Source organism: Lepidochelys kempii, chromosome 5 (genome assembly GCF_965140285.1).
Source record: "Lepidochelys kempii isolate rLepKem1 chromosome 5, rLepKem1.hap1, whole genome shotgun sequence".
NCBI lineage: Eukaryota > Metazoa > Chordata > Testudines > Cheloniidae > Lepidochelys > Lepidochelys kempii.
The window spans coordinates 114,216,740-114,360,918 of record NC_136384.1 but is presented as its reverse complement, the minus strand read 5'-3'; the positions used below and the strand labels follow the sequence as shown (position 1 = coordinate 114,360,918).

The 144,179-nt window shown below is 41.3% G+C and overlaps 1 long non-coding RNA gene across 1 annotated transcript; it reads right to left on the bottom strand.

Annotated features, from left to right (window-relative positions):
* Positions 1-46,471: 46,471 nt before the first annotated feature.
* On the bottom strand, positions 46,472-110,413 carry LOC140912127 (uncharacterized). Its single transcript, XR_012159231.2, has 4 exons — positions 110,342-110,413; positions 107,617-107,692; positions 46,945-47,091; positions 46,472-46,777 (listed from the first exon to the last, which is right to left on the bottom strand). It is a non-coding gene; the product is annotated as an uncharacterized LOC140912127 (long non-coding RNA).
* Positions 110,414-144,179: the final 33,766 nt, after the last annotated feature.

The following is a 144,179-nucleotide window of genomic DNA, read 5'->3' as shown; positions in this document are numbered from 1 at the left end:
CGCATCACAGTGCCTATGTACGTTATGTGAATTAAGCTTCTAAACTGAATAGATGCTTTTGAAAATTCCACTAGGCACCTATCTGCATCTTTAGGAATGTAATTTCTTTTGAAAATCTAGCTCCTACTTTCTCCCAAGTTAGGTGCCTATATGTCTTTGGGGCTCTTGGCCTCTGTGCTTATGTTCCCCATCTGTAAAACTGGGACAATATCTCCGTACCACACGGGAGTGTTGTGAGGATTAAAGATTGTGATATGAGCCAGTACTACAATAATTGGAGCTGTATAAGTGCAGGGTAGAACTGGAAGTCAGGAGATCTGGGATCTGCTTCTGGCTCTGTCAATGCTTCACTGTGTGACCTTGGGCAAGTCATTTCACCACACTATGCCTCAGTTTCCCCATTTTAAAATCGGGAAAAATAGGCTCACCCACCTTCGTAAAGCACGTTGGAGTCTTGTGCTGCAAAAAATGATATATAAGTGCTTAAGTAGAGCTGGTGACAAACGGGTATGAAAGGAATCCTCTTCCCTCTCCCAACGATGTCAAAAGCATATTTTCCTGTGCAACTCAAAAAGGAAAAATTGGTTTACTCAAAACACTTTTACAAACAAAATTATTGATTTTTTTTGTTTTGATAAATTTTAAAAATGCCTCATTTTTCTCCTTTGACCCCATTTATTATTTTCATTTTGCCATGGAAAAAGGGGACGGAAAACAATGAAATTAATGGAAAATGAAAAGACTGACTACATTTTTCACTCACTAGTTTTGTTATGAAAGTGGATTTAAAAAACAATTTTTTTTGCAAATAATCCCATCTTGAAAAAGGCCATTTTTAATTAAAATTTTTATTAAAAAAAGTTAGAGCAGCTAGCGCAGTAACTGTTACTAGTATTTATTTTTAAATAGATGTACCTGACTTTTAGACTAATTAAATAAAATCAGAGATTTTACAACGCATTAATGGAGCAAAATGGGTCATCCAACCACAGATGGGGAAAGATATTTCCTTGAAACACAGGTTCTTTCTCCCTCCATGAACCACAGTAGCCAAAGTGAATAAAGCTTTATTGCTGTATAAACAATATGTGACCCATGTAACTCTTAAGAGAATGTTTGGCACAGAATTGCTATGGGTGAGAGTAGACTAAGATACGGTAGGTTTATCTTGGCACATGCCTTTTCAGTTATGGAGAAAAAGTGACAAGTCATGGCATATGACCAACACGATATATTTATAACTGGAATTCGATTACTCAACACATGGGACGCAATATGTGGAGCAAAGCACAGATCCCAGAATGTTTTCAAATTTATTTATATTTGCAAAATATGCGAGACAATCCAGTGAAAAACTTCAACAAGGGAGTTTTGGAATTCTTCTTACGTCTTTCAGAGTAACAGCCGTGTTAGTCTGTATTCGCAAAAAGAAAAGGAGTACTTGTGGCACCTTAGAGACTAACCAATTTATTAGAGCATAAGCTTTCGTGAGCTACAGCTCACTTCATCAGATGCATATCGTGGAAACTGCAGCAGACTTTATATATACACAGAGAATATGAAACAATACCTCCTCCCACCCCACTGTCCTGCTGGTAATAGCTTATCTAAAGTGATCATCAGATGGGCCATTTCCAGCACAAATCCAGGTTTTCTCACCCTCCACCCCCCCACACAAATTCACTCTCCTGCTGGTGATAGCCCATCCAAAGTGACAACTCTTTACACAATGTGCATGACAATCAAGTTGGGCTATTTCCTGCACAAATCCAGGTTTTCTCACATCCCCCCCACCCCCATACACACACAAACTCACTCTCCTGCTGGTAATAGCTCATCCAAACTGACCACTCTTCAAGTTTAAATCCAAGTTAAACCAGAACATCTGCGGGGGGGGGGGGGGGGGGGGGGTAGGAAAAAACAAGAGGAAACAGGCTACCTTGCATAATGACTTAGCCACTCCCAGTCTCTATTTAAGCCTAAATTAATAGTATCCAATTTGCAAATGAATTCCAATTCAGCAGTTTCTCGCTGGAGTCTGGATTTGAAGTTTTTTTGTTTTAAGATAGCGACCTTCATGTCTGTGATTGCATGACCAGAGAGATTGAAGTGTTCTCCGACTGGTTTATGAATGTTATAATTCTTGACATCTGATTTGTGTCCATTTATTCTTTTACGTAGAGACTGTCCAGTTTGACCAATGTACATGGCAGAGGGGCATTGCTGGCACATGATGGCATATATCACATTGGTGGATGTGCAGGTGAACGAGCCTCTGATAGTGTGGCTGATGTTATTAGGCCCTGTGATGGTGTCCCCTGAATAGATATGTGGGCACAATTGGCAACGGGTTTTGTTGCAAGGATAAGTTCCTGGGTTAGTGGTTCTGTTGTGTGGTATGTGATTGTTGGTGAGTATTTGCTTCAGGTTGCGGGGCTGTCTAGAACACTTCAATCTCTCTGGTCACGCAATCACAGACATGAAGGTCGCTATCTTAAAACAAAAAAACTTCAAATCCAGACTCCAGCGAGAAACTGCTGAATTGGAATTCATTTGCAAATTGGATACTATTAATTTAGGCTTAAATAGAGACTGGGAGTGGCTAAGTCATTATGCAAGGTAGCCTGTTTCCTCTTGTTTTTTCCTACCCCCCCCCCGCAGATGTTCTGGTTTAACTTGGATTTAAACTTGAAGAGTGGTCAGTTTGGATGAGCTATTACCAGCAGGAGAGTGAGTTTGTGTGTGTATGGGGGTGGGGGGGATGTGAGAAAACCTGGATTTGTGCAGGAAATAGCCCAACTTGATTGTCATGCACATTGTGTAAAGAGTTGTCACTTTGGATGGGCTATCACCAGCAGGAGAGTGAATTTGTGTGGGGGGTGGAGGGTGAGAAAACCTGGATTTGTGCTGGAAATGGCCCATCTGATGATCACTTTAGATAAGCTATTACCAGCAGGACAGTGGGGTGGGAGGAGGTATTGTTTCATATTCTCTGTGTATATATAAAGTCTGCTGCAGTTTCCACGATATGCATCTGATGAAGTGAGCTGTAGCTCACGAAAGCTTATGCTCTAATAAATTGGTTAGTCTCTAAGGTGCCACAAGTACTCCTTTTCTTCTTACGTCTTTGTTACTTTATTAACCCGATTTTCATCAAACCACTATGAGAAATTCAAATGACACTGGAGGATTACAATCATTGGAATAATTTTTGCTAGAGATTTTACAAAAATTAAAATTAAAAACTCTTATTAAACTGAAAACTCTGGCTTCCCTTTAACTATGCTGTCAGTGACCAGCTCCCACATAATAATTTTTTTATGATTAGTTGCTTTCTTTGTCAGAATCAATGCATCCATCTGGAAATGTGGTTAAATCTAATCATTTTTTGGTAAAGATTAGAGAGAAGGCTGTAGTGAGACAGTGTACCTAGATGTCTCGTATCTCCTTGACCCTTGTTTTTCTATTTACAGCACAGAAATGGCAATTCTGATTTGGTAGATGGTCTTCCTGGACATGGAAGAAAATTGGATGTCCATGCTGATATTGTTAGATCCACACACCAGCTGCCTTCATTGCTATTGAAGTGTTCCTGACCCGCCTGTGGAATTTACCAGGAGTGCATGGGGCTGTTGACCCAATTTTTTCTTGCTGAGCATTCCCAGGAAGTGGTGGGTAAGACAATTGTTTATCCCTAAGGGAGCTGTCATAGGGAGTTCCAAAGGATTCCAGACTATCTCCTATTCTATTCAACATGTATATGGGATCCCCGATGGCTAGTGAGGAGGTAAGGGCTGGAGTGCTTTCAGTATGCTGATGATACTCGTCTCCAAATTGATACCTTACCTGACCCGTTCACTGCTGTTCAAGTCTGGTCCAGTGTTCGGATGATATTGGGGCCTGGGGGAAAGTTAGTTGTGTGAAACTCAATCCAGATGTGAGTGAAGTGAAGTGGAGAATATGACCATGTGTTCTAACATGTCTCTAAAGTGAACATGTGCAAGTGCATATTTATATATACAAATAGGAATCTGTGTGTGCAAAATGGTAATGAGGTTACCTGCATGCTCAGACTATAGTGTTGAGCACCATGCAAATTGCTGGAGTTACATAACAGCTATGTCTTATATCTATACATAAACTGGTGCAGAGTAGGGTGATGAGATAGCAAGTGTGAAAAATCGGGACAGGGTGTGGGGGTGTAATAGGAGCCTTTATAAGACAAAGCCCCGAATATCGGGACTGTCTCTCTAAAATTGGGACATCTGGTCACCCTAGTGCAGAGTCACATTTTCTGAGAACTCTGAGGCCCATTTAAAAAGTTTTTTCATGGAGAGTAGACAGGACCTTGGCCTGGTTTAAAAGGCACATAAACTTGCAACATAAAGTGAATAGAACTCTAGATGCTCTGAGATACGGTGCTATGCACCTCTGTCCTTAGAGAAGGATCTGATACGTGAACTGGAAAAGAGTTGAATCTGGAGGTAATAAGGTGTATTTGGGAAGAAGGTGCTGACTTTTCAGAGACATTGTCTGAACACATGACTGGGAGACAGGATCATCCTCGGTTCTAACTCCCATTGCTGTCACACACTCACCCTCTTTTGCTTTTGTTAATCCCTTTCCCTCAGCTTTTCTTTTCTTTTCTTTTCTTTTCTTTTCTTTTCTTTTCTTTTCTTTTCTTTTCAAAGTTAGTAATGCTTATTCACCTGCCATACAGGAGTGCTGAGAGGGTTAATTAGTATTGGTAAAGCAACATGAAGATTACAATTACTAGGTAAATTCTAAGTATTATTATTATTTTAAATGATTTAACAAATGATAGCCTTCCTTTGCATTTAAATATGAAAGTTCTGTCAGTAAATAAGGAAAAGTTTGAGTGATAGTAAATGACTTCCTATACTTACAGAACTCTGGCACTTCATGAATATTGATTTGTATCCATTCTCATTAGTTTTCTGTCAGTAATTGTCACTAGACTAATCAATCATTCATTCACTTTCAAATGCCAATATTTGCTAACATTTGAAAAATAAACAGTATTGACTGACTGTTTTCCATAAAGGCAAATCAAGCCCAGTGTAGAAGAAAGTCTCAAATTGTTCTATATATTACTGGGATAAAAGCTTCATACTTTTCATAGCTCTTGACTTTCTTATACCTCCAGTTTTCATTTTCTTTCTCAGGTTTGACAGTGCTGGTGAGTGCCAGCAGTGGGTCAAGGCTGCCTCTTGACGAATAGACACATATCCTGTTCTGGAAAGGATATGTCACCACTTGTAAAGGTGAGAGGATAGTTCAGTCTCATTGTCCGCACAATCTTTGGCCTTTCTGCTGAAGTTGTTGACAAGGGGTAGGTTGTGGCTATGGTTTTGTAATACAGACAGGCAGGAAGGTTAAGCAGTTATGGCACTTGCCTATGGCTTGAGAGACATGGATTCAAATCTCTACTCTCCTGAAGGCTTCCTGTGAGACATTCGGCAAGCCACTTAGCCTCTCAATGCCTCCTTCTTTTATTTGTAAAGAGTGCATTACAGCACTTCCCTCCCTCACAGGGCTGTTGTGAGGACAAATACATTAAGAATTGAGAGGCTCTCACATATGATAGTAATGGGGGCCATTTAAGTACTTAAGGGAGACTGGAACCACCAAACTCATTACGTATAGACTAACTATGGCTAAAAAGATGGCAGTAACTGTGGTAAACAAACGCTTCAGCCAAATTCAAACCATGACTTAAAGGTGTAAAAGGCTTCATACATCATTCTACTTCCAATTCTCTGAACTATGCACTCTCCCTACATCCAAGTATTAACTTTCTTTCTGCTTAGTTTTTGTTTTTGCTTCATTCTGTAATGTAAAATCTTTACAGAGGCAAATAATATAATATCTTTACATCATTAATATTTAATTTTGCTTCTGTATTATAGGCAGAGCTGGTAGCCCGACATATAGTTAAGTTTACCTAACACTTTCCATTATATGAACCTGTTTTTCCCCTTAAACTGCTTGTATCTTTGTCAAACTTTAATTGTTCAGGTTGAGCTTCTGCATGCCAAGTGTCTGTTTAAGTCTGCTGCTGCTTCTTTTTTTTTAAAAGTTTCAGCTAAAGTGGTTTACAAGAACAAGGTACGGGGACAATGGTCATTTTGCCCATGTTAAAAACTTTTAACAATCATTTAGTTGAGCAGGATACACACCTCCTTTTGTGAGGGGAGGGGAGGAAGAGCTTGAAATTTGGCAGGGGGTGTTAGAGATATGCCTTTGAATGAAAATCTGCTAAAATGTGACAGCTATAAGCCTCTAAATAATTGCAGTTTGCACATGCTCAGGAGAGACTCAGAGATTTTAGCTGGCAAACTCTAAAGATTCTGTCCACACTGGGAATGCTCCATATCTCAGGACTGTGGGGACTTAGCAGAAATTTCCATGCCACTGCTGCCCCCACCCCAAGTGTGGAGATTAGAGACCCAGCACATCATGGTGGGGTTGAATGCAAGACTGACTTTATTTCCTGTTTTACCTCCTTGCTCTGTGACGCACCTCATGGCAGCAGTAAACATTCACAGCTAACAGCACACCAAGGACCCCTGAGGCAGAGGGCACAGGAACTGAAAGCAAAGAGACAGTCACTCCTGTGCTTGTAGTGCTCCCACTGCTGACACTGTCTCCAGACTGATGGAGAAGTAAGAACAGTTTGATTGAAAAGGAGGAGAGCAGCATATTGGATGAGTGGGTTGCAGAAACCACAGGGTAGGAAGAGGGAGCAGGAGATGGAGGGTGGGGGCAGCAGAGGAAGAGCAAGGTAGGAGCCATCGAACTGTGCAGTGGATTGGAGTGGAGAGGAGGTGATGGGAACAGGAGATGGGGGAGGTGACAAACTTGGATAAAAGCAGAGGGAGATGGGAATATGCTGGGCACATGAGGAAGAAGAGCCTATTCTCACTAGAATTGAACCCAAGAGTTCTGCGTCTCTACATTCCATATCTATCAGCAACGAGTTGTGAAACCCACTGGTTAAGTGTTGTCTTACCCCTCTTTGGCTAGTCCACATAGAGAACTACTTCATTAGGTCAAGTAATAGATATCCGTGCTGTGGATCTAAAGGTTCCGATTCTGCTGCTGACCCAAGCTGAATGTCAATATAGTTCCACTTGATGGAATTTCTGGGAGTTTTTTCATTATATTTTAATTAAGCAATTACAGAAAAAAATATGTCAAAAGAACATCAAGGTTGCAGAATTAAGCACTGAATAGTTAGGAAATGCTAGAATTAATTTGGTCCCGATGTGCATATGCATAAAGATACACATCTTTAATTATATGATTGCCTACTATGGTTTTCCGTAGGACTCCTGCCTCATTCAGTGCACAGGATGGAGCTGTTCTAGGGGTGGAGCAGAGTTGTACAGTGAAGGAGGTTGTTGTTTGTAGAGCCCCTGCCTCATTTGTTGCAGAATTTGAAAGGTGTGGAGTGAATGAGGCAGGGGATTGCAGGAAGAGAAAGGATGGCTTCATGATTAAGAAAATGGAATGCCACCCTGGATTCTATACCTGATTCTGCCGCAGAGTTCTTATGTGATGCTGGACAGGTCATTTAAACCAACCTTTTCACAAGTCGTTACTAATTCTGTGTTCCTCATTTTCTGAGTGCACCAGTTGAGTACTCTGAAGCTAGCTTTGCAGAAGGGCAGAGCACTCGTGACTATACCTGATGTCAATTAGAGCTGTGATTTGAACAAATAAAGTGTTATAAAAAGCTAAATTCTCTGAAAAATCAGTCCAGAGGTGTGTTAAGTTGGACATTTAAAATTAGTGGACGCTTTTGACAATTCTGGCCTTAATCCCTATGTGTCTGTTTCCCATTTGTAAAATGGAAATAATACTACTACCTACTCTTCCAGAGGTGCTGTGTAGATAAATTCATTAATGGTTGTGAAGATCTCAGATACTGTTGTGAAAGCACCATAGAAATCACCCGGAGGAAATGAATAATTTTGTGTTCAGTACAAGGTTTGGATGGCTTGCATTAAATAAGGCCTGGGGCCACACATTGGCTGGGGAGGATAAAGAAATATTGAATTATTACCCATTCACTGAATGAGGCAGGTCCTGTGGAAAAACTAGTATGTGATTATGTAATTAATGACTGTATCATAATGCATACACACGAAGGAGCCAGATCAGGTTTTGACAGGAAATCTTAATTCTGGCATTTCCTAACTTTTGAGTATTTTGCTTTGGAACCTTAGTATTCCTTTAGTGTAGTTTTGGCTATACTTCGGATGTCACCTATAAAGCTAGTATAACCTGAGGGGAAAGGTCTGATACACAGTCATAAATAAATACAGTACATCCAGAAAATTGGTACCTAGATACTTCATCAAAGTCCTGCTTGAGTCACCTTTTCAGGAAAAGAAAAGAAAGTTTTAGAAAAGTTTTCTTTCTCCACCTGGAAGGCAAATACTGACTAAGGCCTAGGAGACAGTGAACTGTAATATTTGATTAAATGAATTAACTTGGGTAGAACTTTACTCCAGCACTTGATCTCTGGATTTATCTGTGTGGCTGAAGGATAAGATGCAGAATTACTGTGCTTAGATTTCAGTTTTTGGTTTTTGTTAGTTAAAAACAAACAAGCTCCTTTTGAAGCAAATTACTGTTCCCACCAGATGAGAAAGCATCTTTGGATGCTGTACAAACAGTTGCCTAGGGCTGCAGAGCAGCCTTTAGCCTATGCTTGGATCATGGTGCACACCCCATCAGGCAGGATTCACTACCATGGTACAGCCAGAGCTGCGATACCAACAGAGCAAGGTCCCCTTCAATAGACCAATGACAGGTTCGTGGACACTCACTGAAGAGTGGCCATACCTCTTGCCTCTACCCCCCTCTCTCTCTGATTGGGACCAATAGCGCCTTTGCACATGGATGCTGCCCTTCAGCTAGTCAGTTCATTATTGGCTTCTTGGGAACCTCTCTTATGAGCACCAGGCCTTTGGTGACATTACCTTTGTTCTTTGGCAATGCCTACACTGTGAGCTAGGGGTGTGATTTCCCAGTGTATGTACATACACTCACACTAGCTCTCACTAAACTGGCATGACTATAAATAACAGTGTTGCGGTGGTAGCACTCCTCATGGCAGCGGAGGCCCGTTGAGGCATGCCGAGTACATACCCACTAGTTTCAGCAAGTTGGAGTGGGAGGTGGTCTCTGGTAAGCTTGTTAGCATGCTTGGAGGTTCTTCAATTGTTTTTAATATTTTTATGTGATGCTTTCACCTTAAGAATAAATGTGCTTGATTATAAAGAGCTGTGTGGTGACTTGTGATTATTGACAATTACAGCTGTTCATAGCCTTTGACGAGAAAGCAAAGTGAAGAGGTTGGCTTGTATAGGCAGTCTGGCTCACTGGGAATATCATAGTGTATGCAAGGAACTGTTCAGCCTCGAAAAACCCCAGTCAGGAGAGAGAGAGAGAGAGAGAGAGAGAGAGAGATGTAGGCCTCCACTCAAGAGACATAATGTCTGAGAAGTGTGGAGTCTAGAATGTGTGCCCTTGAGCCAGGCTTAAATTCAGCTGGAGCCATCCAGAGCAGAGCGCCAGTAAATAGTTTCAAACCCGCAGGAGCCCTGGTGCCTCCTCACAGAGAAGAAGCCCCAAGTCCCAGTGCCTCCCCACGGTGCTAAAGCCCCAAGACCCCGAGCCCCACAGCTAAAGCCCAGATCCCCGAATGGGGGTGTGTGTGTCATGGGGAGCTCCAGGAAATAACACTGGAATGGGTTACCTAGGGAGGTGGTGGAATCCCCATCCTCAGAGGTTTTTTAAGGCCCAACATGACAAAGCCCTGGCTGGGATGATTTAGTTGCGGTTGGTCCTGCTTTGAGCACGGGCTTGGACTAGATGACCTCCTGAGGTCTCTTCCAACCCTAATCTTCTATGATTCTATGAAATGGTTTCTGAAAATTTAAGCTCTTCCCTCAATGGACCAAGGAGGGGGAATACAGGTGCAGCTGCCCAGAACTGTGACACACAGTAGTGGTTTTTTTCAGAATAAATAATCAGGTATATTTCATCATGTATCCATCTCCCATAAAATTTCTAGCATGTCTTTGATGGTTAGAAGATGATTGATCAAAGAGATGTCTCTTTGTAAGGATCCAGTGACATTTCAGCAGGACACTAGAGCACAGCAAGAAAACAGTAGGAAGCACATAAGGTGAAAATATCTGTGACTCATATTGCATAAAGACTCCAATATTAATCAGGCATTTGGATCTTCCTGTTGATGGCGTTGCTGTCACTACATTAAAAAAATCACATTTAGACCATCTATTAATGAGTACTCCACAGTCTAATTTTGTTTTAACTTCGTTCCAGCAAAATTCAATGAAATTTTCTTTCGTGGAACCAGAGTTCACACGGTCTCATAGAGCAGCATCTGTGGCTTTCCTTTTCCCCCAGGAAATGCTAGGGACAGGTCAAACTACCGCAGAGCAGGAATGTTAATCCGACTCTGTTTCAGCTCTGCACCCGTCACCCCAAGAACTCACACAGAATGTTACACAATAGCTGGCAGAGATTCAATGTAGCAAAAGGTCATTGATTACTGAAGAAAAATTGCTGAGCAACAGTATCCTGCAGTCAACCCACCATGCCCTCCCCAAACCCCAACAACAACAACTAAACAACAACAAAAACTAACCTTATCTGGCCAAGAGAACAAAAGTGGTCAGGAACCTGTTGTAACAAAGATTAGCAAATACTGTAAATACAAACAAGTAAATCAGATTCTGCTTTTGTAGGCACAGACACTTACTGTGTTTTATTGCCGAAGGGTTATACTAAAGAAAACACATGTCTCATTGGTAATAAAACATCTGGGCACACACTATTTTGGGATTTCTTTGTTGTACAGCACTGAGCACTTTTTTGGCACTAAACAAATAATAAATCTCTGTCCACACTTCTAACGTGCCTATCATCATAATACCTAGGGGCTGCTTAAAGGCTATAAAAGCCAGTGATAACTGCCCAGGGGAAAATTAATTCCTTAATTAACTCCTAATATGAAGTATCCTATTGAAATCAATGGGAGGTGTTAGGATATAGATATTCAGGCCTGTCTGTAAAGGCCTATACTCTAAGAATTTAGGTGTATTCTTATCACTTGTCTAGTGATAGAGGTATAAAAGAAAGAATCAAAATCACTGTCTGCTGGTGTAAGGGCCTTCTCTTACTGTGACAGTCTGAGGCCCTGTTCTTTGGCTAAGCAGCAGAGGCAGCCATAAGCTGGGAAGCAAACAGTCACATCCTCACATTCCAAACTAGTCACACTGAAATAAGGTGCTATTCGGCTGTTAGGAATACAATCCTGTCCTGATAGTTCCTATCACCTCCAGAGAAAGGGAAGTGCCTAGAAAATGTAAAAGGAAACTTAGTTTGATAGCATCCTGTCTGGCAAGAACTCACTTATCAATAGCTGGGATGTGAAATCCTCACTTCTGTATTGTCTTGTCATTATAGTTCCCACTTTGCTGTTGTTTGTCTGTATAATCTCTGTCTGGTTCTGTGATTGTTCCTGTCTGCTGTATAATTAATTTTGCTGGGTGTAAACTAATTAAGATGGTGGGATATAATTGGTTACATAATCATGTTACAATATGTTAGGATTGGTTAGTTAAATTTCAGGAAAATGATTGGTTAAGGTATAGCTAAGCAGAACTCAAGTTTTACTATATAATCTGTAGTCAATGAGGAAGTGACTGGGTGTGGGTGGGGGTGGGCATGGGCATGTGGGTGTGTGAGATGGGAACAGGGAATGGGGGTAAGAAAATTGGAATCATGTTTTGCTAAAGGGGGAAATGAGAACAGGGAATGGGAGTAAGGAAATTGGAATCATGTTTTGCTAAGGGTAGGAATGGGAACAGGGACACAGGTGTAAGGCTCTGTGGTGTCAGAGCTGGGAAGGAGGATACTAAGGAAGGAAACTGGAATCGTGCTTGCTGGAAGTTCACCCCAATAAACATCGAATTGTTTGCACCTTTGGACTTCGGGTATTGTTGCTCTCTGTTCATGCGAGAAGGACCAGGGAAGTGAGTGGGTGAAGGAATAAGCCCCCTAACAGGAGGCTCTCTGCTGACTTCAATGATCTTTGGATCTGATCCATTAGGTATACGCTCCCCTCCCCCCTTTTTTAAATTTGTATTTATTCTCTTTGGGTACTTTGGGGAATGTTTTGTTATGCATCCGATGAAGTGAGCTGTAGCTCACGAAAGCTTATGCTCAAATAAATTGGTTAGTCTCTAAGGTGCCACAAGTCCTCCTTTTCTTTTTGCGAATACAGACTAACACGGCTGCTCCTCCGAAACTTGCTATAAAGATGTGACTCTCAGCAGGTTGTGAAGAAGGTAAGCATAGGAGTGTTTTTAACTTTCTTTTGGAGGTGTTCCAGCGCCTAGGGCTGTCTGTAGAGAAGTCTGCACAGATTTCCTGTCCTCCTCCATTGATATCTGTACACCCTCACTCTGACTGCTGTGGAATACTGAAGCTGCTTTGGTAGGTCTTTCAAAAGACATGTGGTACTTGAAGTAGCTTTGGACTAAACTCCCATTCTCTGCAGTAATAAACAAGGAAGTAATGATTTCCAACATTGGAAATCATCAAGTAGCCAGTCTTATGCTTTGGTATCCATCAAGGGTACGGAGTCTGAGATACGGATACAGGGAGGGAGAAATAAAAGGAGCTAGTGTGGAGAGTGGCGCTAGGTAATTGATGGCCACTGCAAGGGAGGAAGGAGGGCAAGGGGTGGGCAGTGGTGATGCTGACAGAGGTGCAGTGGCAGTGAGTGGTTGCTATACTGAAACTCTGGCCGGATTCGGGTGGTAGAGGGGTTATATGGATGAGCAGTGCTGGATGCAGAAGATAATGCAAGAGGCGACCACCATGAGGGGGAGTGTTTGTGGGCCATGGAGTTAACAAAATGGCTGGACCATAGTTTTAAAGGGTATTGCTATGTGGCAGGGGCCATTTCGAGTATTAAAAATCCCAGTCTTTTTCTCCAAATGTGCTTTTGTATGAAGACAAATTAGGTAAAACTGCTGGATTTCTGTATGTGGGAAACCCAGATTGGGCACCCATTACCTCACTAATCATACTTCATGGTAGTAGGGTATTGAGCCATTTTTCCTTTAAATGATCGTTCTAATCCAGTCCAGGTCAACTGTGATAGAAAGTTGGGATAAAAATGTATTGTGCTCCAATATACTGGCGAATATTCTATGTTTTTAAATAAAATTTATTGTTCATATGTGAGGCACTGTAGTTTGGTGGCTAGAGGAATAGAATGGACTCCAAGGTTCTATTCTCAGCTCTCATTAACTCAGACCAAGTCACAAATCTTGCTCTGACTCCGATTCCCCCTTTATAAAAGAGTGAAGACACTTCTCTAACTCACCAGGGTGTTATAGGGCTTAATGAAGTATTTGTTCTGTGTTTCTACAGCACTTAGCACAATGGGCTCCTCGTTCATGACTGGGGCTCCCAGGATACAAATAAAGAAAGAATAGTAGTAAATGAGCCAGAATTCACTGAATTTTGTATTCTGCAAATCCTGTTCAACCAACTCAGCTCCTCAGCACAAAAAAACTCAAAACAAACACATACACAAAAACACACCTGGGTTGGGGGCTGAATGAGGAGCCCATTGTGCTAAGTGCTGTAGAAACACAGAACACAAAGACAGTCTCTGCCCCAAAGAGCTTACTCTATTGTGAAGTTTTTGCAAACCATTAGATTCACAAATAGTGAAAAAGAGTGTTTGAGAATTTTTGACACAAATCACCAACGAAGAAATGGCAGATTATGGATTCTTTGTAAAGTGTCCGATATTGGTATCTGAGCTTCAGAAATTGCCAGCTGTGTCAGCAGTTACATTTAACAAGCTTTAATGTTAAATCCATGTATTCTCTATCAAACACATTTATTTAAAGCTGAATGTGTGTACTTGACTCGGTCCTGCAGACCAGTTTCAAAGCTTCATAAATTCTCAAATACTAAAGAGCTTAAATATGATGGTATAGAACCAAAACCCCCGTATTTGAGAAACATTTGCAAGCCCCCTCCTTTCCCTGCTGGTATTTGGTCAGATCTCCTGGAGTTTGATGTTGCATCATTCAAGTCAATGGGAGTTTTTACACTGAGTTGAATCGAGTCCTTGAAGAAGCCATATTTAAATCCAGATTAGTTTTAGGCTAGGTTTGGGTTTGTGACTTAATCAGAGCAAAATTTTGGGTTCATATTAGAAGGAGCTGAAATCTTGAGATTTTGATCAAGCACAGTAGAAATCTTATAAAGTAGAACCTTAGAGTCATGAACACCAGAGTTAAAACTGTCCAGTCAACCACACCCCTCATTTGGAACTGAAAGTACGCAATCAGGCAGCATTTTTCTTCTGCATAGTAAAGTTTCAAAGCTGTATTAAGTCAATGTTCAGTTGTAAACTTTTGAAAGAACAACCATAACGTTTTGTTCAGAGTTATGAACATTTCAGAGTTACAAATAGCCTCCATTCCCAATGTATTCATAACTCTGAGGTTCTACTGTAAAAACAATGGTTCTTGAAAGATTTTTACCACATCTGAAAAAGAACAAGAAAGTTGTCTCCTTCCTTCTGTGTTTAGATCCAGATTTAAATCACAGGGCTGGATCTGAGGATTCAAATCTAGCCTTTCTTCCTAAAATCTTCAAAGGTTAAGACCGAAGTTTCTGTATTTAGCCCATATTTAAACATTTAGGATTATTTTTCAGAAACAGTGAAATGAGGAAATGCTCTCAGTGGGTATTCTCACAGTCTGCATGAAAATTTTAATAGCATACTTATATTCATATTCTAACACTTGAGAATCTCATCTCTCTAAAATAATCACCAGGTGACTGATTATGATTAGAAAGATGCACGTCATGTCATTTTCTTAATAAATAAATATTTAAATAACAAAGCTTCTGAAAGTTCTAAGGCAGCACTGTAAAAATTTCACTTTGACTCTATTTGACCTCAGTCCTGTCAATAAAGAAACATCCCTGTGTGAAAGTTTCAGCATGGCATTCATGTTGTTGGAGAGCGGGGGAGGGGCGGGGGAGGAGGGATGGCATCATTTGTGACACCAATTGTACAGGAGCTCAATGTCAGATATTTGTAAACCAATTTAAACCCTGCCTTATAACTGGCTTAACCATGAAAAGAGGAACATTACTGTTTAATATTTAAACAAAATGTTTAATGTTAGAACAGTAACGTTCTTTTTCTGCATACTAAAATAGGAGGAAGAATTGTTTAGAGCAGTTTGGGGAGGAATAACTAGAAGTAATGGGATGAAAGTCAGGAAAAGTGAGTTTGGACACCAGGCAAAATGTCTCAACAACATGGTCAATTAGAATATGGAATAGTCTCTACCAGGGGTGGGCAGAAACTGCATCACTGGAGTTATTCATACTTAGTCCAGATGAAGCTGTTGAAATGTTCATATGGAACAATCTTCTGTGGGCAGAGGAATGGACTTAATGTTCTAAAATTCTATTTAAGCAAGATGGAAACTGGTTTGCATCTTTGATATTGGGTTTCAATTCCCCACCTCAAAGTCCAGTTTTTAGCAAGAATGATTAGCTGCCAGCAGAAGGCTCAGAAATGCTAATTTTAGTAAATGTTACTTTCTAAGCACAGTTGTCTGTCCATCCATCATCTTATGTTGAAGTCTGTCACTGAGGTATCTGAGCATTGCAGAGAAAAAGAGCTTTTCATCATTTAAATGTTGTTAGGCAGAATTAATAATGTTTTGTCTTCATTAACCTGTAAGACGGAAATTTTCAAAGCAATCTAGTGGGTTTGGACACATATCCTCCATTCATCTCAATAGAATGTGGGTGTGTACATTTTCAAGATTACTTTGAAAATCTCAGCCTAAATAAGTAGAATGGTTACAATGATCCCTGGGCTCTGCAGGGCAGAAAGCCAGGGCTCCGTTCCATTGTCCGTTATGCATTTGGATACCAAAACACACCCTTCTCAAATGAAGCCATGCACACCTGTGAGTCAGTGAAGTCTCTAAGATACATTCTAACACATAGGCCTATAAATCTGAGGGCAGTACTGATGAGTGCAAAGAGCATGCTTCTACGTATATCTAGACTTTTCTCCAAAGCCCATAAATATGATATCCTTACAAATTTAACTTGGCAGTTTCATTTTGCAGGAGTCCATACAAACACATTCTAAAGCCTCAACTCAGATCATTTTGCAACCTCTGAATTTAATTTTAATATGTTTGCTCAGCTGATTCTGACTTTCACCTGTTTTTCTGACAAATACATAATTGCCTCTGGTTTGCTCTTAAGTGGTCTGAGGTATATGAAAGTTTGACATCCCTTTTGACAAATCCAGCTAAGTTTCTCGGGTTTGTGCTAAGCCTCTAAATTTAGGAGATTTGTGCATGGTTTCAGGTTTTATTACAAAGATGCAGAACATTACCAGAAATGGATGTTGGCCTTAATAATTACCACTTCATATAATTTTCAAATGCATAGCCTTTCACACAGAGAATAAGTAAGGAAAATGGTACAAATAAATAGGTATTGTCATGGATCACAACAGGATCTCGCTCATTTAGTCTATATATTGTCAATTTAGATTGTCAGGTCTTTGGAGCAGAGACCTGTATTATTTTGTGTATGTTTAAGTGTCTAAAATACTTTAGGTTACTGTGGCTCCAATTCGTCAAAGCATTTAAGCATGTGCTTAAAGTTAAGCATGAGTAGTTCCTTATTGAATAGGATTTAAGTGCTCAATGTTAAGCATGTAAGTGCTTTGCTGAATCAGGGCCTACATAAACAATGTATAACAAATAATAAATACTACATTGTATTCTTCAGCCCTTGTAACCTCCTTTCTTATATGGCATGTTGTTTGTGCATAGCCTAAAATAGAGCTACTAAACTTTCCCATCTCCCAGGAGTGGAGAAAGCCTAACTTAATGACTAAAAATCACATAAAAAATCTCATGAGAGGTATCATTTGTTGAATGCTTTTAATCTATTCCAGAGTTTGATCCACGGGTTTGGCACTGATAAGCACCTAAACTGGAGGCTTATTACCTTGGTTTTGCCAGCTGGGAGAAGGAAAGAGTTCTGCAATCTTGTGAGAGTTCCAGTGGCTCTTGCAATGGTTGAGCTGGGAATACATAAGAGCAGCTTCTCTCCTGATCTTTTAACAATTCTGTGTCCATTCCCATCCAGAACAGAGGAATGAAAAATAATGAAGGGAAGTAGGTGGGAAAGTTATTAAATGAACTTTTTTGATCCTCAGAAATGGATCGATTTATGTTTTAGATGATGGTTCAGGAGGGATGGAAGGTTCTTATTCTATCCAAACCATGATTGCCCTTCCTTCCTATTAGCTACCTTGTGTTTTTACTGGGTTATTTGTTCTATTGAGGTTTACCCTTATTTGTATTTGACAAATGACTTTTCCTCAATTCCCCCTCTATATAATATTATTGTCTCTCTCACGTTGTTCTCCTTCTTAATGATATAATATTTAGAGAAAGACAAAACTACCTTGAGCTCTGGACATGAAGTTATACGCTGATTTATGGGTGAGTCAGGTATTTATTTAGGTGGAGATTTTCAAAAGCACAAATGGGAGTTAGACATAGGAAATCAGATATTGATGAGAGCTACGTTTGAATTGTTTTGCACCAGCTAAGCAAGGAAATGCTCTAAACTGGGATTTTAAAATCCTTTCCAGCTGCTGCTTAGTGAGCAGAAGGAAATTTGTCAATACAAATCCTGTTATGGGACAGTGAAGCTAGTAAAAGTGTGTAAGAGGGATTTTTTTTACCCTTTATGTATTTTTATATCGTTGCCCGTCTGCATTTCTAATGCACCATCACCATAGTAACGAGGTAGAAACACAGAGACTCATTCTTTTCTCAGTTGCAGTGGTGTAAATCGTTCGAGTTAAGAGTGTTACTTTGGTGTAAATAAAAGGAGAATGAAGCATGCACAATAGCAAATAATGAGAGTCCCAGATTATGCCAGCTTCTGTCAGTGTAACTCAGGGTGCAATGCCCAGCGCAGCAGAGTCCACCCAGGGAAAAGGTGCTGCTGTGTATAAACCCACAATCCCTGTTCTGTACAGGGTGGGCATGCAGCTGTCCAGCACATCCCCAAAACTGAGCTCTGCTGCGCCAGTGGGAAGCAAAGGGATATGACAATGTAATGCATTGCTCTGCTGGCTGGGCTTCTATAGAATTATATTATGTAAAGGGCAGCCCTGGTAGTGAGATGCCTGGTTGAGGAAGGTGGTTCAAACATTTTCTGACCACTCTTGATGAGGAATGAGCTGAAGTTGCTACAGAGACAGCGTGCAGAGGGAAGGTGGGGGCGTGGCAGTGTAAGTGTTTTCAGATTGTTCCCCCTCTTTGACAGTGGAGTAATCAGGCCCATTGTGTCATAACTTCTAAATCATATACAATAAAAGAGCATTGATTTTCCCTATATGGCAGCAGTGAGAAGTGAATGGGAAGAGAAGCAGAGAAGATATTTAATGTCATTGCAAACGTTCTTAATGCATACAGCAACCCATTCCTCTAGTTTTGCTCCTACAATTTAACTGTACATTACCTGAGTGCCTACCTGTGCCAAAAGCTTGCACAAATTCTTCTGCAAAAACTGTGAAGTACTAAATATAATCCACTGCCATGTCAAATATACAGTTCAACAAACCAAGATAAAAGAATGAACCATCTGTAGGGCTGAGTTTCCTGCCACTTTCCTCAGAATAATCAATTAAGCCCTTTTCCCATAGGTGAGATTACTCAAAATCATCATTTATAGGGCAGATAAGCACTGCTTTCTAACTGAACCTATCGGCAAGAGGAAAATGTATTTTCTTTAAGGGCCTTTTCCCTTTCTGGCATTCAGCTGGCTAATGTGGCCAGTTTCATTGCTTATGTAAAACAGGAGCTTCTTCAGAAAGAACTGATTTACTGGAATTTAAAAACTATAGTTAATATTATTTGCATGAAAACATTTTCAATTCAATAATATCTCAGCACTGCATATGGACTGCACGTAAAAGACTTGGAAAGAGAAAAGAGTAGCAATGAGGACCAGGTGATAAAAGGAAATAACTCAAAGGGTGAATTAGTCCAAGGAGGTGAAATGCCTATGCAGAAATTATTACTGTACATTTCCTACCACATAAATATTTTGTGTAGCTGGAACAGTATGTACCATGTGTGTACAACACCAGATATGCATTGTTATAGCTGCACATACTGTGTACATCAGCTTGTAGTTCAATGCACATCTGATTTGCGAAATTAGAGAATGGCCTTTTACTTTCAGAGAGTTCACAGCTCAGCATGTGATGAAGTAAGTGATGAAAATACATGTATATGCTATTGACTTGCATTAGTGATGGAGAAGGTGTTTGCCCCAGCTAGAGGAAAACTTGCATTCATCTTGTGATGTTTAACCATTGCACCCTGCTGTCTCTGGCAAGTTTGAGTACTGGGGAGCTTCTGGCTGTTTCAGTTTCAGACTCTCAGCAGGTTCTGTCACACTCCTTTAAGAAAATGGAGCCAAGGAGGTGAAAGCACAGCATAAACATATGACAATAATGAACAAAACAATGGAGAGAAAATTGGCTATGCAGCAATTACCAATAAAAAAAGTTTTAAAAAAAAGCAAAGCAAATTTTAAAACAAAAAAATAGGTCAGGCTTTATCTTTTAGGAGTCTGCAGCAATGTAAATGACATCTGAAGGAAGTTTTATTTGAATTTCTCCAGGCAGTGGATTATTTCTCCAGTCAGATTATTCATTCCATTCCAGTTTCCAAGATGTCCCTCCAGGAGCATTTGCTGAAATAGCAGTTGGGTTAAAGTTGCAAACAACCACAATGTGACTTGCCTCGGAACAGATGAGGGCTGCATGCATAACCCCTGTAATGCATGATGCTGATAAGAATGTACATTTGTTTCACAGTGCCAGTTTTTAAAGTCTGTGTGATAAAAAAAATCTTTGCAAAACTATGGTTTTCCTGGGTATTTATGGAGATCTCTGTTACCTTAAATGGTGATCTGTAGCCGTGTTTTATAAACTGTAATGCAATGGATATTTGTCGGGTTGTACGGATTTGCTTCCGAAGCCACTAGCTTTGTTAAAATCCCTTGTTTATTCAAAACAATAATTAAGGTTCTGACAATGTTTCCACTGTATTGTAAGCCCTTATTTTCATCTGCAAAATAAATCTGCTCTGAGGTGAAATGTGAAGCAAAAGCAAAAGCTGGTGGTGTTTTTATTTTACAGATCTATTTAGTTATTTTTTTAAAAGCAAATTTAATATTTTAAGTGAACTTGATGCCCCTGAAGAGAGCTAGGTTGACATCCCTGGAAAGTGAAAACCTATGTTCCATTGCACAATGGGTACAACAACAAATAGTGCCTACTCCCTCCACACTGTACCTCACTACTATGGCCATGCCCTATGCCTTTCAGTCCCTGGCCTTGCTATTTTTACCTCTACCATGCGTGCCAATAGAGGGCATGATTGCTTTGATGTGATCATTTAGTGAGTGGCAACTGGACCACCAAACTCATTTCATATAGCATAGCATCCAGCCATTGACCAGTGACAGCTTTTTGTCATTACCATCTCAGTTCAATTTGACTTATATTGGAAATGAAAGATTTTATATCCCATCAGCAAACCCAGTAAGTTTTCCAGCCATCTACTTGGTCACTTTATAGTTCTTTTGGTGAAAAATATGCCCAGAAATTGATTCTGTCAGTGGGCATGGATCATTTTAGCATCCTTAGACTCTTTGCACATCATAGCGTTTAGCAAAAAATGTGAGTGTGGACTCGCATCCAGGTGGGGGTTGGCTTTTTCTATTTTATCCTTATTGGAGGGCTTTCCCCTCCTTTTCCAACAGAGGACACATCAGAAGAATTTTGTTCAACCAAATGGTACACTGAAGAAAGAGTATCTGGAGGAGTCACCCTTGGGAAGGTGTGGGGGAGGGGGCGGAAAGGGGACGAGCCATTCTGTTAACTCAGCTTTAAAAGTGAACAAAGCTTACTTCAAAAAAATAAAATTCTTTCAGATCCTCTGTACTGAACACACTGGGTGAAATCCTGACCCCACAAAAGACAATGTCAAAATTCTCATTGATTTCAGCGGGGCCAGGATTTCACTTAATACATCTGCAATCTAAGGGCCCAGACCTGTTCCAGGATGTTCATGGTTATTCAGTGAATAAAATGGGGAAATGGTGGAGAAGTGATGCAACACTGCTTTTGCCTTTCTTCTAAATCTTCCCATCCTCCTCCATTTTTTTTTTAAACTGGGATTGCTGAGAAATGTGGGTAGGATCCATATCCCTCTGTACCCTTCCAAGTCAAATGCTGTAGCTGCTGCTACTCCTGCACCACCTCCTCCAGGAACACCCTCTGTAGCAATGTGCCTTCTTATCACTTGGTGTTCTTTTAATGGGAAAGTGTGAGGGGGTGGCTTACCATTTTGGTTGGCTGTTGTTAATTTTCTGTTAATGTACATAAGTCACTACCTTAAAAAAAACCCAACACCTTGTTTCTTTGTCTTCTGAACAACTGCAAGTAAACCATTCATTAACCCATAATAATAAGCCGATAACATGGTTTCCCAGCCCTCTAAAATGGATGCAACCTCTTTTCCCCTGAGGCATCAGGCTGCAGCAGAACAAGGCAATCAAAAGATTGGGTGGCATTGTCCAGAAAGGAAATGTAGGTGAGGAGTATATTGGTTGATTATCACTGTTTCTTTATGTTGGTGCCTAGTATGTGATAGATGCTTTCCAAGCACTTAAGGATTTTCCCTGATCTGAGGTGCACCACAACGGATGGTGTTTCAAATCTTATGGATCCCCCCATGGAGAGAGAAAGACCCTTCAACATAAAACCTATGGGAGGCTGTCACTGGCTACCTGCCCTTCTGGGGATGCAGGGGACCTTGCTGGTGCAAGGAGGAGCAATTCAGTGTAGATCTTTCTGTACCAGCTTTAGCGAATGAGGTCCCATGTGTAAAATGAGTACAGAGCACTGTATGGCCCTAAAGCAAATAGTGACACAATACTGTGTACTTGATTTGGAGGAGATACATGGGGATTCACAGGACAAAGTATAATGGTTCCTTTAGATTTATTCCATGTGACACACAATGCATGTTTAAAAATTATCTACATTCACAAATTCAACTACGACAGCATTAAAGATTTTGGTATGGTCTACTAGGTAAGTAGCAAGGCTTTTAAAATGTTATTACATATGTGTTGTTTTCATTTAGATTGTGACAAGTTCTTTAAAACCATTAAAGTCTGTCAGAGAAGTATTTAGACAAATTAAATATTTTATAAATAAAAATTAGAGGGACTGCTCTTTTTTTTTTGCTTTTACAGCTACTCTATTAAAAAAAACTGAAAATTTGCATCCAACCCCCCCACATGATCTCCAAGAGCCTTACTTCAATAGGAGCCTACTCATTAGAGAAGAGTGCTCTGAATGCCTAGTTCATTGGTACTCAATCTTTTTTCCATATGATGCCTCTTCCCGCCCCAACCCCCCCCCCCCCCCCGTATAGCCAGGGTTTAGACAGGAACCCATTCCTATTTAGCAGGATGGGGAAAGAACAATAATCATGATCCTCAGAGTGGGAACTTATGGTCTAGTTCAATCTCCTGAAAACGCCATGTTCTCTCTCACTTTATCTATGTCTATAGCTGTCATCATACATGTGATAGTGACATCCATGTGATATGTTGTAGAACCATGTGATGCATGCATTTAGCATGCATCTTTCACTGCTTTACCTGCACTCTACAATCCATCTGCTAACATTCCAAACCTCTGAACCACTGTCAAACAGTGATAATTAAAACAAAAATCCAACTACGATAATGTTCTTCTTTTTGTCCCCTAGAGTGGAATTTCCCTGCAAAAATTACACTGGTCTGAGGTACAGAATGGGCATTGTTCAATCTGGACCTGGGTCAGTAACAGTTCTAAGATTCAATATCTCCTAAACCATCAGGGCTAGAACCAGGTGCTTTATACCACTGGAAAAGAGCTGTGAAAACCTACCTCCTAGTCGTGTAAGTCTTTTGTTTCTATTTCTGGTAGACATGAAAAATAGTATCAGTACAGTGTTTTAAAAAGTCCCTGATATCCCATTCCTGCATCAGGGGTTCTACTAGCATGGACCCCCTCAGCTTATACAAAGTCTTGTTGATATCAGCAGGGTTACCTACAGCTGCAGGGCTCCATGCAAATGGAGCCTAGTGCAGGATCAGAGCCTCAACTAGTTTCTCTGTAAAATATACTAATTACAATTCATGATGATGTGATGTGACATGAAGGTGTATTGAAGTGTCCTGCACAGCTTAATCTTAATCTAGTGAGTCAGGTACACGCACACATACACATGAGTCCTCCACCTCATAAGCATTAGTTTAGCTGGAAGTATGAAGATTTTAAGGCGGAAGGCCAATCCTTAATTCCACACCAACATAAGTAGAATTTAACCAATTTATTTGAGCATAAGCTTTCGTGAGCTACAGCTCACTTCATCAGATGAAGTGAGCTGTAGCTCACGAAAGCTTATGCTCAGATAAATTGGTTAGTCTCTAAGGTGCCACAAGTACTCCTTTTCTTTTTGCAAATACAGACTAACACGGCTGTTACTCTGAAATAAGTAGAATTGTAGCACATGTAGCATGCAATTGCCCTGGTAAATGATTGAATTATCTCCAGATTTGGGCAAAAGAAGTGAATTAGGGGTGGGGTGGTTAGTTTACTGCCTACAAGTCTGGCACTTAATCTTTGCAAAACTTAATTGGTGGCAAGCAATAAAAATGTTTTGCATTCTTGTGCCCCTGAACAAACAGGATATTTTCACTCACAAATATGTTTTTCATATTGGTGTGTAAATCCCAGAAGATTTTCTCCTTCAATGTAACTTTAGTTTCCAGAACAGATCATCCGCCTGGAATGTTCCTCACACCAGGCAACGTGAGTATATGCTGTGTGCCCAGTCACTAGCGCCTCCAGAGTATCCACATGGTAACATTTTAAAGTGGTGCATGGGTGAGTTGTCAGAAGGCTTCAGTTTATGAATGTTCTATAGTTCCCAAACTGTCAAAAACTCCCACCGCGGGGGGATTTCTTGCCCAGTGGGACACTCCTTGCCCAGTGACCTGCACACCATCCCATCTATCAAGGTCAGGACTATGTCCTCCGATCCTCCCAACCTTACCTTTATTGTGTTGGTTGACAGGGGAACAATGATAGGAGCATCTGATCAGGCAGGACCTCTCCTAAGTGGCCACTATCCTATCTGTTAAATTTGGTGCAAGCACCAGGTAAGCACCACTGCCCCAAAGTCTAATAAATGTCTGTAAGGGGAGGGGCAGCTAATGCTTACTCTTTACTCACCCAAAAGCTAGTAGGTATCAAAAATGACTCCAGCCTTGACCCTGCACCCACTGAAGTCATTTGCCAAGCTCAGCTTTACCTCAATAGTGCAGGATTAGGGCCTCTCTCCATAACTCTTTTGCATTTTAGCTGGTGCAAAATGCGTAAGTCAAAGTCTAGTTATTCATGATCCTTAGCTGATTGTCCACAGGTTTTGCTAGAACCTTGATTTCAAGTGGGCTCAGGGTTCCAGCTGTAGATTTTGCACAGCCCTAGCTGTATGCCCCTAAATTTGCATTGCTGACAACATGCTTTGCATGCACACAGCCACTCATGATGCAGCCCTTGGTGGCAGGTTGGCAACATTCATTCAGGTGATTCATTGTAAAAGCCTCTTTTTGCTGTTTATTTTTCTAAACAATCCATTTTTATATTACCTCTTTCTAGACAATACAAGCCATTACTTTTTTCCCCCTCCAGAGGCAATTTTGCAGCAAAGTGTTCCTGCGAAGAAAGCAGACTCGGTATGAAACATTGCAGCTTGTTGTTGTGGCATGTTTATGTATGTGTATGACACACGTTTTCCCCTGATGACTGCTGTCATATCTGCTCAGTTTGATAGTCAAAATAATGTTTTTATTACTTTATGCACTACAGATTAATCTGAATTTAAGAGAATCAAGCTGACTTTGTTTGCCTCATTCAACATCAGCAATATCAAGATATCAGAAAACTCGTTCAGTTTCAGGAATGATTACTGTTCTTTAAGATGTAAGAGGCTGATAGAAGGCAGCTTGACTTTGACTAAGCTAAATTGTCCCTGTAGGGCTTATAGTGGCTCTGAAAAAACTTGAGAGGGAAGTCAGGAAAACTCAAAAGACAGTACATATGCACAACGTCAGTTCACTAACTTTTCTTTTCTTTTTTATACCAAATACCAAGTTACAAAAGGAAGGTGAACAGGACAAATGTAATAGATTCATCTGAGTCATGACTAGAAGTATGTGAAATATTTATAATAAAATGAAAAATGACTTGAAACTCGAGGTTCTTCATGTGCTACTAGGTATTGAAAACTTGGCCCATTTATGTGGGAAATGTCACTAAATCCCCATAAAAATGAGTTGGGTTGAAAACTGCCCCTTTTTCCAAGCAAAGGTGACTTTTACATTGTAAACATGCAAAAGTAAGCATTTTTGTGCAAAAATGGGTATTCCAACAAAATGTGGAGGTGGAGGGAAAGCAAACGGGGGGTTGGGGGGGGGAGGGAAGGATGCATGTGTGCAAGGTTATGTGAAATGAAATGGGGAAAGTGTGCATGCAGATTTCCCATGGTTTTTTTATCAATTTTTTTTGTTACAGCTGAAATCCTGACAGTTTTTTAACACAAGCCTCTCCCATGCTCAATTACACTCTGATTAATCACTGTGTCGACTTTCCTCTAAAATGGTACCTTATTGTCACTGATCAACCAGAAATGAGACAGAGAAACACAGATGGGTTTCTTGTTTCCACGGTCTTGAATGTAAGTCTCTTTCATCTCGTTATTGTAATATGTGATGCAGGGAGTGACCTTGCTATCTTCAAACCCCATTAACTAAACCAAGAGAGGGATGCTTTTCAGTGCCATTTTGGAAATCATATGAGGAAACTTTGACACTGAATTAGGGTAATACTAACTTCAGATTGCTTTAAAAAAATAGAGAAGCATCTTTGTAAGTGACCCTGGATATGAAATATCAAAGGGGTCTGATCCCAACCATTGGAGCATGAGAGGGAGCTTTTTACCTACAGTTTGAAAGACAGCTGTATTCAAACAGTACACAGGAACATTTGCTGCCTCCTGGTCTTTTATTGAAATATATCAGAGTGCAACGTACTGTAGTGTGCATTTTTTAACCTTCTAACTTGCATCATGATACCTTCAGGCATCCATTTTACCTGCTTGAAGGACTCAGGAGCTAGAATCAGTTTAGGAAAGTAGAAAGCTTGAAACATGGTTAAATCAGTAGGCTTATGAAAATGAGCTCAATATCCTAGTTTGCTGCTACTTGTCAATTAACAAAAATGTGGTCTTGGGATTGTGTTGGAGGGTTGTTTGTTATCCAATACCATTTTCCTATGGCTGCAGATTAGAGAAATGAATGCATTTGTTTCTTTTTTTGCATTATTTTCCAGCTGAAAAAAAACCTTTCTTGTTAGCTGTCGACAATGTCACTTCCCCTTTTTCCTGTGATGGGTTTCTACTGCTTCTTATTTTGAAACAGAGGTGATAATTAATCTTCCCACATTCAAGCATTGCAAACATATTTCAATTTCAAATGAGATAAGACCCATGCTTGAAACGCCCACACTTACAATTTTAGATAGCTTTGTACCACACATTGTAACCGGCCTGAATTTTCTTCGTGGCACTGACATTATCAACAATGAACTTGTAAAGCTTTATATCTAATTGGCAGCCTCTACACAATTGATCACAGACTCATATGGGATCTGGAGGGTTGGAAATGCACAATGCAGAAGAAATGAAGGGACTGGTTTAGTATTCACCTGCTTGTTGGACTCCCTCTTTCCTGTGTCCATACACTTTAGGCTGTTTATATTCATGCGGCTTACTTACGCCATTATTAATTCAATTACATTGACTGCCCGTTAAACTGAGAATTAACTTCAAGGTCATGTTACGGATTTTTAAGAGCCTTAAGACTGTGACGCTCTCCCACCTTCAAGAGAGAGTTACATTTGTTCTCCAGCATTCTTTATGCTCATGCCATGGTTTATTTGTTGCTAGTCATCAGCCTGATATGTACATTTGGATGATGCTAAGAATTCAATGAAAGGTTCTAAACAGGGCTGTTAGGCAATTTTAAAAAAAGAATCGTGATTAATTGTGATTAATTGCACTGTTAGACAATAATAGGATACCATTTAAATAGTTTTGAATGTTTTCTGCATTTTCAAATATATTGATTTCACTTACAATACAGAATGCAAAGTGTACAGTGCTCACTTTATATTTATTTTTATTATAATTATTTGCTTTGTAAAAAACAAAAGAAATAGTATGTTTCAATTCACCTAATACAAGTACAGTAGTGCAATCTCTTTATCATGAAAGTTGAGCTTACAAATGTATAATTATGTAAAAGAAAACTGCATTCAAAAATAAAACAATGTAAAACTTTAGAGCTTCAAGTCCTACTTCTTGTTCAGCCAATCACTGAGACAAACAAGTTTGTTCACATTTGCAGGAGATAATGCTGCCCGCTTCTTGTTTACAATATCACCTGAAAGTGAGAACAGGCGTTCACATGGTCCTGTTGTAGCCAGTGTCACAAAATATTTATGTGCCAGGTGCACTAAGGATTCATATATCCTTTCATGCTCCAACCAGCATTCCAGAGGACATGAGTCCATGCTGATTACGGGTTCTACTCGATAACCATCCAAAGCAGTGTGGACTGACGCATGTTCATTTTCATCATCTGAGTCAGTCAGATGCCACCAGCAGAAGGTTGATTATCTTTTTTGGTGGTTCAGATTTTGGAGTTTCCACATCACAGTGTTGCTCTTTTAAGATTTCTGAAAGCATGCTCTACACCTCATCCCTCTCAGACTTTGGAAGTCACTTCAGGTTCTTAAACCTTGGGTTGAGTGCTGTAGCTATCTTTAGAAATCTCACATTGGTACCTTCTTTGCATTTTCTCAAATCTGCAATGAAAATGTTCTTAAAATGAACAACATGTGCTGGGTCATCATCCAAGACTGCTATAACATGAAATATGTGGCAGAATGCGGGTAAAACAGTAGGAGACATACAATTCTCCCTAAAGGAGTTTAGTCACAAATAAAATGAGCATCATCAGCATGGAAGCATGTCCTCTGGAATGGTGGCCGAAGCATGAAGGGACATACGAATGTTTAGCATATCTGGCATGTAAATGCCTTGCAGTGCAGGCTACAAAAGTGCCACAAGAATGCCTGTTCTCCCTTTGTATTCTGTGTTGTTATTTAAATCAATATATTTGAAAATGTAGAAAAACATCCAAAAATAGTTAATAAATTTCAATTGTTATTCTATTGTTTAACAGTGCAATTAAAACTACAATTGTGATTAATTTTTCTAGTTTTAATCCTAGCATTCAGGTGTGCCAGTCCCTGATTTCTGTTTATTTACACATCTGCTCAGAACCTCTATTCGGTTTCTGACTTGTCTTTTTTTATTCTTCTTATTATAATTTATTATTTGTATTACTGTAGCACCTAGATGTCCCAGCTGAAATCATGGCCCCATGGTGCTAAGAACTGTAAAGTCACATGGTGAGACAGTCCCCACCCTGAAGAGTTTACCATCTAAGAGCCAGATTCTAATACACCTTGGGCTGGTCTACACTAAAGCTGTAATTTGACCTAAGTTACGCTACTTCAGTTACATAAATTACATAACTGAAGTCAACATAATTTAGGTAAACTTACAGCAGTGTCTACACCACGTTGTGTTGATGGGAGACGCTCTCCAGCCAACTTCCTTACTCTTCTCGGGGAGCTGGAGTACAGACGTTGACAGGAGAGCGCTCTCCCATCGACTTAGCAGGTCTTCACCAGACCTGCTAAATCAACACCTATTTAGCATTAATCACACAGTGCCGATTTAGCCGTAAGTATAAACAAGCCCTTACTCATGTTGGGTAGTATATTATACCACAATAAGTCTGTAAATCTCCCTTGTTGCAATTTCAGCCCATTACTACTACTACAGAAAAAAATTATATCACCCTCCTCTTTTTAGCAATCTTTTGTATACTTGAAGACAGTTATAATGATCCACCCCCTCTGTCTTCTCTTCTTCAGACTAAACAAACCCAGTTTTTCAATCTTTCCTCATCGGTCATGTTTTCTAGACCTTTAGTCATTTTTGTTGCTCTCCATGGGACTTTCTCCAGTTTGTCCATGTCTTTCCCAAAGAGTGGTGCCCAGAACTGGACACAATATTCCAGGTGAGGCCTTATCCAGTGCTGAGTAGAGTGGAAAAATTAATTCCCGTGTTTTGCTTACAATACTCCTGCTAATACAACCAAGAATAATGTAACTGAGAAAATATCTTCAATTTTAGAGTTGTTGTTAATTGTTTTATCAGACTTCTGTATACCAATTTGTTGATTTGCAAAAGCACTTTATTAAAGAAATAATAAAAATAATCAATATAAAGAGCTTTTGCAAGTCCAGCTTCCCTTCCTTTTCTCTTCTGCAAAGAGTTCTTTTCTTGTTCCTATTACTATTATTTTGCTGAATACCATAGGTTTGCCCAGGCACAAAAGGCAAGAGGGCTGGGATAAATAATAATGTTGACAATATTTTGCACTTATGAAGCACCTGATGCTGTCCACTGAAGACAATGGATGTTTAATATTACAAATATTATAGACTGTGATCCAAGTGCTTCTCAGAACCCTGGGAAGTAGGGAAGTAGTATTATACATCTTTTATGGACTGGTAAACCGAGGCACAGAGCTATTAGTAAATTGTCACGGCCACACAGAGCTGAGAATAGAACACAGGAGTCATGATTTACTAAAAAAAGGAAAAGGATGGGTATGATGGAATGACTAAAAGTGTGGCAGTCTTGGGAACAAGAGAGGCACTATTGCCTTCATCACAATGGGGCAGATCCTCACTGAGTGTCAATTGTCACATCAACTCAAATGGAGTTATGACAGTTTCCACCAGGTGACAATGCATCCCAAGAGTTTCACCCACAAACTTGAAGGATCCCCAAACAAGGTGCTCTGAGGAATGGGAGAAATAAAACACTGAGGAGCTAAAACTGCTGAGAGTTTAGAGTTTCTTTTCTTTGTTGGAAATAATTTTATGTATTTATTTGGGATTAGCTTTCCTAAAGATCAGTTGTGGTTTTTAATTTACAGTATTTGTTTACAGCTACATAAGAAAACAATGACTGCCTCAAACACCATCTGCTTGCATTTTCCCCCAAAGGATTTTGCATATTTTCAGCAAGAAATGAGTCTAAATATCCTGCAATTTTCTCCAAAATGCTTCATAATTTTACAGCATCCCTGATAATGAAGTACAGTATGTGCCCTTTTAATAAGCCAAAATGATTCTGAATTGCAGGCAGAGTCTTCCAAAATTGTGAATACATAACATGCTGCTGAAAAGAAGATGCATTTTCTGCCTGAGGATAGAAGAAAAAAGGCTGCAGAAGGAATTTCCTTTTTAGATTGGAATAGAGAGTCAGGGACTTTTGCATTGAAATAGGGAGTCAGAATCCACAAGAACAAAGAGGTTCAGATTCTAGTCAAAAGTGTCAGAAGTGAGCTGGTGAAGCCCAGGTTTTAATAGTGTACAGTATAGGAATGATTACCAACTGATATGCATCCCAGTACTGGTGCTTCCAGCCTTTGTGACTCACCAGTCCTTAGACAACCTTAAGATCCTCCTCCCAGTTTTCATGATGAGTCTTGATACTCTATGCTGGTACGCGACCACTATCCACCTCCCATTCACCTGTACATGCCCGAATATTCTATGGGTATCTCTATACTGCATTGTCAACCCAGATCTCTGAAACTTGGACTTGGAGTTTCTTCGCCTGCCCTGGAGCATCCACACTGCACTGTACATCTTGGTTCACAGTTGCTGGACTTGGGTCTTGGAGCTGTGCTAATGCATCCATACTGCATTACACAGACCTTCTGACATTAGTCTGAAGCTTGAGCTGCATCCACACTGAAAAATGACAGGGTTTGGACCTGAGTCTTAGTCTGACTTGGGTTCTGAACCCCTCCCCCACAAAGAGAGATCTAGGACCTGGGTCCTGAGTGCTTGCTGACCTGAGTCAGACTGGTCTGTGTGTGGACAGAAGTGGGGACTCGGGCTCAAACCTGAGTCAGAGCCCAGGCTTACTGCACAGTGTAGACTTGCCCAATGGGGCTGGGAACATTCAGACACCAGTCTTGTTGTTTTATCCCATGTTCCAATGAAAGTCAGGAGTTACAAGCAGTTGAATGAGAAATGGTGCCTGATCCAACAGAGGTCTTAGTTGGATAAATTTGTACAAATGCTCAAATATGCCCAGTTCAGAAAAGCACTTAAAAACATACTTAACTTTAAGCACATGAGTAGTTTGATCACAGTGGGACAACTCAAGTTCTTAAGTATTTAGTCAGGTCCAGGCCATTTGCTGGGAACTACTGATCTAGATCAAGTTGCCTTGCTGAGTCTTCTGCACACAATTAGCTGCAACCTGAGATTTCTCTCTTCAAGGGCCACATGTTCAGTAACTACATGAATGGAAGTCAACCATTACTTATTTATTATTTATAGAACCAAACCGAACAGGGCACCTATTTAATGCTCTAGGCACCCAGACAGTTAAAAGCACAATTACTTGCACACAAGAGAAAACCCGCAGCTAGCCCTTAATGTGGAACCAAACACCAGATAAAACATACTGCACAGATAAATTTCAGAGTAACAGCCGTGTTAGTTTGTATTCGCAAAAAGAAAAGGAGTACTTGTAGCACCTTAGAGACGAACCAATTTATTTGAGCATAAGCTTTCGTGAGCTACAGCTCACTTCATCGGAGCTGTAGCTCACGAAAGCTTATGCTCAAATAAATTGGTTAGTCTCTAAGGTGCCACAAGTACTCCTTTTCTTTTTGCACAGATAAAGTAATTGAATACCCATCCCACATTAAAGACCTCAGGCAGCATTCTTCCAATCCTCTAATGCCTCCCTTAAAATGATGAACCTTTCAGCGTAACCTTGAACTTCTACCGTTCTGGGCTATATTGGCCCCAAGGGAGGAAGAACTTTCCTAAAGAAAGGGGCCATCCTGGAGAACTCTTTGCCAGCAGTCCCCTCTAATTTATATCCTGAGCGGGTCATGCTTGAAAGCCTCTGCTGATCACAACTTTGTCATCTACACATTAAAAAAAGAGAATAAACCCTCTGGTTTCCAGGTAACAATTTATCATCATTTTGTATATTTCTGTGGAGGATTGGAAAGCAAACTTCTGAGTTTTTAGCAGGTTTATTCCTTCCAACAAAAAAGAGGAATTTGTTTGATTTGGATAAACCTATTTACAGAGCATGCACCAGATCTTCCCCATGGGCACAATGGGGCTGAAGTTTCTATTCACCACACGTGCACCAAATGGTGGATTTACCCCTTCGGGGAGGGGGGAGTGGCAGCCATTAGTATTGACTCTGGGAGTTCTGCCAGGAGACAGCAGATTTAAGTTCCAGCCAGGGATGTAGAGGAGCTTTGTCAGTGGAGGGTGTCCAAGAGAGGAGATGAACCAGCACAACGCGTGGCCTGCCTGGCCCTTCCCCCTCTGAGGTCTACCCCACCTGCATAGGTCTGTGTCATAAAACTAAAAGCCCCGTGACAGAATGAGAACAGAGGGTAAGGGATTGATGGACTTTCTGCTGCTGGTGCCCTGAAGCAAGGTTCTTCTATCTTGCACTGGCAAAACTCAAGGAGTGAACTGGGCCCCATATTTGCAGAATCTGCTATTTGAATGCTGAAGATGTCTATCAGGATTATGGAGTCAACTCTCTCCTTTGAACTGACCTAATTTCCCTGCTTGATGTTGCAATGCAATTTCTTGGGGGAGGACCTTTGCTCCACACCCCCAATGAGTTGTTACCCCAAGGTCGTTACTAGTTTTGTCATTTAAGAGCTCATCCTGGTCAAATTTCAAATTGGCTGATTACTTTCTGCCCCCCTAATTCTCCCCTGTGGCATTATTTGGAGTACAATTATTTGCTTCTCATTTTAAAAAAAAGCCCAGCTGGATATGGGCTGCTGGTACAGAATTTGCTGCTGTTTTCCCCAGAGTTGGCTACATTTCATTGTTTGGTGAGTGATCTCTCTTTATGGCATACAATCTGTAAAATGCTTTGGGTTTCTCCAGAGTGAAAAGTGCACATATAAGTGTGAAGTGATTACTATGATTTTACATATTACTAGTTTGTGGTTTGGGATCACTGTTTGACACATGGTTTCCTTTGGACTCCAGTTTTCAGGGTGTTGTGAATTTAGTTACTATTCAGACAGTGCCTGAAGTTATTGTAGTGGACATTTATTTTCAGGCTAGATAAACCTTTGTCTAAAAGAATTGCATTGCTTGCTGACTTTCCACAGGCAGCCATTTATTTTTCTGGTCTTTGGTTCAGAAGCAGGCTTCCCCCCAGAGATTTCAGACTTCTGAGGACCTTCCGAGCTCAGACACTCATCTCTCTCTCTCTCTCTCTCGAGATGTGTGTATTTTGGAAGCTAGGTCATGGTTCTGAAGCCAGAGCCCTGCATAAGGAATGCTGAGGAGCTGCACCACCCCAGGAAGGGCAATGAAAAGATGCACAATTGCCGACATGGCTGCTTCTTCCACGTGAAATTGGGCAATCTTTTCCCTCCATCACATTTCCACCCCGGCATGCTGGCCCTGTTCTGTGGGCTCGTAAACCCCTTCCAGCCCCCTTTTCAGAGCCTTGATTCCTGGGAACAGGAGCAAGCGCAACTAGCTTCTTTGTCCCTGAGGCTGAGCATCTCAAAAGGGGGGGGGGCATCTTTCTCACCTGTCCCCTCCCTTCACAAAGCTCATGATCCATCTTCTGACCTATAGAATCATCACCAGCAGGAGAGTGAATTTGTGTGGGGGGGTGGAGGGTGAGAAAACCTGGATTTGTGCTGGAAATGGCCCAACCTGATGATCACTTTAGATAAGCTATTACCAGCAGGACAGTGGGGTGGGAGGAGGTATTGTTTCATATTCTCTGTGTGTATATAAAGTCTGCTGCAGTTTCCACGGTATGCATCCGATGAAGTGAGCTGTAGCTCACGAAAGCTCATGCTCAAATAAATTGGCTAGTCTCTAAGGTGCCACAAGTACTCCTTTTCTTTTTGCGAATACAGACTAACACGGCTGTTACTCTGAAAATAGAATCATATGCATCATTTTAATCTCTAGGACACTTAATGGGACCACACTGCAGCCTTTTTTAGTTGCAAGACTGTAGTTAGAGAGCACGTAAAATAAATGTATTAGCCCTATGAAGTATTTCTAAAATCAGTAATGCCAAAGGTTTGCCATTGCTGCCATTCTCTGATAATGTCAAGGGAGAGGCTCGGCCTGCCTTTTTTTTTAACATATATGTTTATGGCTGTAATTCTGCAAGAGTTATGGAGGGGGGCAAGGAAGGTAAAATGGCTGAAAACTATGGTGCCAGCTCTAAGTTTTTGTAATCACAGTAAAGTGCAATGTGTTTAAGATCTCTGTAATGCTGATACGCGCCATGCAATATGTCTTCCATCAAGGTGCTAATTTCCTTGCCTCCAGTGACAAAAAATAAAAGCAACACTTCCTTAAACCCAGCTGTTAGGGTATCAAAGGAAGCAAAATGAAAGGAAGAAATGAAGTGAGTGCAGTATATAAAGAGAAAACACAGAGTGATAATGAAATGAAAAATTACACCAGAAAATGGAAATTAGTGAGGGAATGGAAATGGTGAGAATACTATTTTGAGTTACCAGCTAAAATGCCTACAAAATATGACTTTTTGTGTGCATGTCAATCAATGTCAATGCCCATGTTCCTCTCTAATGGAAGCAGAAAATGATGATACATAGCCACTGAAATCCACTGCACCAGGTATATGAGCTCTCATGGGGTATGATGTTTGCAGAAATCTTTCCTTTTCAGCCAGGTGCTTTACAAATGGTTGTTAGCAAGAAGTGACTGTTTTTCCAGCTAGCCTTGCCCAGGGTGTACTGTATTGTAAGCAACAACTCACTCCCACCTAAGGCCCCTGTTAACGTCAGGGTTTGTTTACCTGTTGTACAGCATATGTGGAAACATCTCCAGGTTGGTTCATTTGTGAGAGCTAAGAGAGGGCAGAAGCATTGTGGTATTTCTATCCAAAGGACAGCGCCTTTAATAAATAGCCTTCTGCTTATTTTCCTGAACTACTCAAACAAATCTGTGGCCTCATGAGGATCACCCCGTCTACAGGGACTGAGGTTCAGTGTGCAACCTCCTCCATCCCACACTCCTTAAGCAGAATGGTTTTGACCTACAGGAGAGATAACAGGGAATGTATCCAAAACTGCATGTGTTTATGGGAAGGACTTTGGGGAATGGAGGATTCCTGTTAAACAGGTGGAAGGGCAAACCTCCCATATATTCCAGCCAGGACCATGATAAAGGGGGAGACACTATACTCTCTTCAGTGCCTTGAGTTCTCAGTTGGCATGAATCAGCTTCTACTCTGTGCCCCATGGCACAAGAGCAGTAAACATCACACTAGCTTTTCAACCTGTCCTTTGTGGGATGGGGTCCCTATGATCCAGGGCAGAGCTGTTTTAACCAGCCCTGTGGTTCTCAAATGAATCAGAAGATACATTTAGTTCAATATCCGTTCCATCTCAAGGCTGAAGATCAACTTGGATGCTCTGGTTGCCAGTTCCCAGATTTAAATACTGTGGTCTGGGTGAATTCATGGGGTGGGTACTGTACTGCATAAAGGAATAGACAGTCCCTGCTGCAGATAGTATATCATCTAATTTGAAACAAGACACAACAAATGAGTGTGTCAGAGGCTGGCCAGAGGATGACAATTTTGTTTTGTGACAACTTTTGAGATCTCATTGTTTGTTTTCGTTCTAGTTTCCACAGTAAGCTTAGGACTCCTTCCTGGGAGAAAGGCTCTAAGCTGAAGTATCAGTGGATATGTGGCTCTGCTGCTTATCAAAGATCACTTTTTAATGAAAATATGTATATCTTAGCACCCATTCCTTGACCAGTATTATTTGATACAGTTGGTGGGATTCCAACTTTTCTACAGTATGGAATAGCCTGTCAATCTCTTACAGTGGCAAGCAATTACTTATGTGAGTAGTCTTACTGATGTCAGTGGGATTATTCCTATTGTGGGCAACTGTTAACTAATGAGGGTAAGGAGTTTACAGTCTAGCCCCTTTATTATTTATTGGGCAAAATCCTAAACTTCATAGTCAAAATCCCTTTGGACCCAATGGGAGTTTGTTCCCTTTGAGTAAGGACTAAGAAGGGCTTCACAATTTGGCCCATTATCATTAAGATATTTTATTATCATTAAATATTGGTGTCTCCACCCTCAAGAGCCTACAGTGTAAGACCCTGAAAAAACTTACCATATGCTTGATTTTAAGCACCTGAACAATCCCATAAATTTCAGTAGTAGTCCTGAGTTTAAAGTTTAGTAGTACATTTGTATGTCTTTGCAGGGTCAGTGCTTTAATCAAACGGAGGGAATGATGGCAATGGACAAAAGATGGGTGTGGAATAAGGAATGGAAGGACAAGGGTATAAATAAATGGATGATGTGAATCCCATTATGTTGTGTACAAAGCTTTTAAGTCCTTTTTAAAATTATTTTAAGTGAGTACGCAGCAGGAAGGGAGAGTAGAAGTAAAAATAGCACAAGAGTGGAAGTCCACAGTAGACAGCGATGTGAGGCAAGTGTGTTTAGAGGAGGAATTTGAGGGAGGAAGTGAAGATGTGACACAGTACTACATGACATTCTCATAAGCAAGCTAAGGAAATCGGTCTAGATCAAATTACTGTACGGTGGGTGCACAACTGGCTGAAAGACTACTCAAAGAGTAGTTACCAATGGTTCAGGGTCAAAATGTGGAGATGTATCTAGTGGAACCTCACAGGATTCTCTCAGGTCCAGTACTACTAAATATTTTCGTTGATGACTTGGATAATGAAGTGGAGAGATGACACCACGCTGGGAGGGATTGTAAGCACTTTGGAGGGGAGAGGATTAGAATTCAGAACAACACTGGCATTGGTCTGAAATCATCAAGATGAAATTCAATAAAGACAAGCACAAAGTTTTACACTTAAGAAGGAAAAATCAAACGCAGAATTACAAAATCAAAAATAACTGGCTAGGTGGTAGTACTGGTGAAAAGGATCTGGGGGTTATAGTGGACTACAAATTGAATGAGTTAATAATGTGATGCAGTTGTGAAAAAGGCTAATATCATTCTGGGATATATTAACAGCGGTGTTGTATGTAAAATGTGGGAGGCAATTGGTGAGGCCTCAGCTAGTGTAGTGGAGTCTCCAATTCTGGGTGCTGCCCTGTAGGAAAGATGTGGACAAATTAGAGAGTCCAGAAGAAAGCAACAAAAATGATAAATATATATCTATATTTATATATAGATATATATCTTCATATGTCAGGTTTTCAATACATATAAAGTTTTAAAAAAACTGGGCATGTTTGGTCTTCAGAAAAGGTGACTGAGGGGGCACCTGATAAGTCTTCAAATATGTGAGGGTGTTATCAAGAGGACGGTGATCAATTGTTCCCCACATCCACTGAAAGTAGGACAAGAAGTAATGGGCTTAATTTGCAACAAGAGAGATTTAGTTAGATATTAGGATAAAACTTTCTAACTACAACAGACAATGAAGCCCTGGAATAGGCTTCCAAGGGAGGTTGTGGAATCCCCATCACTGGAGATTTTAAGAACAGGTTAGACAAACACCTGTCAGGGTGGTCTTGGCATTTGGCCGTGCTTCAGCGCAGGAGGCTGGACTTGATGACTTCTCAAGGTCCCTTCTAGCCCTACTTTTTTATGATATACAGCAAGAAGGTCATTCCAACCATAGGTGGTAGTGAGTGGAAAAAACATGAAGAAGCAAATAAGGAGTAGGCAGAGAGCTACTCTCCTCAGGGTTGCAGCAATACACTGTACTCCCACTGGGAGTTTGAGTGCTCAGGGAGACATCGTGGATCTCTGAGTAACAATGCCTCCCAGAGATCCCCCTAAGGTGATGAAACTCTACACTTTCCCCACTGTGGGCCTGCCCCTAGTCACCACATCTGGTACAGAGTGAGAAACAAGATGAGAAGACTGGGCAGATCTTAGGTATGAAATGGGAGTATTGTAGAGAGAAACAAGGACCTGATCTCCACTGTTCTGCACCTTGTATGCCCCTGATGTACATATACAAAGAGTATATTAAATACAACCAAATCAGAATGGTGACATTTCACAACCATGTTACGGTCACTCTCAATCTTTAATTACTTCATTGGGAGTTGAGGGTGCTCAGCACGTCCTAGAAAGCTCTCAGAACTTTGCAAGTGGTGACCCTTAAAGAGGAAGGACCTGAATTATATCTGTATTACATAATGGTGGGGGTGGGGGTATTTGTAGGGCAGTAACTGAGTGCTACAAACAAGAAAGAGAGAGAGGCTTCCTGATTAAAGAGTCCTGGATCCTTAAAGCTCCATTACACACATTTAAAATAAATTATGCATCCACTTGGCATCTGTTTATTAAATAATTCAGTTAGTTTAAATTCTGTCTAAATATCCTTTTTTCTGTAATTTATAAAATCTCTTGACAGGCAATAGAAGGAAATAAACTGAATGCTCAAGCAAAGGGTTTTAAAGTTTATTTATTTATTTATTGAGGGGATGTGGTGGAAGGAAACTGTTACACATGCCAAATGCACTACTAATTTATTCAGTGTTACAGAACTGTGTCAGCATAGATTGAACATTTCTAGATGAATGAGGTACATGAATCATATATTTAATAGTTTGTTTACAAAGCCCTAGTCTAAAATATTGCATACATCTTTTTTTTTCCACGTGCTTAATTGCTTCCTCTTGACGTCGTTCCCGGAGCTGACAATGGAATATCCCTAGTTCTGAGCAAATAGGCACTATATTCTTCCTCCAACTTGTTATAAATTTAAGGCTCCAAAGACAGCAACTCAACAGGACTATGGGAAGTTGTACATTTGTTTCAAAGGGAGTAAAAATTGCAGTGGTGTTCCTGTAATCCTTTTCCTTGAGGAGAGATCCTGACACCACCAGGCATGAATGGTAAATATTTACCACGGAAAACTTCCCATCTTCTAACTTGCTCTCTCCACAGAATTATGAACCCACTTGCTTCAGAATTTCACCACAGCAGTTTTCAAGCACCATCCTTTTAAGTGCTACATTCTACTTCAAAAAGGACATGCCAAGTACATTGAGCAGCACTGCATGTGAGTTTTGCCTACCATACATGTTATAGGATTTGAACCTGTTTTCTATTCCCTTACTGGGTTGGACTGAATTACTCTGCAAGACATATGTTTGACCCACCCCAGTGGATTAGGATTTGTTCTCTAGCATTTAGGATGGAAGAATCCCGTGCACCGCTACAGACAGGGACCGAATGGCTAGGCAGCAGTTCTGCAGAAAAGGACTTAGGGGTTACAGTGGACGAGAAGCGGGATATGACTCAACAGCATGCCATTGTTGCCAAGAAGGCCAATGGTATTTTGGGATGTATAAGTAGGGGGCATTGCCAGCAGATCAAGGGACGTGATTGTCCCCCTCTATTCGACTTTGGTGAGGCCTCATCTGGAGTACTGTGTCCAGTTTTGGGCCCCACACTACAAGAAGGATGGGAAAAAATTGGAAAGCGTCCAGTCGAGGGCAACAAAAATGATTAGGGGTCTGGAACACATGACTTATGAGGAGAGGCTGAGGGAACTGGGATTGTTTAGTCTGCAGAAGAGAAGAATGAGGGGGGATTTGATAGCTGCTTTCAACTACCTGAAAGGGGGTTGCAAAGAGGATGGATCTAGACTGTTCTCAGTGGGAGAGGATGACAGAACGAGGAGTAATGGTCTCAAGTTGCAGTGGGGGAGGTTTAGGTTGGATATTGGGAAAAAAACTTTTTCACTAGGAGGGTGGTGAAGCACTGGAATGTGTTACCTAGGGAGGTGGGGGAATCTCCTTCCTTTGAGGTTTTTAACGTCAGGCTTGACAAAGCCCTGGCTGGGATGATTTAGTTGGGGATTGGTCCTGCTTTGAGCAGGGGTTGGACTAGATGACCTCCTGAGGTCCCTTCCAATCCTGATATTCTGTGATTCTATGATTCTCTTTATGATTGAATATTGTGCTGGAGAAATTAATGGTTTTAGTCCAGAAAAGATGAAAACTATTAATCAAGAAGCAGTAGAGTTGGGGCCGAAATAGATATCTTGGATCTCTATGCTTGGTTTCTATGTTCATAAAAATGTTGGTCAGACTTTTTATAATTGCTGGCACAGGACTTATCATTAAGACTGTTTATAAATAATTATAGCACTCATGTAGAAAACATTTTTGTGCTCTTGACTTTGCAATCTTAATTTGCCCTCCTTGTGCATATGAATTATGAAACAGTCTTTAATTACATGATTACATAAAAAAATTTCCACAGGCTTCATTCAGTGCACAGAATGGATAGTACTCTGTTAATACGCAACTATTCAATGTTTTGTTTTATTCTCTACGTTTGATGTTTAGCCCCGCGTCTTACTTGCTGCACACTATTCAAACTCTGTTCTGAAGACAGAACTATTAATTCCTTCATAGGGTTTTCTATGGTGCTCACCATTATAGTATCTGAGTGCTTCATAAACATTCATTAATTTATCTTCACAATTACTGTGTCCCCATTTTACAGACAGGGAGCTGAGGCACAGAGAGATTAAGGATAAAAAGCACCCACTAATTTTGGTTGCCCAATTTGAGACACTTCAGTTTTCAGAATGCTTAGCATTATATAGCGCTTCGTATGTTCAAAGCACAGCTCCCGTGTACTTCAACTGCAGTTTTGAGTGCTCAACACTTCTATAAAGCCCTAAGGTCTCAAGTTGGTCATCTAGGAAATGAGGAATGCACAATTTGTGACAGTCGGTGAAAAATTTGGTTTAAGTGACTTGCCTTGCATCACATGGGGAATATCTAAATGTGCAGTTGGTACACAGCAAGCTGGAATGTAAAACTACAGTGCTCAAGCATGCTGCACACTAAGTGCCCCTGGGGACCCTATTGCTGTGCACTAAAAGTTCCCCAGTGTGCATTGCCATATAGGAGGCACGCAGATGAGGATTCCATGTCATGAATGCAGTTAGGGCTAACAATTGGTCAAATGTCTGAAAACTAACAGTATGCAGTTCCCTCCGTTGACCAGGAACGCAACTGTATGTATCACAGCGTGCACCAAAACAGTCTGTGTTCCTCGTTCTTGGAGTCTGGGGAAGGTAAAAGAGAGTAGTACCTGTCATGGGATGTATAGACCTGATGATGCAACAGCCACCAAGGGGATAATGGACTGAGTGGCTACTTCTCCAGCTGCAGCTAATTATTTGACCAGCAACAAATGGGATAAAAAGTTGCAGCTCAGGCAGAGAGGGGCTGCTGTCAGGGTATCTGAGGAGGACTCTTCACCATCCACAGACTAGGGGAGGAAGCAGTGCAAAGAGCTGGAACCTCCCAGAACAAAACACTGGAATGAGCAGCTGCTGCTTGAGAGGACCCTGGTGGCAGATGAATGTAGCAAGTGACTGTAGGGTAGCGAGAGTGAGTCTGAGGGAGCAAACCTTAGCTGCTTAGTAGAGGGTCCTGGCCTGGAACCCAGAGAAGAGAGAGGGCCTGGGTTCTACCTGCCTCCAAGGAAGGGAGTGTAAAACCCTTTTGATGCAGGGGTGCGATGCAGGACTATTGAGCCCAGGTAAGGCTGAAGATCTGGCATAAAGTCACTGGACTATTCGTATGTTGGATTGTTTATTACTGTGGAAGGGGTCAGACCTGGTTGGATGGCTGAGTGACGAGAAGGGGCAGACTTGGAGTGGTTGTAGACAGGGGAGCTAGAGCTGAAGAGGTTGCTACACCATGCCTGGCCACAGGCATGCCTGGCTACACCATGCCTGGCCACAAGGCAGTGCTATGGGTAGTGAGTGACCCTTCCACAGTACCCTAGGGTGAAGTTACAATTTATGGCATCTTCCCACCTCAAACACAACTTCAAATCTGTAATTTAAATAGTAATTTCTCTTTCTGTAAAAGTGGGGAAAGAATCCAAATTACGTACATTCCCCACCTAAAAAAAATTGTGCTTCCTTTCAAATCAAAACCATATTCTACTGAGGTTCAGAGGTGAGCAATGGAGGAGCCACAGATGCTCTTTGAGACAAAGTATTACTTGTATTTATAATGCTAAACTTCTAATGAGCTGCATGTGTTTGTGAGTGAATTTTGTGTATTTCTCTCCCAGTGGCTCTCATTAAGAACATGACTTTTGTGCTAAAAAGTGGTGGCATGAAGATGTTGATAAGAGGACAACGCAGGTGGTGATAATCTGTGCTGTGTGTATGTGAGTTTGAATTTTTGCACATCTCCCTGCATATGATTTGGTTTTTTGTGTATATTATGTATGTATGCATGTGGTATGCATGTACGCACGTATGTATGCATGTGGGTTTAGAACACTGTTACCCTTTTTATGCCTGAGTACTTATCAAAAAATTAGGTCTAGCAGGTTGTTTCCATTTGGAAAAATTGATGGCAGAGTCAGGTTTCTTTAATGGCATCCTGTTTATTTACAAAGAATGTAAACAAAGCCCTGTTTCCCTGAATACAATAGGAATCTAGCAAGATTCTTTCTTTGCTCACAGTTCCAAGTCTCTCTTCAACCATCCTTGTACCCCCAAAGTCTTCTCACTAAGCTTTTTCTCAGGGCTGCCCCACCAATGCTTCTGTGTCCTTGGCTTTCTTCTCCTTCTCTGTTTCTCTGGCATTTCTTGCCGCTTCTCTTGCGCACACCTCCACTAATCAATACCTAGTCCCTGCACTTGCTATATCAGCCCCAAGAAAAACTCTGCAGTTCTATGATAGTTTCTATTGGAGTCTTGCAATATGCCCATGTTTTGGGTGGTGCTCCTATTGTTTTCTGCTATCTGGTTCCATAAAGGAGCTCAATTGCTTTTACACTTCTCCTGAATGAAAGATGACTGTTACACTCACCAGCTTAAGTGAGATTTAACTCAACCCATAACAATACACACTCACACACAGAAAAGCAGTCATATACAGAGTGATTTGGAAATATTTGAAACCCACATATATAATGTGTATGTATAAAACCAATGCAACAGGGTTAGTAAGATGCCCTCAGGGATGGGAAGGAAGTAGAGCACAGAGTGTAAGATGGAGCTACCAGTGTTGAAGTGGACAGCTATTGCCTGAATAAGAATATGTGCTCCAGGAGTTAAGCTCACTGAGTTTGGACTGCAAGAGAAAACTAACTATGGGAAGAGTTCCTCATTGTAATTATGTAGTAGGCAATATACCCGCATGGAAGCCCCATGTCATCTGGTGAGCAGCATTAGGGAGTAGGTGCTGCCTAAGGGTACATATACGCTGGAATAGACCCATGGCATGGGTCCCAGAGCTTGGGATCCAGCCTGAGCCTGAATGTCTACACAGCAGTTTTACAGCCTGGCAGCCCAAGCCTTGCGAGTCTGGGTCAGCTGACCCAGGGAAGCTGCATGTGTTTAATTGCTGTGTAGATGTTCTCTAACAGGCATAGGGCACCTCTGTAGGGTATGTGATAAAGAGACTAGACAGGAGGTGGTGATGGATGAAGAGGAGTACATCCTTAATATAGTCTCAGTATTCCACTTCTTCTGGAGCCATGAAATTGACAAGAAAGACAGGCTGTCACCCCTGTGCAGATGGGGGTGCCAGATAGAGCCCAGATGCCCCCTGGGTTCCCCGCTCCCGGCCAGGCTGTGCCCACCCTGCTCTCACTTGGAGCCAGGCTGTCCCTGGGTCCCAGCTCCCCAGAGCCTAGCTGCTGCCTGGACTTCCTGCTCCTAGCCGTGCTGTGACCTGGATTCCCCATTGGGTGCTGCCTTGGAGGCTCCTAGCTTCCCCTGGGGAGCCCAGTGACTCCACTCAGGCTCCCCATGGGAGCCACCTGGACTCCAGGTGCAGAGCTCCCTGCCAGGAGCTTGTGGGGGGGGTGGGATAGCCTGGCTCCTGGCAGTGCGGCACCGACAGCCTAGGGGGGAAGCCAGGCTCCTGGCAGGGAGCTGCGTGTGGAGCTGAGAGCTAGGGCTCTCAGACCCCTGCACTGCCCCTCTTAATTCAGTGGAAGCACTCCAGATGAGGAGGATAGTGTGGACACTAACAATGTTGTAAATTGACCTAACAACTTCATTTTATAGTGTAGAAATGAGTGTTTGCTTTAGGATGAAGGCTTGCCAATTAATAATAGTTGAGAACTACACATTAGGAACTGTTAGACTAGCTTTACACAGCAGCAAATTTCTGCTCATATCTCATACTCTGCTTGCAAAATAGCAGCACTGAAAATGAATTTGAAATAGATTATTAGTGACTGATATCTATTCCAGACCATGCAACAGTAAAGAAATTAAGTTCAAAGAAATGCTAATTAACTCAAAAGTGCACCGACTACCTGGAATGACATGAGTTCAAAGGCATTTGTACCAGGTTCTTTTCCTTGGCCAGAACTATAATCAGTTGATTTTAGCACAGATTTATAACCAAAACAGTGAATACTTTGATCCCACAATTTCTTGGAGATCAAAGATTCATATATACCACTGTACTTAAGTAGACCCCAGCACAAAGACCAGGCTGCAGTCTGTTCTAAAGACCTAATGCACATGTAAGTCTTGTCAGGTGTTAGCATACATAAAATGGAGACAGATTTCCCTTTACCCCTTTGACTATTGCAAGAAAAGAGCCAGCTTTTGGAAAAGAAGATGCTTTGAAGATTGAATCAACAAAAAAAATAACTCCTGATTGGTATTTTTCTCTTTGTTTTTACCCTAATTAAATTGTTTGGGAGGCTCACAATAAAGACTGCCTCCCTTGCATTGTATTTCTTCAGCTTTGACTTAAAAGGCAAGCTCTCTCGTGTAGCGTATCAACCCTTTGTCATTGTTCACTGTAACTTTATTTTGAACAACGGTGGTTAAATTGAGCAGAATGTACATTGTTGTTGTCTTTAATTGTAATGTAGGCTTGATCTAAGTGTAGGCTAGGGCTACAAACATCATGTCACTTCCAGTCTTGCAGCATAATTTTTATTACAGTAGAATTTTCAGCCATGCAAATGCCATAGAGAAGCTATTGGGATATTTTTCTCTTCTAAAATAATTGTACAGATGCTGCACTTGGTTAAGTTAAAAAAAATCTAACTTATTTTAGTTGATTTGCAGAGATTTCTGCCTATTCCGTGTGAGTGGATTTTTGTGTGTGTGAAGTCCACACACTTGCACAGTTAAGACTTGAACTGGAACTCTCATAGGCCCTAATTCTGCAGTTTGATCTATGTGCACAGACATCTGTAATCGGGCGGTACTCCTACTTGAAATCCCACGAAAGTCAAAGGTGTAAAGGTTCACCCACTTAGATCACATTGCAGGACTGAAGCCAGGGTTGTTTATACATGATGAGCTATAAGGAAACCTCTCTGTGGGTGAGCTTTTGGGATCTCTGCAAAGCATTTCTCAGCTGTAAATCCCTCTTACATACATAGCAGTCAGTTGATTAGTCCTTTCATAATAAACTCTCTTCTTAACAACATTAAGTCTCAGGTCTCCAGTATGCAATGTGAACTAAAATGAATGTGGAGAAAAATAAAAAAGAGGAAAAAACTTGCTCAGCAAGGTTCATTCAACAAATGCAGTCTGACTAATGTCCACAATACTGTCTGGTCACTATGGGCTCCATGCACTGCTTACTGGACTCCATAAACTGTCCTTAATCTGCAGGAGCAACTCTGTCATAGGGACTTGCACGCAATGTAAGTGGGACAATATGGCCAGGGGCCTGGAGCAAACTATGACGCAGAAGTGAACTCTGAAAATTGAGGACATTACCCAGCTCCCATTGTAGTCATTCTTTTCATTTATTTCAAAAGGAGGGGGATGAGGTCTTAAGCCCCTCCATGCCATGAGACCATCAGGCTTGTGTGTGTTCAGAGGTCAAACTATTTTTCCTCTTCAGGCTTATGGAAATCACTAAAATACCACCAGTGAATTTCATATAAACAGACATAATTCCTAGTATGAATCCAGTAGAGTTGTTGAAACTGACAGAAACAAGAAGATATGGGGGGGGGGGGGAAGAGAAGGGTAGATCCTAGGTTCATGTTGCCTGTATCATAGAGAGTACCTGATCTTGCAAGTTGCTTGATTTGAGCTTAACTCTCAGTAGCTGAAGGCACTCAGAACTCTCCAGACTGGGACCAGGATTGGCAACTCCTCTATTACTCCTAGCTCAGCAACACATTTAAGGTCAGCTTCAAAGTCTGTTGAAGGAAAGAGACAGTCTTCCATCGCCATCAGTGGGCTTTGTATCAGGTCTTTAGTCCTCTATAGAAAGATGCATGTTAATGTTAAAAAGAATTATTTTTAAATGGATCAAATAAGAAAGTTAAATTATTTCCAAAAGTATTGTATTGCCTATTGAAAATAATAGCAAATGGTCACATGAACATTGTTAATTAAAAACAAAATGTATAGGTAGGGATGGGACTGACCTGAGGAGTGAAATAACTGCTTGGGTACTGCATAGATTCATAGAGCTCAGACTGGCCTGGTATTCCTCTCTGGTAGCAGGACTGGATTTAAGGCATCTTAATGGGAAGGCATCTTATCTCAGTAGGTTGGTGCACCAAGCTGCTGACCTGGAGGAGGAGACAAAAGATATTTAGTGGAAAGGTTTGATTAAAACCAGCCAATTCCCTGGGGGAAGGAGATTCCTTTGTAGCCTCGGGCACGGGATACTTGCAGGTTTAAGCTAGTGTAAATGGTGGATTCTCTGTAACTTGAAGTCTGTAAATAATGATCTGAGGATTCCCCAGGAAAGCAGCATTGGAGCTAAGTCCTCCAAGCAGCCTAGAGAGACTGCGCAGGAAACAGCCAATCCGGGAGAGGCTGCAAGGGGCTAGCCAATCAGAGAGTTGCAGGATAGTTTAAAAGGAGTTGAAGTGCAGCCCATAGTCAGTTCTTTGTTGGAGTCAGAGGTGTGCAGATAGTGTTCCTGGCTGGCTAAAGGGAATTGCAGTACCATGGATAGCTCAATGCTGGCAGGGAGTTGGGGAGCAGGAAGAGCTCCTGGATGGCCAGCTGGCTGCTGGGCCTGAATATAAAGAGCCCTGAGGTAAGGGTGAAGCTCTGGTGAAGGCGGGGGCGGGGGGAGAGAAGTGGCCCGGGGAACTGAAAGCAGTTTTGTTGCAGGGACACTGCTATTCTTAGGGCCTCTGGGCTGGGACCTGGAGTAATGGGTGAGCCCAGGTACCCCAATACACTACTGGGGAAGTGGCCTATAACTGGACAATGATAAACCCCAAGAAGGGGATCTGAACTACTTGTTTTTGCATTCTCTGGGCCCTTCTGGCCTCAGATTGGGCCACTGTTGCCTCTGTGGATACAGAAGGAAGGAAGCTCTGTGGGTACAGCCCAATACCACTGCCAGGACTATTAAAGACTTGCAGACACACCAGACCAAATGGGGTGTTTGTGAGAGGTGGGTGCCGTGCCATTACAGAACTCCAAATGTTTTTCTTTGAAAAAAAAAAAGGTACATTTTGCTCATTCCTAATGCATAATTAGTTACTGTGCTGTTTTCAACAGCAATGGTATGGTGTGGCTCCTGTCACGTTATCAGCAATAGAACATGAGAGAGTGATGACTGTTAACTTAAAATTTACAAACAGGAGATCTTCTCAAACACAAATAGTTTGCAAAATGCTGGATGAAAATTATATAAAACCAGTTGGAGATTGTTTTGTCACTACTTTGCTTTTTCCTCACTTAATCTTCTTGCACTTCCCAAATGTATGTATCTCAATTCACTTCTCATATCACCCCAACACCATGGTGAGAGTTTTTCACATCTATTTGCAAACTGCAAGCCCATTCCTCTCAGCTAGTGTAACTGCCAGTACTCCCCTCAACCTGCCTGATATATGTAGCAAGGACACGGAGCCAAAGTCAACAGGAGGTACTTGTAAGTGAGAATTACTCATATCAGGTATTAGGTCCATTAAACCCCAGAAAACTAGTGATCCTCTTCAAAAGATGAGTAGACCTTTGAACCAGCCCAAGTAGAAACTGAGCCCATACTACCTGTCCCAATATGGGCTAGCTGAAAATTTTCCATTTAAACTTTTTTGACCAAAAATTGGTTTTTCACTTAAAAAATCACAAATTGTCTATTTCTCCCCCCTCCCAAAAAAATCAAATTTTCATCTGAAAACCAAGAGCTTCACTGAGGGCATTTTGGGTGAAAACCGTCAAACGGATAAATGTTGTTGTCTGAAAACATTTTGTTTTTTGGTGACAAGTTGGAATTTTCCATTGGGGGAGAAAACCTCATTTACCAAAACACTCTAGTCCCACCTTCTATGCAAGATTCAGTGCTTTGTGAGACAGGGTTTCCAATTAGTTCTGGCAAGATGCCCAGTCAGAGGGCTTGGGTCTTCTCCCATGCAGCCTTCTATTAGGACACTAACTCCCCAGGGCCTGAGTCTCATCCCATTTACACTAAGGCTGCTTTAAACTGGGAGTAAATTACAGTCACCTCTACTTTAAGATTCCTTTATGTTGTCAGTGATGTAAAGGTGCCTTGGTTTACATGGGAATCAAACCAGAGGGCTAAATAAAGCTGATAGCATTCATTGGGCTTAATTTATCACTGTGTTTGGATTAGCTTAAAACTGGATGGAAGTAGGGTAACCATATGTCATGATACTAGGGGTTTTGTCTTGTATATGCAAATACACCCCTTGCCCCCCCTCCCCCAAAAGGTGTCCTGATTTTTCTCACTTGCTACCTGGTTACCCTAGATGGAAGCCGTGTCCATTCCATAAGGTACACTGTCCTCTGCTGGTAGTGGCTAGGTCTCCTAGCGATGAATGACCCTGCTACAAATTCAGCTGTGAGTGGTAGGTCTTTTAGCTCAGGCAGTAAAGGCTCCCACATCAAGATTCAGAACTCCAAGGTTCAATCCCCACAATTGACAGCCCACCTGGGTTGTTGGCATTACATGGCATTCACAACACAGTGGTGAATCTGACCCAATGTATTCAGCACAGTTGATAGTTGGCTATATTAATGAAGAGTCTGTGTTAATTCCAGCTCCTTGTAAGAGGTGAGTCAACAGCTTCCACCTGGTCTCACTGCAGCATGCTGGTAGCTTTCCCTTTGACATACTGCATCCCTCTAATTTCCTTTTTTAAAAGCTAGCATCTCATAAAAGTAGGTTTCTGTGAAGCTTTCACAGCCCTGTGCAGAACCTTGGCTTCCACCTACACTCACTTACACAGTCTTCTTTCACACCTACTCTGCCTGCTGGATATAAAAAGATGAAAGTTTAGAGCAGGGAGTTGTCTGCTATACTTACTGCGGTTTATACTGTGCACATCTCTGTAAACTGTGGCACTGGCTACTCTGTCCTGTGTATCCAATTCAAATAAACCTTTAACTGTACTGTAGTGGGAACACTTTCAGCAGGAGACAGATATGTTTTAGTCTTACACCTGCTCAGCCAAAAACCCTCTGTTCAGCAAAGAGAGCCTGGTGTGTAAATCACCAAAAACACAGGCAGGTTGAGTTGATCTGAACCTGGTAACTATGGTTCACCTGTCGCTATCAGGCTTTTCTGCATTCACAGCCTGCAGCCAGAGGGGAAACTATTTGTTCTGTTCCTCTCACTAAAGCCCCCACCTCTGGGCTGTCAGTCAAAGTGCTGTCACTATCTGCATTAATATTGAAATAAGCATTAAGCATCACAAAACAATAAAGACTGGCTTGAGAGGTGCCAACAACTCACCAATTTAATCTGAATCAGATTAAATATTCATTTTGATAAGCTCTGAAAAAGTCTTTTTCTTCTTTAACACTCCTTTAACTTTCAGATCAATCCATGCAGGAAGGAGGAGAGAGAGGGCTGAGTCTGTACTTCTGAATCCATTCTAAAGGTGGCGTTTGGCAAATAAAAAAACATTGTTTGATTTCCCTCCACACATACCCCTTCCCCCTCTCCATTTCTTTGTAATCCCAAATTTGGCAAAAACCCTGAAGCAAATTATTGGGCGGTGGTGATGGGGAGGAAGTGAGACATTTAAAATGTCTGCCAGATATACCTATCAAATTATTAATTTCTCAAACTGCTTAAGGTTATTTAAATTCATAGCTTTTTCAAACCACTGACAAGGTTTGCACACTGTGAAGAAAATGAATATTGTTAAGGGTTAAATGGACAGCTTCACACTATAAATGCATTATAAATTCACCTGTCAGTCTCCTACTGACTTTACTCTTATTATTTTACAATCAGGGATTCTTCATAATTGTGGACCAGGCTGACAATTTGCATGACAAGAGGAGAATTCAAAGAAAAGTGACCTAGGTACATAACAACAACACTCTTACACAAAAGAATAACATTGACACTGACATGCATTGAATGGAGTATATAGGTAAACACAGAACTACATTACATATTTGTGTGTGATCACACACATGTATGTATTATATGTGGGCATCAAATGTCAGTGGATTTGGGTGTCTGGCTCCTTTGAAAATCCTACCACACATATACGTAGGCAACAGATGTAATAAAAGTATTAACAATGCCCCTTTATGTGCATCACCTGCATTCTGCCTGCTGAGCTGTCTCCACTGAAACTATAACATCCAAAACCTCTGTAAGCTGCTTCAATCAGCTGTTTATTTAAAAAAAAACCACAGCAATGTACCAGAGAAATGTCATCCTTTCCCTCAAATGTGGAATTTCTTTTCCCCCATCCCCCAAAAGTTACACTGGCTTGAGGCATAGGATGGGAATGTCCTGGACCAGTGACAGGTTTAAAGTCCAATATCTTATAACACCACAGATCTAGATAAGGGACTTCATACGTCTGGCAAGGAATGAATTAGATACAGTACTTGTTTCTAGCCAATACTGCACTTCTCTCCCTGAGTTGTCCAAATCGTCCTATTATAAATATGTCAGTGGTATGTATAGAAAAGCTATTTAGAATGCCTTAGTTTTAATCTTCCATCAACCCACCCGCACCCTCCTTCTAAGCACTGGACTCATGATTATTTAGTCACCAGGCTTTATTGGTGGAGGAAAACAAGTAGTGGTCTTAATTCAAAAACAAACAAAAAAGCCACTGAAAACCCTCTAAAACCTTACTAAATATCTTTTTGTAGATTGTGTGGTATACAGAAAATACCTGACTGTGGGGTTAGATTGAAAGGTTTTGGTTCTGATTTAGCAAAGCACTTCTGCACATCAGAGGCATTATTAGCTATGCTGGTTTTTTGGTCTTCATTACTGTAGTACCTGAATTCCTCATAATCTTTATATAGATATATCTCCTCATAATAAATCCTGTGAGGTAGGGAAGTGCTGCTATTCCCATTTTACAGATGCGAAACTGAGGCACGAAAAGGCTAAGTGACTTGCCCAGAGTCATGCAGGAAGAGTATGGAGGAGTAGGGTCTTGAACTAAAGGTGCCCAAATCACCTAGTGCCCTAACCACTGGACTGTCTTTCTTTGTCACCTACTTGGAATTACCATATAACTCACTTGTCACTTTGCTCCTTGTGAGTAATAAAGCCACCCCAAATTCATAACTTTATATCACGCTCTCCCACCCCTCAAAGTCCTAGAACCCAGGCTCCAGCGCAAGCCCATAGGTCTACACTGCAATGAAGCAGCCCAAGCCCCATGAGCATGAGGTGTTATGTAGCCACACCCTTAAGGGTTTGGGCTCCTAATGCCTATTTTGCTTTTGAAAATTAGACTCAGGAACGCAAGTCACTGAGGCCCTTCTGAAAATATTACCTTTATAAATTAGTTGAGATAGACAGGTCCACAGCAAGGATCTATCAAAACCAGTGTCCGCGGTATACTCGCTCCCCTCTTTCAATTTCTTTAGCTCAAATCTGATGGATCTTAATTTTTCCAGACTGGAACCATATACTCTTCATGACCAATTATTTGTTTTCTTTGATAAGGAGTCCAAGTGCAAAGTTCCTTGCAGGAAGTGTTAGTGAAGAGTCTGCTGGTGGAGAAACCTCCATGACATGTTGCCCCTGAGGGATCCCTAGTGAGAGAAGGCTACAGACAGAGATGGGAAAGATACGTGGTGTATTAGACCCAGGGACATGGAGGTAAAGGAGAGCTGTTTCACACACAAATACGAGAGGGGGATTCTGAACCCTTTTCACTGCCCCAAAATACCTCCAGGTGACAGCAGCAGAGGCATGACTTCATTTCGCAAGACAGCAGTAGGTGGAGTTGGCAAGAAGAGAGGTTTAACTGTTTCTCCCCGTGGCTCTGCTGCCATAGACACAGAAGCCATGAAGCTGAGGAAGGAGTGCAGAGGTGATGAAGATTCCATGGGTGCTTGAGAAGATGGCAGGAATGGGTTATTGTATTGGAATTACTTCCTCCCCTGCCCCACCCAGCATAAAACATATGGTGGGATGACCATGAGACGCTGGTGTAAGGACATCTATACTAGTTTTACCACATGGGGAAAGCCCTAAGCAAGGGGAATCCTCCTCTGCCTAGTTAAGACAGCTCCTTGTGCCCTGTGCTCCACCAAGGAAGCACAAACAGGATAGAAAAGGACCAAGAATGTGGCCCTAGATCTTATTAAGGTCTTACAAATAAGTTTCACCTTGTCCTTTTTTTTTAAATAAGACCTTTCAAAAATAGTTTTTGAATAATTTTCAATACATGAACATTCTCTCCCTACTCCTCCCCCGCAGGCCCCTCCTGAATTCAGTCTTTGGGGGGAGGGATAGCTCAGTGGTTTGAGCATTGGCCTGCTAAACCCAGGGTTGTGAGTTCAATCCTTGAGGGGGCCATTTAGGGATCTGGGGAAAAACTGGGGATTGGTCCTGCTTTGAGCAGGGAGTTGGACTAGATGACCTCCTGAGGTCCTTTCCAACCCTAATATTCTAAAAATGATTTATCTGAGTCATCCTACATTTGGGCAAAAATGTTTCCTGCTGTCCACAAACCACATATGCAAACTTGGAAGCTTTTTTTTAAAGTTTGTAAAATGGGGGGCCAAAATCAGGCTTAGAATGAACAGTAAATCTTAATTTTGGAGAGGCCACTCCCTCATCATAGTAAAAATTCAGAAGTAAACTTGCCATCAGTGCCATTATTATGCAAGAAACACCAGAATCCATGATCATCATTGTGTGACTCAGAAAGCAGAAGAGGGCAAATGTATGGCTTACTCTAATGTTTGAGGAAATTCTCCCTGATGTGAGATTCAGGGTTGGGGGTGAACACCAAGTTGGAATCATCTAGGTTTACGCTAGTTTGAAGGCTTGGGTATTTCTGTTGTTGTACCCTACTAAAGCCATATATTTGTTCCCTTGAATAACAAGAGAAAAATTGTGAGCAGGCTGAAAGTCAGGGGGGGGGGTGGAAAGAAGGAACCAGCCCCTGCTGGTTTGTGATTTTAAAACAAATGTAATACAAGACAAAAGCAGTGCTTTGCTTGGCTTTGTTTACCGCATCAACTGCTAATTATGCTTGAGATGTTAAAAAATTATTGAAGGATGAATTTAAAAAAAAACCAAACTACAGAGACTAAGCCTAGTGTAAACTGATTTCCGCAGACATAAAACAAATGTCATCTTTTCTCCTTCAACCACAGGCAGTCCACATTAAAATACTTTGAGACTAGACCTAGAGATTCCATGTCACCCTGATTATAGTCTCTTCCATTTGAACCTGAGTGCATCTCTCTCTCTCTCTCTCTCTCTGTCTCTGTTCCCTAAAATTAGATTGCTATCTCCCTGAAATGATGACATGCATATCTGTTGAATAAAGATTAAAGAACAAGGCTACAGGGGAGAAAAGATAATATATATTACAGAATCCCACTGGTGAAAGTAGTAAACATATGGAAAAAAATTGCTAAATGAATCAAGAGGCTGTAATTTTCTCAGGATCCGAACTAAAGGCAGGGCATCCCATGAAAGCTCAAGGTTGCAGAAGAGAACTTCCATCTTTGTCTCAGATGTAGAATGGCTAAAAATTACTTCAGCTGAAAGATGAGACCACAGGATAAGTCAGTGAGGCTTTTTCTGTCTGAGACAGTAGTTGCAGGGTGTCTCTTTATTAATTCCTTGTACTGTCTTGGTACCACCCCAATTTCCAGGCATTCATGCTCCATGAACATTTGTCAAATCTTGAATTACTAGTGATTATGCTGATGATGTCACAAAAGGCCAAATTTTAAGTAGATGGAAAAACCTGGTCTTCCATAAATATGAACTTGTATTTGCATTCTCAACATTTGTGCATGTGATAACCACAATTGTGAGTGGAAATAGAGCATTTAGATTTTTAAATACTCATTTGTATGTGCAGAAGTCTGATTTTTTTTATGCGCTGAGTTGTGATAACTCTCTACTCATATTTTTGCACACGAACTTCAGGCCTCCTTTTAAAATCTTCCGCAAATGGCTATACTTGTAAAATTGACTCTTAAAATTGTACACACAGGTTCTGTGCTTTCAAAACTACAAACCTTGCATATACGATACTCATTTGTGAGCAAATAATTGCTTGTGAAAACTTTGCAGCCACAATTTCAGAGGCTGCAGTGGAGTCCACACACATTTAACACACACTTTTCAACTAAAAGGAGAACTTGTTATCCTCTCTCTCCCTCTGTGGTTTGTTGCAAACTGTAGTCTTATAGAGCACTTGCCTGTAGCAGATAGAGCTCTGGTTCGTCACATGATAGTTAGTGCCTTAACTGGGTTCCAGCTGGTAAACTGAATTCAAAGAGAGCTTAAATACTTACCTAATATTAGTTTTCTATGTAAGCAATTGCAGCAAGAATGTTGTTAGGTCACCAGCTGAAAGGGAGATGGTCCATGAACATGTTACCATGTGGGCCACACTATGAATAAGATTGAGAATCCCTAATCTAACACCTATTTTATGCTGCATCCATCACCTGGATCTGTCTGTCATTTACCTGATCCATACAGATATATTGGGACATTGTTTGCTATTAGTGATGATAATTGCATTTGCTTTCTCACAGCTTAGCTGCAGCTTCTTGTACTTGAATTGGTCCTTTACTGTAGCCATAACTAATGAACAGGTAGTTCTCCGTTGTGGCAGCATCCCATTGATTTCTCTCAAACCCTCTCTCCCCTCACCCCACCCCCCAAGTTCTACTGAAATCACAAAGTAGCCCCATGGCATATCTGACACTAGGCAACCCTGGAGGCTGCATGCCAAACAGCAAAGATACCAATAAGCCTCTGCTTGTGACATTGCATTTTGTTACCATGGAAATAATAGTGAGATTACAAACTGAGCATTGTATCTTCACCAGAAGTTTAATTAGCAAATTCAGCACCCAGCACTTTGGATTAGTGAATTTCAATAAACTCAATCATAACGTCACTGTTGGAGTCAATAGTTACACTCAGTTTGGCTCTTCTGGGGTGAATTTGGCTCACGTAGCTTTGATAGCCAGGAAACACTATGATTGGAAAAAATATAATCTGAAAGGTTGTAAATTTTTATTCCAGTGGAAATAAGAGTAGGAAAGTCCAGTTTCAATACCTGTGCAGTTTATGGAGCAAGTCAATATTTCATAGATAATTTATGGTTGTCCCTATTTTACTGTTTCTTAATACTTGCATTTCATAAATATTACCAAGGTATAAGGCCAAAGAAAGGAAGCCACATAGAAAACAACTGATTTTCACCCTAAGAAATTAATTGGCCATTTCAAGATGAAAGACACTAGCAACTCTCACTGAAGTCAATGTAGGCTATCTGTACTTAACACCTGTTAAATGGAGGCCATTTATTACAGTGGCTTTAGGCAGCCAAGTATGAAAACATTGGCCTTCAAATTACATTGGGCCCTTTCATGTCATGCCAAAACCTTGCACTGTATATTAACTCTCATTCCTTCAACATGGTTTACTAATGGTCACATTTAATTAGAGCTGGTCAAAATATTTTTAATTTTTGACAAAGAACCCAGCTCCCAAAACCTATTTTGAGGAATTTTTTTCCACTTGCCAACAAGCCATAAAGATGGCTGACATTTTTAATTTTTGAAAAACGTTGGGGGGTGGGACATAAAAAAGTTCAGAAAAAGTGTCTGTAATTTGTCGGTGTTCCCCAAACCCAGCTCTACCTTGAACATAGCTTAGGTATCCAGAAGGCAAAGGTACCACTGATTAGCATTAGACAACGATGGTTTTGATTGTTTCATTGTGTATGCTCTTTTGAGAGAGAGAGAAATTGAGTACACAAGCTGTTTACTGGGTATGGGTATTTCAGGTGCACCTTAAAAGCCGTTGTCCTGTCTGCTCTGATCAGATCATAAGGAACAGTGAAAAAGGGAGAGACAGAAACAGGAAGTCCCATCCCATGAACATCCTGCGCAGGGTATAGCCAGAATGGTGGTTGTGCTCCCTAAATACTACAGAAGGTGAAGCAGTCTTCTTTCTAGTTTACCTATCGGTGTAGGCTCTTAGGATATGTCTACACTGCAGTCAGAGTTGTAATTGCAGCACCTGTAGACATACCCAAGCTAAATTGGGTACCAGTTGCAGTAAAGCTGCATCAGTACTGGCATCAGAATGGGCTTACAAACCTTTCCAGAACCGTAGGTATGCACTTGGACGGTAAGCCTTTTATATGTGCTTCCATAGTATATGTTAGAGACAAACAGGGAGTTGGTGGAAGACTGGAAGTTCTCCAGCAATTGACCCAGTTTACTAGGAAAGAATCCTAGAGTGTCTCAGCACAAAGAACCCTATGCCCCAGACACAGATGGGTAAGTGCAGAAACACTGAGGACACAGTAACGCAGGTATGGCTTTCCAGGGGTGGGAGTGCTGAGACCCCAGATGCTCAACCTGGATGGTTGCCCTCAGGCCTAACTGTGCAGTGTAGACATTGTGGCTTCAATCCAATTCTTAGTGCAGATGTGTCAGTTCACTCACCCAGGTGTGTGTGCGCACACGCTCTCTCTCACTCACAAAATCACAGCTGGAACCCTCCGTCATATGGGAGGCCAAGAACTGAACAGGCTTAGGGACTTCTTCTGAACTTTCACTCCATTCTACACTTTTTCACCTCTTTAAATTTTGCATTTTGTTCTGCAAAACTTTATGGAAACAGCTACATTTCCACCTTGTTTTACATTGAAATCATTCAAAACCATGGACCTGACATGCTTTTGATGTGAACCCATAACTCAGCCCAGTTTTGTGTTTTTGCTTTTTGTTTTTTAAAAAATCCCTGAATGTTTCAATTACCCTGGTCTAAATTCAGTGTTTTAATGAAACTTGAAGTCATCCGCATTTCACGTGGTTTTGTGTTTCATGGCGAATATTTTACAGAGCTTTGCCAAACAAACATTTACTTTTGAGACATCCACTCACTTTGTCATTCCATCAATTTGTAAGGCTATTACTTGAAACAAACACATTTATCTCCACAGCTCAGGGGAAAAAAATTGTTGCCAGCAAAAAGAGCTTGGTTTGGGACTTGCAATCTTTAGACAAACTCATTGCAAATACTAGCTGGAGACTTTCCCTCCCCTTTACTCAAATTAAATGGGTGTGTTTTGTTTCAAAAGCAGATCAAAAAATAAAAAGGGGGGGGGAGAACTCTTTCCCAGAGCGTTTATACTCCAGGCTCAAACCTCCAGTTTTTTTTTAAATTTATGACATAGAAATTGTATTAATAATTCATAAGCTATATTAATGGCTGAGTTAAAACTTTAACAAGTTGGTGTTACAAAACTGTCAAAGATGTAACAGTGCTGCCTTCTTTAATTTCAGCTGTTTCTGATGAAGCGTAGGGAAATGCCTTTTGGTGTGCAGTGTTACCAATTATCTGACAGAGCCAGAGTGTATTTCCAGCTCATCAGAAATAAGAGCACAGAATTAAATCTCCCGTGTGAAACTCATCATTTACATATTTATGATTCAGAAATGATAATAAGGCTAATGAGAAACTCACATAGTGCCTTTAAAAAGTCAAGCCAATCTTACAGTTAATTTTCAACAGATAAAGCTTCCCTGCTACACAGTAGTCAAAAGATAAAATCTGTTGATTGCAGTTTAGTTTAATTAGATGTTACCAGTTATTTGTGTGGGTCTATACATACTTTACATCAAGGGATTAGTTACATAAACTAGGGCTCTCAGAGCTAGCGGTGAACAGACAAGGGCAAAATACTGAATATATATATATAAGGTTATTTCTGTGTCCATGTGGGCATAAGCAAGTATAAGATGCATATGGAAGAAACCCATAAATCTCCTTTGGATTGGCAAATGCTCCATTAAAACCTCTGAGCAACAGCAGCTGTGTGCGGTAAAACCAAGTTCTAATGTAGATAATATGTTGGGCACTCATGATTATGCTCATTAAGAAGTGTACTATACAAAGCAGAGTCATTTCAATATGCTTGTGTAACCCTCATGCTTGTCTCATACAGCATCATTAACTAAAGAGGTGATCTCTTCCCACCCACCTTCATGCCCACACTGCAGTATATTAAAAAAAAAAATAGCTTCCCAGAAGTCACTGGGTGTTCTGATGCCAGCAGATGACCCTTTTTGTACATAATACAGGCTTCAGTTGACTGTGGGCATTCTGATTTGTGCAAGAGTGGGCATAGATTTCAGACACTCTTTATATAATCTGTTATTGTCACTGATCTTATTTCCATACTTTGATTATCTTAGATGGCCTTAACGAAAATCAATGCTAAGTGAAAAGTTTGCTATTCCCCCCCGCCCCGCCCCACCTCCTTCCCCCAGATGAGACATTTAAATGTGTGAAGCTGTGTGAACAAGAATAGAATCCGTGCTTCCTTGGGCTCAGTTCCAAATGCTGTTTCATGACTTTGGAGAAAGGGTTTGAAGTCATGCGGCTAATATAGCTACAGGGAAAAAAATGATGGATAGCCATTCAAATAGCTGCATTTCATTATTCAGTGATAGTGAATGATCTCCATTGCTCATCTACTGTACATAGACAGTACATGCATGCATGCACATACTGTGCCATTTCCTATCCTCTGCATAACAGGGAAGGAAGGACATTCTTTTGCCAACAGAGGTACAATAAACGAGTTCAGGCTTTTGTTAGCAATGACCTTTGAATACATTTTTCCCGTATGCTGTGTCAAGCCATTGTACAGAGTCCCCTGAGTACTGTATAGAATTTAAGGAGGAAAAGTCAGCTGATTCTTTGTAATTGTGATCCCTTTTGACTAGAAAATGAAATTCTCTTAAAAATTAAATTCTCATTTGGTTCTCCTCTCAGGCTGGAAATAACTACTAGTAATTTTGATAGAGATATTTAGAAACTTTAAAATATAGATTAATTTTACCAAGGCTATTAACTTAACCTGATAAGGTCAGAGAAAACAAATGCATTCATCTCCTACTTTGCTACTGCAGATCGAGCTGTACAATTTCAGATCTGCAATACCTTTTATTCCATATCAAAGCTTTCCTCCTGTAATGCTAAAGGACTTCATCTTGACTTAACAAAAGCCTTCATTTTGGAGAGACAGTAATTAAAGGAGCAGAATACACTAAGTTTCTTGGGGATGCACGTACACTGCCAGGGACAAGTGACTTCCCTTTCCTGCCTTAGAGTATGTCTACACTACGGAATAAGGTCGAATTTATAGAAGTCGGTTTTTTAGAAATCTGTTGTATATATTCGAGTGTGTGTGTGTCCCCACAGAAAATGCTCTAAGTGCATTAACTCGGTGGAGTGCTTCCACAGTACCGAGGCTAGAGTCGACTTCCGGAGCATTGCACTATGGATAGCTATCCCACAGTTCCCGCAGTCTCCGCTGCCCATTGGAATTCTGGGTTGAGATCCCAATGCCTGATGGGGCTAAAACATTGTCGCGGGTGGTTCTGGGTACATATCGTCAGGCCCCCTTCCCTCCCTCCCTCCCTCCGTGAAAGCAAGGGCAGACAATCGTTTCGCGCCTTTTTTTCTGAGTTACCTGTGCAGATGCCATACCACGGCAAGCATGGAGCCTGCTCAGGTAACCGTCACCCTATGTCTCCTGGGTGCTGGCAGACGCGGTACAGCATTGCTACACAGTAGCAGCAACCCCTTGCCTTGTGGCAGCAGACGGTACAATACAACTGGTAGCCGTCATCGTCATGTCCGAGGTGCTCCTGGCCACGTCGTCTGGGAGCGCCTGCGCAGACATGGGCGCAGGGACTAAATTTGGAGTGACTTGACCAGGTCATTCTCTTTAGTCCTGCAGTCAGTCCTATTGAACCGTCTTATGGTGAGCAGGCAGGCGATATGGATTGCTAGCAGTCGTACTGTACCATCTTCTGCCGGGCAGGCAAGAGATGAGGATGGCTAGCAGTCGTATTATACCATCTTCTGCCGAGCAGCCATGAGATGTGGATGGCATGCAGTCCTTCTGCACCATCTGCTGCCAGCCAAAGATGAAAAAAGATAGATGGAGTGGATCAAAACAAGAAATAGACCAGATTAGTTTTGTACTCATTTGCCTCCTCCCCTGTCTAGGGGACTCATTCCTCTAGGTCACACTGCAGTCACTCACAGAGAAGGTGCAGCGAGGTGAATCTAGCCATGTATCAATCAGAGGCCAGGCTAACCTCCTTGTTCCAATAAGAACAGTAACTTAGGTGCACCATTTCTTATTGGAACCCTCTGTGAAGTCCTGCCTGAAATACTCCTTGATGTAAAGACACCCCCTTTGTTGATTTTAGCTCCCTGAAGCCAACCCTGTAAGCCGTGTCGTCAGTCGCCCCTCCCTCCATCAGAGCAATGGCAGACAATCATTCCGCGCCCTTTTTCTGTGCGGACGCCATACCAAGGCAAGCATAGAGGCCGTTCAGCTCACTTTGGCAATTAGGAGCACATTAAATACCACACACATTATCCAGCAGTATATGCAGCACCAGAACCTTGGGTGGGTTCAGGGGGTACTGGCTCCAGGTCCAGGGTGAGAAACAGTTCCTGGCTGTCGGGAAAACCGGTTTCTCCGCTTGCTTGCTGTGAGCTATCTACAACCTCATCATCATCATCATCTTCTTCGTCCCCAAAACCTGCTTCCGTATTGCCTCCATCTCCATTGAAGGAGTCAAACAACACGGCTGGGGTAGTGGTGGCTGAACCCCCTAAAATGGCATGCAGCTCATCATAGAAGCGGCATGTTTGGGGCTCTGACCCGGAGCAGCCGTTCACCTCTCTGGTTTTCTGGTAGGCTTGCCTCAGCTCCTTCAGTTTCACGCAGCACTGCTTCGGGTCCCTGTTATGGCGTCTGTCCTTCATGCCCTGGGAGATTTTCACAAAGGTTTTGGCATTTCGAAAACTGGAACGGAGTTCTGATAGCATGGATTTCTCTCCCCAAACAGCGATCAGATCCTGTACCTCCCATTCGGTCCATGCTGGAGCTCTTTTGCGATTCTGGGACTCCATGGTCACCTGCAGCTTGCCACGCTGGCCAAACAGGAAATGAGATTCAAAAGTTCGCGGTTCTTTTCCTGTCTACCTGGCCAGTGCATCTGAGTTGAGAGTGCTGTCCAGAGCGGTCACAATGGAGCACTCCGGGATAGCTCCTGGAGGCCAATACCGTTGAATTGTGTCCACAGTACCCCAAATTCAAGCCGGCAAGGCCGATTTAAGCGCTAATCCACTTGTCAGGGGTGGAGTAAGGAAATCGATTTTAAGAGCCCTTTAAGTCGAAATAAAGGGCTTCATTGTGTGGACGGGTGCAGGTTTACATCGATTTAATGCTGCTAAATTCGACCTAAAGTCCTAGTGTAGACCAGGGCTTAGAGGGTCTAAGAACCAGAGAATCAAAGTGAATAAAGTGAAAGGAAACTACTGTAACACAAATAATGAAATGGAGAGTAGCTACTGCTTCCTGCATAAGGCAAGGCAGAACCCCAGTGTAACCTGCCGGAAGTATAATTCAGAGTTACTGTCATACTACACTATATGAAATTTCAAGCTCTTTGGGGAGCGAGTTTACACTTTAGGAACCAATTTTGCCCACTGGACACTGACCCAGTTTGGGAGAGTGTAGAGTTGCATCACCCCAAGGAGAGCTCTGAGAAGAATTGTGCCATCAAGCACAAGGGGAGTGTGGGTGCTGCACCATCCCTTTTTTTGCTCCTCTATCTGCAGCTGGCCAGCTCAGTTGGCTGGAGTGGAGGGGTAGTATACCAGGAGGTGGTGGAAGGACCAGCAACTGTGACTTACCCTTCGTAGGGGGAGTAATGGGAGAAGGCCTCTTGTGACCTTCATAGCACACTGGACAAGGGTCAGTCAAGTCTAACCCTCCCAACATCATATGTTAGGCGGTTGTTAACACACTTTTGCTTATAGTTCACTCACTCTCAAAATGACTCTTTGAGACAAATTCTCTGCTGGCACAACTGCACCAAAATCAGTGCACTGACACCCGCAGATAATTTGGCCTTACAGCTCTCGGTGCCATAGTCTATTTTCATTGTCTGATTTCATTTTTCACATGCTCACCGAACTGCTGTGTTCCTTGCGGATCACACCCGTGGCTTTTGTAAGTGTCGACATTTCATTAGCCTTAGATTAGAAACTTGAAGCGATGCTGTAAAGCAAACACTTAGATCGCAGTGAAGGGTTAGAATCAAAAAAGAGACTCTTTTTTGGAGTGATGCTTAGCAGCAGCAGCAGCTGGGTTCCACATATAAAGGGCATTCCACAAAGAGTGGCCACCATTTATATGAGTGTTTGCAAAGGCTGCCATAGTTAGTTACTGAAAAGGAAACAGGTGTATTTAGTGGCAAAGGCTTCTTCATTGTTTCCATTTAAAATAAAAACACCGACCAAATTTTTCAAATGTGAGGGTAGAGCTAGTTAGGACATTCCATTTCCCTCCCCCCATAATTTTTTGAAGTAAACAACAATCACTTTATTTGGTGGCTTTTTTCATTGAAAAATGAAAAAATCTGAAATTCAAAAAAAAAAAAGATTGGTTTGGGTTTTTTCAACAAAGCTTTTGTACAAAAAATGGTGATGTGTATGTGTGTGTGAGAGAGAAAATTTCTGTTTAGTTGAAAAAACACTTTCTGGCAGATTTTCTTTTTTAAGGGAGCATTTTGACCAGCTTTGCCCGGGTGCCTTAGTTCCATAGTTAGGTGCTAAAGGGTAGATTCTGAAAGATACAGATAGGGAAGCACCCAACTCAGTGCCTAACCGTTGTCCTTTGTGCTTCTGAAAAGCTCTCCCTAAAGGGGGAAAGGGCCTGATTTTCTCCATGGAGTTTCATCAACATAAAGAAACTGAGTGGAGAATGAAGCCCTAGGACTAGGTTAGAAAAGATGAAAGCATGATTTTCCACTTCCTTGTGCAGCCACTTCCACCAGTGCAAAGTGGGTGCTGAAATCCACTGAACCAGAATAGTGACACATTACATCTACTTTGCACAGCCATAAATGGTGCAAGTGGTGGAGAATCAGTTTGTAGCCAAACAGGAGAAGTGACAGAACATTGTGTTCAAGTCAAAGGAAGATCTCGTGATGGAAAGAGCAGCTGGATGGATATAATACAAAGGATTAGATTCTCAGGGTAGTTGTCTTGGTGAAAGGAATTACTTCATGGCCTTACATGAAGTAATTTAGGTAGGGTACTTATCTGGATCAGTCTGAAACAAGAGTCTTTGCCCAGCATATTTGCTAGAGGTGGGTAGCAGGAAGTTATTGAGTTTCAGTATATTTTATTTCAATCCAAACCAATTTAAAGTAATAACAAAAACCTGTTGGAATGTGGTTAGCCATAGAGGCTGTGCCTCAGTCACCTTGGAAGCTTATGGATCCCTAAATGAAACACACTCAGCAAGTCATTTTTACCATGCTAAATAGGGGTGGTTCCAGGGAAGTCAGTGAAGCTTTTTTGATTTACACCAGCAGAGGATCTAGCCCAACACTAATTATTACCCAATTTAATCTATTAGCTTTACTAGAGTAGTCAATGGCCTAGATTCTTCACTGCAATCAAACTCTGATTCTTAGCCACCTGGCCCTGGTGCTGTTAAATGGAAGGGAGATACCTCTAATTTACACCACTGGAGTGAGATTCTGCAATAGCAGAGAATCCGGCATAATGCAGCCTTGCTCCAGCACTCCCTTTGCATCTGTGACAGGTCTCCTCTTTTCACTCACACCAGGGGTACTCTCCAGCTATTTTAGTCTCTCTCTGTCTTGTGTAAGTGGCTGTGACACTCTGGGGTGCAATTCAGGCCAGTGAGGGGCTGTCTCCCTGTGCTCTGCAACCTGGGGTACCTCACAATGCTTTGCTGCTGTAGCTCCCAACCTGGGCTCTTCACAAACAGCCAAATGGCAGGAAGGTTACACCTTCAGTGTCTGTGTATAGTCCCAGCCCTGGTCCAGTAACTCTAACCCCAGCAGCCTGTTAGCAAACATAAGCTACACTCTGACTTCCAGCAGCCTTGGTTCCTACTTGTGGGGTGATCCCAACACACTTCCAGTCCCAAATTTTCCACCAAAAATGTGTTTTGCACTGTTCAGCCCTCTCCTGGACAGTCCAGATATATTAGGTTCATTTCCCCCTCTAAGAGGATCAATACACAACAGTTTGCTATCATAAATGGAATTACTCACACAGTTCAGTTTAAAGACAACACTGGGTTAGTCTAAATTAAAGAATAAAACAAATTTATTTAATTACAAAAATAGATTTTAAGTGAATACAAGTATAAGGCATTCAAGTCAGAAATAGTTACAAGAGAAATAAAGATAAAAGGCTTGCCAAACTAGACTGGGTTCAAGGAGAAGTTCTTACCACATGCTCCCAGCAACAGGACTGACCAATTTCAGGTCAGGATCTGCCCCCAAGGTCCATAGGTTGTTTTTTTTGTCATCTTTGGTGGAAAAGAGAGAGATGGATAGGGAGCGAGAACTTGAGGTGGTTTTGTCCCTCATTTTTCGGGTATATTTATACTGTAATTAAAAACCTGCAACTGTCCCATGCCAGCTGAATCAGGCTTGCAGGGCTCAGACTGTGGGGCTGTTTAATTGCAGTGTAGATTTCTGGGCTTGGGCTGTAGCCCAAGTTCTGGGACCTTCCCACCTCGCAGGGTGCTCAAGCCAAGAAGTCTATGCTGCAATTAAACAGCCCCACAGCCCAAGCCTGCAAGCCTGAGGTAGCTGGCATGGGCCAGCCACAGATATCTAATTGCAAAGTGGACATACCCGTATAGTTCAGTCACCCTTTGAAATGCATTTTCCTGAGGGTAACCCCTAGATAAAGTTCCTTCCAGCTGTGAGGATGGAGACATGGGGTCTTGTGGTAAAAGAAGTTTCATGTTGTTGTTTGCTAAAATGCAGATTTGCCTTGTCTCCCTCTTGCTGTTTCCAGGACTTTGTTTACTACTTTATATGTAAATTGAGGTAAACATACATTCCTTTGTTTAAGACTTGCTTGACCAGACCTGCCTAATAGGGGTTACATGGGTTTGAACATGTGCTTCCAACATCATTCAGGGGGGTTTCATAACTTTACATATAATGTTGCTACATACATTTCACCATAATACTACTGACCAGCAAGTTATTGGTTTTCAAATGATGCCTTACAAGGCATATTTTGTACAAAGATTATTACAATGGTTTGTAGGACGTGAATATGGGGGTGCATTTGGTCAAAGGGGCACAAAGTGATTTTGGCAGACCAGTTAATCCAGTCTCAAATGTTTCTTCTTCCTGATTTTTCCCACCTACTTTCCCATTTGTTTTGCTCACTCTGTCCCTGCCATAAGTACAGCATCTGATATATTGCTCCCAGACTGGCCAAACTTGAGACTTGTTCCCCTCACTGGGATGCACAAATTTTGAACCTGATTCTTCTCATACTCAGTCAAGTTTTACCGATGTGTAACTCCATTGACTTTCATAGCATCACTCCTGATTTATAGTGGTGTGAGTAATAGGAGAATCAGGCCATTTCTTCCTCCTCTTTTTTTTTTCTTTAACCCTCAAATTAAACTAAACATGGAAAAAATGTAATTTTTTATTCCCCCCCTCCCCACCCACCCCCCACACACTTTCTTTTTGCCAGCATGGAAAGAAGCCAAAATGTGTCAGGTTTGCTTTGCATGGGAAAGTTTTCATCCATCTCTAATTAAAAGGAACTTTTTAACATATAAATTAACAGTTCTAAACTTCCATTCCTTGTGACTAACTCCTTCATCTGAGCAAGTATTCACTGTGACAACGAAAATTGTTAATTGTAGCAGTTTCAATTTAGCTTTCGGCCAGGAATGGGCAAACCAGTTAGAACACATTTCTGTCTCTTCCCCCCCATTCTTTCATTCTCTCTGGAACAGGCTTTTGAGGAGTGACTCTCCTGACTCTGACTTGGAACCAATCCGTTTTTTCCCTCCACTGTACTGACCCGAGCTCTCATTCCGTCCAACTGTATCTGAAACCAGGATTTAGGCTGTTTCTCACATTGCCACCTTAATTTGAGTTCATTGGCCTTGTTGAATTGAGGGTGTTCAGCCCTTTGTAGGCAAAAGAGCAGTCCTTACACTCAGAGACTGTGGGAAGCAGGTGAGACTTAGGCCTGGTCTACACCTAAAATTTAGATTGACGTAGCTACGTCGCTCAGGGCTGTGAAAAGTGTTGTGCCCTGTGCAAGATGGTTAGGTCAACCTAACCCTCACTGTAGAAGCAGCTCGGTTGAGAGAAGTATACTACTAACTCTCGGACAGGTAGACTACCTACATGAATGGAAAAACCCCTTTTGTTGCTGTAGAAAGCATCTACACAGCAGTGCTTCAGCTGCAGTGCCATAGCTGTGTGACTGTAGTGTAGACATAACCTAACACTGCTCTGACTACTGGCATTTCCAAAGAGATTAGGGAAGTGGCTGAATGCACAAGAAGCCACTTGATACACCTATGGGAAGCTTCACTATGATGACTTCCATGGAGATGGTGCCTCTGAACCAGCCGCAACATAAGGCTGTGTCTTAACAGTACCATATAGCTGGAAGTGTGAAAAGCCTCTCTTCATATTTTGAAGGAAGTTTGTCCCTTAACTGTGTTGAAAATCCACTTGGGAGATTAAAGGTCCCTATGTGGAACTCTTAAAGACAATGGAGCTTCTTACACAGGTAAGTGCTCGTTACTGGAAGTAAAGGTTTCAAAACTGGCCCTTGGGTAAATGACCGCACACCTTAGCTCATCCATTTGTGCATTGTCATTTAGGGATGGAATTGTTTTACAGTCATATGCAACATTTACTGAAAATATAAATGAGCTCACATTTTCTTTTTCTGTATGCGGAACTACATGTTTGCAGAAACAACCCAGATGCATCTTTCTGAAGATTTACCCCACAGTGGGGATAGATTTTCAAAATGACTAAATATGAGTATTGCTGTGAAGAACTGGGTTTTGTTGCACATTTTTAATGTTGAGAGAAAGCATACACTGCACATGGAAGATGCTTGCAAAAACAACCTACAAGTTTGGGATTCATGCACATATGCAAGTTCAAAGATGTGGAGCATGATATTCACTGGATTGAGAAAGAATAGTCATTTACTCCAGGAATTACTGAAGCTTGGGAGTTTACATCGGTTAGAGTCTGTTCTGTGATGCATAGCGCTGGTCAAAAAATGAAACACTACTTTCATCAAAATGTTTACATTTCAAGTTGATTTGATTTTTTGCCCCCCCCTTTTTTTTTTTGACTTTCATGAGGTTTTTCTATTTTTTTTTAACTGAAACCAGGGATTTGGCTAAACATTTTGAAAAATATATCAAGAGGAAAAGGGCAAAAAGTTACACACACACACAAAGTAAAAAAGCAATGTTGACATTTTTGTCCACAAACAATTTTTTTTAAAGGGCATTTTTCCCATAGGAAAAAAAATCTGCCAATTCTAGTGATGGAATGATTCCGCTTCCATTTAGTAAGACTCATTTCACCATGTCCAAATGACTAAATCAACAGCTCCCAGCCCTAATGGAAAATTACCTAAGATGTAACACAGTCATGTTCTATCTGAATCTAGTGTATTTTGTGAAAAATGGGCTTGTTCTCTGCAGAATAACACAAACGTAGATGCAGCAACTCGTGATGTATGCAGCACTAAGCTGACTTTTGTACTTTTATTACATTGTTGATAAAGGCTCAGTGATTAGAAAGCCAAATACCACCATGACGTTAGCCACTAACAACCACAACAGGGCTCTTTTGAGAGGAACTCTCAAATTGGCAATGGTGAACATCACAAAGTTTTAGTCTATCTTCATAATCCTCCACACATTTGGATGCTTCCCTGAAATGGTAGATCTTTGAGATATTGCCTCTGTCTCTGTTAAGGGCTGGTCTGCACTAGAAAGTTGTACCAGCGTAGCTTTGTCAGTAAGGAGTACGCTCAAATCAAACTCCCTGCCAACATACCTATGCTGACAAAAAGTCCTATTTTGGACACTGTATATATGGCAAAAAAGTCCTTTTGCTTGTAGTTTATTCCATTTGAGGCGCTGATATAAGTTACATGATCTTTTGTTGGTATAAGCTGCATCATCACTAGGGGGATTTGCTAGTATAGTTCTACGGGTGTACCTGTAGCATTAAACCCTTTTAAATGTGAGTCTCCCAAATTGATTCCATCTACCTGCTCATTTGGTTACAGGGGCCCTCCTTATCCAACTAGAGCCATCATGAGTGAAGCTATGAAAAAGGGTTTGCAGGAAACCATTTATTTGATTGACACATTTTTCCCTCTTTTTGAATTTCCTGCAAAGTCTCTTTCAGTCTAATTCTACTCTGACTTACATCAATTTTACACTTGTGTAATGCTTTTGATGATGTTGATCTTTCTGCTTTATGCCAAAGTGAGAGAGATCAGGAATGGGTGTTCAGAATTTTATGGATTTGTTAGATATTCAAAATTATTTGATCAATGGTTTGTAACAACTAGAGCTGGTTGGAAAATGGTGATACTTTTCATGATGAAAAATTTTGCATAAGGACATTTTATTCAAATTATGGTGTTTTTTTTTAATTTTAACCACTTCTAAAAAATAATCTGGCATTTTAAAAAGGAAACTTCAACCTATGGATTGCTCTTGGATTAATCACTGTAGCTATTGCTTAAAATATTAGCTCTTTGTAATGTACTATTTGCATTGTGTAATTGGTCCCCAAGTCACATGTTAGTTTTTAATAACTCCCAAACCTACAGAGTTTTACAGATGGCCATGTAGATGGTTCCAGTGCGAATATCCATGCAAACATGCATTCACACCAGCATTTCTGGCATTTTCTCCTTTCAGTGAATATTCTTCTGAATAAAAATTTGCTTTCCTGTTGGAGGAAGGCAAGTAAAAGGAGCTCTAAACACAGTGGAAATAGATTGTGGTTTCCATTCAAATAAATGTTTGAATTCTTTTTTGTAATACTTGGCCAGCTGTAATCATGAGGCACAGTCCTCCCCTGCCTATGACCTAGATTCGGCAAGGAACCTAAGGACTCACATAACTTTAAGCATAAGATAGTACCAACTAAACTAAACGTACACATGCAATTAAGTATCTTGTTGATTCAGCCCCTGTATAATCCCATCTAGGCCTCACTCTCTACCTTTTTTCTGAATCTTTTATTGAAAATGTTGATATAGGATAAGTAAAAGCAATAACTGTGCAAACATTAATCACGGATCCACAATGGCATAATGCAACAGTGAGAGAGAGAAAGAAACAAGGACAAAAGAAGAGGAAGGGGGATAAGAGGATAGACACAGAAGAAAGGAGACACAGACAATGCATAGTTTCCAACATGTCTGTTGCTCTATGAGAATTTAAATGCAAAGTCAATGGTCAGGAGGTTTAAAAGGCCAAGTCAACAAAGAAATTGCTTAAAGTAATTCCAATGGCAGGAGAACCAATCGATGGTAATAAATAAGGTAAGAAAGATCCTTCAAAAGTTTGGAGTAATCATATGAAAGGAAAAGTTGGTGAGTTGATGGTACTCAAAAGGCAAAACCCCCAAAATGTAAGGACCTGTTTGCATAATACTCTTCCTCCTTTATTTTCTGAATGTATCATCTTCATAGCTCTTAAATTCAAGGTCTCTGAATTCTTGTTTGGAAGGCAGAAGATGGAGAGCGCTAACAATCATTGTAACATTATTTGAACTTTAAAACAAATGATCTGAATACTGTTTAGGTCACATGGCATGGGTCTAAGTTTGTTTATTTTTATTTGTTTACAATGTATCCATTGATAGCTCTTACAATTAGAATAATCTCCAGTGCAGCACTAACAAAGTTGAGTACTGTTGTCCAGTAACATTTCACAATAGGACTTTCTGAAATAGAATGAATGTGTGAAATGGAAACTTGCATCTGATTCCGTCCTTTTGCACTCTGAACTCTTTCCCAGGGACAGAATCTGGTGTCTGTAGCAGTTGCTGATGAGGTGGAGTACCTTCACAATGTCTCTTCTATGAGGCTGTGCTTTAAAGGTTTTAAATGTAGCCCCTAGTCTAGTAAACTGTTTATAACTGATTTTATAATAAACCTATGTGGCTGCTCTAAGAGGGTTAATGAAATCCCCAGGAATCATCAGCATACAAGACAAAAAATCTTTTATTCTCCACTTGGCCTTAAGTCAAGGGAAAGGGAAAGGGAGAGGGAACTACAGGCCCATGAACCCAGAGACTCAGAACAGAAAAAAATCAGACAAATATTGTTTCTCAGTAAGTATCTATAAAGGAGGAGCCTGAACTCAGGAGGAGAAAGTTTGTGATTTACTTTATGTCATTCCTCATTTTCAAATACCTGAAACAGTGAGTAGAGGGAAGAATAGATTTTCTTGAAAGAAAATCAAAGTATTTCTAGTCAGCTAAACTGACCAGACCATTGTGTGTCCACTGCTAGGCAGTTTAGTTATGTGTCAGTTATGATAAAACTGGATTGTTGTGCATTGTGTCTGTTTTATATTCACACAATATTTATAGTGCAAAGCCATTTCTTTCTCGAGGGTGTTTTTAATAGTTCAGTTCTCTTTGGCCCATTGTGGAAGTTTATTCAGGTTTACAGCAAGGAGAGATAGATGTTAGTACAAACCAATTAACATGAATGTGCAATATTAGCACAACTAAAGCCATGGCAGGTATGTATTCAATCTAGAATATAGCATAATTTACAGGCCCAGCAATGGCACTTTGAAACAGGAAATTTAACCCCCCTATCCTCTTTTGTAGAGATACAAGCATTTTGAATTAATCTGAATCTTTTGCACATCCACAAGGAAGAATAACTGCTTTTGTGATTGTGACGTTGCACCCCATAATGCTTTATGGAAATATGCTTATGAAAGTAAACATGACATAACTGGAATATGTTTTATGCTAGATATGCCAACATGTAACATATCTCTGCAAAGGTTATAATCTGCTGGAAATATTCATCCTATTTGTATGCATGTATCATTTTTGTATTCGAAGTTATGTATATTGGCTATGTACTTGTTTAATTTTAAGTAGCCTCAGTGAAGCAGTTGGTCAACTTCCTGAGAAAAGACTATTCTCAGTAAGTGCCCAATCAAGAAACACTTAAGCTAACAATGAATTTGGAGATGCCAATCCACATCTGAGCTTTCCTGGGAATGTGGTCTGGATGATAAGGAACTCAGTCATTCATGGACATGCGACTTGCCCATGAAGGGAGACTCAAAGAGCTTGGCTTGTTTAGCCTATCCAAAAGAAGGTTGAGGGGAGATATGATTGTCCTCTACAAATATATCGGAGGGATAAATACCGGGGAGGGAGATGAATTATTTAAGCTCAGTACCAATGTGGACACAAGAATAAATGGATATAAACTGGCCATCGGGAAGTTTAGACTTGAAATTAGATGAAGGTTTCTAACCATCAGAGGAGTGAAGTTCTGGAATAGCCTTCCAAGGGAAGCAGTGGGGGCAAAAGACCTATCTGGCTTCAAGATTAAACTCGATAAGTTTATGGAGGAGATGGTATGATGGGATAACATGATTTTGGCAATTAATTGATCTTTAAATATTCATGGTAAATAAGCCCAATGGCCTGTGATAGGATGTTAGATGAGGTGGGATCTGAGTTACTACAGAGAATTCTTTCCTGGGTATCTGGCTGGTGAATCTTACCCATATGCTCAGGGTTCAGCTGATCGCCATATTTGGGGTCGGGAAGGAATTTTCCTCCAGGGCACGGGTCAGTTGCTGGAGGATTCTCTGCAGCTTGAAGTCTTTAAACCATGATTTGAGGACTTCAATAGCACAGACATAGGTGAGAGGTTTATCGCAGGAGTGGGTGGTGTGATTCTGTGGCCTGCATTGTGCAGGAGGTCAGACTAGATAATCATAATGGTCCCTTCTGACCTTAATATCTATGGCTCCAAAACTCCATCTTGGAGCTGGATTCTGCATAGGAGAGAGGAGGGGGTCTCCACCCACAAGAGAGAGTCTATTTAAGCCTCTGGGAGACCCCTCCATTTTGTCTTCAGCTGGCTCAAGAGATAGTCTCTCCACCCCCAAAGGATACCTGAAAGAAACTGGAACAAAGAACAGTAACCACAGGGGTGGGAGTGATTGCTGGACCCAGACTAGAAGGATGCTAATCCGTAAAAGAAATTTACTGGAACATCTCTGAGGGTGAGATTTTCATCTGTAATCACTTTCTTACTGTATTAGGCTTACACTTGCATGTTTTATTTTATTTTGCTTGGTAATTCACTTTGTTCTGTCTGTTATTACTCGGAGTCACTTAAATCCTACTTTTTGTATTTAATAAAATAACTTTGTACTTATTAATTAACCCAGAGTATGTATTAATACCTGGGGGGGGGGGGGGGGAACAGCTGTGCATATCTCTCTCTCAGTGTTATAGAGAGCAAACAATTTACGAGTTTATCCTGTATAAGCTTTATACAGGGTAAAATGGATTTATTTGGTGTTTGGACCCCATTGGGAACTGGGCATCTGGGTGTTGGAGACAGGAACACTTCTTAAGCTGTTTTCAGTTAAGCCTGATGCTTTTGAGGGACGTGGTTCAGACCTGGGGCTGTGGTTGTAGCAGGCAAGCCGTCTCTGGCTCAACCAGGCAGGGTTCTGAAATCCCAAGCTGCCAGGGAAAACGGGCTCAGGGGTAGTCCCAGCACATCAGTTGGCAGTCCCAAGGGGGTTTCTGTGATCCAACCTGTCACAGTGATTTCATTTGGCATCTAAGGACTAGACTCTGGCTTTAGGCACAGTGCTGAGTGAGGGATGGTTTGTAAACTGCACTACCCAAGGAGTAGCCCCAGATGGCTTAAAGCACTCTTAGGAGTCACAATTACTCCCCTGCTTCCTACTTGCCTCTGGGGAGTAGTGATTTATTGCTTCCAGTAGTAAATTACTACTCATAACTCAAACTGGCTCAGCTGCACTGGCCAGTGAGTAGGGGAATGGGGCTAAGACTCCTCCCATTCCCAATCTGGGGAGAGAGTAAGTGGGTATGTAGCTCTGCTTAAACATTGTGTACAGGCATGTAGGATTAAGTAGCCTACATATTGACATATGATGTGGATGCTTAGTCCATCTTACTACCTTGCACAGGAGCATAGTCCAATTTACACCTCGCTGGAAGGGAGTCAGTCCCACCTGCTAAATTCTGCCTTTGCTGATTTAAGGATGGAAAACGGGAAGAATGAGATTCTCTCTACCAAGAGTAATTTGAATATTGTGATAAATAGTATAATGCTCTAATCTAGTTGAAGCCTGGTGAAAAGGGCAATTACTTGAGAGATTGTTTAGTTGGTGGGCCAAAAGGAGGCTAGGAAAATATTGATGGTACGTCCTGAAAATTGAGACAATCGAATTATAATTTCTCTTGCAGAAAACTTTTTGCATCTCAGACTTCAAACTATGTTGTCAGCATGCAGACTGATTTTTATAAAAGTCTTGCTAGATCGGCATTCTTGTAAAATATTTAGTTAAAAGCAAAACAAAAAGCGGGGGAGGGGGAGGGCGATCAGAGAGAGCTAGAGGGGATAACCTTGTCTGCAACCCCATGAGAATTTAAATGGTGCACAAAAATACTGCCAACAGTGTTTCTGGTTTGCAGAGAAGTATAGAGAACTTTCACTGAGATTAAACAAATTATTTCCAAAAATTAATTTGAGGAGGATTTCCAGAGTTTCATCCCACTCTATCCAGTCAAATAATTTTCCAGACTCAAGACAATTTACCCATTGTTCACAGAGGACTGATCCACCTTGTGATCAAATGTTTAATTGAATGTATAGCATTTTTAATTGAATACAGCATTGAATGTATTAGAAAAGCTGCTTGGCATCAAACCTAGTTCGTCTATACATATTGAGGACATGACACTATCAGTGTTTCTGTTGGCTAGTGCTTTGGTAAGTATTTCAAGATCTGTACAGAGTAAGCCAGCTGGCCTATATCAACAACACTCTGAATAAATCTTCCCCCTTTTATGTATTAAAACCATGTTTGACAGAGCCATTTGTTCTTGCAATTTCAGAGCCTTAAAGATGTAATTGTACAATGAGAACAACTGCTATTTTAGATTTATATGCCAATAAGGGCCATTCAAATTCTGATTCCAATACAATTTCTTGATTTGAGTAGCCAGTCCAGATGATTTAATTTGCAGCCAATGAGGGAGAGTCAGATACCTGTGGGGTATAGCCAACTGGGCTATGAGTGGTCAGTCCTAGTGGTGGAAGCAATTGTCCAGCCTACCAGTTAGAGCTGGGTTTAGGATGGGCAGAGTCCAGGAAACAAGCCAAGAATCTGTACTAGAAGGACAGAAGCCAGATCCCAGGGATCAGCTAGAGGCAGAGCCATGGACTGAAGGTAGAAATCTGAAGCTCGAGAGAACAGGGACTGTAACAAGAGTGAGCGCACCTACAGCTATGGTACACACTGAGCAGTCACTGGTCTGCTCTGGGGGCCAGGCTTATTAGCAGGGCTGCTAAACCAGCAGCCAGTCAGGGACTCTGGCCACTCTGTTAGTTCCAAGGCAGTGCAGCTGGGCTCATTGATTGTCAGGGAGCAAGCCATCAGCTGGGTCTTAGAGTCAGACCAAATCACTATGCACTCCCAGCACTTTCTTTTAATTAAGAACAACAAACCCATCCAGATCTAAACTAAGGAGAAAGTAAGAAACGTACAGGTAGCATGGTCCAAAGGACAGGATATTGGAGTGGGAGTCAGCTGACTCCATATTAGCCTGCATTCTATTCCCACTGACTTGTGTATCCTTGGACAAGCCACTTCCCCTCTCTGCCTATGTCTTCCCCTCACACCCTTTGTCTTGTGTATTTAGACTGTAAGTTGTTTGGTACAGGAACTCTTTCATTGTTTCGTACAGTGCACAGCACAACTGGGCTTCAGTCTCTGCCAGAGCTTCTAAGCACTGCTGTAAAACAAAATCCATCTTCCACAAGGCCAGCTTCAACTAGCTGTTCATCTGTGAACTGATCTCATCCAATCAGCAGGGCTATGCTGGTGATAGTGGCATAGCTGTATGTGGTGAATGGTAAGAACAACAATGTATCCTCTACATGTTGCTGGGACTTTAGTCCATGTCATCATACCAATTTACTCAGTGGTTGCATGTAGATTTTGAATAGGACCCGATAGAGAATTAATACTTATAGGGCTCCACAAGTAAGGGGTCTAGTGGCAGAGGTGGTTTCTCATTACTGCACTCTGGGCTTGACCCTACAGGAGGGACTTAAAACATTTTAGCAGGTTTGTATGTCCTTTTATGTCCTCAGTGATCATTCTAAATATATCTATACCTTAATCCTACCCCTTCCATGTCCATTGTTTCTGATACATGTATTCACAGGCAATGAAACAGAAGACCATTAATAGAACGGGCACTGTGGGTAAAGGGCAGAAGAACTCAGGATGTTTAGGCCATGGCTACCCTGCATCTGGGAGCTAGCCTCCCAGGTTGGGTCCACAGACTTGTGCTACTGGGGCTCATTCTAGAACTCTAAATTAGCTTTGTAGAAATTGCTTTGATCTTGTGGCTTAGACTAGAGCTCAGGCTCTAAAGCTTATCCCCCTCCACCCCAGGCTTCAGAGCCCAAGCTCCAGCCTGAGCTGTAATGTCTAGTGTAGCCTATAGGCATAGGTATTTGCTAGGTAAGGCTTAGGCATAAGTTAAGGCAGAAAAGCAATGAGCCTACAGGCTTGAGGTCTTTAAGATAATTGCTTAGCTAAACAAGGCATAAGGCCCCAAAAGCCTTAGCATGTACAGGTAACTTGAGAATATAATAGATCACAAGATAGAATGTTGTAATTGTCATGGTACCTAGAGGGGGTCACAGCTAAGAGTGCTAAACTCAGGCCAGACTGTCAGAAACCATGGCAAAAATCCCAGATTGGTGGTACGTTCTATCATTAGATTTCACCAAGGCAGTAGCAAAAGTGTACTCCTGGATCATAATATTAGTTTTACCTTGGAGTCACAGATAGTCCCCTGACTCGCTCTCTAGCTTCTCTTTACCATATACTAGATTCTTCCAACCCCAAAGGATTGGTCACTCACCCAGGTCACTGGATGCTTCTGGATCTCACACCAAAGACATTTCTTTAGTGAACTAAACTAAAAATTAGCTAAGAAAAGAAAGTTATTAAAAGATTAAAGCAGATAAAATACATTACAGTTGGATCAGAGTTTGTAGTCCAAATTATAGCAGAGGTTTAATAGTCTGCCAGTCTCTTACAATCTCTTCATAAGTTCCTCAGGGCTTCCCAAAAAATTTTTGGAAACCTCTGTCTGTTATCTAGAATGCCCCGACAGCATTCTGATGATTCAGAGATGCAGAATTGTTCCCCATGTGCCTTTTGATAGTTGAAATCAGTCTGGTATTTTCATCACCACATGGGTCTTGCTCTGTTTACTAAAAGCAGACCGTCTGTGGGTCTTCTGTTGTCCTTCACATAATGACCAATGCTTAGAAGTCAACAACCTTCTTAATCAAAGTTCTAAGGCTTCAATTCTGGTCATTTAGAGATAATGTAAACACAATGTGATAGCCAGGAACAATTCTTCATTAGATTTTACATATGAAGTAACTTCACATCTAAACCTTTAAATATAGGCCTTTTGATCTAATGCTGATTAAGTAAATATGCAAATATAATTACAGAGTTACGGGACCTGAAAAAGGATATAGCACAACAGGTTAATTGAGTTACACTAAAATACATTACACAGGATGGAGGTAGAAGAAGACAAACACAATAAACACCTAAACAAGTGAATAGTCTAGATCAATGGTCCCCAAACTTTTTAGTGGTAAGGGGGAGGCGTGACTTAATGTAGTTTGCCCACACCCCGCCGGGGGCAGAGGCTGTGGACGGGAGCCGTCACCAAGGGGCACTCCCTCACCATTCCCCCGTGGGGGCTGGCCTAGGCCCTGCATTGCTCCCTTCCCCTCTGAATGTTCCTTCATGGCTCCTTAGGGGAGTGCGCCCCACAATTTGGAGACCTCTGGGCTAGATATACAATAGTACCTTTTAACATTCCTTTGAAGTTTGCCCATCAGTGAATTGGTACACTTAACACTTCTTTGAGGTCTTGACCTGAGCTAGCCTGTTGCCAGTGCTACAGTAATGACTAAATGGCTGACAGATAACCACAAGATGCTAGTTTATAGCAACCTGGGATATTTTAAATTAGGAACATCAGCAGATATCTGACCATAAGAGTGCCATGGTAACTAATTGACATATATGCTAATAAGCTTGAGGTAAACAGGCTAGTAACCCCCTCCCAGAATTAGTAAGATGAGGAACTACAAATAAGGAAAAGAGGAGAAACCTCTACCAAACATGCCATGGCATCAGCATGACATGTTGTTAAAGTTGTAGCCCAGTTCATGTGCCTTAGAAGATGTAACTCTTGGAGATGCCAGGATGATGACCACTGGTGGTGATGAGGAGGATGATTAACACTTATGGGCCTGTTGGAAGGGATGATGTAAGTATACAGGTGCTCAGATGCACATGCTGTATTATCTCTACCTACCTCACTGGGTTAGTGGGTTTGTAACTTCACTAACTAAAAAAAAAAAATTACAAATACAGAACATTTTTCCTAAGTATGAATGTTGCAACCATGTACTTCAGGATTCCCAAATGAACCGTAATTTTAATTCTGGGCCTGATTTTGGGACAAGAACCTTCCGAATCTCAGAGTGTTAACTGGGAATTCTTAAGTAATCAACATAATTAATACATAATGAATAGATCAAACATTACACAGTAATGTTTAGAGTTCTATACTGAGCTCCATGCACAGGATAGGATGCTTTCTGAGGTGCAGTGTAGATGTGCCCTGCGTTACTATCTAGAAGATATAGCTTCCTATACAGCATTGCTTGTTTTCAGGGGCTTCTATTTCCTTGCTTATTTCTAAATGTAATGAAAGGCATTAATGGCCTGCCATTAGGGGGATGCCTGGAGCTACTTGGCAAGATCGTATGACTCAGAGGGAAGAGTGGCACAAGTGAGGTTTCCTATGTTCAAACTCTGGGGCTAAGAGGGCTGAGACAAAACTTGTTTGAGCAGTGAGCCGAAAGTGAGTCTGCTAGGTTTTCTGGAGAGAACGAGGCAAAAGACCTGTTTGAATAGGGCAGAGATGCTTGGTCAGAGGCTTTGGCAAAAGACAGCTGCACCTGTTCAAGGAAATAGGGCATGTACATTTTCTAAATACCCTAACTCTATCCCCAAGTTCTCATGCAAACTGAAACTGCCCCACAAGGCCCCAGATTTCAACTATTGCTTGGCAAAAAAGGGCACCAATAATAATTGTCCCCTCCATGCAGGAAGGCAGACAAAAGGCAATGGATGTGGTTTAATTAGGCCGCAACTTTATTCACAGAATACCTGACAGTTGTACAATGCAAGTAATCATTCATTCCTTAATCAGTTCTACCTATATAGGAGGGCTGGCATCCTGCTCACCCGCCTTGAGCACCAGGTCCCAGTCTGTTGCTGAGAGTTAAAGGGGGGGCAGGCTCCCTGCTGTACTGGATGTTAGGAGCTCTGAAACCCATTTTTTCTAATTTCCTTAGAGCTCTTCTGCTGCTTCGTTGTAGCTGCTGCTAATTAGTAATTGATGAGAGAGAGAACGCGCTGGGCATCCCCCGTGCACATAATCGGTCACTGCTCCTGCCTGGGCTGGCCACTTCCTGTTCCCCCCCTTAGTTTTCTTCAGATAAGTCTGTCTCCCTTTTTCCCTCTCCCATAACCCAAATTCAGAACAGATCCTTAAAAGATCCCTGTCCCCTTTCTCCTGCCAGCCCATTGCATTCATTTATGAGCCCATTTTGAAAACAATGACATACATCTTAATTGGTTTGTTTTGTCATTAATCTGCATGCCTATCTGAGTATGCATTTGCACACACATTCTGGTTTTAGGGATGCACATGACTTACGTAGTTTTGAAAGTGTAGCCCATAGTGTTCTTCTGTTATGCAATAGGGATATGAAATAGGCCTTATAATGCAAAGTCATAAGGACAGTTTCAGCCATTGATTTCAGTGGAATTGGAATGCTAGAGTTAAGTATGGCCCTAGGAGTTTAACATGTGGCGAGAGGCTATATTGGGGCAATTCTCTTTGTGGGAAATGGACTCTTGAGTGAATAACCAGAGGGGGGTGGATGGGTGATAGCAGGGAGAGAGATTTATGCAAAGACCGTTCTGCCTAGGGGTAAGGGATTTTCAGTCAGGGAACAGCTGGAGAGAGAGTATACTGGAAGCATGGTTGTGGACTGATGGATGTAAGCCAGAGGTCTTTGCAAGCAAGCCACAGCAGTGGCAGGGAGGAAATCTGGGTGGGAAAAACACCTAGGTGGATGTAAAAATATACATTTCTCATTGGGGGATTTATTTCAGCACTGGGAATAGATATGGTATCTGAACAAAAGGAGGAGAAGGGGGTGGAGTTGGACTCCTCTATGACAGATTCTCAAGGGATACAAATACCACTTTATGGAAAACAGCTGTAGAAATTAATAAGGTTGAAAGCAATAGTGTTCTATAGAATTAAATAGTCAGTAGGGAGTCTTTCCATTGACTTCAATGGGCTTCTGATCAGGCCTCTTGTAAGGTTGTATTGCTCCTCTCAGGTTTGTTCATCCCTATTTAAAGCTTCATCCTAACTGCCCAGTTTCATCGGTTTGATAACAGCCAAGTAATTGCTTTAACATTCTACATTGCTGGTCAAAAACAATATTTGTAACTGTAACATTGGCTTGGTTCCACTGTTGTGCCCTATTAAAAGGCCTATTTTCACAATTAGACTGACACAAACAGTTTGTGTAGCTGCGAGGCAGAGTCACTTGGTCTATTATCAGCGTATACAATAAACTGTTTTTATTGCTTAAAAACAATTCTAACAATTACAACAACAGTGCTAACTATAAACATGATTTATGGTTCAGTTAACTTCACGCATTTCACAGTGCATTTCCAGGTGAAACTAATCTGACCATAAATGTATAGAACATTTTTTTTTAACATTGTAGATATTTTTCCGGACGTCTTTGCTTTCCGGGCTTTATTCTTTCTTCTGCATAAGTGTGTAACTCCCATTAATTCTCATTAGAGAGATGAGCACTAAGTACAGACTTCTTAGGCTGCTTTTTTGATTCCTTTTTACTAGAGGAAATTGTATCGTGTCTAACTCTGCTACAGTAAGAAATTATCAAAAGATGTGCATGCTGTTTCACTTACTGACATTTTATAAGTCTCTGATATTAAGGCATTTTAGCAGAAATAATCAATGAAAAACTGCTTTGCCAGATGTTTTGTTTCTCTCTGGTAATTAATTAACTCTGTCAGTGTAACTCAAGATTAGAAAATCATGGATCAGATCCCTCTGATTTCAGTGGAGTTCCACAGGTTTACATCTGGTAAGAGCTAATTTCATGTGTCTATTAGAGTTAAGATCATAGAAATATAGGGCTGGAACGGACCTCAAGAAGTCATGTTCAGCCCCTTATGCTGAGGCAAGACCAGGTAAATCTAGTCCATCCCTGGCAGGCATTTGTCTAACCTGTTCTTAAAACCCTCCAATGAGGAGGATTCCACAATCTCCCTTGGAAGACTATTCTAGAGACTAACTACCCTTATAGTTAGAAAGTTTTTTCTTTTCTTCTAATATCTAACCTAAATTTCCCTTGCTGCAGATTAAGCCCATTACTACTTGTCTTACCTTCAGTGGACATGAACAATTGATCACCGTCCTCTTTATAACAGCCTTCTAATAGGTTAACGGCTGTTATCAGGCCCCTCTCACTACTTTTCTCAAGACTAAACATGCACCATTTTTTAACCTTTCCTCCTCATAGGTCATATTTTCTAAACCTTTAATCATTTTTGTTTATTTCTTCTGGACTCTCCAATTTGTCAACCTCTTTCCTAAAGTGTGGCATCCAGAATTGGGCACAGTACTTCAGCTGAGGCCTCACCAGTGCAGAATAGAGTTGGACAGTTACCTCCCATGTCTTACATACAACAGTTCTGTTAATACAACCCAGGCTAATGTTAACCTTTTTCAGAAGATTAATATTTTTGTATAGGTTTTTCTGTCTTTATCGCTGTATTACGTGAGCAGCTTGTAAATGTTAAATAATTTATCCTCACAACACCCTTTTGAAGGAGGGAGGGATTATTATTCCCATTTTAAACATGGGGAACTGAGGAACCAGATTTAGGACTGAACTGCAGCTTGCTTGTGGAAGATGGTATGAAAATACACCCACAACACTGATGACTTGGGAAGGGATTAGCCCCTTTGTGATTGAGCACCATAGGCAAAGGATTTCAGAAAGGGCTACTCACACCCTTCTGCCTCATTTCATCCAATAGAATTGAAGCATGCAAATGAACTGGAGAGGAAGGTTTGTGGCTGGTTGACTTAACTCTGAGATCAGAGTGCTGCCACTTAAGAATGAAATATCAGTGTTCTGACTATATACGACAAATACAACAGACGCTCAGTAAAAAGAGCAACACTGCATCTTTAACTTCCCTTTGGGATTACACCAGCACCTGAGATGTATCAAATCATCTCCGAAATCAGTTGGGATTGCATGATCAGCTGACTTAAAGCAAAAAATAACAACGTGATGAGAGACTACAATGGTTTGTAACATGACAAATGAAATCAGCCTTAACTTTAATGGAACAAACTCCAAGATAGCCTGAATAATAATAGTTATGTAAGACGAGTTTAGTGATAAAAGAATTTGAGCAGACTCTAGAAAGTTGCAAGCATTGTACAAATGGAAAGACCCCCAAAATGATCCTTCAAAAATACTCTTATAAAATACCAAAAACTTCTGGGGAGCCTATTGCAAACATTTCACTCTTATTTTATCCTTTATCAGTGCAAAGCACATATATAAAGTTTCAGGCTTGATTTAATACAATGTGTCTTTCCATCTTTGGATGGTGCTCTATAATTGTTAAAATGAATTGGACTCCTTGCTGAGGGAGTTTCTCTGACCCAAGCTCATTAAATAGAACAAAATATACCTTTTTCCTGATCCTTGGAAGTGTTGTTGCTGCGGGTAAGTAGAATAAGAGAGACTTAATCAGGAGCAGTGAGCGCACACAAGACTGAATAGCCAGTTAAGCCTCTTTAAAGCATATAGTTAAAACAGAGGTTCATGTATTTTCATTAAGATAAAGGATATCAGAAGGTGGCAAGTTACAAAGGAAGCCGACGAGGTGAAAGGAAAGGTGATTCATAAGTAACTCTTGCAGTGAAAGAGTGTTTTTGCAGTGTTTTTGTTTTTCCTTAAGGAAGGCTACAAAAACATCAGGAGGGTTTTGGTATTTTTGCCATAAGTAAGAGAAAATGGCAGAGACAGATGTTCTTCCCATTAGCAACAAAGGGAAAGGAAAAGGAATTATTTGATCCCTGATTATTATTATTTATTTCTCTTAAGATAAAGTCTGGAAGCCACAAATGGGGATCAGAACTCCATTGTACTAGACACTGTACACACATTGTGTAAGGCAGATCCTGCCCCAAACCGCTGACAATGACAGCAACAGGTGGATAAAAAGCAAATGGGGAAGAGGACAAGGTTAACAGTGAACACTGAGACAACAAAAATGTCAGCATGCTAGCTGCGTATCCATTAAGCGGGAGGAAGACAATGGAGGGTAGGATGGGGGAGATTCCTAAAGGGATAGATCATGGAACCCTGAGTAAAGGAGAACATGGACTTGTGCTGCTCCAGGATCAAACAAGGGACTGAACTGTGACTCAATCACAACTTGCTTACCCCAAGGGAAGAGTAAGGTATGCTAACCCTATACCTGGTGGGGCTTAGGGTATGCTCCACAATGGTTTAGTTGTGCTGCCTGGCATACTGTGTGGGAGGCATAGCCTAGGCTTTGGTAAGTACCCACCACCTGTGTGCATTAAGTTTTAGATTTTGAATTATGAATAGCAAGCCATAAGGAAAGGTATTTTTGGATGGAAGGAAACCTTCATTGAATAATAGGCAATTTGAGATAATTATGCTGTATCTTTGCAGATGTAAGGGCTGATCCCCCACTCTGGCACTTCGAGTGCAGAAGGTGGGGGCCCACAAGGATTTTTAAAATTTAATACTTGTCCTTCCAGGCTTGTATTAAACTCCCAAGGTTACAGCTTTTCTCTGACCTTGGCTTGGTAAACGCTGCCACCACCCAAGTGAAAAACTGCCTCTTGCAAATCCTGGAAAAACTCACTTGGGAAGTTTTCCCTGAGGCCCCTTGGCTTTTCCACCCCTCCCTCAGGGAAGCCGAGAAAGAAAACAAGCAAAGGGGAAACCCAGCTGTTGCCTCCAGCTAATTAAAAAATAAACATATGCACAGACCTTTTAAGACACAAAACCAATCAGGTTCTTTAAAAAGGTAAATTTTATTAAAAACAAAAAGAAAGACAATACATCTGGAACTTAGGCTTTTGCTAGATTTTAAAAGAGCAATTCCAAAAATTAAGCACCCAAAATAGCTTTCTTGGGGGTTCAGCTTAAAGGTTACAAGCAAACAAAAGCATCTGGGGTTAGCGCAGATAAGTCCACAAGCCTTACAGAAAATAAAAGAAATAAACCTAATCGCGTCTGTCTAAATATTCCATGTCCCAATGAATCCTTCCAGGTATGGACGATGAATTTTCATATCTGGTCCAAACTTTACATAGCATTCCAGCTGCCCCTGTCTCCCCAGCCCAGAGAGAACAATAGAGAGATAAAGGGAAAGCTTTTTTCCCATTTTAAAAGGTTCTAGCCTTCCCATTGGCTCTTTTGGTCAGGTGCCCACTGCCTTTTCTTTACCTGGGAGACTTTTTAACACTTTACAGGTAAAGCAAGCAGCCACCAAGAGAGACTTTATAGCTAACTGGCTGGCTGGGCATCCATAAAAGGGAGCTCCCCCCCACACACACACACACACCCCTTCATTTATCACAGCAGATACAGAAAAAGATCCAACTTATCTAATAAACCAATCACAGATTATCAGAACATTGTCTGGCGATAAATTAAATGAATTGGTAGGGAGGTATAGGGGACTCTACTCTGCTCCTGGTGGATAGGTGACCATATCAGGAAGCAGTTTGACCTAATGAACAAAGTATTTACTGGGGTGTGGAAGAACTGGGTTCAGTTCCTGGCTGTGCCACTAGCTTGCTTGGTGATCTTGAGCAAGTCAGTGCCTTCCTTGTACCTCAGTTTCCCAATCTGTAAAATGGGGATGATGATACTGACCTCCTTTGTAAAGCACGTTGAAATCTACTGTTGAAAGCACTAGACATGAGCTAAGTAATTATTGTATTATTATAACCTCACACCAATGCAAGGGTACTTGCTGGAATCCTCCTCCGCAGTCTCTGCATATGGAGCCAGAGTTACCTTACCCATCCTGAAAGGTGGCCTTACTAGGTCAGGGTTGAGGCACACCATTGGGGTGGTGTGATAGAAAAAGCTGTCCCCGTTCATCACTCCCACAGCTTTTCAATCTAGCACTTTTCATAAGAGAACTTTATTCCTTATTAAAATACTCAAAGCTGGGAATTTCCCCTTTCTGATGGTATAATCATGCCTATTTCCAGCCCCGATCATTTGCAAGGTATTGGACACTAAGGATAGGGATATTTGAAATGCTCCTCATTAGTTTACGTCTGCTACCATTAAAATCACACCCTTTTGCAAATCTCACCCTAAACCTCACTGGTGTAGCACTGAATATTGCCTGTCCTGTATGTCAGACCAGCATAACTGGGGAAAAATAGAAGGGAAGGAGTGGAGCGGGTCAATTGCTTGTTTTTAACTAGTGGCTGTCTTAATGTGTTTAAAAAGAATAGGAGTACTTGTGGCACCTTAGAGACTAACAAATTTGTGAGCATAAGCTTTCATGGGCTACAGCCCACTTCATCGGATGCATAGAATGGAACATATAGTAAGAAGATATATATACATACAGAGAACATGAAAAGGTAGAAGTTGCCATACCAACTCTAAGAGGCTAATTAATTAAGATGAGCTATGATCAGCAGGAGAAAAAAATTGTTGTAGTGATCATCAAGAAGGCCCATTTCAGACAGTTGACAAGAAGGTGTGAGGATACTTAACATGGGGAAATAGATTCAATTTATGTAATGACCCAGCCACTCCCAGTCTCTATTCAAGCCCAAGTTAATGGTATCTAGTTTGCAAATTAATTCCAGTTCAGCAGTTTCTCATTGGAGTCTGTTTTTGAAGCTTTTCTGTTGCAAAATTGCCACCTTTAAGTCTGTTACTGAGTGACCAGAGAGGTTGAAGTGTTCTCCTACTGGTTTTTGAATATTATGATTCCTGATGTCAGATTTGTGTCCATTTCTTCTTTTGCATAGAGATTGTCTGCTTTGGCCAATGTACATGGCGGAGGGGCATTGCTGGCACATGATGGTATATCTCACATTGGTAGATGTGCAGGTGAATGAGCCCCTGATGGTGTGGCTGATGTGATTAGGTTCTATGATGGCATCACTTGAATAAATATGTGGACAGAGTTGGCATCGGGCTTTGTTGCAAGGATAGGTTCCTAGGTTAGTGTTTTTGTTGTGTGGTGGTTGCTGGTGAGTATTTGCTTCAGGTTGGGGGGCTGTCTGTAAGCGAGGACTGGTCTGTCTCCCAAGATCTGTGAGAGTGAGGGATCGTCTTTCAGGATAAGTTGTAGATCTTTGATGATGCGCTGGAGCGGTTTTAGTTGGGGGCTGAACGTGATGGCTAGTGGCGTTTTGTTATTTTCCTTGTTGGGCCTGTCCTGTAGTCGGTGACTTCTGGGTACTCTTCTGGCTCTGTCAATCTGTTTTTTTCACATCAGCAGGTGGGTATTGTAGTTTTAAGAATGCTTGATAGAGATCTTGTAGGTCTTTGTCTCTGTCTGAGGGGTTGGAGCAAATGCGGTTGTATCTTAGAGCTTGGCTGTAGACAATGGATCATGTGGTGCGTCTTGGATGGAAGCTGGAGGCATGTAGGTAAGTATAGTGGTCAGTAGGTTTCTTGTATAGGGTGGTGTTTGTGACCATTGCTTATTAGCACAGTAGTGTCCAGGAAATGGACAGCTTATGCGGATTGGTCCAGGCTGTGGAATTCCTCAAGGGCTTCTTTTCCATGGGTCCACATGATGAAGATGTCATCAATGTAGTGCAAGTAGAGTAGGGGCGTTAGGGGATGAGAGCTAAGGAAGCGTTGTTCTAAGTCAGCCATAAAAATGTTGGCATACTGTGGGGCCATGCGGGTACCCATAGCAGTGCTGCTGACTTGAAGGTATACATTGTCCCCAAATGTGAAATAGTTGTGGGTGAGGACAAAGTCACAAAGGTCAGCCACCAGGTTTGCCGTGACATTACTGGGGATACTGTTCCTGATAGCTTGTGGACCATCTTTGTGTGGAATATTGGTGTAGAGGGCTTCTACATCCATAGTGGCCAGAATGGTGTTTTCTGCAAGATCACCAATGGATTGTAGGTTTCAGAGTAACAGCCGTGTTAGTTTGTCTTTGCAAAAAGAAAAGGAGTACTTGTGGCACCTTAGAGACTAACCAATTTATTTGAGCATGAGCTTTCGTGAGCTACAGCTCACTTCATTGGATGCATACCATGGAAACTGCTGTAGACAGTATATACACACAGAGACCATTGGTGGGAGGGGGTATTGTTTCATGGTCTCTGTGTGTATATACTGTCTACAGCAGTTTCCACGGTATGCATCCAATGAAGTGAGCTGTAGCTCACGAAAGCTCATGCTCAAATAAATTGGTTAGTCTCTAAGGTGCCACAAGTACTCCTTTTCTTTTTGCAATGGATTGTAGCTTCCTCAGGAAGTCAGTGGTGTCTTGAAAATAACTGGGAGTGTTGGTAGCATAGGGCCTGAGGAGAGAGTCCACATAGCCAGACAATCCTGCTGTTAGGGTGCCAATGCCTGAGATGATGGGGTGTCCAGGATTTCCAGGTTTATGGAACTTGGGTAGCAGATAGAATAACCCTGCTCAGGGTTCTAGGCATGTGTCTGCACAGATCTGTTCCTGTGCTTTTTCAGTAGTTTCTTCAGCAGATGGTGTAGTTTCTTTTGGTAATCCTCAGTGGGATCAGAGGATAATGGCCTGTAGAATGGGGAGTTAGAGAGCTGCCTAGCAGCCTCTTGTTCATATTCCAACTTATTCATGATGATGACAGCACCTCCTTTGTCAGCCTTTTTGATTATGATGTCAGAATTGTTCCTGAGGCTGTTGATGGTGTTGTGTTCAGCACGGCTGAGGTTATGGGGCAAGTGATGGAGCTTTTCCACAATTTCAGCCCAAGCATGTCGATAGAAGCAATCTATGTAGAAGTCCAGTATGTTGTTTCGACCTTCAGGAGGAGTCCATGCAGAATCCTTCTTTTTTGTAGTGCTGGTAGGAAGGATTCTGTGGGTTAGTATGTTGTTCAGAGGTGTGTTGGAAATATTCTTTGATTCGGAGACGTTGAAAGCCAGATTCTAGGTCACTGCAGAACTGTATCATGTTTGTGGGCCTGCAGAGACAAAAGAAGAGGCCCTGAGATAGGACAGACTCTTCTGCTCGCTAAGAGTATAGCTGGAAAGATTAACAATATTTTTGGGTGGATAAGGGAACTACTGTTGTGGCTCCTTGTGGCATGTAGCAGTTTAGATAGTTTAGTGTCCTTTCTTCCTTTGTAGAGAAGCAAAGTTTGTGTTGTAAATGGCTTGTCAGTGGGAGACAACCAGTAGGAGAACACTTCGACCTCTCTGGTCACTCAGTAACAGACTTAAAGGTGGCAATTTTGCAACAGAAAAGCTTCAAAAACAGACTCCAATGAGAAACTGCTGAACTGGAATTAATTTGCAAACTAGATACCATTAACTTGGGCTTGAATAGAGACTGGGAGTGGTTGGATCATTATACAAATTGAATCTATTTCCCCATGTTAAGTATCCTCACACCTTCTTGTCAACTGTCTGAAATGGGCCATCTTGATTATCACTACAACAATTTTTTTTCTCCTGCTGATCATAGCTCATCTTAATTAATTAGCCTCTGGAAGTTGCCATAGCAACTCTAACCTTTTCATGTTCTCTGTTTGTGTATATATATCTTCTTATTATATGTTCCATTCTGTGCATCTGATGAAGTGGGCTGTAGCCCATGAAAGCTGATGTTCAAACAAATTTGTTAGTCTCTAAGGTGCCACAAGTACTCCTGTTCTTTTTGTGGATACAAACGAACATGGCTGCTACTCTGAAACCTGTTAATGTGTTTAGGAATTGCAGATGGTACAAACAGTCCCTGGGAAGATGTATTCTGGAACAGAAGACAGGTGAGACATTCAAAGGGGCATGGTAGGCACAACTCATCATATATGATTCCACAGTATATCACATAGATTTTGCCACTATATTTGGAATGCTTGCTATTGTATATAAAAGTTTTTTTCTGCATGAATTGAAAATGGCAGCATTACTCACATGGGGTGAAGCCATGAGTGAGTTATGCAGGACTTGCCAATGAGTGCTGATAAAACCTTTATTCATTGTCACATATACTCCTATTTTTTTCTGTAACATTTTAGAGCAATTTAAAAACAACCACAATCGGGACTATGTTTCAGACTAAACTCTGGCTGGAACTGTCATTTATGATGTTTGTACAGTGACTAGCACAACGGGTCCCCTCTTTGGTTATAGTTTTTAGGCACTGCTGCATTATAAAGGTTAAATCATAAATTCCTCCACCTGCCAAACCAGATGCCTTAATTATAATAGGCAAGATTCTGACACTTTTATTCATGTTGAGTAGCTCCTCTCAGTATGTAGAGCCATTGGCTTCAGGGGGGATGCTTGTGAAGTTAGCTACTTCTCAATGCTAGCAAAGGTGGATGAATCTAGGCCAATGTGTTCATCCATGCAGAGCTCAATTGGAAGCCTAAAATCTAAATATAGCTTAACCTTGTATCTCTAAATGCAGCCTGATCTTGACCCATGCCATTTCCCCACCTACCAGATCTCCACATTCCCATGCCAGTCCCTGCATACACCTGCCTGAACTCAAACCCTACCCCTTAGACTGGCCCCCAAACCTCTGATGCCTCCTATCAGAGCTCTGCTCCCCTGACCCACTATTATTACATTCTCTATATGCCAGACACCTTCAGTCCCCATTCCCAACATCTTGGCTTCCCACCTGACCCCCAGTAAGTTTAGGTTTAGGATAGAAACAACACATCTTTCTAAAGTGTGTCTGGTACGAGCTCTGAATTGTACTGAGTTTAGAACAAAGGTTATGTGTTTGATCTGGAGGAACTGGACCATGTTGGAACTGAAAAGGAGTTTGCTGTGGAGGTGAGGGGACCAGATTCTCACCTGAGGCCAATGAGTATAGCTTCATTGAGGTCAAGAGAGCTTCATTGAGTCACACCGACTGCGGATTTGACTCTGAGTACATTTGGGTATGATGATATTTAGTTGATAAGACATTTGATTAGATGTTGGTCTGGATGTTAACAGTGATTTAATTGGCCATTTCCTTGTTTATATTTGTTGCATTGATAGGAAATATACTTGAGCAACCTTAACCCCAAAGCAGGCATAGTTGGTGTATCAACGGGACTACTTTCATGAATAAAACCAGTAGGATTTGGCCTTTAATATATCTGCCCATGTGTAAAATCCTCATTGGTTAGAGGCATGGTGCATCATATCCCACTGAAGTAGATGAGAGTCTTTGTGCTGATGTCAGTGGGAGCTGGATCAGATGCAGAATGATTACAGTATACAGACAAAAACTTAATGGCTATTTTACAAATACGATTCCCTCAGATACTTACCAAATATTCCCCAACCCACAGCAACAGCAATGTTTGGTGCAGACTAAAGACTAATTGGTTGCAAAATTCTCTTGTAGAAGCACATTGCCTCCTCCTAACATCAGTACATCTTCTATCATGATTTCCCCCCTTTCAGGACTGCAGTTAAAAGAAAGCAATGAGCACTGAAGAAGTTGTTAACCTTTCTGCCTTATTCATTTATCAACTAAACAAAAAGCAATTAACAGCCTCAATTTAAAACTACTGACCCATCAAAATCTGAAGAGCAGTCTCAAGACTGTGTCTTCTGAGGGGATGAGGAAATAATTAAATCTTGTCTCCAGATTTGTTTCAAAGTCTCATTTTACTTGGGTGTAGCATACAAAACTTAGCCCATGTGCCAGAAATGTATATATTTCTGTTACCCAGGGTACAAAACTACTGCTGTCATTATAGTTTTCCAGGTCCTGTTTAAAAATCAACAGCTCTCGATAAGATTGTCTGTGCCATGTTAGAAGGGAAGACAAAACTAAGTAGGTAAAGAGGGCATTTTGAAGAACTTAAAAATAGCTAAAGAAACTGGCAGGTGATGTAAAGCTCTAAAGTACAGTTACAAATCTACTCTTCATAGAAAAGTTTAAACATGATTAAAATTTGAACAATGGAAATTGTTTAATTTAAGATCACATTTAAATAGTCCCCTCCTCCCACAGTGTTGGAAACCCAAACACAACAACATTGTGCTAATGTCTGAGTGTAGTCCATTGGGGAGGGGGGTTCCTCCCCCTCCGGGTTTGAGGGCGGCCAATCCATCCCACTATGTCTCTGGAGGTCGCCTGACATGGGGAATCCATGGGGTGACAGGAAGCGTGGGCTTGGGCCTGTGATCAGGGCTGAACAACAAACACAGTTACGGAGCCCCAACCCCTGGTCGGGGCAGCAAAGAGTCTCTGGCTCAGGCCTGCACTCAGGCTGGTAGCAAACAGTCGGGCCTCCTATCTCTGGCAGAGGGCCAGCAAGTGCAGGAGTCTTGCCTAAGAGAGGGGGAGACTGCCACCCATGGGTTGGGGTGGAAGTGGGGACACAGACCCACCCACTCCACTGTGTCCTGGCCCAGAGCCCAGAGCTGACTCTCTTGCTATCAGCGTTGCAGCCAGACAGGGGTCGGCTACCCCTGCGCCACTTCCCATCTCCCCCTCAGGGTGTATCTGGCTCTGTAGAGGGTCATCCTGGTTGTCGGGGAAGAAAACCTCTGTCAGGGCTTGCAGCTCCTCCGTGCCTGGGTCCGTAAATGGCCCTGGTGGTCCTGGCCAGTCCTCGGCTCCCTGGGGGTCTGCAGCAGCCTCCCAGCTCCGGAGCTACAGGAGGCATCTGGCTCGTCCAGCGGCTGCCTCCCCACTGGGTTCTCTGGCCTGCCTTTTGTACTTCCGGTCCCCCTCACTGACTTCCAGCGGGAGGGTGGAGCATGATGTGGCTCCGCCCACCAGGGTTCAATGAGGGGCTCCTCCCTCTCTGGATCTGTGGGCGGCCAATCCACCCCACTACAGTGAGTCAGTGAAAGCTAATTATAAACAGCTAGTGAAACTGTCCATTTTAGATACTGTATGTAAGCTGAATGAAATGCAAAAAGGTAAACAGAGCAAAAAGATGAAGACAGAACATGGAGAATAAAGGTTCTATCTTCATAGAGCATAAAAATTACTAGCTGCCTGTGTTCCACTTAAGACCTATTTTAACTTCACTGGGGCTATTCATATACTTTAGTGCTTTGCTGGTACAGTGCACAACGGTTCTTACCCAGATTCTCAGATGACATACTTTGGTATAGCTCTGCTAAAGTCAATGGTGCTATACCAATTTACACCCACTGATAATCTGTCCCATTACTTCATAAAGCCAAAAATTGCCATTGCTGTATGACTAAATGTTTTTTCCTGACTGCTGATCCAGCATAAGTATTTATACATCTCCCATTACCGTAGCATGTTTTTACAACCTTTAAGGTATTTATCCTTACAACAGCCCCTGTAAAGTAGGGAAGTGCTATTATCCCATTATATAGATGGGGAACAGAGGTACAAAAAGATTAGGTGAGTTGTCCAAGGTCCCACAGGAAGTCTGTGGCAGAGCAGAAAATTGAACCAAATGTATCTCAAGTCCTAGACTAGTCATCCAGCCACTGGACCAGCTTTCCTCATGGACAAGCTTTGGCCTCTGATTACTCTGTAGTGAATATTTTATTCAGTCAGTTTTGTCTCCTTTCCTGTTTTCAAATTGGCTGAAAGCAGGTTACAATTTTCTCATTCTTGTTATTTGAAAATCACTTAATTCATTCTATAGTACTTGGTCTATAGATTATTTATTAACTAGCTGCCAAAATGGGAAACATGTTGATCAACTTTCATTGAATACATGGGTAACCTATTATTGTTTCTGTTCCTTGACTGGGGATTCATAACCTTTAGAATCAATTTTCCTGTGCATATATGATTATGAATTCAAAAATTGTTTTCTTTCACAATGTTCTCGAACACTAGCCTAAAATTATCTGTTTCAGCAAACAATCTTGCAAAGTAAACTAATTTAATAGAATATTCATAGAAATAGGTGAGCACAAAAGGGCTATGTATGAAATGGAAATGAATTAAGACCCTGATCCTAAAAATGCCCTAAGTAAATGGACCTTATACTGGTATGGAGCCCCACTGACATCTGTGTGGATGCAGGAGTTTGATCTCATGAAACAACTTGCAAGATTAGGGTCTAAATGTTTTATCTGAGGTAATATTTGCAGAACATTTTTTATGTATTTGCCCAACTTCATTCACAGGTTTCCTACATAGTGAATGAAATACCAATGAAGCATAGTTCACATACTCTAGTTAAGTAAAATTGTATTTAATTTGTCCACAGCAACCAAAAACTGTTTGAACTAGGGGGAGTAGTTTTGGGGGCATCTGACTCCTATGAATCTTTTCAAGAAGATAGATCTCAGAGAAGCAGCTTCAGAAGGAAAGAGTCCATTCAGCACTCTCCTCTTTAATTCCAGCAGCAGAAGGTTTCAGATAACAATGACCTCCTGTTGGTTAGCCTTTTGGCCTTCTTCCTTCTCTGGTATTTATCTTCCTCCTTGTTCAGAGGCCTGGTGATTAAAGTCTACAATATCCAGATAACACCTACTGTCTAAATGAACCGGAGGCAGTCAAAAGCTAGGGCCTATGTAAACAGCAAGGAAAAGAACCCAGACACTACCAGCAGTCCAGCAGAAAAACAGAAAAAGCTGTCAGTAGAGAATTTGCAAATCAAGTCCAGAGATTTGTATATTATAGACTTTTTCAAGGTATTGCAGTGGTAAGTGTAATGTATTGAAAACCGTTAAAGTTGTGATCTATAACTTTAAATTCTCTGTGGTTTTCCTGATCCTGCTTGCAGACAAGAGACTATAGAGAAGCATACGACCTGGAGCTAGCAGCAGCTAGTTTGCAGACAGACAGGTGGCGTGAGTTGTGCCTCTCTATTTTAGGGAGCTTTGTCGCTCGCTCTCTCTTTTGGGGTTCTGTGTGTTTATTGTTCAGAATTCTAAGTAATAAATTAGTGTTATGTTGCAACCTTCCAGGAAGAATATTTCATGTTTTCATATTTATAATTTTTATTAATTTTCCAAATACAACAGATACACTAATATACCAGGTTCATCATAATATACAAAGTATATAAAGACAGCTAGGATAAAGGTAGGGGAAGGGAAGCAACATATATATCTTCTGAATCTATGTTAATAATAGACCTCTAAAAAGCCAGCTGAAATAGTTTCAGTATTTGGGGCATTCCTATTCTGCAGAATGTCAGTCATCCATTAGCTATGAGGTCATCCATATCACTGAACCAGGCAACAATATTTGGTGGGGACTGTCTTTTCCATTTTTGCAGGATACATTTTTTAGCAACCAAAGGTACACTTTGGAAACACACTACCCTTGTTATCAAGTAATCTCCATGTATCAGGAATATATCCAAGAAGAATGACACTTCCTGGGGACGGCTCCAACTTAGCATCCAATATCAAATTGGTCCTTTGACCCACCTTATACCAGAAATTTTTGATACAGGAGCAGTTCCAAAAATAAGAGCTCAGGTAGCATGAAGGGAGTTACATTTCCAACAGTGGTCAGCATCTATGAGGCCCATTACCATTAGCCTACGTGGGGACCAGTGTATTTGAAAAAATGTCTTTTAGTGAATAAGCAATAGTTTCAGTTCAATAGCTGTTTTTTAACATTAGATATAGTTGTGTAGCCAGATCTCTATTCTATCTCTAACTGCCACAAAGATGCCTGGCTTACCAAAATGGAGTTATGATAATTTTCCAAGCTGGGAAAGCAAAATGCCCTTAGAGATAAGGGGAGCTGTAATTTCTTCAGAGTCAATCTAGATTTCTTACCTGCACCCCAGTGGAACGTTCTGAAATATTACTGAATTACTTAAAATAAGTTTTGAGGACTAGACCCTTTAGGACATACAAAATTCTGGGAAGGACATTCATTTTCTATACATAAATTTTGACTCTCAAACTGAGGGTCAATGAATGCCATTGCCCCCAAATCATTAGCCACTTTGGCAATAATTGGTTCTATATTTATCTTAAGGACATCCTGAATGTTTTTGGGAATCAGTATTCCTAAATATTTCATAAAAGAGGGTTGTCATTGAAAATCCCAATGTATGGGCATATTTGTTAATGCCTAAGATTTCTGATTGACCCAATTAATTTTATATTTTGAGAGGAATCCAAACTTATTAATAGAGGTTAGAGGTGTAGAGCATATTCTTGTGCTCTGTTTCGCCCATCCTGAAACCATGTATGTATTGATTTGCTCAGATGGCAATAGCTAAAGGTTCTAGAGCTAAATCAAACAGAAGAGGAAAAGGGGGAGAGCCCTGCCTCACACATCTCTGTAATGGAACTGGGGCGGAAATAATGTCATTGGTAACTACCCTGAAAGTCAGGTTAGAGTATAAATACTATAAGTTTTTATATAGCTTCTCTGTGTGTATGCCATGAACACAACAGTAGGGTCCAGATATGAGCTTCTGAAGGCTCTATGGATGATATTTTCACCCACATAAAGTAAAAATTTATTATACAAATGAGAAGGTGGGGGGGGGAATTTTCCTGTCACTATTTTAACAGGAGTTGGAATCAACTTCCTCTTTCCATCTGACCATTTTCCCCCTCTCTCTTTTAGACATCAAGTCAGTTGCACTCACTTTTCATTCTGATCCAGTTCACAAGATAGAAGGATAAAAATGTTGGCCCTCATGAGAAGAGTGATTAGAAAGAAATTAACTTTGCTTTTTAAGGAAATGTAAATATCTGTGCTAGTCTTACACTGCACAGTTTATCTGAGATGTTCATTTTTATTACACCCAGGCCAAATATGTCCGTTGCTTTGGTATTTCCAATGAGCCTAGTGTCATCATATCTAGGAGCCATTGATAGTCTCTGTACGACTTGTGCATCATATTCCAGCATTTGGTTCAGAGCTATTCGCGGGTAAGAAACTTCAGAGAAGAAACATGTGAGACCATTAGGAACACCACTAAACTGAGCTGACACAGACTCTAAAGCCAAATTCCTATATTTAAAACTCTGTTGATTCCATAGCAAGAATACAAGGCAATTGATAGACTTTCCTCTTTGGATAGCCCTGGGAATAGAGCCACCCCTCTGACTTTATAAAGTAATGTCTTAAAGATATCATCTCTTCTGTTTCAAACTAAGAGCCTAGCAGATGTAGGGGGAAAAAGATACCTTAGACCATCTTTGTAATGTGGATTATCTTGATGAATGTTAATAAATATGACCCTAATTGTCTACAACAACCCAGAGCCTGACATTAAATGAGATTTAATTTCTTTTTTGTTCTTTGGTTGTGGACTCTTGAGATCCATGATTAGCCCATCTGTAATGGCGTTCCTTACCACTGGGGTGCCTCCTGCTGATTTTCTTGGGAATTAGCTCTGTATGGTAGTCTGCCCTCTTCGGGTGGTGCCTCACCACCATCACTCCTACTCTAGGGCCCACATCTCTCCAAGGACAGCAGCATCCTCTTCAGTGACGCAGCCCTCTGGCCGAGCCACACACTGTGCTCCTCCTTTTCAGGAGACCTGCAGTCTGATGTTCAGCCACTTCCCTCTTAGTGGCTACTGCAGCAAGTTGTCAGGCCACTTCCTCATGGCCCCAGCATTCTCTTTTCCTTTCCTCAGAGCCTCAGCCTGCAAACCCCAGCAGCCAGCCAGCCAGGCGCTGTCTCTGGCTACCCCGGTTCTTGCTAGCAGCACTGCTCTGTCCACGGTGCTGGCAGTTCTCTCAGCCCTTCAGAGACACTGTCCTTCCACCCTAGGCTCCCAGCAGAGGATTGCCTTCCTCTGCCCTGTAGCTCCCTTTTCATATGGGCCTGTTTGGCCCTGATTGCCTACTCCCTTCAGCCCTTCTCTAATTGGCTGCCTCTGGAGAAGCCTCGTTAGGGGTGCTTGTAACCCCTTTTCTGCCAGTGAGGGGCAGCTGACCCATCACACCATCATTTAGGGTTTCTGCATTATACATTACCTCTATGCATTCCATATACCAGTCCCAGAGAATCCAGATGTGCTCAAATCCCATATAATGGTTAGTATGCTAGACAACAGCCCCATACAGTTTGATAGATTCAAAACCTGTCACTCTAATAATATTTGACCACTGAGAAGCTAATAAAATATATAACCCACATCTGAAAGAAAGAAGAAGAGTTAAGTGTCCCATTCCTAGGAAACAAATTTCTGGACCCAGGGTTAATTTCCTTAAAGGAACAGAAACTTCTTTTTGTTTTTTTGTAAATGCATTTTATTTTTGCACATCAAAGCAAATCTTATTTGCAATCACTTTGATTCACAAAACTAAACTACATTTTCAAAAATCAGTTGCCTGCTCTGCTTTCAGCCAGATGAATAAAAGCAACATATCGTTAAATGACTCTGGCAAGCATTTTCACACCCCTTTTCATGTTTATTTTATGCAAAAACCTGAGTGATCATTTTATTTGCAAAAATATGCAGTGGCGAGCATGTGGCCCAGAAGTCTCTGCATCCTCATCCAATCAGGAAACAGAAAAAATACCAGGTGACTAATTGCGAAACAACAATGAAGAAACACAGCTAAAATGCTGAATATTGGCAATCAATTCTTAGCATTAAAAAAATCAGATTTTCATTTAGGGCATAGCTGAACAGGGTTTGGAGACTACAAAATCCTCCCTCAGTTAGGGGTGACACGTAGCATCAGTGGCCCACTTGCAGATGATAGCCTATGGGTAGAGGTATTTGCTTGGCATGGCGTGAGTATAAGTTAAAGCAGTAAGGTAATGAGCCAACAAGGCCTGTAAGATAATAGCTTAGCTAAACAAGATATAATGCCCCTAAAGCCTTGACATAAGCAGTTAACCAGGAGATTATAACATATCACAAGATAGAATGCTGTAATGACTAAACTGCTGACAGGTAACCACAGGATGCTAGTTTATACCAGCTTGGGATATTTTAAATTAGGAACATGATCAGATATCTGACCACAAGAGTGCCATGGAAACTAATTGATGTATATGTTAATAGACTTGAGGTAAAAGGTCTAGTAACTTATGGGAGAAGGGCCCCCACCGGTAGTAGGGTGAGGAACTGCACAAAAGGAAAGGGGGATGAAACCCCTACTGAATATGCATTCGGTGTAGTGGTGTCCCGGCCTGTGTGCCTTGGGAGATGTAACTCTTGGGAAGCGCCAGGATGACAACCACTGGCTATGGTGATGAGGAATATAATGACTGACACTTCAGGTTGTTCTGCAAGGGATGGTGTGAGCATATGGATGCTCAGACACACATTCTGTATTGTCTCTATCTACCTTGCTGACCTGGCATGTTTGTAACTTTGCTAATTGTGTTAATAAAACTATTGTAGATACAGAAGGGATTTTTCCTAAGTGTGAGTGTTGCAACTGTGCACCCTGGGGTTCCCAGCTAAAATACTGGGCCTGATCTTGGGACAAGAACCTACCAAATCTCAGAGTGTTGATTAGAAATTATTGAATAATCAATATAATCAATACATAATTAATAGATCAGGCAATAAGGGCAGAGAAGAAACTGTCTCAGAGTCACAATTCTTCTCCGACTGTCCCCTTGGTCTGGTAGGTGAATAACTTAATTTACTCTTTTTTGTGGAGCAGCTAACTCTCCGCTGTGTGCATAGCCAGGTACTTTCATCAGTGAATAGAGGGTGGAGCCAGGGCTCTTTCCTCTCCCCGCCCCTTCCCAATCTGCCCACTTGCATGTGGTGGGTAGTATTGGGCAAATGGCTTCTAATGTCCTCTACAGAACCAGAAGCAGAATCCGAGCAGGAAAGCAAAGAAGGATTTTCCTCCCCATTACTCCCTTGCAAAACAGAATAAGAACTGTGACAATCTAGCCCTGTCCCCAGATAAGACTGAACAACAAATAAGTTCAAGTACATTGAAATTTATTCACAGATTCATGGTGAGCAGAAAGAGGTTAAAATCCTTGGATACATTGTTCATTGTGAAATATTGGCTCAGGCCTAGTCTGATTCTTTTGGAAGGGAAAGATGCTGCTGCTTAGAGGCCCATGTCCTAGCAATGGGACACTTAATTCTTGCTTCATCCTCTTAATTAATGAAAGTCTACTGTCCTGTCATCTTTTTGGCAGTGTGATTTCCGGGCTTTTTGCTATTTGATTATTGACTCTCTGGGTTGTTGACTCCATTGGATTCAACTATATGACCTATGCTAATGATATTATAGTCAATGTTTAGTATGATGCTTCACCCAAACAATATCTGTGGCTTTCTATTCATGTTCTTCAAAGCCACAGTGATTTTGATTTCCTTACTTTTTATCTCGGTAATAACATTCTTTGAAGCATTCTGTACTTGTTGATATGCAAAAATCAATAAAAGTCTTTCTTCAAAAAGATGAAAAACAAAAACCTTGCACTGTGAAGAATTCCTAGTTATCGTGGATAAAATATGCCCTGTATTTCATAGTGTCAGATAAAAATAAAACAGAATTTAGAAGAAAACAAGAAAGGAAGGTCTCTTGCAGAGCACAAGAATGGAGGGGCAAAAATATAATATCAATATGAAAAGGAAACTGTTATTGAAGTTACTTGCCACAAGGTCATCTGAGAAGTGTTGTTAAGTTGTAAGAACTGAAGGAAATTAGGTAAACATAAAATTCCAGATGTAAAAGAAATGCATGTGTTACTGCAAATGATTCTCTCGGCCTATTACAATGCCACTAAAGTCAATTGGAATTCAGAGGTGCTGGAACAATTTGTATAGTAGGGATGCAGAACCAAATTGTAAACCCTGTATATGATGGAAATCACTTAAAGCCAGGGGGTGCGGCAGCACCTCCACAATGCCAATTTCCAGCACTTGTGTTGGAGTCTACCATTAACTTCAACAGGTGCTGGGTGAGGTGCTTAATTTCTAGATGCTTATCGAATCGAGGGCTATAAGATATAGATCTTCATTCCTTACAATCTACTCTGTATGTGAAGCACTCTCCTGTGATAAATGTACATCCAGCTAGTTATCACAGAGGTAGTAGACATATACTATGGAAGACTGTGATGGGATGTTCACCCCACACTTGCTCTGAAAGGGTTAATGTAGGGTAAGAAGGGGGCCACTTAACCAAACAGGCCACAGCTGAGTGGAATCAGGTGGATTAAGTAATCCTCTGATGGAATGAGGGAGCGCAGCTGAGGAGGAAGGAGCTGAGCTCAGTTTATAAAGGCATGAAGCTGATAGCAGAGGGAGCTAGCTGTAGGGAAGTAGTTTGCAGTCATTCCTAGTGTGGTGGTTGGGGGCTATAGAGGCAAGTAGCCTACAGTTACTCCCTGGGAGGAGAGACTTTGGGTTGGCAAATCCAGAGAGCCAGAAGATATGGAAGAGGCTCAGGGAAACATCTTGGCTGCTGAGTAGAGGGTCCCTGAGCTGGAAGCTGGAGTACAGGATGGATCTGGGGAAGTGGCACGGACCAGGCAGTGGAGAGCAGACTGCCTGGGATATTTTGCCTTAAAAGACTCTGATACCCCAGAAGGGGCAAACACACACAGCAATCTAACCAAAGAGCCAAGTTGTGAAGAAAGAGCACCTGGAGTTGCAGAGATGGGTGGAGACACCACCAGAGGAGGTATCTGAAGCAGCTAATCCCCAGAGGGGCCTGGAGGCAGTGCCTTAATGATGAGTGAGCCCCATGAGAAAGACATGCACTAATATTACTAAAGCTAGTCAAATTATTCATTGAAAATAAATGATCTGACTAATTTATCCCTTATTTTCCTGCTCACAAATAGAAATTGACAGAGTTTTACACATATAGGCCTCAACATTACTATGAGCTCTGTGTGGGGGGACCTCTGTATCCATAATAAAGATCATTTTGAGATCAGGACCTTATTCAGTCCATTCATAACAACAGTTTACACAAGCACATTTCACAATAGGAGTTGTTTGTGAACGGTTTACTTTGACTATTGTTCATTATTTGGGATGACCTAAATTATATGGTAGCATTTCTGCTTCTTCATTGTCTAGCAGAAAGTTTTTTTAAAAATGAACATCAGAGAATATAACCAAGAATGAGAACTCTTGTTCCTTCATGGAAAACCTTGTTCACATGCAAACACAGGTCTCGGGGGGCAGGCTTTGTCTCCATGTTCTGTTTTTAATTGCCTAGACCTCATTGTTGCTCAATAATACATAAAGTATGCAATTAGCTGTGGACTTAGGCAAGATAGCTTTATAATTTAAATACAGTGGATATACAAATTCGTTACCATCTGATGGTTCTTCAGGAGCCTTTATCAAAGAATTGATGGTCTCAGTGAACAAATGTCCATATCTTAAGAACTAATCCTAATCAACACTGTTTAGCACCCGTACAAGCAATCTCAGCAATGAGGTGAGGAGACAAGTGAACTTTGTTATCCGACTCCCATCCTTGCATGAAAGTGATGAGGACATTGGCAGGATAGCATGGAGAAGCTTGTACTGCCACTGTGGATACACTGACTAGGAGAAATCCGCTCATGTGGAGAGGGCCTACCCAAGGCCTGTGCACTACTCACACTATCTTGAGAGATTAAGTGTGACTGAAGTTGTATACGAATCTTGCCTGGGCCCTCTGCACAGGGGTGAATTCCATTTAATCATAGACTGAATGACTTCCGCTTCCACTGTCATGAATCTGGAGCCTTTCACAAGCAGCGTGTTGACTTTAAATTTAAAACTCATAAATAAATTGGGGTAGATAGTAGGGAAAGGAAAACGAAACTAGCAAAGGAAGAAGAAAAAATACTTAATCATATTAGGATAGTTATTGTTGGCTGCTAGAAATTTTTTCTAGCCTTTAATTACCACATACATGCCCAAGTCCCATGTGATTAACAAATTCATCTTGAAACACTGCCATAACTTAGCTGCAGATGGAAAAATTAAGTGGTATCTTTACATTCTTGCCCCCATTTCATTTAAGAGATATTTTGCAGCACTTGGATTCTAGTAGGTATAATCAGGCTGCACATTCCTATCACATCCAACACCTGGCTATCTCCTGTGTGCCAACTGTGCGCAGTGCAATGATATGTCTAGAGGTAATTATTTCTATCACCCACATAAGAGTAAAATATATAAGATTTATCACAGGTTTGCCTTTTGTACAGATTTCATGTTTTACTTTAAATGCCTGTGTGGGTTGGCCTGTGTGGTGAAACATTTGGATGTGCTTTGAAAATAAAAGTGTCTTGATACCCAAATATTAAAGGGGCCCAAGCCTTTGTCCTTATTCTGGCAATACTTCTCCTGGAGCCAAGATTCAAACAAACCACAGACAAAACATTTTCTGAACAAAAGAAACACACTAATATCACTCCCATTTCCAAAACTAAATTAGAGGTAGAGATAGGAAAATACTATGTATGTATTTTTATTTATGGAATGGGAGCACAGGTGTAAGACAGGCACTTATAAAATGGCCTTAGAAATAGGTGAGACCTTTATCCATGCTCTGGCCCCTTTGCATCATGTAGAAGGGCTGTAGCAGTATAAAGGAGTCCTAAAAAGCCCTGGTTGTAGCTGAGTGAAGAAAAGAACATAAGAATAGCCATACTGGGTCAGACTAAAGGTCCATCTAACCCAGTATCCTGTCTTCCAACAGTGGCCAATGCCAGGTGTCCCAGAAAGAATAAACAGAACAGATAATCATCAAATGATCCATCTCCTGGCACCCAGAGGCTAAGGACACCATCCCTGCCCATCCTGGCTAATAGCCATTGATGGACCTATCCTCCATGAATTTATCTAGTTCTTTTTTTAACCCTGTTATAGTCTTGGCCATCACAACATCCTCTGGCGAAGAGTTCCACAGGTTGACTATGCGTTGTGTGAAAAAAATACTTCCTTTTGTTTGTTTTAATCCTGCTGCTTCTTAATTTCATTTGGTGACCCCGAGTTCTTGTGTTATGAGAAGTAAACAACACTTCCTTATCTACTTTCTCTACACCAGTCATGATTTTATAGATCTCATTCATATCTCCCCTTATCTGTCTCTTTTCCAAGATGAAAAGTCCCAGTCTTATTAATCTCTCCTCATACGGAAGCCATTCCGTACCCCTAATAATTTTTGTTGCCCTTTTCTGCACTTTTTCCAATTCCGATATATCTTTTTTGAGATGGGGTGACCACATCTGCATGAAGTATTCAAGATGTGGGCATAGCATGGATTTATACAGAGGCAATATGATATTTTCTGTCTTATTATTTATCCCTTTCTTAATGGGTCCCAACGTTCTGTTAGCTTTTTTGACTGCCACTGCACATTGAGTAGATGTTTTCAAAGAACTATCCACAATGACTCCAAGATCTCTTTCTTGAGCGGTAACAGCTAATTTAGACCCCATCATTTTATATGTATAGTTGGGATTATGTTTTCCAATGTACGTTACTTTGCATTTATCAACGTTAAATTTCATCTGCCATTTTGTTGCCCAGTCACCCAGTTTTGAGAGAGCTTTTTGTAGCTTTTTGCAGTCTGACTGGGACTTAACTATCTTGAGTAGTTTTGTATCCTCTGAAAGTTTTGCCACCTCATTGTTTACCCCTTTTTCCAGATCATTTATGAATATGTTAAATAGGACTAGGCCCAGTACAGACCCCGTGGGACACCACTATTTACCTCTCTCCATTCTGAAAACTGACCATTTCTTCCTACCCTTTTTCCCCTGACTTTTAACCAATCACCAATCCATGAGAGAACCTTCCCTCTTATCCCATGACTGCTTACTTTGCTTAAGAGCCTTTGGTGAGGGACCTTGCCAAAGGCTTTCTGAAAATCTAAATATACTATATCCACTGGATCCCCCTTGTCCACATGCTTGTTGATCCCCTCAAAGAATTCTAGTAGATTGGTGAGGCATGATTTCCTTACAAAAACCATGTTGACTATTCCCCAACAAATTATGTTCATCTATGTGTCTGACAATTTTTTTCTTTACTATAGTTTCAACTAGTTTGCCCGGTACTGAAATCAGGCTTACTGGCCTATAATTGCCTGGATCACCTCTGGAGCCCTTTTTAAAAATTGGCGTCACATTAGCTATCCTCCAGTCATTTGGTACAGAAGCTGATTTAAATTATGGTTACGGACTATAGTTAGTAGTTCTGCAATTTCACATCTGAGTTCCTTCAGAGCTCTTGGGTGAACACCACCTGGTCTGGGTGACTTATTACTGTTTAGGTTACCAGTTTGTTCTAAAACCTCCTCAATTAGTTGCAAACACCTCAATCTGGGAAGTTCCCCCAATTTGTCACCTAAAAATAATGGGTCAGATTTGGGAATCTCCCTCACATCCTCAACTATGAAGACTGATGCAAATAATTCATTTAGTTTCTCTGCAATGGCCTTATCATCCTTGAGTGGACTTGCTTCTGTGGACAGACGTCTTCTGTTTGTGAGACTGTCTAGCTGGCACCTTTCACAATCGTTACATTTAGTTGCTAGTAATGGAGGAAAGACAATTTGACTGCTTTGCTGTGAATTAAAAACAAAAAAGAAAACCACCGGGTGCAGACCACTGTGTGTCTGTTGGAGCATGCAGGGAGCTGGAAACGATCTATGTGTGGGGAGATGGTCTCCATTCTCTTTGTGAGGGAATGTGCCTAACTTTCTTGGTAAGTGCAGATGTTTGGATGATTCTTTGTGAGCAACATTTGCTACAAATGCTGCACTCATTGCCCTTATTTTATGTTAATGAATCATTTGCAATTTGAACCTCATTTCTGCTAATATATTCATTACTTGGAAGGGACTAGACACATAATCAGAACAAATGATTTTCTTCCCATGGATTGTTCTATCTGATAATTTGCTATTCATTTATTGTGTGTGATTGGTTACCTACAGTATATTGGACTATTTCTGCTCCCTGATTAGATCTATAGCATTTAAGTCTCTATTGAAATGAGTATACGAACAGACAGCAACGAGTATGATTTTATAAACATGGGCCTGACCCAGCATCAGAATCCACTACCACAGATTTCTGTGGAATCAACTGGATTCTGGATGGGCACAGAGGTCCAAGCTATCAGATCCTGTGATGCAAAGCTGGGGTAATAGGGAGTACAGTGAAAGGAACAGTCGATTTAAAAGTTTATAAGGATTCCATTTTTTTTATAAAAACTCTTTTTTTCCAGTCTATAAACCAGTACTTCATAGATGGTACATTGTAAAACTTCAGAAGTCCATTCTGTGGGATCTTTGCTGATTTTTTTCATCGTTATGTGATGCATGACACATATAATATGCAGAAATGTCTGTTTGTGAAAAGCTGAATCATCTTCAGAAGTGATACCCCATGAATCATCCTTATACCACTAAAGAATTTTCATTTTGTTCCAACAGTTTGTTCATTACTTGATGTATATTTTCCCTGTAGTTTTGTACAGCTCCATAATCAGGGCAGGCCTCAGGGGCAGGCAAACCAGGAGGCTGGCCTGGGTGTCAAATCATCCCACTTGGGGCTGCCAAATCTCCTCCACTTCTTTTTTATTTGCTTGCATCTTTTGAGATGTGGGGCGGGCACCAAAACCACATTTTGCTTTGGATAATAAAACACCTGGGGCCAGCCCTGTCCACAATATTATGGTGACATAGTGACTCGATAGTGAAGTTTATGTTGAGAAAAGCACTTGAAGCAGAGTTAAGATCTTCATTTTTGCACTTCAGTGATTTAATTGAATCCCTAACTTTGGCACAATAACATTTTAGGGGACACCTGAGTGACATGTTTTTAAGGAAGCTATGGGCTAATGTTCCCTTTTTAATGCTCTTCAATCTTCATTTGTAGCTAGGCATCAGGTAGGTTAAACTTGGACAAACACTCTGTATATGTAAGCCAGTCCTCTGACCTATCAAACCAATCCCCCCCCCCCTTTTTTTTTTTACCTCTTTGCCAAATGTGTAGTTAACTCTCAGATTCAGTGGCTGCAAGCTGCAATTTTCTCTTCAATAACACTAAGTCTTGGTAATCAGTCTCTATTTCACTGTGTTCTTAGATTAGAATACCATCCTTCACTACAATGACAGCTTTTGTCTCTTGCTCTTTATACAACATGCATAATGGGAAAGAACTGCATGGGCACAGTTGGGGTCAAATAGCCATGTTTAGTAGCTATAAACATCATACAAGGCCTAGCTACATGCTGGTCTGGCAATGACTGGAACACAGAAGACCATTTGTGGGAGCCACTGGAGGGCTCAAACTACATAACCCTTCTCTACATTTGTGGGGTAATGCTGTACCCCACAAGCATATATGTTGTGATATTTCATGAACTCCAGCTATGCTATTTTAGGACATTTGTCACCTAAGCAGATGAATACAACTCAGTGAAAAAAATTAATTTAACACTAAAAACATTTTTTCTAATCAAGAGTATCTGGGGTACAAATGTACCCTAAATGTGTTGCACTGTTATCCTCTATTTTAGTAGTTCTGTGTGCACATTTGCTTTTAGTGAGAAGGATAGTTAGCATGTGCTAATTAACAATGAATTGCAGTGACACTGGTTGCTGCATATAGTCACCCTAAGGGAGAAGGTGCTCCAGGGAGGTTAGTCCCTTCAAATCCTGGCTTATTAGGTATCTTCAACATGCAGTGGATTGATGCTGGTAGCCTTTGCCCAACACTTGCAAGAGATTTTAGGTCTAGGTATTGTGCTCCAAATACTGCACACTCAGGAGACTCTTGAGGTGATTTTCTGTGTTGTGCAATTTGAGATGGTGAACAAATGGGCATGATATTCTGCTTCTGACTACATTAAAAAGATTTTCAATTCTGAAAGGGAGTCATAATGTGATGACAATGTATTAGATGATAGTGACTTTGTAGTAGATGGTGTTGAGAGTTTCTCCGAGAAGGAAAAACACGTTTGTTTGTTTGTTTGTACATCAGTTTCATCTATAAACAAACAGAGAAAAGCTTGAGTTCAGCCCTAGCATAAGACTAGAAGAAATGTATTTGGGGATAACTTATTCAGTAGTATTCAGCTTGCTGAATGAAATTTGACCTGTGTTGGAACAATCCATTGAAAAGAGCTAGACATACCTGGTGAGATGCATCCAAATTGCAGCAGAGAAAAATCATCAGTGTTTGGGTTTCCAAGGCAACTCACTCCGGTTTCCTATGTTCCAAAGAAGGGCAAGTCAGTAATAATGCTATTGACAATACATCATGACACGACTGTAGAAGGGGATAAAAAGAAAACCCCCGATTCTTCACGACGAAGACCCTAAAAGTAATGTCCATAACATGGAACATCTTGCACACATGTACTCCTGCAGGTGCAAGATAAATCCACAGCCAGTGTTTCTTTTCTTTGACGTGCTTTTTGCTGGCATTGCAAGGGTCATTGTTTAGGTCAGCGAGAACCCTGCTTGGCATCACGCTTGACCAAGAAAAAGAAGGTGCTTGTTCCTTATCCATCTCAGGGAACAACACGGGGATGCAGGTTTTAAAAAGAAGAATCCTTGATGCCCATCAAAGCAGCACTTTTATCCCTGGGCTATCATTGAAAACCAGCCACCACAGGAGCACCTAGAAAACTCGACAGTGGATGCTGCCACGTTCGCCCAAGGTTGCTTACTAGAAGAGCTCCAAGCAGTGTGCACTATGCAGTGAATTTGTATGCAATGAGCACCCCACATTGTTGATGATGGTATGTGAAAATTGCATATAGGCTCTCACTGAATGAGATTCCTGTTAATTCTTTTAGTTGCTTAGTTAAAGTTTTTTCACATAAAACATTCATAGACTCATAGATATTTAGGTCAGAAGGGACCATTATGATCATCTAGTCTGACCTCCTGCACAACGCAGGCCACAGAAGTTCACCTACCACTCCTGCAAAAAACCTCACACCTATATCTGTGCTACTGAAGTCCTCAAATCGTAGTTTAAAGACATTAAAGAATTGTTCTCAGTTTCTGACTATTTGGGGGACAAAATTCCCTCATGACACAGGTAATGTAACTTTTTTTCTCAACACTGGATGAAGGTTAAGGTGATCTAAGCAATTCCTATACACTATGTTCCTATTAGCAGACCATAGAAAGATGATAGTCACACCAGTGCTGGGATTTATGAGGCATTGGTTTCTACTGCAAACATGCCCTCTCATCACTTTTCATCTTGATTGTATGTGTGCAGTATGCAGGACTCTGTTTCATTTTAAACTGTCAAAATGAAACAAAACTTTTAGTTTCATTTCTATTTTAATTGTCATTTTGTTAAAGCTTTTGGAAATGGAAAGTTCGGTTTTCCATTCTCTGGTTTTGATCTCTTTTTAAAAATCACATCTACCCCTCTTGTGATTAAAAAGAGAGGAAACCAAAATTCCAAAAACTTGAAAATGAGAAGTTTGATTTTCAAAAACCAAATTCAAATGACATCTTAAATATAAACAAAGCAAAACCTCTCATTTTATTTCAAAATGTCAACTGAAAATTTTTTTTCTTTAGAATTTTCTATTTGGAAAATGGAAAAAATTAATTGAAATTGACATTTTCCAAAGGAAAAAGTTGATTTAGATATTTTTCAAGGAAATTCTTTTTGTGCAAAAAAAGCTTTAACCAGCTCTATAGGTAACATAACTGTGCTTATGACCCAGTTTCATACACACTGGTTATACTGGGTTTCTCATTTTTAATGTTTTCTCAGTTTTGTCAAATTCTGTTAATTTTCTACAAGATTTCAAGTTATTGTCATTACATGGAAATTGGGAGTTTTATATAACTAATTACATGTAAGCTTTTAAATTCAGTCATGGATGCTATGGATAACATAAGGCCAAAACACATCTACACAGCATAAAAAATATATAACAAAATATATACCTGGTTTCAGAGTAACAGCCGTGTTAGTCTGTATTCGCAAAAAGAAAAGGAGTACTTGTGGCACCGTAGAGACTAACCAATTTATTTGAGCATAAGCTTTCGTGAGCTACAGCATCCGATGAAGTGAGCTGTAGTTCACGAAAGCTTATGCTCAAATAAATTGGTTAGTCTGAAATATATACCTCTAACTTTTCCCTACGTGTTTGAATCAGCAGAAATAAGACATGTTTCTCTTGAGGTGGAGCGATTAGCACGGTGTGGATGGGGAAGAAGGCATGGCTTTGTAACCACCCAGCCCACTGGGCAGAGCTATTCTTGTGGAAAGAATCCTATAGCTTCACAGAAATGGTGTGTTATTTTCCAACCAGCTGTCACTCCAACCTGTATACACGTCCCAGGCCACAATTCAGGTGTGTCCAGTCTCCTGTTGGTATCAAATAGCTGCTGGCATTTGACCCATAGTCTGTAGATACTCACTCTGGACCTGATCCAAACCCACTGGAATCAGTGGGCAGACAGCTATTGACTTCAGTGGGGTGTAGCCATATGTTCTGTTTATTTTTAGGTATTTAAATTAATGCATACCTACAAAATATAAATACTCACTAGCGCAATGGGAAAGAGCACTTAACACTGTTCCGAGGCAGCAGTGCTGTCAAAATAGTTCCTGGGTTTGTGGTACATTGTTGGAAGCTGGAAGCAGTAGGTACAATCAAGTGAACTGTTTTCCTTTGAGGGACAATGCATGCAATTACTATTGTCCCTATTCTGTTCAAGTTCTTACACCATGCCCCTCACCGTAGCATATTAACACCTGGAGCCTGTATGCATTTATTTAAAATTCAAACAACTATTTTTTTTCAGTTCCATCTCTTTCCCTTCTGCTTGCTCTGTGTCCACCTCCCCACTCTCACTCTGCTCCCCTTTCTGTATCCTACCTGCACCAAAGTCATCTCTTCAAAGGAGTCAGCAGTGCTTCTTCTCTCCCCTATTGTGCGTTCTGCCTCCAGACTTGAGGCTGGATTTGCTCCTGAGCTGGTGCCACTTTGTTCCCTCCCCTGTACTGATTCTTATCTTGGGCTAGACCCAGCTGTGTGCTGACATGGGAGTGCTGACATGTGTTGTGCAGTATTGACCTCAACATAATCCTTTTCCTGCTGCCTGTGGCAAATAGAATTATGTTTTAAAATTGACCATGTGACCAACATTAATGGGATTTTAGATAAAATCCCAAGGGTTATTAGGTTTATCTATCATTTATAAAATGTTTCTAAGTTTTATAATATATAAATACATTGCAAAGTGAAATGCACACTGACACGAGACCATTAAGTACTGCAAAGTACCATATTTCATGTTAACAGACTATTTTGTCAGTGTTATGCAGAAGAAACACTGATATAGAGAGAAAAATTCCCATCAGATCTGTTACCCTCTGGCCTTTCTTTTCCCTTTTTCTTTTCATTTACATCTAACAATCCTCCAAAGAACCTAGTTTCACTTTTAGTCCTTCACAAAATCCCTGAGTTTCTCTTTTCATCTGGAGTCTCCTTGCATACTGTGTGTCTGTCATCTCACCTGATACATAAGGTTTCACAAAATTCCAAGTAACTGCTAGAAGACTTGAGGAATGCTGTATGAAAGAAATTATGAGAGCACAAGGATTACTTTGCTCTCGGGGGATACCACTGAACTAAAATCAATCATATGAATTAAGAGCTTTTGACAAATAAATAATTCATGCTAAATTAATTAACCAATTGCCAAGACAGGCTTAGTGCGGTTTTCCAGGTTAGCCATCACAACATCAGCAGAGCCATAATAGTCCTGTCATTTTTGCTTCCTGTGTGCACAATTCAAATTCAGAAATGGGATGTTATTCGTTTAAAGCTTTAACATCAGTCAAAGGCTACTTTTATTCCCTTTATTACTAGCCAAAATAATGCTGTGTGCATTTCTCTCCTTTTATTCCCTCTCTCACCCATTGCAAAATACCAAAGAGCAAAGCAACTATTTCTTCATAAACACTCTGACTACTGTGTTGAATAGTGTTGACATTTACATAAATGGATTGCAGTGTAGTTGTTGAACATATACTGGGATGATTCTCTAATCCCATTTTAATTAGATGGATGTTGCAAGCATACAAAAATCACAAGCTTCACTCCCTGTGGTGATGCCATACTGGCAAGGAATCAATCACCACGGCTCTGGTTGCCATAGAAACTGATAGCTACTGCACCACCATCTAAGTGGTAAATGATTGGTGGTGTACTCATACACAGGGAGAGCAATGAGTTTTTATATCCTGTCCAGCAGCTGTGCCAGAGAGTTAATTAAAAGCAGAGAACATGAAATAAATCTAAATCTGTGAAGAAATGAAATGTACAGTACAAATTGAATTCCCGTGTTGGACAGAAATTAATATGCAGTGCAAACCACAGAGCTGCCTGAACAAGCAGCAGCTAGGAATCTTGGGAAACCGTACCTCTGAGGCAGTCAAAGCTGAAATGTGGAGAGAGTACCTCCTTATCTTATTACTTAAACAAGCACTTTGTTCAGCGGTTGTGTTGACTGATACATGCAAATTGCAACCTCAGATGTTAAGGGTTTGCTCAAAAGCAGGAAGGACAAAGCTTAACTAAGATTTAATTAACAAACTGTTAGCAACTGCAGTTTATCAGCTGTGAACATGATGTAAGTAAATGTTTGTACTGCTGTACTAGAAGCCACCAGACAACCTCTGTGAAAGTCAATGTGTTTTTATTGATAAGCTGTGAATTATGAATTCATATTTCAAATATCACAGGTATGGTAACAGCCTTCTAAAATGGCTTTCCCAGAATAAAAGTTTGTTCTGTCTAAAATAAAGTATTTTCCAGCCAGTGGGCTACAATAGATCAGGTATGAAATATTGAACTATAGAGAACAAAATTTCCCTAGACCACTTCTCCTTCCCCCACAAGCTCTACTATTTCAGCAGCATCATTTAGAAGACCGATCCCAAGTGAACTGTCTGCAGAGCTCTGTACTGTTTAAAAGGATGAACACTTGCATATGGCAAATGAACCCAGTGAGCAAACATGGACAACAACAAAAGTTCTGTCTGCTGGTCACAAGTGAAATTAAAGAAGGAAATACTAGCAGTGTGCAAAAGTTTCATTCCAAAACTCAGATGAGTAAATTTCGATCTTAGGTTCAAATCTAGAAACTAAACGACTATAGCTGAGTTTCATCTGAACCATTTTTAGGCCCCCTCAAACGTCTAATCAAAGCTCAAAACAAAATGTGTTTGCTGCCTCTGGAAAGGCATAAGATTTCAAGACTTCTTCAGTTTTTGATTTTGTAATGAAACTTTTGATCCCTGTTGACTTGAACAAACCTTTGTGAACAATCACGCATATACACATGACAGATGGAATGGGGTGAAAGCAGCTGGATTCATTTTTAGATGTGGCTCTGCCTCATGTAACCCTGGCAACATTCCCTCCAGTTCCTTACCATTACTTTGGAACAGCCAAAGAAAAGATCTCCCACAAAGAACCCTTCCTACATTGAGCCCTATGGCTGTGGGGATGGAAGTTGGCAAGTTATAGTGAGTGCTGGGGGATACACATACAGTGCAGTCATAATAAACAAAACTTATTGGTACATGGGCAGGTGCAGGAGAGGGAGAATTTCCTAGTATACTTTTACTGTGAAGTAAAATATTAATGAAACTAGCAGTATACCCTATTCTAGGGCATACCTTCTATTACCTTTTCAGTGTTATAGAAGGTATAATAAATAAGATGAAACTTGTTCTTCACCATCACGTCTCACTGCCTTGATTAAAGGAGTTCTCATTAATCTGTTACACACTTGGCCTCATGAAGAACATTGGTGATCAAAGAATGCCTACAGAGAAGGTTGGCCTTCACCACCATATGTTCAAAAGCCACATAATGTAAAGGTGAGTAAAGACTGGAATGTCAACTGTCCACTTCAGCAACTAGTTTTTAAAGCCTCTCCATAGCAGCTACAAAAATTTAACTGTAACCTTAAGTAAGTTGCACACCCCTAGAAAGGATACAGTCTAAAGCTGCCCAGAAAAAAAAATTCTGAGAAAACTTCCCTTTTTTTTTCTTTTTAACAAAAGAATTGGAAAAAAAATCAGGTTTCATTGAAACAAACACTTCTTGTTTTTCAGTTTTCATTGAAATGTAGGGCTGGAAGGGAAGACCTCAAGTCCAGCCCCCTGTGATGTGGCAGGACCAAGTAAACCTAAACCATCCTTACAGGTATTTATCCAGCTTGTTTTTTTAAAAGCTTCCGGTGATGGGGACTCCACAACCTCCCTCAGAAGCCTGTTCCAGAGCTTGATTACCCTTATAGTTAGAAAGTTTTTCCTAATAGCTAACCTAAATATCCCTTGCTGCAGATTAAGCTCCTTACTTCTTGTCCGACCTTCAATTGTTCTCCATGTCCACTGATCACTATCCTCTCGATAATAGTCTTACAATAAGGGCAGTCTTCTTTTCTCAAGACTAAACTTGCCCAGGTTTTTTTAACCTTTCCTCATAGGTCAGGTTTTCTAAATCTTTTACCATTTTTGTTGCTCTCCTCGGGACTATCTGAATTTGTCCACATCTTTCCTAAATTGTGGTGCCCAGAGTCGGACACAGTACTCAAGCTGGGGCCTCACCGGTTCCAAGCAGAGCAGAACAATTACCTCCTGTGTTTTACATAAAACACTCCTGTTAATACAACCCAGACTAATATTAACCTTTTTTGCAGCTGCATCACACTGACTCATATTCAGTTTGTGGTCCACTAGAACCCCCAGATCCAGTTCAGAAGTACTACCACCTAGACAGTTACTCCCCATTTTGTAGCTGTGCATTTGATTCTTCCTTCCTAAGTGAAGTACTTTGCACTTGTCTTTATTGAATTTCATCTTGTTGAATTCAGACCAGTTCCCAGTTTGTCAAGATCATTTTGACTTTTTTAAACCTGTCCTCCAATGTGCTTGCAACCCCTTCCAGCTTGGTGTCATCTGCAAATTTTATAAGCAAACTCTTCTACGTTATCCAAATCGTAAATGAAAATGTACTGGACCTAACACTGACGCTGCAGACCTCACTAGATTCAGCCTCCCAATTTGACAGCAAACCATGGCAAAATACTCTTTGAGTCTGATCTTTCAACCAGTTATGCACAGACCTTAGTAACTTCATCTAGACTACATTCCCTAATTTGCTTATTAGAATGTCAGGTGGAACTGTTTCAGAGTAACAGCCGTGTTAGTCTGTATTCGCAAAAAGAAAAGGAGGACTTGTGGCACCTTAGAGACTAACCAATTTATTTGAGCATAAGCTTTCGTGAGCTACAGCTCACTTCATCGGATGCATAAGCCTTACTAAAATCAAGGCATATCATGTCTACTGCTTCTCCCCTATCCACTAAATCAGTAACCCTATCAGCGAAGGAAATTAAGTTGGTTTGGTATGATTTGTTCTTGACAAATCCATGCTGACTATTCCGTATAACCCTATTATCCTCCAGGTGCTTACAAACTGATTGTTTGATAATTTGTTCCAGTATCTGTTTTGGTTATTTTGGTTTACAAAAACCTGAAAGCTTTAGGATTTTGGTTTAAAAACTGGAAAATTTTATACAAACAAAATATTTTTCTCCTTTTATATGTACACACACACACACACACACACACAAGTGCTTGTTTAGAAAAATGCCAGTTTTCATCAACAAGATGTTTTGAATTTAAAAAGAGGAGACAACAGAGCATGTTGAAATTTAAGAGGCTATTTATAGGCCTCTTGGACTTTACATGCTATAAAGGAGTATTTTATAATGGGTTCTGATGGCATTATGACGGCTAATTTAACTAGCATTATATCAGAGAAGCCATGTAACCGTCCTCTAGGGCAGTGCTTCTCGAGCTAGCTGATATGGGGGACCGGCAATTTTTTTTTCCAATGTGCGCGCAGACCGGCAGCCGATGGCTCGCGGACAGGCACCACTTTGAGTAGCGCTGCTCTAGGGCTTATTCCTGCAGCTCATATGCATGACTAATGTTATTGAAGTCAAGGAGAGTTTGAAAAAGAATGCAGACTTGGATTCAGTTGTCAGCATGCATTATAATTTTGGTCAATGATGTTACACAATAGAGGGCTATAAACTACCATTGCAATAGGTTCTACCACCCTTTTGCAGAAAACTAGCTCAGATTAGGGTAAACCACAAAGGTTGTTGTTTTTTTGTCCTGGAACAAATGGCTGTGGCATGTGCCAGACGAGCATGTATAAACTCGTTGGCAACTAAAGTTAATGAACAAACAACTGTCATAGAGTAATAGGGAAAAAATGTTTGTCACCTACATTTTTAGCTAAATGAGTTAACTGCCTCATCCTCTGAACGGCACGTAACAAAGGCTGCAGTGTGTGTGGAGTGGTGGAACGGGAAGACCAGGGAGGGGAGGAAGTAAGGGGTAAATAAACTTTGTAGTTAGGTGCAATCGCAGGGATAAAGCAGCTAATTTAGGCTGTGTGGTGGTTGAAAAGAAATTGAGTAGTATATGCCTATTGACCAAATTATTAAAATGCATGCATACATACAGTTCCTTAGAGAGAAGAGAAGTTAGACTGAAAAGTGCATGAGTCAGATAAATTGGTATAGCCAATTGAGCAACAATGATTTACCCCAATTTAGGTTTGGGTGCTAAAACCCTAACCCAAGCCTGGACTATGATAACAGTGAAAATAGTTATGGTACAATACAATTCTTAGTATGCAAGAATGAAAGAAGTATCAAAACAAGTTACATACATGTAGTTACATCAATTAAAAAATATCATATTGTATTATGTGAGACATCAGTAGTCATGTTATTAAAGACTATATTATAAGACATATGCCCAAGGGGGTAGAGCTAGTGTCATGAGACATGTCATTAAGTTCATGTATCTAAGAGATAACGGACCTGATTCTAGCAATACTCCTAAATCAGAAGTATTGCCATTGAAATCAGTGGAATTACAACACTGTAAAAATGACATGAAATCAGAAAGAGGCCCAAAGACTCAGAGGATAAGGGCCAGAGCCTCAGTTGGTGTAAATCAGAGTAACTACTGAGGTCAGTGTTTATACTGCAAATTGACTTCAGTGGAGCTACAGCAGCTCAGCATCTGGATTCTTCAATGGATATGCACAAATGCTTCCAGTGGCGGGACGCTGCTGTTGACGCATCTACTGTGTTTTTCTATTTACGTCATCTGGTAATGGTAATGGGTCATCTCTGCTGGACTCAAATTCAGCTCCCTGTCTGCCCACTGTGCTGTGTGCTGAACTCATTCACAACAGGCTGTGTTTGATTTGATGCTTCAGTCCACGGCTTCTGTTCCCACCAAGAGTGGGCACAGTAGACCTGCATGTGTTCTGTCCCAGAGAATCCAATAACTTCTCGTATTACTGCTTAAAGGCGTATTTTTGTACACCTTCTTCCTCCTCTTCCTCAGCTACACTGGAACAAAGAGCACTCCTCCCACACAACAGCTACCCCAAATGTCATGCCTTGACATCTGTAGAGTGAAGTTCTTTATCCAGCTGTCAGTGCCTATGCACTTATAAAATGCCATGTAACTGTTTTTGTCTTTTGTTAAATGTTAGGCTACAATGGGTATTACCATTCCAGATGTCTGGATTATAATATGGCTCTGAACACTTATTTTTGGAGCTGTGTTCTCATTGGATGGGTAGGTCATTGTAACAATTATCTGGGCTGCAGTGCACTGTATCTGAGGGCGGAATTTTCAGAAATGCCTAAGTGACTTAGGTGCCTAGGCCCAGCTCCCCAAAGGTATTTAGGTGCCCAACTTTCATTGTGGGAGTTTACATCCTAGTATCCCCAAAGAGATTTAACTCCCATTGACTTTCAAAGGGAAGTTAGGTGCCTAAGTCATTTAGGTACTTTTGAAAATCCCACCCTCAGTGTCTAAGGCTCAACTGCTGAGAGACAGTAGCTGGACATTCCCCAGGGAGGAACCTAAATTTGCAATTTGCTCACAGGCTGGTGACCTTCAGGTTACAGAGAAAGGCTTATTCTGAGGCATTCTTCCCAGCACTGGTGGCATATCAGGCCCTGCTCCTGAATACTTGCTGTGTAACAAAGTGAATTGTTAGTGGTAGCTGGAGTGAGGTTAGGTTTTCATTCTGTTTACCAATTTTGTGTTCTCTTGACTGATTCTGATTTACATCATTGTAAGTCCATTTAGCGTAATACTCTGAATAGACACTGGTTTAAGTGTTATCAGACCCTATATGTACTGAACATTTTAAAAGTCAACAGTTACAATACACTCACCACTGCTATATCCTGGATTAGGTATAGCAGAAAACTTTGATATCTTAGATACCATTGCATGGCATTATAACGGGGTTCACACTGCACCCCTCCAGATTTGGTCCCTTGGCCCCTCTCCTCCATGAATCAGGGACACTTCAGTCTGGTGCAACACCCGTGTTCTTTATTTGTGATCAGTTTCCTACCAACCACCAGTTTCCTATTGTATACAGGCTTTATAACAGCTTGGCCTACCACAGGCCTGGCCAGCAAAGACTAGGAAGCTCCTACTCCCTTTGAGCCTGACCTTCTGCTCTTAGTCTCTGCCCCCCTTTTCTCTTCCTTCCTTCCAGCCTTATAGCTCCTGCTAATGAGGCTGCAGATGTGGTCAGTTACCAGGCAAACATAGTTCACCCAGCCCCAATTCATTCTCCCGGATTGGGGCTGGAACGGCAGGAGCTGATTAAGGGCTTCTGTAGCAGCACTCTGCCACACTGCTCCCCAATTAAGCAAGAGCTGGGACGGGGGCCTGGTCCGTCCCCTTCTTCCTCTGCCCAGGAGGTTGCGCCAGGGGAGCCCACCACTTCCTACTGGGTGATTCCCAGGGACCTCCTCACAGGGTTTGTCCATCCCCCACCCACAGAAGGCACACTGGGTATGGGGCGGACTGCCCACATGTCTCAGCCTCACAGTTGTCCTCCCAGCTGCCCCCCCTTTCTGCCCAACAGGAGAGCTGGGTGGATCTGGACATCGCCCTGGCTGCCTGGGGCCTCAGGTTCAGTTACCCAGCCCAGGGGGGATCTGGCTCTCCCTGCCTGGAGGTTCTATCTTCGGACATTCCCTGGGGGCTTCCCCTTCTAGTCCTCGGGCCTCCTTCCCTGGGTGTCCTATACTGGGGCACTCCTTTGGCCTCTCACCCCCTGTTTTTCCCCCGCCTTCTTTTTGCCTTTGTTGTCTAGGGTTTAGCTCTCCTGTTCTCTGGGATCCTGGGTCCTCCCCCTCACTGGGGCCGAGGGGCATAGGGGTTTCCCCACCTTTCAACGGGGTTTCCCCACTCTTCCTGTACACTATCACCCCTACCTGTTGTCAGGCAAACCAGCCCCCAACCTCCAGGGACACCGGGGCCAAAAGGTAAGGCCTCCAATCCCCATGGATGCACTTAAGCCTCATTCTTGCTCTGGGGATCAACCACTGGGGCTTCACCAGCCCTTGAATGAGGGAGTGGGCAGAGGCTGTGTCCACTAAGTCCCTCTGGGACTTCCCACCCACATGGGGATGGTGGCTAGTCCTCGCCCCTGCTTTCTCCGTCTGCCATTCATCTAGCCACAGAATTCAGCTAGCCCACACTCCATTTCTGAGCAATCTAGGTTTTTGTGTCCCGGCTGCCCACATCACCAGCAGACCAACTGGCCTGGGAGACTAAGGACTCCTTTAGCCTCTTCCTTTTTTTCGCTCTGGGTTCCTCCCCGGGGCGGGGGTGTCTTGGAATTTCTTCCCCGAGTCCAGGTCCCAGCCCGACTGCCCATCCCTTTGAGCTTTGAGGAAAGTCCGTCTCAGCATATTGTTCAGTCAGTTTAACCGTTGCCTCCATCGTACTCGGCTGGTGCCACCGGACCCAGACTCAGATGTTTTCTCAGAGGTCCTGCACAAATTGCTCCAGAATCACCCAGTCCATTATCTCTTCCACCGACTGGGTGTCTGGCCTTAACCACCATGTGGTTCAGTCCGTACATTTTTGGGCAGAAGCTCGGGGCCGCAAACCCCCTGTCCAGTGGGCCACCCAAAACTTTTCCCACTTTGCAGACAGTCCCATCCGGTCCAGGACTGCCGCCTTCACTTCTTCGTAATCTTTGGCCTGTTCATTACTTAGGGCCATGTAGGCTACTTGTGCCTCTCTGGCCAGATGAGGGACCAGTTTTAGGGCCCAGGTCATCTTGTCGCATTCGGCGCCCATGGCTACCCATTCAAAAGTACATATGTAAGCAGTGTCAGGATGAGCTCCACCCTGACATCTGGTGGTGAGGTGTGGCAAGTTGTGGAAAAGAACTTCAGGGGCCGATCTCATTTGCATAGGCACACCCACCACGCCTAGAATGAGACCATAGCTGCCCAAATGGTCACTTTGGCTGCTGTGGGATCCCCAGTGTCTCTGTTATTGGGGCAGGAAGAATAAATTGTTATTACCCTGATTATGGGAACTGTGCTTGGAACTGTACGTGGCCTTTTGTTATGATGGAGGTATTCACCATCAACTAAGTAGCACTCGCTAGGCAAGGGTCATGGGTTCCAAAACTGTGTGAATGGAGAGAGGCTGGGGACAAGTATTAACACTTGGTGGCATGGGCCCCTTGGTGAGGGCCTTACATGCTAATTGCACTTCCTCCTCTCTCCACTGTGGAATATCAGAGCTAATTTTGATTTCATTAGAAGTCTAGCTATAGGCTGCTGAGCTCATTTTGGGCTTACAGTGCACCAGCACTGGGGCTCCCCTATTATAAGCTGAATTCACCTAAGAGCTGAAATCACTGAGTGTTGTGTTAAGTAGTGGGGGAGCCTGAAGCTATATTGTGGAGCGGTTGGTGGGCCGGCTGGAGTGCCTTGTGGACTGGCTGGTGGAGCAGTTTGTGGATGGCAGGAGCTGCTTGTGGAGCTGCGCGAAGGAGTTCGTGGGGCGGCTGGCAGAGCGGAGCGCAGCTGAGCGAAGGAGTTCGTAGGGCGGCTGGCGGAGCGGAGCGCAGCTGAGCGAAGGAGTTCGTGGGGCGGCTGGCGGAGCGGAGCGCAGCTGAGCGAAGGAGTTCGTGGGGCGGCTGGCGGAGCGGAGCGGAGCGCAGCTGAGCGAAGGAGTTCGTGGGGCGGCTGGCGGAGCGGAGCGCAGCTGAGCGAAGGAGTTCGTGGGGCGGCTGGCGGAGCGGAGCGCAGCTGAGCGAAGGAGTTCGTGGGGCGGCTGGCAGAGCGGGGTGGAGCGGAGCAGAGCGCAGCTGAGCGAAGGAGTTCGTGGGGCGGCTGGCGGAGCGGAGCGCAGCTATGGAGCTATGGGGCGGTCAGCTTCAGATCATGTAAGGTGCCTCTTACCCCCGTCCCATTTCCACCCAGGTTGGGAGGTAAAGCTCCGCAGATAAACTTTCGAACTCTGGGGCTGCCCTGACCAGGGACAGAGACTTTTGGGGCATTGGACTTTTGGGACTTTGGGTGATTTGGGGTTGCTGGACTCAAGAACCAAAGGGAAAAGGGCATGCCCCAATTTGCTTTGGGTGGGTTTTTTTTTGCTCATGGGTTGTGTTATGAATCCTGTTGGTGGTGTTTCCCCAACATAATGCCACATTGTTTCTCTCTGTTATTAAAAGGCTTTTGCTACACTCAGACTAGGTGCTTGCGAGAGGGGAAGTATTGCCTCTTGGAGGCGCCCAGTGGGGGGTGGTATATATTTATCCCAGGTCACTGGGTGGGGGCTCGAGCCGGTTTGCATTGTGTTATTGGAATGGATCCCCTAGATATTGAACCCGGCTCTTGTTGCTGCCAACTCTGACGGGCAGAAGGGTTACACATAGAAAGGCATTGGGGTCGTCGTCAAGGCCCATTTTACAGAATCCTGGCCCTGGTGCGCGGTTGCCATCTCCTCCTGGAGGATTCACCAACTGGTGCAGGAGCTGCTGTTGTACACTGTCCTGCTCCCGGATGAATTCCTGGAGGGTCTTTTGTTGCTCGGCCTGCCAGGCGAGTAAGGCCTGTCTCTCCACCTGGTGGGATTGCTGGAAAGCTTGCAGCATCTTCTGCAGCTCCTCCTGCTGCATAGCAAGCATCTGTATGATGCCCTCCATTCTCGGGTTGCTACTCCCTGGCGTGGCTTCAGATCCTGGACAAGCCCCCACGTGTAACGGGGTTCACACTGCGCCCCTCCAGATGCAGCCCCTTGGCCACTCTCCTCCGTGAATCAGGGACACTTCAGTCTGGTGCAACACCCGTGTTCTTTATACCACCAGTTTCCAACGACATACAGGGTTTACAACTGCTTGGCCTACCACAGGCCAGGCCAGCAACAGACTAGGAGGCTCCTACTCCCTCTAAGCCTGACCTCCCACTCTTAGTTCCTGCTAATGAGGCTGGCAGGTGTGGTCCATTACCAGGCAAACATAGGGCAGTTCACCCAGCCCCAACCCATTCTCCTTGATTGGGGCTGGAGTGGCAGGAGCTGATTAAGTGCTTCTGTAGTGCTTCTGTAGCACCCTGCCACCAGCAGTCATAGACCAAAACTGTCCTTTTTAAATGGTAACAACTGCATTTTAAACAAGTTCATGGCACTCAGATGCTAGTGTGGTACTTGCTAAATAAATGTGTATAGAAATAAATTTGTTAAATGAAGTAAAAGCATAGAATTAAATATTAAAGCTGTTAAAATATAAACTAAATAGGAAGATTTGAATCTCTCCCAGGGGATATAGGCATTCCATTGCCACAACAGATTCATCACCTGATCGTCTTATTTATATAAGCAATGTAAATATAAAGAAGTCAGTTTTACATCTGCCCAGGCATACTCAGAAGAATGGAAAAACTTTTCCCCACTATTTCAAAATGGGGTTGGGGGAGAGCAGGCATAGCAAGTTCAGCCTAAATCCTGCAGTTCTTTTAGAGCACCAAAAAAATCCCACTTCCCTTTCCATTCACCCCTTTGGAACTCCCACCGTGCTGCCATATTTAACAGCAATTCGGAGGAGGCTGGCTTCCTTTCAGGTTTTAGCTTGTTAAAAGGAACGCTAAATCTGAAGCAGTTTAACACTCCTGGTTTGACTCTTTAACAGAAACTGAAACCTGAGAAGAACCCCAGCCACCGCTGAAGTGCTACTGAATGCAGCAGCTGTTTGCTCATACCTCAGAGGAAAAGGTAGCATTCAAGCAAGCCTCCTAATGGTTCAGCCATTGCCATATTTAGGCTGTATCTACACTACAGGTTATGTCGGCATAACTTATGTTGCTCTAGGGTATGAATAAACCACCCCCCATGTGACAGAAGTTACACTGACCTAACCACCAGTGTAGACAGTGCTGTGTCGGTGGGAGAAACTCTCCCGCCGACAATGCTACCGCCACTTGCAGAGGCTGGAGTATTTAAGCCAACGGGAGGACTTCATGGGTGCCTAGGCCATTTCTCAATTTCCTTTCTATCTGAACTGCCCAACCATGTGCATGGACGAGCTTCCCATTTAGCTTTTTTCAAATAGCAGTCAGGGAAGTGGCTTTTACATTGGAACAATTAATGAAATCTTACTCACACAACTATTCCCACTGAAGTCAGTGGGATTTCTTACATGAATATTGGAAAGACCTGGTCGAAATCTCATTGAACTGAATGGGAAGCTCTCAGGATAAAATTGTGCCCCATCAAAGTTAATAGCAAAACTCACATTAACTTTAACGGGCAAGATTGCACCCTCAGGGTTCTCCAAGATAAGGGCTCCACAGTGGGGTCCTCAGGATATAGAACTAGTTCCATGAAGTGATCAGTATAAAAAAGGTAACACTAAGCCAAGCTGTGTATACTTTTCCTAATGCATCAGTCATAGATCTCCAACCAAGTGAGCAGATAGCTTGAAAATTACATTTCCTCTCATTACATAAATAGGGTAGTTTAGAGAGAATAACCTAGGCAGTCAGCCACTCTAGAGTGGCTCTCTCTCTCATCATATTAGGAACAATGGAACTATAATACCACTATTTTACCATACACTAACATTAACAAACTGTATAGAGAGAGTTCTTTCTGTGTGCTTTGAAACAAGGCTGCTGATAGAAGGGCTTTGAACCATTCAGAAAAAAGAACTAGAGAGATGGGAGATGCAAATATTGAGGGAAAACTTGCAAAAATGAATTTGCCACCTTTACTGTGTGCAAATTCCAATTTCTTCCCTTATGGATAAGTCCTCAGAGATGTTAATAGAAAATTATCTTTAAATAGCTTTTTTGAACCACCCTACAGAACTGAATAAAGATTGGTGTGTCTGTAGTAGGGTGGTTCAAAAAATCCTATAGAAATTATTTTATCCTCTGTTAAATTGTACAGGTGTTTAGAGCAATTTCCATACAACCTTACTGGCTTCACCCTATTGAATTCTATAGGGCTTTCCATAAATGTCTTCAAAAGTGTTTTTTGTGGGGGTTTTTTGGAGGATGCTGTCTGGGTTAGCAGTCAGGTTAATCCTTTGTCTGTAGGCAGCTATAACTCAGTCTGCTGTACACGGAAAACTTTCAAAAAGAAATTGGAGCTGATTTTGATCTCACTTTCACCAGTTTTATAGCAGCATAACTCCAGTGAATTCCAATAGAATTGCACAAGTTTAAAAGTGGTAATATTGTCTTTTGCCCTGTTTAATTAACTAGAACATCTAGTAAGTACATGGAATTCCTAATGATGCATCAGAGATGGACTATTTGGGAGAAAAATTCTTGCTCAAGTGCTTAGAAATGGACAAGATGTCTCCATTTCCCTTAACAAAGAATTCAGTGACTGACTAGCAGATGAAGCTTGTGGGATATGTATGTTTCAAAGAAAAGCAAACAGGTTGAATATGAGACAGTGTTAGACCTAGCTCTCTTTAGGATGTCGCAGTAGGACAGAGCTGTTCCCATGGGAGAGAGACTGGTACCTACAGAGTTGTGGCATGGTTCCTGTCAGTCATCACGGAACTTTTGTGTAAGAGATAAGTCCAAATCCCTTGCCTTGGTGAGCTGAACTGAAAGAAAGCAGTGACCAAATGAAGACTTGTTTTGACAGTTTGAAAATGATGACATGGGGCCCTAGTCTGCTCCCAGTTACACCTATGTAACCCCCCATTGAAATATTGCTGGTGGAAGTATTACTAAAAATCATAAATAATACATTAATATTAACTGCCATCAGAATTCGACCCTTGGAGATCAGGTTGGCTTCTGTTGTAGATTTTCTGCGGCATTATGTGAGCTCTTGTCTGATTAATTGTTATTCAGCTAATGGAATGTAGACTCCTCCATGGATTTCTCATTTGAGGTAGAGAGGATCTGAATGAAGATAGATTTCTTCTTTTTCAATTCTGACAAAAGACTATAGAAAATAGAACACAGCTGTATGATGAAGAGCTGGTGAAAGTGCTGTGAAGACCTGTATTTTCCATGAAGTTAGCTTTGCTTTGTAGATGTCTTTCGTAAAAGACCAATGTATACTAGCTATAATATATATTGTCCTTTTAGATCCACAGATAAATAGGGATTTAAAAAACAAAAATAGGAGCTTGGTGCAATTTCTATAAAGGTGGAAAGGATGGCCACTTAACTTGTTAAGATCGGCATAAAAGATGAAGTGAAAGATGTATGTGAAATCTCAGCATTCTCACTGGGTTCTTTGTGCTGAGAGCAGGAAAGCCCAGCAATTAAATTAGTGAATTATTTGGTTCAGTATCATTCTTTGATTACTAAAAATACCATAATGTATTGTCTGCTTGATTCTGTTCATACAATAGGAACATACAGTAACAGATAGAGAGCATATCGGGTCAAATGTGGTAAAATATTGTTTACATTTTACTAATGATTCAGTGACATTCTTCTACTGTTGCTATTATTTATAATGATACATAGTTATTCGACATCATAAATTTAAAGGGCACTTAAAAATCAGGCCAAATCCTCAACTGGTGTAAATCAATGTAACTCCTCTGAAGTTAAGAAAATTACACCCTCCAAATACTGCTAAGGATCTGGTCCAATATCTGCCATGTCCATCAGCAATTACATCCATTTTTAGCTATCAGTATAAATCAGCAATTTATTAGGCTGTGTGAGAGTGTCTTGGTATGAGATTTGAAATCTCTGGGACAGATTTTCGAAAGTGGTTGGTGTCTACGATTGAGGGGCTGGACTTTCAAAGGAGCTCGGCAGCCAACAGCGCCTTCTGAGGACTGCTGAATGTGGAGCACTTTTTGAAAATCGTGGTCACTTCAGTTAGTTGCGTAAACGAGAGCTGAGTTCTAAATCAGAGGCTGGATTTTCAGGTGCTTAAACAGGAACTGCTGTGCATGGAGATCTTTTGAAAATTTGGCGTTCTGTGTTTGGCTTCAGAAATAATAGCCTACCAGCCGTAAGTCACTAGTAGTCTGCAGGGGTAACATGACTGAAAATAACCACAGTTGTGGTCTGGGGCATAATGAAAAGATGGGTTGCTGCCCTTTTGAAGACATGACAGTCATACCCCTATGCCAGTGTTGCTGCATTATCTGTAAATGTGCACGGGGGAAAAAGTATGTGATGCACTGTACCTGTACAGCTGTTATTCAATGATCATTGATTACACTTTTAGATTTTCAAGGTCAAGTAAAAGTCTAGCTAGAAATTTACCTCAGAGAGAAAACTACATTCTTAGTAGGAAGGTCTTTTTAAAGCCTTTTCTATCTTGTGGCAGTGATCTACTATATGCTGCAGGCTCACTATGTCTCTTCAGCAGGTCATATATTTTCCTTTATGCTCAGCTGAGTGGAGCGAAGATCAATTTTTAAATCACATTGCTATATTATCCATCTTTACTGCTCCAGACACAGTGGATAATTGTTTGCTATTTTAGAGGTTCTTGAATTACACCACTAATGTTTATTTTTTTCCCCTGAAATGCTATTTTACGGCTTTAAATGATCACTGTTTACCATTTAGAGCGTGTGTGTGTATATCATATAAACACATACACATATTCCTCCCCACAAAGAATAAAATATACTTCTGGTGGGTGGGTGGGTGGGTGGGTGTATTTAAAGGAGAAGGAGAATATAGTCACTATGAAGACTCACTCTGAAAGGAAAATCTCTGTGAAAGGAAGATCTCTGTTTCTGTTAGCTCAGCAAAACTCTCACTAAAACGCAACAAAGCTCCTTTGCATGAATATCAAATACATTAATAATTTAGTTAAAAGAACTCCACTGTTCCACCACATGGAAAGGTAAAGTAGAAAGCTGACCTATTTTAGGGAATAGAACTGTTGTAAGACCATGCTTTACGTCTTCTGAACTAAATTTGTTTCTATATTTTCTTTGTTTATAAAGTGAGTGATTTTTTTATGAAGAAATTGTATTTTCCCCTTAGCAAGGTCACTACTGTTTCCATGTGTGGGTATGATGCAGAGAGAACAGAGAGAGTGAACCTTCTGTTAGTGATGTTTTTGGTGTTCCATGGAACAGCATCCCTGTAAGCTGATGTCCTAGAACTTCAATTTGCACATTGCAATACACTGAAACAATTCACAGTGTTCATTTACTTTCAGCACAGCCCTGAGCTAAAGGGGTGCGTGAGCTGCATCATCCCAGGAACAACTCTAGGAGGCACTGTGCCCCAGGGACACCTCAGGTAGCAGCAATGTAGCGCTGGCCTATAGCGGCAGCAGCAAATTATGACAGCTCAGTGCTAGCTGACCTCTGCTGGATAGGGATTGGGGGTTGGGCATAGGGAGAAGGTTCTGCCTATTCCCAACACCTCACTGCTCACTCCTTATCCAGTTGCAAGCAGGCATGCTGCACCCACTTACTCCTGCATGCTCAGGCTCACACTCCCCGTGTTGAAGGATGTAAAGAGGGTTCTTGCTCCCTCATGTGGTTCAAATCACAATCAAGGCATATCTGTGGATATTCACTCTACTCAGTTTCACTATCCTGAGGTCCCACGGGGTGTGTGTGTGTGTGTTTAGATACTATAGCACATTGTCACATTTGCTATTCAGTGACCTGCTGTGGATGAATTAGCCTCTAGCACAACTTCAAGGAACTACAGGTCTGCTCTAATTTATGTGGGCTAGAACGGCCTCTTAGGCACCATTCTGCTGGCCAAGGACCTGCAGAGTATACCACCCTGTAGCCCAACCCCTTCTGGCCCCTCTTATACTTCCACCCCATCGTTCGCCAGCCTTGACATGACCCTTGAACATGGGACCACGGTAAAGCTCACTTAGTCAGCTTTACGCTAGCTGTGGATTCCTCTCCATCAGAGGAATTCTCATCTGCCCTTTTAGAGCTGGTTTAAAATCCCATTCATGCCATAGACCCTGCGTTTACATTAACCACTATGCTAGAAAGAGTCCTAGGAACTCTAGATAGTGCCCATAGAAGTCAGTGACATTTTTTGAAAATGATTTGCCAAGATGATGATAGAGCAGCACCAAAGCCTTCATGAGCTCCTGATGATGTCAGCATAGGAAAAGGAAGTGCAAAGGCATAAAATCAGATCACTGTATGGAACAGCCAAACCCTGTAATAACTGGGAATTATATAATAGAAAGATCAAATCACAAATTTTTCTGTGTTTTCAGAAACCAACTGCATCCACTTCACCACTACACTGAAGGAAGCTCATGGGTTATATTCTGAATTTGGGGCATGAGGTTTAAGCCACACCGCTCTCACTTTATTCTAATGGATATTGTATGTGTTTAGCCCACCACCTCACATTCAGGATATACACATTTGATTCTGTATGTGAAGATAGAAATGAAAGCTGACTAAAGAGTGGCATTTATTCTGGACATAATCTAGCTAGTGTCAAGTTTATTTAACCCCCACCTTCAAAACAACATCAATAAATCTGACAACCATTCAAGTTTAAATACCAACAGAAGCGATCAAGGATGATAAAAATGAAGAGCTAGAGAGCCAACAACAGTAATTCATTGACATTATGCCAAATTCATCCCTGGTGTAAATTCTTTGCAGTAGAGTCATGCTGGGGATGAATTTGCCCAGTGTGCTTCTGATTGCAAGGCATTTCAGTTCTAAAGTTGCTGACCCAAGTGTAATGAAGAGACATGGACTGGCAGGGATCAAACTAAGGAAGATAGAAACTCACTGAATTGTACTAACTTGAAAGTAAATTTGCCCTTGCAAAACTTTATTCAAACATTAGAGCAGGCTGCTTTTTGGAGTTCTCCAAATCAGCTATGCAAGAAGAAAAAATGCACATTCACTGATGCTGCAAAACAATATTATTGAGATTAGATAACAGCAGAAAGAAAATATGTATTTCAGGCATAGAATTGCAGAATCTGAAAACCAACAATAACCAAGCCCAAAGGGAGAGATTATACGTTATGGAAAAGGTAAGACAGTAGGCTAGGTTCATCCTGGGTGTTGCACCACAGACCTCCATGGAGAGACACCAAGATTAGGGCTGGTTGAAATATTTCCCTTGAAACTATTTTTGATTAAATCATTTTTGATTACATGAAATTCTTCACAAGAAGCCTTGAAGAAAACAATAACCAAAGAATACTTATGTGATGTTCAATATAAGGTAAAATACCCCTATGAAGAAAGCTAGTTCAAGGCCCTCTGCGCCATTTAAGAACCACAGAGTGGCTTTGCAATGGAGCCATGGGTGAGTGACTAGGCAGAAGTATCTGTGCACTTCCTACACACCAATGCCAGCATCTCCATGCTGGTCTTTCATTTGCATGGTAAATCATAAGGAGGATTGAGCCCCGATAAGTCTGGGGATTCCTATTTATGTGGATTCAGTGGCTTCAATGATCCACACAGTGGGCTCGGATAGCATAATGTGGAACAGCTCTAGGGGCACAGGGCTGAAGAGAAGCCCTGGACTCTGGCTCTGACTTGGAGATTGGGTTTCACCTCCCCAATCCTGTGCATTCATGCTTTCTGTGGGTGGAGTGAATTTCACCCTATGTAAGGCAACAAGCTGAGCAACAATGAAGTCCCAGAGGAGATCATGAAAAGGTCTGCATAAAATTGTAAAATATTAGGAATGGCCCATTTTCTAAAAAAATTATTCTCTTCTCATGTTATGCTTTGATCCATTAGATTCAGAGTCCAATACTGTTGTGAGCTAAATAATTGCTTTAATGATCCTTAGTTATGTGGCAAGTGGCACCCCATTTTCTTTCTAGTAACAAGGGTGCAGAATATCCTATACTCAACCTCTTCCACATATAAATTCCTCTATTCTCATGGGCTCATGAACAATTTCTTCGCACTGGGTAAGATATGGTGCTTAAAAAAATTGATGTTGACGTTCATTACTTTCAAAGTAATCTTAATATCGGCTTAATTTTGGCCTTTTTCTTTTCAAGATCCTGAAAAAAATCTTTAGATTTATTTACATAATAGCATGAGTATTATGTTACACAGCAAATTTGCAGTTTCAGCATCCACTGGTGCAAATGACATAATCAGAATCATCAAGCTCACCGCACATTCATATTTCTGCAGGGCCTGCAACCCTTTACAATTCCTTTTATGTGCCCTTTGATGGAAAATACAAAAAAGTCATAATAAAACATGGAATCATAGAATCACAGGACTGGAAGGGACCTCGAAGGGTCATCTAGTCCAGTCTCCTGCACCTCATGGAACAAGTAAGTATTGTCTAGACCATCCCTGACAGGTGTTTGTCTAACCCGCTCTTAAAAATCTCCAATGATGGAAATTCCACAACCTTCCTAGGCAATTTATTCCAGTGCTTAACCACCCTGACAGTTAGGAAGTTTTTCCTAATGTCCATCCTAACCCTCCCTTGCTGCAATTTAAGCCCATTGCTTCTTGTCCTATCCTCAGAGGTTAAGAACAATTTTTCTCCCTCCTCCTTGTAAAAACCTTTTATGTACTTGAAAACTGTTATCATGTCCCCTCTCAGTCTTCTCTTTTCCAGACTAAACAAACACAATTTTTTCAATCTTTCTTCATACATCAAGTTTTCTAGACCTTAAATCATTTTTGTTGCTGTTCTCCAGACTTTCTCCAATTTGTCCACATCTTTCCTGAAATGTGGTGCCCGGAACTGAACACAATACTCCAGTTGACGCCTAATCAGCGTGGAGTAGAGCAGAAGAATTACGTCTCGTGTCTTGTTTAAAACACTCTTGCTAATACATCCCGGAATGATGTTTGCTTTTTTTGCAACCGTTTTACACTGTTGACTCATATTTAGCTTGTAGTCCACTATGACCCCCAGATCCCTTTCTGCAGTACTCCTTCCTAGGCAGTCACGTCCCATTTTGTATGTGTGCAACTGATTGTTCCTTCCTAAATGGAGTACTTTGCATTTGTCCTTAGTGAATTTCATCCTATTTACTTCAGACCATGTCTCCAGTTTGTCCAGATCATTTTGAATGTTAATCCTATCCTCCAAAGCACTTGCAACCCCTCCAAGCTCGGAATCATCTGCAACCTTTATAAGTATACTCACTATGCCATTATCTAAATCATTGATGAAGATATTGAACAGAACTGGACCCAGAACTGATCCCTGCAGGACCCCACTCATTATGCCCTTCCAGTGTGACTGTGAACCACCGATAACTACTCTCTGGGAATGATTTTCCAACCAGTTATGCACCCACCTTATAGTAGCTCCATCTAGGTTTCATTTCCCTAGTTTCTTTATGAGATCATGCAAGACAGTATCAAAAGCCTTACTAAAGTCAAGATATACCACATCTACCACTTCCCTCCTATCCACAAGTATTGTTACCCTAGTCAAAGAAAACTATTAGGTTAGTTTGACAGGATTTGTTCTTGACAAATCCATGCTGACTGTTACTTATCATGTTATTATCTTCTAGATGTTTGCAAATTTATTGCTTAATTATTTGCTCCATTATCTTTCCAGGTACAGAAGTTAAGTTGACAGGTCTGTAATTCTCTGGGTTGTCCTTATTTTCCTTTTTATAGATTGGCAATATATTTGCCCTTTTCCAGTCTTCTGGAATCTCTCTCATCTTCCATGACTTTTCAAAGATAATTGCTAATGGCTCAGATAGCTCCTCAGACAGCTCTTTGAGTATTCTAGGATGCATTTCATCAGGCCCTGGTGACTTGAAGACATCTAACTTGTCTAAGTAATTTTTGACTTGTTCTTTCCCTATTTTAGCCTCTGATTCTACCTCATTTTCACTGGCATTCACTATGTTAAAATTAAATTAAAACTCTACTCCCCAAACAAGAACAATATGTTTACTTCTTATGGCACACTTCAAAAAGAAGTTTTCAAAGTTTTCAAGAACTAATTTGATGGCCATTGAACACCATAAAGTCTCTTTTCTGAGATGCAGACACAGTGAATGGGTTTACATTGTGCTATAAAGTATTAGTAATGATATCTGACAGCATCAGTATATCAATGTAATTAAGTTAAGCACAGGTATCATAACTAACGTTACAATTTATACACCTCTATAAAAATAAACTGATAATAATTTTAAATGGTGATAAGTGCCATTACACAGTCAGCATTATCAGCTTGTCATGTCATTCAGCTCAACATCATTCACCTCAAAATCTTTAAGGAAGACACTGTTTTGAATGGTGGACTTAGGCTTACTTTGCAGAATAGCTGAAGTAAAAAAAAAATCACCAACCACTATAAATGATGTAATAAACACCAAGAAAAAAAGGATTTTTGAGGAGCAAGTTAGGTAACTTCTTCATATTGACCATGACTAAAACTGAAGTTTCTTTGTTGTCTACTAGTACTATGTGTCTATGCGAGTTACATTAAATTAATGTAAACTTACATAATTTTAAAATTACAGCTCTATCCAAAATTTCTTTTTAACCTGCTCTTGGTACAAGTAACCCCTACAATTACAATAATTGAAAGACAAGAAACAACATCTTTTTTTTTCAGTGTATTTACTTCATGCATTTGACAGAATCTAGTGTATAGTCAGTTTCACAATTTCTCCTGTCAATTGAGTTAGTCAGCTTTTCCTATTGTTTGTGTGAGTCTTTCATATAGCAATAGGAGAGGGAAAAAACATTTTTAAACATAGGAAAATGTGACTGTAAAACAAACAAAATGGTCAGGGGGGATTGGGGTCAGCTGTAGTACCTAAAATTACTTTAATATATATATATTTTTGAAAGTAACTAGATTTCAAGTTGATGATGAGCCTTTATCCATCAAAGCATGTACATAACTTTAATAGACATAGAAATAGGCATAGTCCCAATTACTTCAACATTACACAAGTGGTAAAGTTCTTGGCTAGATTTGACTTTGCTGGTTTCCTAATTTCTAATGTAAATATTTTTAAAGAACACTTCTCAACACTATGGTACAATCACTGGTTTCAATAATAGGCTTAACAGTAGACTCCGTGAGTTATGTCCCATGACCCACAAGAGCAAATTGTTTTAACTATTTGTATTTGAGTGTGAGGGGAAGAAGAGGGGAAATAAGAGCTGCATTTTAAAAGTCTCTAATTATTTAGATATTAGAAACAACATAAATATATGAAAAATGAGATTTCCGAACAATATTTGGGGGTTGTGATGGATAATTAGCTGAACATAAGCTCCCAGTGTGATGCTGTGGCCAAAAGAGCTAATGCAATCCTTGGATGCATAAACAACAGAATCTTGATAAGGAATAGCAAGGTTATTTTACTTATGTATTTGGCACTGGTGAGACTTCTTCTGGAATACTGTGTACAGTTCTGGTGTCCACAATTTGAGAAGGATGTTGATAAATTATAAAGGGTTCAGAGAAGAGCCACAAGAAGGAGTAAAGGATTAGAAAACATGCCTTATAATAATAGACTCAAGTAGCTCAAACTATTTAGCTTAATTAAGAGAAGATTAAGGGGTGACTTGACTGTAGTCCATAAGTACTTAGATGGGGAACAAATATTGAATAATGGGCTCTTCAGTCTAGCACATAAAGGTATAACACCGTCCAGTGACTGGAAGTTGAAGCTAAACAAATTCATATATTAGGTGTATATTCAGAAATAAGGTGTAAACTGTTAACCGTCAGGGTAAATAGGAGTTATTCTGATGATGCTCTGTGGCCGGTGTTATACAGGAGATCAGACTAAGATGATCACAAATGTCCCTTCTGGCTTTGGAATCTATGAATTTGAGATGAGAATGCTCAGAGGGAGGTGACATCTGCAGTATTTGAATAACAGGCATTCATTTCTATAGGAAATGTCATCGGGTCATACTTCAGCTGATGAAAGTTGTTGAGAACAAATTAGCTTTTGAGGTCAAGTTGTTGACATATTTTCTCCAAGGCTTGCTTCTTAAAACTTAAGGTGGAATGGGGCAATTACATGAGGATCTTGCAACAGTTACATCAGTTAATTCTGAGATTATTATGCAGATTGAGTTGGATTAACAGAAATTGGCACATGAAGACGTAACTTGCACCTTCCACCATAGGTGTGATTCACCCTGACACAGGGCTGGAGGGTGTTTCTGCTTTTTACCCTTTCTCGGCACTTCTGCCAAGAGAAGACAGCTTTGAAATCAGCAAGGGGATATACCGTAAGATTCCTGCTGATGGAAGCTGTTTAGGAGATGCAGTGAAGCAGCCCCTGCCTGAATGCCCTGGCCTCATCATTTCCCTTGCCAACAGCACCCATTTTTTTCAGCCCCCCTAGCCACTGCAGGTTACGCAAATGAGGGAAAGAAAGATAAGACCAGGTTCTGCTATGCCAAATGCTCACTGACAGCTTTTTGGCCTTGAATATAGTATAGACCTTAGGCTGAACTTAGTTCATTTGCTCTCCTAATGGTAATTAGCTGACAGAAAGGCACAGAAACCAGAAGGGGTGCCAGGAACAATGTGATTTCCTTGGATTCAACCCCTCATAGAAGGATGATAAAAGATGCTACCAAGAGCTTCAGCTTTCAGCTCCAAGCTCCACTACTCTCTGCTCTGGGTGAAACATTTCAGTGATCATAGATTTACTGGCAAAGGTTTCTTTGTCTGGCTGGGAAAGAGTCTATACTGTATGAGGCAGAAGGGTCACTGAGATGAAGTAACAACCTCCCATGCTGATGACTACTTGGACTGGGTCATTAACTGTGAACAGCCCATCTAATTAAGGTCTGCCAACAGATAACTATTCGTGGAGCAAGCCCGTCCTGACTTAAACTTAAACAAAGACTTTTTAAAGATGAAGATTCCTTTCCAGACTTCCCTTGAAGAAATGTGCTCTGAAATCTATGACAAAAATCTAAACAAAAGGTAGGTATTATTATTACTAATTAATTATTAGGGGCACTTTGATTCTAAGACCATCTAAAATGTTTGTTATCAAGGGTTTAACTTTTAACATTATGCAACATTTATATGAGCTGTTCTGTGGATTCAAACAATCACTGCTTACTGAATGCTGGCCATGTGTGGGTTTCCTATTTGCTGCCTATATATACAATTGTTATTATGTGGATATTGCTTGTTCATAGAGTTGAAATTAATAGGTATGGTCAATTAGAAAGACAAATTAGATTATGGAATCCAGTTTTAAAAGAATACAGTGTGTACTAGTTAATCAATGTAGATGTATTTCTCATGACTCTTTGGTAAGGATGGGATTTTAAAGAACCCAGTGTCTAACCTTGATAGAACTAGTGAAGAGATATGGTTATGAGAGATTGCAATTTGGAGATGCTCCCTCATAAGGGACTGTGTTGTGAGTGTGGTAATTTGGAGATCTGCCCTGAAGCCAGGGGTTGGGAACACTGCCTGCTTGTGTGCAGCAGTTCACTAGAGATACTGTGTTTTATTAATGTTTTATTCCTCTCTCATTCACTGGTTTGTTATTTAATGAACCCAAGATGGTTACAACTAGGGTCAAATCTTGTAGTACTTGTTCACACAAGCTGTCCTTACTCATGTGAGTAGTCCCATTGATTTCAATAGAACTACTCACATACAGCTAAATCCTCGCTGAGATTGTGCCTCCCAATACATGTGCGGAAGATCCTTTCCACAAATGGATCCCCTGCTTACCACACAAAATAGTATTTTCAGGGGTGGCTCCATCACCACCTCCTCCAGAACATACAGTGGCACCTCCATGTACTCTGAGGATGAGGTGAAGAGTGGGCAGGCCAAGGAAAACAAAGTGGGCAGGGGATGCACCATCTCCACTCTGGCTCTACAGTGATTAGTTAGAAAGGATAATACATCATTGGACTGTATTGTGTCTTTTAATGGGGCCCCTGGCACCTGGAGTCAGCTACAACCAGGGGCAGTATCTGGTAGCTTGGTTCCAATAAGGGTCAAGGGGCTGCCAGAAACCACAGCTGGTGTAGAGGTACAGATGGCTCAGACCTCCTGAGGATCCCCAGGACCTATATTGATCTCAGCAGAGCTGCCAGGTTTGGTGTGTGTGTGTGTGTGGGGGGGTCTTATACACTTATTGAACTTATATGGTTCCTTAGAGATCATTGCCAATTGGTGTAAGTTAGAGAAGACCCTAGACTGCTCCTCCTAGGCCTGGACCTGGAAAAGGACAAATGTACCATGAGCATGAGGGAGCCATAACCTGGGGCCACCTTCCATCCTGCACTGAGCAGAACTTGGTATATGAGAAAATCTGGTATAGAAATATGAAAACATACCAAGAAAGACATAAAAGTGATTGTCCACTAGATAACTAAACTAACTACTACAAACTAAAAACTATAGAAAATCTCATGAGAAATTTTATTGCCATGAGATTTCTTGCTTAATTTCCAGAACAAGGAGTTCCACGTGCATTTAGATTAGTTTTGAAAAGATTTCAAAATTTATGGCAGATTTTCTGAATTTCCACGCTGTAGGTATAGATCTTGTTGGACATGAATAAACTTGCATATAGCTTGTTTGAATGCCAGGTTAAACCGTAAACAAGGCTGTGACAGACTGGGCTGGAAATGGTGTTTTTAGGGTAGTTGAGAGAAGTAGGACCACAGTGAACTGATAAACTTGAAATATAGATAAGGTGAGGATATACGTGATTGGTCCTTACACAGTCTGAAAAGCAATTTGATCCTTACATGATCTGTACGATATCCAACCAATTTGATTCAAGAAGTATAGATGTTAGTAGCTAGGAAAAATGTATATAAACTGTGTAGTGTGACATGATTTGGAATTGTGGTATCACCCTGTACCTAAATCCCCTGTATCTGGGGTGGGCCAGCATGGGCATAGCGCTGTTACATGCTTAATAAAGTAACCCGAGTCACAAGCTGGAGTTAAACTGAGGTTTTTGGATCTGAGAGAACTGGATGAAGTGTTCTCCCAGAACTGGACTAGGTATTCTGGAGAATTTGGAGAAGCCAAGTGGAAAAAGTCTTAGAGGGTGTGATGCTGTAAGGAATCTGGGGGATACTCTAGGATATTATGAATATCAATATTGTAAAATTGCAATGAGTTGTGCCAAATATGCTATAATTTGCCATATATGGTAATCTTGTTTATGTGTTTGTAGCAGCTTTGTATTTTGGGTTATAGATATGTATGTATATCTGTATTACAAAACTTGTGCTATGCTTCTTGATGACACCTCCAGACAGTTTGGGATCAGCACTGCCTAGCCTTCTTGATGGCCGATCAAGGACCATCCGCTATTCAACTGACCCATTGAGACAAGGCAGATACACCTTATGACTCAGCAAGGCATGCCTATGGACAGAACTCAAGCCATGTGCTGGGCAGTTTGTGCTTGAAACAAAGGAAGCACAGGCCACAGGGCAAAAGACTATAAAAGGCAGCTGCATCTTCTCCATTTTGTCTTCAATCCTGCTTCTTACCTCTGGAGGAACTTTGCTACAAACTGAAACTCTGAACAAAGGACTGAATGACCCATCCAAGCTGTGGATGTATTCCAGAGGGACTTTGAAGCCAGCAAACTGATCAATACTGCTAAGAACCTGATATATGGACTTCAAAGACTTTATACGTATGTGAATATTTTACCATTTAACATCTCTCTTCTTGTTCTTTCTTTTTTCTTTATAATAAACCTTTAGTTTTAGACACTATAGGATTGGCTGGAAGCATAGTGGGTAAGATCCAAACCTCTATTGACCTGGTGCTGTGGCTGACCCTTTGGGGTCAGAAGAACATTTTGTATAGGTGAGCAGAGTTTAAAATAACTTCTCACTGTATTGAACCTAGGTGCTGATTGGGAGCCAGAGACTGGAATGCAACAAAGGGGGCTGTGTGACTTCTTTCTTTCTTTTCTTTTCTTTTTTCTTTTTTTTTGCTTCTTAATAACCAGTATGGAGGATCAGAAGCACAGTTTGTGACTGGTTGGGAGGTTTAACTTCAGTGTTACCCACCAGTCTTGGGAGTATCTGTTCTCCCTTTTGCAGCCTGCCCTGACATTGGCATTTCCAGAGAGGGCTGCCCCAGGCACCATGGGTCACAGAGGGAATCCCAACACACACTAAACAACCAAAAACAAAACCACAGCCATTCTGTTTAATGGTGGATTTCATGTATGTAGGTATTTAAACTGCATTCCTCAGTATCTGAGCACTTACAGCCTAATCACTAGATTTATTCTACAGACTTTGCCTTTATTCTGTTCAACAGAACGCCTTCAAATGGATTGCGATTTTCTCAGTTTTGTTTGTTATTCAAAGATATTTTTGATTATCTTTTTACAATTGTTTAGCTCAAAAGCTTGCTATGTAACATTAAGTTGAGCTGGTTAATAATAATTCATTTAAGTGACATAGTATTAGTATTATTTCTTCACTTACTGTACAAATGTAACTCTTTTAATCAGATTTCTAAGGGAAATGCTGGTGGAAAACTTTCCCTAATCCTTTATGCTGTTCACATATACATCCCCAGGAAGCCAACAAAAACAAGGATATAAATACAGCCAAAGTAAATTAATTGAAACAATTCAGTCAAATACTCCTAGGCTTTTTTTTTTTGCATTATAGGCTCATCTTTGTTAATCCATACAGAATGGCACACACAGTGTACCACAAAGATGACAGCTACGTTGTACCTGTTCTTTCAGTTCAGTATTTGACAGTTGGCACATGTATTCCCACAGTACTACCAACCCTAAGGGTTCAAAAATGATGAGCTAGAACATGATCCACTCCAGGCCCACTCTTAGAACAGCTAGTGGGGGAAGGAAGGCCTGATCATGGGCCTCTGGGAGCCAAAAAGCTCCCCCCGGTATAATTTACAGCATCCTAAGGGCTGGAGCTGAGCCCTTCCACACGCCTTCCGAACATGATTTGTCCTCTATATGTGAAGTAGATGAGTGGGTGACATACAGCTGGTGTAGCACTTCATGGCAGTGAGATAATGCTCAGCAGCCTGCCTGAGATGCCTTTCAGTGCCCTTTACACAGCTAGAACAGCACAAAGGTCACTCAGAGCTGAGAACCACCAGTGTTCTGCCCCCTGCCTTCTCACGCCACACTTTCCAACCCTGGCCCCTCACAGCGTCATTCTCTGCCACCCTACTATTCCTCTACTTCGCCCCCTGCACTTTTCCTATTGCTTCTCATTCCTTTTCCCTGTCCCCTCACATTTCTCAACCCTCCCACCCCATCTCCTGCCTAACTTCAACACAAGGAGAAATGGAGTTGCCCATAGGGGAAGCTACATTTCCACTCGGAAAGGGTGAAGGGAAACCTTGGCTTTCATAACTGAGGGCAGGCTGCCTTGAGTCCCACTATAAATATTAGCAGATGGAAGCCATTTTTAATAAGGGGCAGGGATCACAAAGATTATTCCAGCTGTCTGAAATACTGTTACCCATTTTTGACCCAAGTGGATAGCCAAATTCAGGGTGTTGGGGGAAGGTTTACATTAGGACGAGAAACTGAAGATGGAGTCAGGGGTTTCTTTTATGCAATGCTGTTTATTTCCAAAGTCCTAGTTTCTCAAACACTGCAGGAATCAAACCAGAGAGAGAGTGTGTCTTTGCTCCCAGTTCCAAGCCCCTTTCCAGTCAAAAGCTTTCTCTAAGCTTTTCTAAAGGCCATGTTACCATTACTTGTTGTGATTTTGTCTTTGGCTTTTTTGGCCCTGTTTTTCCCTGCTTTTCTCAAACACGCAGCACCACCAATGAATGCCCTGGTCCATGTGTTTGTTATATCGGTCCCCAGGAAACCTCTCAACTCCCATAGCATGGCTTCTGCTCAGCCTTGACATGAGGATCTATTGTTTGGGCTATTATGAAACAGACAGACATTTAACTGCTCCTGATCCCTCATTTAGCCTGAATGGGAGGGTGGCTGCCCATCAGTTTGAATGTGGTTTAACCCAAACCATAACACTACCTAAAATCTTGAGTCTCATGAAAAGACTGGGAGATGTGAAAACTATGTATTCGCTACTATGTTCACTTAAAGTATCGTCTAGGATCTGTCTACATGGAGGGGAATGAATTGCTTGCCTTTGAAAGTATCTTGAGTTGCCAACTCGAACAATAGTGTTGCAATTCTCACAATTTTAGATATTTTTATAAAGCATCTAATAGAGTCATAGTCATACACAGAGTTTAAGGCTAGAAAGGACCACAATATCGTCTAGTCTGACCTCTGATATATACAGGTTACTAACATCACCCAGCCATTTCCACTCCAAGCCCAACAACTGGACCTGGACCAAAGTATCACAGCCCTCAGAAGACTAAACTATTGTGTGCCACAGGCAGAGAATGGACCAGATGATGTCCCAGTGCTCAGCAGCAATCTTGCAAGCTTTTGCCCTTACTCAAAAGGGCCACCAGCTCTCATTATTTTCAAGGGGACTGACGCCAGGCTGATCTAAATGAATTAGATAGTTAGCCTTCTGCCTTATTAGATAGGAAACTGTGAGGAGACAAGTGCATGTGGGAGTCTGGGGTGGGTGACAGCTGTATAATAAAGATATAACACACAGAAATGCTGGTAACAGACTGAACTCTATTTCCTGGCCCTACTCATCTATCATGGGTCCAAGTTCCGATGTTAATATCCCATCACATAGTGGGGGTCAGTATCAGTTATGATCTTTTTTTAAAATTAAAATAAAACACATCAACCACAAACAAATCAGTCAGTAATTATTGTCTGTGAACCTTGATGTCTTTCTGATTACATGACCACTTGTTCTCAAAATAATTCCTTCAGCAGTGGTTTGTTCCACAATTGAAATTCATCTATCCACTGTATTTGTTGTTTGTGTTTTTCACTGTCAGAGACAAGGTGGGCATGAGTTACTTTTGTCAGCACAGGAGCACTACTTATGACCATTGTAGATGTCCTCAAGAAAAAGAGAGCCAATGTACCCCTTGGTTTGTTTAGATGTCCTTTGTTTCTCCTGTAGTAGTCACCCTTGGGGTGACTATGGTGCTGATATTGTAACTGTTACCTGGGAAGGTTTTAGTTGATTAAACTGTTCTCTGTCTGTATTCAGGAGCATAATTATTGATATTACTGACTAAAGTAAGTTTTTCTACTTTATGCTTCTGCTAGTTCTGCAGAGCCAACACATCTCTGAAAGAGTGAGCTAGATTTTGTGCTGGCTCATTCATCATCACACCTATTAACTAAGTTCCAGCTACAGAATGTTTGTTAATTTTGGGTCAGCAGGAAAGAACCCAGCTTGATTTTCTGATTGTACATTAGATTTCCACAGGTGGAAGACGGGCTTTCCCTCAATTTATAAATTGGGTATAAAAGGAAGTAATTGAAAGACAATAAACATTGGATCCTCACTGTACTATTTTTGCCAAGGGTTTGTCTATATTAGAAAAATTGGACCAGTGTAACTGAATCAATTTTAAATTAATCTACTTATACCAGTGAAAACCTCGTTTACACCACTTTAAGCCTCATTTACATAGATTTAGCTTAATCCAGCAAATTAGAATCTGAAAATCAAGATGGATTCCTAAACTGTCAATTTTTACCTGATTTAGTTACACTGGTCCAACTTTATAGGCCAAACCTAAGCCACTTTTCAGAACAGAAACATGGGCTAAAGTTTTTTCACAGGGAAACTCACAAGGATCACCGAGCTTCTGATATTAACTAAACACTAGGGATTATGAGGTTTCTCTTAGTCCCATATTCAGTGTTGCCTTCAACTAGCAACATGAGCCAGGGGCTTCCTGCTCATGCCGCACTCCAGCATGGCCTTTTAGGTTTGGGGAGCAGTGACCTGTGCCGCAGACCTTCAAAATGAACCTGTTGTAGATGGGCAGGTGACTGTCACACAAAAGGCAAGGGTGGTAAAAAGAGGGACCTAGAGGGTTCACAAATTTTTCAAAAATATAAGATGAGATTCACAACTAATACCAAAATCCAGTAAAAAATCAGTGGATCAAAGTGAGGACTTTGGAATTTTGCTGACATACTCTTTATGGTTACACAAAAATATAGGTTTGCTCTAGTAATTGACACAGATATGAAGTGAGACACATGCAATATCAGTCTCTAGACTGAGCTGGTGCAGTTGTCTCTTCCAAAATGCCAAAAGGCCATCTTAATTTTTCTAATTTGTATCAAATGTTCAAACTCGCCCCAAATCTAAATGGAACCACTTTCTCATGAGAGTCCTTAGCTTTGTTTTCTACACTGTAGAATTGATTGATACTACCGCAGCAGTTTTTAAATGAAGAAGCCTGCAATAGTATCCATAGAGAAAAAGTAAGAAGTGTAAGGAAGTTTAGAAATTAAAAAGAATGATGTAATTAGGATGCTCTCAGCATCATACAAAGCAAGACATTTACATTGTTTAGCAGTCCCTAAATTACATACTCCACAGCACCTCTAGAGGAGCTTTCGGTGGCCATAATCCAAATGAAGCTGCAGGTTTCACGTGGCCTGAGGGACTACACATTATTCACCCAAATACTAGGTGGAAAGATTAAGCAAATGTGTTTTCATTCATAGATGTGTTGTGATTTCATTCATAGATGGGTTGTGAGTAGACTGGGGTGGGAAATATTTTTGCCATTCTGAAACTATTTTTGAGATTTCAGGTTTTTTTCTGTTGTGCATTGGATGATGCAAGTTTTTCACAAAGAGAAAAAAGTGAGAGAGACACCCCAGAATAGCCACTAGCTCAGTGATTAGGCAATGTGGTAGCCCTGGATTCAAGTCCCTGCTCTGCCTAATGCAGGCCAGGAATGTGAACTTCAGTTTCCCATGTGCCAGGTGAGTGTCCTAACCACCACACTATTGACTATTCTGGGATGTGGGGGTATATCTCTCGGTCTCCCTCTTCCCCCCCCCCCCAAAAAAAAAAATTCCACCCTGGTTTTGATGAATCAACATTTTTAACAAAAAAAATTTCTTTGGAAAATTCCCAACTGATTCTACTTGTGAGTTTAGGTACACAGTGCATTTTAACACAACAGGCAAGAGTCTACTCTTCCTTAGGTGGGTCTAAATCAGGAGTGACTCCACTGAAGCCAATGGAAATACACCACTGTGAAGCTAGGATGAATTCAATATGTTTTTGGATGTGGAATCATAGGCCACCAAATGAGGGTTTGCTCCTAAATTCTGACTTCATGGGTTGCTTTGAGCCTACGCTAGCTTAATGACGCAACTCACTTTGTACCCAAGAGATAGCACGGCAGTATTTCCTAGTGTTTATGTGGTAGTATCAAGCTTTGTCCCCTATGAGTAATAAGAGCAACTTTTGATGCTGAAACTGTTTCATATCAATTTTTTTGCTTTGGCTGTACAGTTCAGTAGATGTTTTCAGCTGCACTTCCCTCTCTAGGGCCATGGCAGTGTGTCAGACACTCATTCCTTTACATTTACTGTACACAGGATTGAAAACAATCAATAAGCAGTTGTCTAGCCAAAAACTAGGAAAAATTGGATGGCCAGATGGCCAAACACACTCAATTTACAACAACAAAGCAAAGATCTACAGCATGAAAATATGAGAGAGGTTGTTCTGCAACTGAAATTATAAAGGCAGAATAAAATCCCTTAATGTTTGAGGTATAGTACTGATCCAATTATTAATTCTTGCTTTCAGTACCTAACAAGTACAATAGAATTACCAGTCTCAGTCCACATATTTATTCAAGTGTCACCATCATAGGACCTAATCACATTAGCCACGCCATCAAGGGCTTGTTCACCTGCACATCTACCAATATGATACATGCCATCTTGTGCCAGCAATGCCCCTCTGCCATGTACATTGGCCAAACCAGACAGTCTCTACTCAAAAGAATAAATGGACACAAATCTGACATCAGGAATCATAACGTTCAAAAACCGGTAAGAGAATACTTCAACCTCTCTGGCCACTCAGTAACAGACTTAAAGGTGGCAATTTTGCAACAGAAAAGCTTCAAAAACAGACTCCAAAGAGAAACTGCTGAACTTGAATTAATATGCAACCTAGATACTATTAACTTGTGTTTGAATAGAGACTGGGAGCGGCTGGGTCATTACACATATTGAATCTATTTCCCCATGTTAAGTATCCTCACACCTTTTTGTCAACTGTTTAAATGGGCCATCTTGATTATCACTACAAAAGGTTTTTTTTCTCCTGCTGATAATAGCTCATCTTAATTAATTAGCCTCTTACAGTTGGTATGGCAACTTCCACCTTTTCATGTTCTCTGTATATATATATATATATATATATATATATTCTTACTATATGTTCTATTCTATGCACCCGATGAAGTGGGCCCACGAAAGCT